At 33.3% G+C, this 115,543-nt stretch overlaps 3 protein-coding genes across 4 annotated transcripts; all 3 read right to left on the bottom strand.

Annotated features, from left to right (window-relative positions):
* Positions 1-51,736: 51,736 nt before the first annotated feature.
* LOC137923383 (cytochrome P450 6B1-like) lies at positions 51,737-74,587 on the bottom strand. Its single transcript, XM_068766625.1, has 9 exons — positions 74,296-74,587; positions 66,921-67,119; positions 63,914-64,222; positions 63,145-63,263; positions 62,681-62,788; positions 56,077-56,292; positions 54,909-55,048; positions 52,658-52,766; positions 51,737-51,906 (listed from the first exon to the last, which is right to left on the bottom strand). Exons 1-9 carry the CDS (start codon positions 74,585-74,587, stop codon positions 51,737-51,739), a joined length of 1,662 nt encoding a protein of 553 aa, XP_068622726.1.
* A 14,382-nt stretch (positions 74,588-88,969) lies between these two features.
* On the bottom strand, positions 88,970-99,837 carry LOC137923380 (mast cell protease 1-like). The gene is made up of 8 exons (XM_068766621.1): positions 99,750-99,837; positions 96,435-96,450; positions 94,857-95,010; positions 93,648-93,778; positions 92,016-92,105; positions 91,043-91,137; positions 89,910-89,991; positions 88,970-89,112 (listed from the first exon to the last, which is right to left on the bottom strand). Exons 1-8 carry the CDS (start codon positions 99,795-99,797, stop codon positions 89,057-89,059), a joined length of 672 nt encoding a protein of 223 aa, XP_068622722.1. The 5' UTR covers positions 99,798-99,837; the 3' UTR covers positions 88,970-89,056.
* Positions 99,838-104,221: 4,384 nt separating this feature from the next.
* Positions 104,222-114,502, bottom strand: Xe7 (A-kinase anchor protein 17A). Of its 2 annotated transcripts, XM_068766388.1 has the most exons (9): positions 114,385-114,502; positions 113,301-114,115; positions 113,022-113,229; positions 111,149-111,299; positions 109,198-109,353; positions 108,528-108,602; positions 106,711-106,840; positions 104,660-104,827; positions 104,222-104,532 (listed from the first exon to the last, which is right to left on the bottom strand). In XM_068766388.1, the coding sequence occupies exons 2-9, from the start codon at positions 114,056-114,058 to the stop codon at positions 104,289-104,291; spliced, it is 1,890 nt and encodes a 629-aa protein (XP_068622489.1). In that variant the 5' UTR covers positions 114,059-114,115; positions 114,385-114,502; the 3' UTR covers positions 104,222-104,288. The 2 variants fall into 2 exon arrangements, with proteins under 2 accessions (XP_068622489.1, XP_068622488.1); XM_068766387.1 differs by lacking the exon at positions 114,385-114,502 and having other exon boundaries at positions 113,301-114,359.
* Positions 114,503-115,543: the final 1,041 nt, after the last annotated feature.

Below are 115,543 nucleotides of genomic sequence, written 5' to 3'. Positions count from 1 at the left end.
TTATAATCAGCTATTTATTCACCTTCATTATCAACAGCCTTTTGCCATCTAGTATACAATGTCTTCCAATTCGTAATGAGCTACCAAATTACAATCAAACATCTACATACGAAGAAACGACATTATTTTTCTATTACCCTAATAAAATAAAAATGTTTTTAAGAAGTTCTTTTATATACGAATCTGTTTTAATTAACGAAAAAATATTATAGATGTCAAAGTTTCCGACATGTTGTTTTTAAAACTCTTATACAGATTATTTCTCCGACACATATTTGTGATGAAACATTGTTACATCAATTGAAAGTGACATACGGTTTATTGACTCTGCGTTTGGCACTAATCAGTGTAACATAACTCCTAAAGATGCTCCGTGGAGGGGTGAAACACGTGTTCAGTAATTTGGCGGTGGCGATTGTGTGATTCGCATTTTTTGCCGCATACGCATTTATCGGCGGGCTGGCGGGCGGTGCACTTTGTTGCACGACTACCACTGCATGTGCGAAAGTGGCTAAATATTGGTCCTTTTCTTACTTAGGATGGACTTCCGCAAGGTAACGCCTGATTCCATTAAATACATACAATGTTGTCACCTTCATGCAAAAGTGACGATTTGAAAGCAACTTGCACGCAGGCTATTTACACTAACAACTAAAGTCTAATCAGGCTGCAGTTTCCAACTTCAATTAATTCCGAAGAGCGTCTTCGTAAGGAACTTTATGAATGGAGAACATTCAACTGCGATTGAGTTGTTCTCTACGACGTTTCCAACTGGTGACTGCGGATCTATAATAGAATCATATCTTGGCGCCTCTTTTGTCATTCAACTAAATGTGACACGAATTACAAGATATTATTTAATGTTACAAAATACATTTTCCTACTTCAATTTACAATTTACAATAAAAACTTTATCTTTAAAATTAAAATTAATTAATCTTATTTTCGTCTCTACTCATTTCTTATGCATTGAAAAACATAGCTTGGCAGTAAAATTTTTAATTCATTTTTTATTTTTGATATCAACAATACAATATATATGTTTAAGCAAATTGAAATACAGCGCAAAATCGCTGCGTCGCAGTTTTCGGTATAATATAACGCAGCGCCTTTGTGCCGCAGAGTAAAAAAACGGTTAAATATAGGTAACTGTTTATAAATATACTTCAAAAGCACTTTAAGTAGAACTTAATTTAACTAACATAACCTCTTTCTCATCTTTAATTATCGGAACAACGTGATCAAAGTATGTAAAGGAAATTCTTGTAAAAGCTAAAGAGCTTTAACCTGGGTCTCTGTTATCGACAACAATTTTATCAAAGAGCTTACTTACACTTTGTCTTTAATCTTTGCAACTTTAATTCTGAACTGGGCTCATACATAGACACATACGTATTGCAGTTACTCGATATATTTTACTGGAGGCCTTTGTAAATAAAGTTAATTAATATAAGAAAATTAAGGATTTAAATAAGGTGTGCATTAGAAACATAAATAGGCTAACGACTTTATGTAGGCTTCGTTATTACTAACTCTTGTGAGTAGCTGAGTATAGTTTTAAAAGAAACTCCCGTGTAACGTGTGAAGTTACATACATACGTATATATATATATATATATATATATATAGCTGACGGAATATATATATATATTCCGTCAGCTAGTCAAGCAACAGCTTTCCGACGTTTCTTATAACTTTTCAGTTGAATGCGTAAAAGTATATATATATACATATATATATATATGTATATATATATATATATAGAAATGAACATATGTATATATGTTGTTTTCTGGAACGATGGATGATTAGGAATCGTTACGCATTAGTTATTAGTCATTGGTTACTTTTTGTGTGTACTAGCTACGACCTAGAATTGAGATAATAAGAAGGTAGGTGAAGTGTGGAGAAAAGAGAAAAGTGTAGATAGTAATATCACAAAAACTGTGTTTCTGTCTTCCTGAACCTTGAAGAGCATCCTACCATCATCTGCAGACTACTTTTTAAGCTGCAAGTTCAGTAATATGTTTTTAATTTATGAAAATAAATAAAAGATTGATGTACGTGACGAGATTGACGAAGAGTTCCATTTTCGAATTTTTTATTGTTGTTTTCAATTGGCCTATTATCGAAATAAATATTGAATCACACCAAAGCCTGAAAGATTGAATGATTTTGAATACAATTGCAAATAAATTGCCTTTAATTTGTATATACACGAACTCACAACATGGTATACAATACCTTATTTACATTTGAAATCTAAAGTCGGTTTTAACCATAAATTAAATATATTAATGACACGATTTTTAAATGAACTTTTAATTTAAAATCATCCTGTAAGAATATTTTACATTTGTAAAAGTTGTTTTTTTTTATTTTGCACAATGCTTTTTGCCTGTTGGCATTTTTACTTTCACTGCGAATGACTTCAAAGCGCAAAAACCACCTATCCTTAACTTTGTTACTTATTACTTTGATTTATCTCACCGGTTCGACGGAAGTTTCTCTAAGTTACTGATCAGTTACTTCGAGGAACTAAGCCTTCGTCACGATAGTTGGATTTTATTATTAACTATATTTATATATGTATATATATATTTAAATATACACTATTATAAACTTATAATAATTATATTAAGTAGTAAATATTTGTATATTTAAAAGAGGTTTTATATTATTTTTTCCGCCTCGATACTTTTGTATTTTACTTTTCGTACTTTTATGATATTAAATTGTTTCACTTACCTTTATTAATTTACTTCTGCACCGCTTAACGATTAACTGGTAGAAATTGCTTTTAATTAAATTCTCATATATATAAAAAGAAATAAAGGTGTTTTGGAAAAAATAAAAAATAAATATTAGTACACGAATGAAAGTTGCCGACATGGCCCTGTGATTTGAAAAGTTGAAGTATCAGTGGGCAAAGCATGTAGCCCGTAAAACAAATTTCCGCTGGAGCCTTCAGGTTCGGTGATGACCAGAGACCGGCAAGCGCAGCGAAGAACGTCTGGATGTAGCTTCTAACCAACTCCACTTAAAATCTCTAGGGGAGTCTTATGTCTAGCAGTAGACTAAAAACAGAGCTTATCTCCCTCTAACTCTCTTGTCGTTCTTCGTATAGTCGCGGCGGAAGGTCTTCGGTTATATGCTTCCTTGAATTTGTTACCGAAAGTCATAAACAGTATCATCAACATGATATACGAAAAAAATATTTCTTTATGAAAATAAAGATATTTAATTTCACCCCCACTTACGCGATTGGATTTGCTAAAGCCCTCAAGAAAAACTATGAAAGGGACTAATATATAGCTACTTCTGCTATGCAGCAGTACCAAGGCGCGCTAGCCGGGAGTTCTGCCGGCCGACTGGGTCGCGCTGGGTTTGTGTCCTCGAGGGCTGGCAGGGTGAGCCCCGCTGCTACTATCTTGTGGCCACTACCTTTGTGACTTCCTCGTCTTCCCACCGAGTACTGATACGGGCACGGAAAGTCTAATCCTGTAATTTTATATAGTTCACGGACCCCTCCGTTCCGTGAACTCGTTTCCGATGAAGCTGTAAAAGCCACGAGGCTAACAGCAAAAATTTCACATGAGACAATAGACAATAGCAGTGCAGTTTGACACTAGTCAGTATAACATCTCCTAAGAATGCCCTGTGGAGGGGTGAAACACGTGTTGAGTGAATTAACGGTGGCAGTTGTGATTCGCATTGTTTGCCGCACGCGCATTTATCAGCGGACATGCGGGCAGTGCACTTCATTGCACGACTACTGCTGCATAGCGGAAGTAGCTATATATCAGTCCCTTTCTTACTTAAGATGGACTTCCGCAAGGTAACGCCTTAATCTATTAGATCCTCAAGAAAAGATACAACGCTAACTGGAAGTAAGTAAGTTGGTTTTCATTTTATTTTCAAAATAAAAGAAATGAATTACAAGCGTCTGCGTATCCATAAATCTGAAATGCACCGTGTCATATTGAAAAATATTGGAGACATATTTCATTTCGCTTCAGTGCTTTCAGCTAAAAAGTTATTGCTGGGAAAGAAATTCGAAGGAGTAAAAATCGCGAAAGCCTTTTCGAAATGTTATATGAGTTCGTTGAAACGTTGGTTATGATTTCAGTTTGGTCTTTTTCCTTTATTACTGGATTCTTTTATGTATTGTACTGGAGGGTTTTTAAGTGACTGCTGCGTAAGCGATTATTCAAACTTCAAAGTTCTTTATTCATCATACGACGCATACCGCATGTTCAGCTGATAAATTTTTTAGATCTAAGAATACTAGACAAAAGATACATTTAAAAAAAAATTGGAATAGCACGGCGGTTAATATGGCACACGGATCCGAGACATGGTGGTTTATTACGAGCCTCATAATAAGGGTCAAAGTTACACGGAGAACAATGGAGAGAGCTATGCAGAAATGAACAAATCCACATAAGAACCAAGATCATCGTAGCTCAGAGAATTTTTCGTCTGAAGTGGTGGGGCACATCGCTTGTGAACTTGATAGTCATCGGAGAAAAAAGGTCCTCGAGTGGCGACAACAAACCCGTAAACGTTGCCTAAGTAAACAGACGACATAGTAGAATTATATAATCATTTTTTTTCTATTTCTTTAGGCAGTGTAAAAATAAAATGAAGATATATACGGATCTGAGATGTTCTCGGTTATAGAACCTCATAAAAAGAAAGAAGATTTAAGCTAACCCAAAGAGTAAGAGAAGTCTGGAGGAATTTCGGTATCGAATTCGAAATGGGAAATTCGCTGAAAAACCAAAGTCACCGACAAATCGTTAGCTCGAAGAATCATCTGACTGAAATGGCAGCAGATGGTACATCGTTCGTGCGACCGGTGGCTTTTCAGGTCTAAGGTTTTTTTATGTTACAACTACCAGCCAGTAGACGCGGCGTAGGTAAGTCCTCCACTCGTTGGACTTGTCATTCGCAAGTTGTTCTATCTCCTATGAAGTCATTTAGTAAAAGTAGCTTTCTTACTAAAACTAGGGACTCTTTCGTTAAAGCACTATCCGTAGAAATATTTGCTAAATCAATAAAGTCTTATGCAGTATGAACGCAGTTTGGTGTTATTTGCTTTTTAGAGTTTTTATTACAAATACATTTGTTTCTTAAAGAAATTTTCTCTTATGAATTAGGAAGAAAAATTTTTTTTTTCCAATTTTATAATATACATATTATTGTTGATATTGATACGAAGGCAATTGAGAAATTAAAAACAGATATTCGATTCTTTCAAAATTATATTTTTCTACCAAAATATAAATAATTTAGAGAAAATTATGTATTACTTAGTTTTTTACAAAACATTAAAAATAAAACTTTTTTTTTTAATTTAACTCGCTTAAGGAAGTAACGAAAAGTATTTGATAATAGTTAACTTCGAGAAAAACACTTACTTATATACTAATGGTTCAATTAAGTAAATAAATAACGTAGAAACTTTTAAGCGGTTGTAACTTGGACATACATAATTTATCACTTGTGGCTAACCTCTCGACCAAGTCGGTCAAACTTAGAGTAAAAAGAGTTCGAGTGCATCTTTTCATTAAAGGTATGTAAATATTTAATGTAATCAGGCGTTACCACGCGGAAGTCCATCCTAAGTAAGAAAAGGACTAATATTTAGCCACTTTCGCACATGCAGTGGTAGTCGTGCAATAAAATGCACCGCCCGCCAGCCCGCTGATAAATGCGTATGCGGCAAACAGGCACTGTTGTTTGGCACTAATCGGTGTAACATAACTCCTAAAGATGCCCCGTGGAGGGGTGAAACACGTGTTGAGTAATTTGGCGGTGGCGGTTGTGTGATTCGCATTGTTTGCCGCATACGCATTTATCAGTGGGCTATTACGTATTTCACCCCTCCACAGGGCATCTTCAGGAGTTATGTTACACCGATTTGTGCCATTATCCATTATCACTCTGTGTTTGGGTCAATATTGGTCCTTTTCTTACAAAGGTATGTAAGACAATCATTACGATATTAGTAGTGAATATAAGTCGGTTGACGCGGCGTGGGAGGTCCCCTATTATGTGGACTGACAATATAGGCAGCTTATGCTGGCAGCGCAATCATAAAGGTAGATCTATGCCTTGCAGAAGTCTACCGACTTACATGATCCTTATAACGATATATAATAAACTATATGTAACATAAAGATTGTCCTAGGATCCAGTTTACATTTTTGGACCCAAACCTAAATTTTAAAGTCACGTGTCCATAGGTGAAAAAGCTATAAAGGAGTTGTTATAGAAATAATAAACAAAGTAATGTTAATTTAAGAAATATCGTTTTAAAATTCGTATTATTGCATGTTAAAATTGTGTAATATGAAGCCATTAGACACTTATAGAGTCAAACAAAAGAATCTTATATCAATCTATTCCACCGCTCTATCGAAGGGTAAAAGCTTTCGTAATAAAAAGTAAAGATAATCCAAAAGAGATACACTATATACAATATAAAGGCATTGTGGCGATAAGACATTGCAAATACTGTTCCCTTTCATGTTAAGCCTTTTCGATTGACGTGAAAAATAGATCGATTTATTCAGTAGGCTGAATGTATAGTATCCTTCGCGTCGTGAAATATGACACAACATTAGAGCTTCAGAAAATATTGATAAATTTGACGTATCACTGTTTCGGCTTCATATAAAATAGCTTTGTTATAAAGAATACTTTTAAAAGTGATAATAGAGCACAAACTATAAGTAGCAATGTCTACAAATTCAACTTACAAATGTAGAGTTCCCATAATATTTTTTTATATTTATATATTCATTGAATGTAAGACATTGTATGATTACACTATATAGTACTGTTTTATTACGTTGTATTAAAATTACATATAACTTGGTACTTTTTATTAGTATGTATTATTCTTACGTGTTTAATAATTTAGTAGTTGGCACAGGTAATCTGGGGGAGGACTACAACAGCAATATGCAATATGCAGCGTGTGTGTGTGTGTGTGTGTGTGCGTATGTGTGCGTGTGCGAGTGCGTGCGTGTGCGAGTGCGTGCGTGTGCGCGTGCGTGTGCGTGTGCGTGTCAGCGTACGTACGTGCGTGCGTGAGTGCGTATGTATGTGTGTGTGTGTGTGTGTGAGAGAGACACCCACGTCAAGTCCAATGATTGCCATAATGACTGGTCTTCCTTTGCGTGCATCCAGCGTCCTACCACCTTTGTGCTTTTGGTAGTATTTATTTATTGTTATTATTACAGTCGTATTTACTGTTCTAGTAGAATATATTACATTGGTAGTATTATTAACACCTCCACAAATATATATACAGACAAAAGATCTATACAGATATTTGTTCTGCAACTATGCCGTTCTCTGCAAAAACTATCTAATTTCATAACAAGACCAAACTCTGTTATACACTTGTATGGCAAAGGAACTATGAAAGTAATTAAAAGTTTTTTCAAAGTTTTCTTTTCCCCGCCGAGAGCTTCACTGGAGTATTTATGAGTTTGTAACTCGACGGCAGCGCTGTTGCAGACTTGTGAAGAAATACTTTCGTGCAATTGAAAATGATTGAATTGCTACTGCGATGTATGTCAATTAGTGTACGTCTTTAAAAACATTTATGAGTGTAAAGGACTTTTGAAGCGATCCTAGTGCTTGGGAATTAATTGTTCGTACTAATATATTAAGACTATTGTAACAGTTATCACCAAAAAAAAAACAAATAGGTTTATTGATGGTTCTGCCACATCACTGCAAGTTTCGATCCCACGTATTTGTATATGCCATTAGGCAGTTCAATGTGATTCTGTTACGTTGACATATACATATGTTGACATATATCATTTTAACGATTTCTGTGCCCCATCTTAGCCTTTCTTTAATTCTTTCACCCTCTTATCTAACATATATATACTTTTAAAGCGAAAGGATTAAAGTTGTGTCGAGTCGATATTCGAATTGCTCCCTTAAACAATAATTATCCCCCTTTGGGACATGGGCATTGGGAAACATATCTTTAAATGATCTTATTGGTCAATATGAACAAATAAATAAATACTATATCAATCACACTTAAATAAGCGCATAAAAAGGACAAATTATTTGCAGTGTTCGTCAATAGTTGTAGAGAAATGTAAAGATTCGTTTACACATGTTTTTATTAAATTTCATTTCAGTAATTATTTTGGTGTTATGGTCCATGGCATTATTTTTAGGTGGACCTCCTCCTCACCACTTGCACGTCATTGGACTTCACTTCGGAACCTTAAGGCTTTATTTATATTTGTACTACCCTGTGGCTGATGACTTTTGATAATACTGCGAAACAAATATATTTAAATTACACTTTTGTAACTATTTATACATATTTCACTTTTACCATTTTCGAATATACAAACTACATACATATACCCATCGTTTGTTAGATTTTACCGTAAATATTATTTATTTAAAGCATACGAATTAATGTTACCAAAACTAATTTTAAATCTCATTGATATAGTCACGTAAAAAATAGTTTATTGTAACTGTAAATCCATCGCAATATCGTATTCCGATTGAGTACAGTCGAGTTAAATTAATTAACATACTCGCTAATGGACAATTATGTATGACGAAGGGTTTATTAGAGATATGACATTCTGTACAGTATCCAATTACGGGTATCGAGGTACGTGACCATAGCGCCACTGTTCATCGCTTGATAATATAGTTGGTACGGCTATAATTGACATCAATTTATTAGCCCCTGATTTAATATAAGACTTTAAGTTTTAGTCTATAGTGGCAGTAGGCGTGGCATATCGCTCTTAAAACTGATGGCCATTATGCTCTAAGGTTCTCAAGTCGAGAATACGAGCCGGTAGACCTTCCACTAGGAAGTTCTTTCGTGGTGGCGATCTTTATGGGCGCCCCGGTGGCCGTTTATCAATCGACATTTTAATAACAGCGCCATCTAGTTGTGCCGCTTGCAACAGTGTGCTGTTTTATCGATACCCATTTTGTAAACAGCGCCATCTAGTGAATTTTCTGTAATATGTACGTCATTTGGAATTTGAAAGCCATTCCGGCGAATTGTATTAAAGGTTACTACACGAGATAATAACATGACATGTAAACGAAGAGAAAACGAACGAATTTATACAAACAGCAGATAAAACATTCATTCAAGACGCCAACAAACCTGACCCTTTGGACCCTGATTCTTTGCTACGATAGCAGACAATGAAGAATGTCCTATTGAAACAAGGGGAGAGACAGAGAGAAGTGACCTCTTCAAAATTCTTCACTGCCATATAAAATACCTTGAATCTTCTGGAATAACGAAGATGCTGATGACGTCACAGTTATGAAAAAGTCGCTAGAGAAACTCAACACGATAAAACATTAATCGGGTTTCCAAACAATTTTTTTTTGGCAACAACAGAGAGCTGCTTGTGCAATTTTTAAAATAAGAACTTAAAAAATTCCAATACAAAATTTTTGTCAATAAAAAATTATCACAATAAATGGTCGATATATACATACATGATAATTATTTCTATGTGACGAGCTTGTTCCTTGAACTTTCTATCGGTTTCAAAAAATGAGTAACACCTTTGTAAGTAAATATACGGTTTAACAATACGCTCTTATGTAACATCTCTGAAAGAAGATACTCAAAAACAAAGGATTGTCCTCGGAATTATTTTATGAGATTGAATAATGAATGAAGAAACCAATCCATAGACGTACGTAACTGACAAAGATGTTAGCAAGTTGAAGTGGTAAGGCGCAGGGGGTCCAGGGTCTAGGGTCCGACAAGCGCAGCAAAAAGCGTACACATACAAGATGGCCGCCTTCAACCGTTCCTTTTGTAAATCAATGGTGAACTACGACTAGAGTTTTGGTGTTGATTAAACAAATCTTATAAAAAACAAATAATAAAATGAGAGTAACAAAGTTATAAACACAGCAGACAGCTTAGATGACCCATTTGATGAATAAGTTGTTTTGCCAGACTATGTAAATATCCGATGTGCTTTCAAATAAAAACAGCTGAACAACGCGAGGAAAATCGGACGGTAATAGAGGGAGTTGTTCTGAGTTAGGCTCCGGGGGAATCGCTGCTCACCAGAGCACTAGCTTAGACCCACAGAGCCTTTAAATCGACTCGTTAATAAGTAAATAGAAATAGATTCTTTTATAACTTAAAATGTTACTAACTATAATCAAATTAGGTCCGAAGGTAACAAACATTAATGTTTTTAATGGTCAGCCTAAACTTAGTAAAAATACGCTTATACGAGATCTTACTAAGTTTTATCTACACTTAAGTCAATGATTAGACTTCAGGACATAAGTTAGAGATCAATGAGTTGCCAAATTGTTGGAAACTTTCAATCTGGAGTTAGTTCGGAAACTTTATCCGGTGACCTGTTTTTGGCGCTTTTATGGCGACTGATGTTTTGGAACGATGTTCTGACTTACATGTTTTTCTGACACATATATCATCCCCCTCCGAATTAAATGACAATTGCCGTTATTATTTTTATCGGGTTTTTAAATAATTGCAATCTACGAGTTCCAATACACCTTGTCTATTTTTTCAATAATTTTCTGGCTAAAAATGGCAAAGATAAGCAAAGTCTTCTTTATTCATAAACAAGGTATAGTACAGACAAGAATAAAAAGATTAGACGGTGTAAGTAAACATTTTACTGCTATTCGGCATGTTAAAAATAGGTACAATTAGCTTTTAAAGTTTACAAATATTGTCAGTTTAAGTGTACAAATTTTTGAGATATAATCAATATTTAGTTTTTCCTGAAAAGTTACATCTTTGGACTTATTTTATTCAGTGAGGGCGGTGATATATACATACATACATACATACATATATATATATATATATATATATAAATATATATAAGCGTTATATATATGTAAATATATATAAATATATATATTTACACTAGCTGTTCCCGCAAACGTTGTTTTGCAAAAAAAAATAGGGTTTTAATTAACAAAAAAAATAAGGGTTGATCGTAGAGGGGTGAAAATTTAAGGTTGTATGCATTTTTATTGTTTATGTATTTTAAAATAAAAACCAAAAAAAGTGTCTAAAAAATAAAAAAAATAATTTAGGGGTGGACCACCCTTATCACTTAAGGGGTATGAAAAATAGATAGTAGCCGATTCTCAGATCTACTGAATACGCATATGAAATTTGGTAAAAGTCGGTCAAGCCGTTTAGGAGGAGTTCAAGTTCGAACACCGTGACACGAGAATTTTATATATGAGATATATTTATAATTATATATATAACGCTCTACAAAGCCGAAATTAGCAGATTTTCCGGGTACTGTGTATAGCTGTTTTATACCTTAATGGCAATAGTTTTCTTTTCTCATGAGACTATAATTGGTTCTTTATTTAAAAAAGTCAAACATTTCGGGATAAGGTCAGACAAAGTGAAACCACCAAGGAATTGTCTTACAAGTATCAGAGCGTTCAGAAACTGGAATGCATTCAAACCGCTAGCTTTAATATTCTTTTTGCGAACTCTGTGATTTTAAATATCCATTGCGCAGCCGGATTTAAATAAATCGACTGGGGAACATTATATGTAAGACATTTTAAAATGTTTGTAACAAAGATAACGCCATCTAGCGGTCTAGATTTGTACGATTGATGTTAAATTAAATCAGGATTTTCTGATCGATCAAAGGACTGTAGTATTTATTTTATTTATTAAACTTTATAGCTATAATAATAAAATAAAATATGCATATGTATTTAAAACAGGTACAACAAGATAATGAAATATTTACTTACATATATTTAGCACTATCTCTGCCCACGACTTCATCTTTGTGATTTTTTAAAAAATTTTAATTTTTTCAGTTTTTTTTCGTTTAAAATTATTCTAAAATAAAAGTAGCTTTAATAGCCACTTATTATATCAGCTACCCGCCAGTATAACTTCCGTCCAAATTGGTCAAACCATTTCAGAGATATGCCAGAATAAACAGACAGACAACAATTTAAAAAAAAACGAGATGTAATTTTGTAATAAGTACCGCATATAGATATGCATGTAGTAGCGATTATTTTAATATTACAAATATACACATCAATTTTATTTATTTTTATATATGATTTGAATGAATTATAATGCTTTTTATTATAATCAAAAATTAAAATAATCAACATAATGTATATTTATTACAACTTAAATAAATATTGCACATATGTAAAATTTAAATGGCATTTTTCTTATGGAAATTGTCGTCGTACGTGCAGCGTGGTGATGTACCATTATCGCCACGCTTGGCAGATGGTTTGACCGTCACAGTACGGTATTATGGTACGTAGAAGACGCTGCTGCGCATCCTCTAGAAACTTCTTTGTTAACAGAGGCAATCCTTCATAATTAATGCGCAAAGTATGAATTATATATAAGACTGTATCCCGGGAATCGAATCCGCGACCCACGATTGAATCTCAGTACTCTACCGCTTCGCTTTCACTGCTCGACTTATATGTACCTTAAATGTATTAGATTGGACAATTTAATAAAATAAGACATAATTAAAAAATAAACAGGAATGTACTGACTTCATAATTTCATTATTATTTAAAAATCCTTCTAAAATAATTTGCTTCGTTCGGGAATTGAACTGAAACGTTCGAATGTTTAACAATAAACAATAATAACTCCTAAACAATAAAGTCTCTTAAAAAAAGCGTAAAAAAATAATAAACGATTACATCTTGTTATATTAGCAAGATAAAAAACATGATTTTTTTAAAATAAAGAAGGTACATATATATGAATCGGTATATTGAATTTTAAAGTATTATTTAAGATATACTCTGTGTTTGGCACTAATCGGTGTAACATAACTCCTGAAGATGCCCCGTGGAGAGGTGAAACACGTGTTGAGTGAATTAACGGTGGCAGTTGTGTAATTCGCATTGTTTGCCGCGTGCGCATTAATCAGCGGGCTGGCGGGCGGTGCATTTCATTGCACAACTGCATTGCATGTGCGGAAGTGGCTAAATATTGGTACTTTTCTTATTTAAGATATTTTTAAGAGTATATCATCCACATGTCTTCCTTTAGATTTCACACGATGTTCAAAACGAAGCCGTATGCCCTGCGCCATATGCTGCAGTAAAATTGGTTCATAAGAGCTGATTTGTCGACGATTTTTTTTTAAATACACAAGAATGCGAGTTTTGTTATAACAAACTTCATCTTTGAGATAGCCCTATAAAAATCCATTGGTAATAAATTTGACAGGGCCGTGGTCGTGGCGTGTTCATAGCCGAAACTAATGCATGGAACTTCTCCACCCAGGAACGAATTATCGATTTTTGGGTGAGTTCTACGCCTTCCAGTGGGCGTATATCAGCTGACATGTTGATTATGATTATAAATTTATACATACAAGCACGAACGTATTCCACGATCACCTGCGCTACCATTGGAGACATAATATTTAAGTGAATATTTTAAACAATTCTTTGTGATAAATAGTAGCATAGCTCATGGATATACTCCGTACACGAGAGAATACATGTTTTGCATTTCACGACGCAGTTTCATTATTTTCTAGAACCCTCGGGTGTTCACACATATCAGTGGTTCTCAAAGTTCCATACGGATCCTATAATGTCTCTAGAAATTTAGAGTCCGAAGAGGATTATAATTAATCAAGCCACTTACAACTTATGTTTAAACTTCAATATAGTATCAATAATGGTGAAACATATTTATGCTAAAATAAATTAAAAATGTATGCTTAATATTTACAAAATTTTAATAATTAATATTCTTTATTATTTACTAGCTTTCTCAACAAACTTCTGCTCGCATATTCCTGACGTATTATTAAAGAAAAACATCTACTGCATTCTAGACTGACCACTTAATTTATTAACAAAATGGGAAATGAATAAAATCATTTTGTAATTGTCTAGCTTTGCCCGCGACTTCGTCCGCGTGCAATTTAACAAAAAAAAAATGTTAATTTAATCTTCTAAAATAAATGTAACCTAAGTTACTCCTAATTACATTAGCTATTTACCGGTATAAGTCCTGTCAAAATCAGTCCAGCCATTTTAGAGATTAGCCGGCACAAACAGACAGACAGAAAATGAGTGAAAACAAGTATTTAGAGCATGATAGATTTGAAAATATTCATTTACTATTTTCTTTATACATATTGACAATATTGATCGCAAACGATAGTACGTCACTTATTATTTATTTTTTACGAAAGTATATTTGTAATGAGTTATTTTTATTTTGTGTTACTACTTTGTTATTATCATCATAATTATTAAAATTATTATCACCATTATAACATCATTATTATCAGCATTATCTCATCCATTATTATTAGCATCATCATATTGTCATTGTTATCACCATTATTATCGTCATTATTTCATCCATTCCACGATAAACATAGACTTCTCTTATAGGTTTTCAATATAACTGATTGAAAGCGGCCATTTTGTGGCTTGACGTCGCGTGTTGAGCTTGCTGGAGATAAAATCATTTGCTTTCAGACAGGATTTATCTGAATTCTTACCATAGCTTTGATCGCTTTTTCCGTAAAAATGCTACGTGGACAGCAAGATCATTTTATAGCCTTTTTTATAATCTGATACACAATCATTTGACTAATACCGTGCGTAAGGGTGATTTTAAAAACAGTATTTGACGTCATATCTACTTTATGTAATGCAATGACAGCGATTCGGTTCTCTTGAGACGGAACCGGACAGACCACTCCATTTTAATATCACAAAATATTTTCACATTATATTGATTCAAAAATAAGACAACACAATGAACGAGAAAATTCCAATTCAAAAGTATTATTATATTCTTAATTATAACAGTTTTTATGGGCAAGGTGAATATATCTCCTTTCTGTAATGAAAACAATTTCAAGCGATAAATCATAAGTGAAGTCATACATAATAAAGATAATAAAAATATTATATTATATACAAGTTTGAGAACCGCTGGCATGCACGATTGATGCATTACTAAGTCCAACACTTCGACGGCAATGTGATGTTTAATCTTATGCATCTCGACTGTGATATATGCACGCTTTGTTAAAATATATTCAGTCAACATACAGGATGATAAGTTATAGGTACAAAAGCTTTGACGGGGTGAATATATAACTTATTTACTTACGTAATGCACGTAAGGTTGAGAGTATACATACAGGATGATCGGGAATAGATGTAAAAACTTTTTTCTGACAAATGTTCTGCATTTTTTTATAGTTTTTACTACACGATAACCAACCTACCTAACCTAACCTAACCTGTATAATGATCGCTTGAGAATTGTTATTGGGCCGTGAATATTTATTCAAATAGCCGATCGGAGTTTCGGCTAAAACATCCCGCGTTTTATACAGAAGGAATAATTATTCATTTTATCGTAGATCATAATTTGATCTTCATATATACACCGTTCTTTACAACTTCTTCTTTTCAGCCGGGGGCGCTCACTGCGAGACATAGGCTGCCCTTAAATATCGACACGATGACAACAACTTCCCGTAACATTAAGTATGTCATTGGTTCCGCCAAGTGTCGCCTTCTCCCCCTATATTCCGTGAGGCACCGATTCAATTTGCTTTACAATCAACCACAGTCTTTTACCTTCCCGCGGTACCATCTGCGTCCAAACCGTCACTAGTTCTAATTTTAATTAAGAAATTCTTTTTTCAAATTTAAAATGGATCACATCTTTATTGACATTAAAATGATTCTAACACATGTTCAGATGTTAAATTCTTCAGCCCTGAGAATAACAGACAAAGTTATTTAAAAAAATACAATTACGTAATTAATTAATATTGAAATAGGTTCAAGAAAACACATTATTCCTTAGATGTACTATCTTTTATGAACTCATTTAAAGTGTAGCAATCGGGTTATTTCTGAACATTGTCTGGAATCTTATAATAAAATATACAAGTAAGATAACTATAAAAAGATCTACGAAATCAATTAATTCGAGTCAAAAGTATATATTAGGGGGACCGAAAAGTAATGTCGCTTTTTTAAGTTAAATTCACACTACTACATTTTTAAAAAGTATTTACTTCTCATCAACGATTTATTCACCTTCGTTATCAACAACCTTTTGCCATCTAGTATATAAATTTTCAATGCTGGATCGGTAACAAATCAAAATAAGTCGACAGAAATGACATTACTTTCCGGTCGCCCTAAAGTTTTTGCTTTTAGTATTATGGTGAAAACCACACTTTCTGAGAAAATTGTTAATATTTTTCTAGACAATATTTTACACTTATTTTTAAGCATATTTTACGAAAATCGCTGCGTGAGACATATACACATAAGGTGAACAGATGATGATATTAAGGATGACCTCTGATCGTAGGCTGCCGTTAACAGGTGCTTTTGAAAAATTTGTGGCGAAAGCCTTTGTCAAGTGGAAATTCTATGACTGAAATTATGGAACAGTATATATTTAAATATCTCTTCTATGATTCCAAATAAGAGTTGGGAGCAAAAATAGAAATAGATAACTCCACCTCAGTAATGGGCGACGACCAACAGCGCCCATCGCTCTTAAATTTTTGCAGAAACGTAATGCAGTTTGCTATAAATAAAACCAAGACTCGAGAGTAGTACAGGCTTCGGGCACGTCTCTAAGGCAAGTAAATTAAGTATAGTAGTAAATGTCGTAAGAGAGAAAAATAAAAATGATGCTAGCTAAACATTAAATTTAAAAAAATTAAATAAATGAAATAATAATAAGCCTATAGCTCTTATATCACAGATAAATTTTGTTATCACAGATAACAAAATTTATCTGTGATATAAGAGCAAAGATGAGGGAAGATAGGCGATGAAAGTCAAACGATATGTTGACGAATGACTGAAACAATGCAATTTGTAATTTATAGTGTCTCTGTGTTTGGCACTAATCGGTGTAACATAACTCCTGAAGATGCCCCGTGGAGGGGTGAAACACGTGTTGAGTGATTTAACGATGGTAGTTGTGTAATTCGCATTGTTTACCGCATGCGCATTTATAAGCGGGCTGTCGGGCGGTGCATTTTGTTGCACGACTACCACTGCATGTACGAAATATTGGTCCTTTTCTTACTTAATTTATGCATGTAACTTTTAACTCGGAACTCTAATTTATCGTCAATTCGTACATTTATAAAGAAGGACGAAAGGAAAACACCAAAGTATTTGTGAATAATATCATAGAAGCAGTAATAATAGAATGATAGATAAAAATTGTAACAAAAAAAAGGATATTTTCCCGAGAATGTAACGTTTCCGTCCTTAACGTGACTGGCGGAACGAAAAGTTCCCAAAAACAATGGCCGTTAAAAAAATTAGAAAATCACATTTTTTTCGTTTAAACTAAGAGAGTGTATACACTAAATATAAGTGAAGAAATATTTAAGAAAAAAGTCTGAGATTTAATATCTTTTCTTTCTTCTTTTGTTTTAAAGTTTTATCTATTGTAATTAAAAAATAGTGTGGCATATTGTAGAACGAGAGAGAGGATAGATATTTTTGAAAGCATTCACCAGGGTTCAACCGAACATACTTCGAGATGAGAATAGTCAAATCACGGCTTGCTTGTAAAATCAGTCACGTACTTCAAGTTATGAAGGGTCCACAAGACGATGCTTCACTTTCTCTTGGTTGAATAAAAACGTCGTTATTTTCGATCAGAGAAAAGCAAATAAGCGATTTATCTACAAGCTTCACTTACCCCGTTGTACAGTCAAACTACCTTGATATAAAAATCCTTTCACAAAAATTTTGAAGTTTTAGTACAACAGGTTTGAAAAAATTATTATTTTATTAATAAATACATTTTAAAAACTTTTAAGTTAAACGGTTTTTTGATACCCATATTGTGGTGGTTGTGGAAAAATATGTACCTAGTCCGCCATATTGGAACGGCGTCCATCTTGAATTTTAAATTTTGACATAATCATCGTGTTTTACTAGTGTAGCCCTTTCATTTGATACCCATATTGAGGGGGTTAAGGAAAAATATGTAATCCGCCATTTTGTATCGGCGACCATCTTAGATTTATAATGTTATTGATTTTATTATATTGTATTGTCATCTAAATTAAATGTGTGTACCAAATTTCTGATCAATCTGACAACGGGAAGGTGGTTAAATTTCAATTTCTAATTTTGACCCAAATAAACAAATTCCGCACGGGTCGAACTAAATAAAACCGTTAAAAAATCAAGTATTACCTGTCTTGTACTGTCATATGCAATACAACACTTAAATATTAAATATATATTTAATGAATAATGATGCTTTTTTAGATTAGATTTTTTACTGTTGTTATTAACCTAATTTATTTATACAATTGTTAATTATCCCTAGTAAAATAAAAAATAAATAGAAAAAAGATTGTAAGCAATGATTGTAAATTAAAATAAGTTACAATTTGTCATTCAAAATTGATATTTATTTTTTTAATAATATTTGCTAACTTAATCTATGATCTATAAGTTAGGTTAGCACTTTTTATTCTATAAGTAGATGCATATATAAATATACATCTATTATCAAGGTTTATATTAAATTTTGAGAAGTGGTAGTCCAGCGGTAGAGGACTAAGACCTGCGAAGATCGCGGATTCGATTCTCTGGATACAATCTTATATGATTCACACTTTGTGCATTAATTATGTGCAATTGCAACTGCCCACAAAAAAAGTTTCCTGAGGATTGATAGCAGCGTCCTCTGCGTCAACCTACCTGCCAACCGTGGCGATTATGATATATCCCCCATAGATATCTTTGGGCAAGACCTTTGCCCTGCATTGGGAGTCTATGGCCTGAAATTACGATATAGAGATTCTAGATATCATTAGCAATAAACAGAATTTATTGCGTATTTGTGACGGGAACTTTCGCTACCCTTAAAAGATGTCCACGGCTAGGCACATTGCACGCTGCCACTTAAAACCCGTTAAATCTGCAAATGCTTTTTGGGCGGCAGTGAAAGTCCGGTCCAGGAAACCAACAAGCACTACCTAATTTATATGTATGCCACATCTTTGGTAATATTAATCATAATAAACATTTTATTTTTACCATTATTAGGTGCTGTTTCTCGGTTCGTCTCAGCAGAGCTACCTTCGGAGCTGGTGGTAGCTTCCTGTACGGATAAAAATGCCGACTTTTTATGTTGGGTGACGATTTGAAAGTGCCTGTAATAGTGTATTTTTATAAAGAATATTTTCATTTTGATTTAAGGTTTTTAAATGATGCGAAAAATATTCCTCCTATTAACGCTTACAAACCATATCTCCTCAAAAGACAAAGGAGGCAGAACATCATTCCTCAGTTACTAAATGAAAGTGATCAAGAACATAATGTTGAGGAATAAAATATAAAATCGAAAATTAAAATACGGTAGGGTAAGCAAATTAAATAAGAATAAAAACATGAAGAAGCAATGAAAGTAACAATAATAAAAATATTGATTTATAGGATTACCAAAGAATTATAAACTGTGATATATATACGTCTGTAATACAAATAAATAACTTAAGGTCTAATAAAGTAAGAATCGACTAATACATTGTCGCGGAAAGACCTAGACTGTGATAATAGAGGAGAGGGTGAAAGGCGATGCAAAGAAGAAAATTTAGAATGAATGAGAATGTCAGATTATGTGATATACGTTAGAAGAGTGAATGAACGATTATATGAGGACTGGAAGAAGAAAGTCAAAATAAAAGACACCTGAAAGATTGATAAAAATGTAATATTCCCTTTCTCACAATAAGTTAGGGGTGTACGAGAGAGAACATCTCTCTCTCTCTCTGAGTATTATACCACGCCTTTCTCCAACCCTCTTAGTGTGACCTGGGCGACGGAGCTGGTGTAATCCGCCGCAAGTAAGGAGTCAAGACACTTGGCAACCGCCGTTGAAACCGTAGTTTCAGCAAAAGGCGTTCAAGAAGACCGTGAGGTTTTAGCTGATAGGAATCCGGCATAACCATTTAGTTGTCTCCTCAGCAGAGGAATATCCCATGCATGATTTCTCCACGAGTAAAAAAAGAGGTACACGATAGGTCCCGAAAAACAGGGGCCGTAAAAACCATATCTCCTTTATCAGCCATATCTATGTTATAGCAGTCTTTGTCTGCTTTTACAAAATAGTTTGCTCAGTAAAATTCGAAATATTGCTTGCATGTGTGACAAATAATTTAATTTACATATTTTTGTTGCCTTACTTGAATGTTTGTCGAGACAAATAGCATCGAGCGACAATAATATTTTTAACACTAAATGTATTTTTTTGGAACGAGTAAACATACTGTAATATTTTTAAGAAGTGTAGTGTTATGTACAGTAACAAAATGTGATCAAAATTTTATATATATCAATTCGTATAATAAATTATCTGATAAAAAATCAATGTTTAAAAAATAATAAATTACACAAGTTTTATTTTTGTTTGTTTATTGTAATTTAGTCGTTTATTTAGTAAGATATATCATTACACGGCTTTTACTAGTTTCTATTAGATGCTGTTTATCTTGTGGAGCTGTAACAGTTTCTAAAGTCACAGGACTAAAAGTAAAATTTAAATTTCTCCCACAACTATCTCTGTCTGTTTTAATCAACCTTTGGATGTTAAGTAGCAGATCTGTAAAACTCAGGTATAGTATTTCTTCGTCCCTTCAGATGGTGTTGGAGGGAGCAGTTCTCGTTCTATAGTTGTAGCTCTTGGTGTTGAAGATCCTTCTTTCTTGGGTTTATTCTGTCTATCTACCTTCTTGCATGGTTGTGTTTAATCCGTATGGTGGCTCATGTTAGTGGCCTCTTTGCTCTTAGAAGGTGGTGCTTGATACCTTTTGAAGTTGGTGCATCGATTTATACATGAAGACTTTGTTGAAGTCACTGAAAGATTCCTAACATAGGTTGCTTTCTTTCGACACTATTCAAAATCTATAGGAGAGGCCTAAATTTTGAAAAGGTTATTAAACAAAAAGTTAAAAAAATCAGATGGTTAACAAGCCTCCGTTTTTGGGGACCTCTTATTCCTTGAGGTTTTTCAGGTTTTTTATTTTTTATTTGCATACTCCTTCCTTCTTTCACAATATCTTTTATGCTTTCTTTTTATCACATGTTTTATCTTTCCTTATTTATAAATCTTCTTAAATAATTACTTACTTCTTTATTTATATTCCTTGAACACAATTTTACACTACATATCAAAGATTATTATGACAGTTTTTCGAATAATACATTTTATTTTATTATATTGTCTGTATTTCTGATAATAAAGCTTAGGATAAATTCTTCTATACGTGTATTGATGGTGTTGAGAAAGTAGTCACAATAAAAAAAAAATCTGAGTTTATTGTGGGCTATAATAAGATGTAATCATCTCTAGAACACAGTGTAAAGGGAGAAAATAGATTTTTGTTCTAGAATATTCGATGGCCTATATATACAAATACCTGCAATGCGTACTAGAACTTAGTGAAGCACCTATTTCCATATATATTTCATAAAGACGAGATATGGTTCTACACAGATACGCCATAAAACTGTTGAAGGAATGTCATTAATATTTATATAATTTCTGCGTTTTATGGTGTAATAAAACTACGTATATTAGACAATGCTGATATGATATTCGCCATAATTGTATGTTGGCCTTGTATAAATTCTTTTAAATATATGTTAAGTACTGTGGGTTCTGACTCGAAATGAAACACAAGTGGTTCACAAGGAGTCCTTTATTCATAAATCAGATGGTCACCCTACTTTAACACAAAGTATACTTCGCTTACAAATCGCTCAAGAAATCACTGTCCAAATAACTTACCAAATAGACACTTTGTATCACTGACCGTAGATCTTAATCTTATAACAAAAAAAACAACAATGAACTGTCGACATAGGGAGTACATCTATTTATACTACAGATAAGGTTCTATTAAGTTCGAGATAGTACTCGGTTAGAATTTCCGAGAACCGTATATTCACATTCATGTACAAGGTCACGCGTGTTCAACGGCACTTCTTGATTCTAGGATTCCGTGCTTATTGTTTAAAAGGTTCTGTAACTCATGCTTTATAACATACATATAAGATAAGATATCAAATAGCTCTGTATATATGTTCTGCCTCCTCCTGAACTATGATTAAATTGTTATTTAAAAATATAATTTATATATACAGAGTGACGGGTTATTGGTGTAAAAGTTTAAGAGAAGATTATATAGCTCAATTGTCGACAAAAACTTATATCTGATCACCCTATATAAAGTGAGGACTAAATGTTTTGGAAATTAATTTATGTAATACAGTCGTCACGAGTTTATTTTTATTTTTTGTATTTATCATGTTTCTGTTGCTATTTTTAAAACATGATCCAAATTATGACGCACAGATAATGTTATTAAAACCTATTTAGTAATTCAAATTATCATTGTTATTCATTATATTCGAAATTATTGATTTTTGATTAAAAATTTAGAATTTTTTATGAGGCTTAGAGAGATATATATGTATATATATACATATATGAGGGTTGTTTATATGTGTGTGTGTATATGTATTGGAACAATAATGACAAGTTTACATATAGCACCAAATATTACGTAATTCAAAAGCCTGTAATCTTTTAATTTCATTGTTTTTGTACCATTCAAAACAATGTAAACATTATTTATCATTATAATCATTACAGGGGTAAAACGTTCACCGCTGGACAAAGGTCTTTCCCAAAAATTTTTCATGGAACCATGCATCCAGCTGCTTCCGTCGAAATTTATTTGTATCGCACATTTATAAATTCACTTCTGTACGTACATCTAAAAAGATTCACATGAACGTAGATATTAAAAATGCGACTCCCGCGTCGTCTGAGTCTCGGCAGAAATTTGGTATTTAATATTTACATCGCAACCCGCTGTGATCCCTCCAACGGAATTCACTTCATATCGCATCTCAAACCATACAGAGACTGACAAACGTTTCATTCGTTTTGCGAATCTCCGTTTGTTAGATATATGTACTGACACACCGGAATATATAAGAGTTTCATTAGTTTTACGTTTAATACACAGCAAATTCAATGTTACTTTTTATAGATTTAAAACCAGAGTCGATTTTGCCAGTTTTGAGCGCTTTTATTTAAAAAAGTAATAAAAAATACATTTAAAAAACTTTTAAGTTAAAGGGTTTTTGATACCCATATTGTGGTGGTTGAGGAAAAATATGTACCTAGTCCGCCATATTGGAACGGCGTCCATCTTGAATTTTAAATTTTGACATAATCATCGTGTTTTACTAGCGTAGCCCTTTCATTTGATACCTATATTGAGGGGGTTAAGGAAAAATACGTAATCCGCCATTTTGTATCGGCGGCCATCTTAGTTTTATAATGTTATTGATCTTATTATATTGTATCGTCATCTAAATTAAATGTGTGTACCAAATTTAAGATCAATCTGACAACGGGAAGGTGCTTAAATTTCGATTTCTAATTTTGATCCAAATAAATTCCGTACGGGTCGAACAAAATAAAACCGTTTAAAAAAGTTATTTACTTATAAGTGATACATGATTTTATACATATGTCGTGACCACGTCAATCACATCACCCGTGAAACCGATGGCCGTTTGGGTTAAAAGGCTTTAGAGTGATGACCACAAGCCAGTAGACGCGGAATTGGTGGAGACTAGATTGACCAACGACAGTTTATGTCGTATTAATTCGCTGCATGCGGACAGCGCAGGATTCGTCATTGTATCGATCTATGAGCACATGCATGTGGACTTATGCAAGGTAACGCCTGATTCCATTAAATATTTATAATCAATGATATAATAATGATCAATATATAAGATTTCCCGATTCGCATCCAAAAGACGTAACCACGTGACCTAATGTGAAAACCTTAATATACCTCCGTTCAGCTTACCGGACCTTCTCAAGAAAAAAATCTACAGCAGAATCTTTTGATGAGTTGGCCCGGCATATTGTCTTAAATCTCAAGGCATTTAACGGCCTGTAGCGCTTAAGCCGCGACTTGAAATAAAATAATGTAACAACTAATATGTAATTGAGTATACCAAATTGCATTGTTAATAATATATAAATTTTAGTTGTATTTACCCATAAGAGAAAATTGTGTAAGAAAAAATATAAAACGCTGTCGTGCCTCGCAGCTTGGAGAAGAAAGATCCGTATCAAATAGCGGCAACCCTCTCCCAACTGTCTGCGTTTAGTTTAAGCGAAAAATAAATATTGTAAAAAAAACACTGGCCATACAAATCAGAATTAATAAAAAAAATATAAGATCATGCGTAGCTGAACAGGTGCGTTTGTACATAAAATTAACCAAATTACATCGGGTGGCAGCTCAATACGTTTGGTTTTTCAACAATGCAAGCGGTTAAATGTAGTTCCAGATTATATTAATATCTGTTCTAACATGGTCAGCCATGCGGCTGATAAGGCTATACGTAAGGCTCAGAAGGTCTGGTTAGAGGCGGAATCTCGCCGGTAGTTTAAGATTAGAGATAATCTAAAATTACATTTAAAAGTGTTACATACCGAGTAAGTTTTCAATTTACATAATGTAGAATTTGACCTTTTAGACCACAAAAAAATGCATGTGCGGAAGTGGCTAAATATTGGTATTTAGCCACATGCATTTTTTTTGTGGTCTAAAAGGTCATATTCTTCATTTTCTTACTTTTCTTACTTAGTAAGTTATGATGTTCCTGTTGTATATGTGTGACATACAGTTATTGGAATATATTCTGTTAAAAATAATACAAAAATATTTTATTTTATATCGACGTCACTGGCAGTCATTCCGCTTAAAACACAAAAACTTCACACATACAAACAAACACATTGTATTACTATGCATATGTGTTAACATAACTTAAGTTTTTTTATATTATGTGTGTGTATTACATTTGAATAAATTATTTAAATTCGCTATTTATAAAGTCGCTGACATCTACACAGTTTATGTATAGCATAGCTGCCAACGGCATACTACAATAATTCTATTTATTTATCTAAATCATCTCTTATACCAAAAAAATATGGCGCACTTTGCCGAAAGCATTTTCTACTAGATAACCATTTAGGTGGAGTAGATATAAATTACTAAAAGCCAGGTCATAAAAGTAAATCTCATAAAAGAAAAAAAAATGAAAAATGAGACGACTAAGATAAAACTCCTTATATAAATATATAAATGGTTACTACTTTCTATAACTATATATAAATATATCATAATACATACCTTTAAATATCTATGCATAGTATACATATCAACATAATGAATAATAAAGTCTGAATATCGTGATAATTTCGTCGGCTTGTCAAGTACCAGCTTTCAATTACAGGATATATATTAAAGATAGATTTCTTTCCTGATCAATTAGGGGTATATTGATGAAGATATCTTTCGTAGAACAATTTGATAAATGAATAATTTAAAATTTTTAATTGATATTTACAGCACTTATTATTTTGAATACGGAATGGAGATCACCATCATCATACAAAAAATACGGCTGATTAAAGGAAGTCCACTGTTGGACATAAGTTTCCCCATAGATTTCTAAACCGACCAGCTGGAAGCGACCTGGATTCGACGATCTTAAAATAGTCGCCTGTCCGCCTTGTGAATCCGTGGTCTGTGGCAGGTCTGTGGTTTCCACTCCAAAACCTTCATCCTTTGGCCATCTGTTCTGCACACCTTGTAACTTGTCCACCTCCACTTCGTCCTGATAATCATCTGGATTATAACAGCTACTTCTCTTTATAAATCTCCTCCTTTTCGGTTAGACCTTGTCGAGAAATCTGTTGTTCATTCAGCATGCTAATGCCGCCCAAGGTAACTTAATGACCACAATGACTTCCAAAAAAGGTTGAATACAACTGTTCTAGCGTCGATATTTTCTCACATTCACTAATCGCATTAGGCTTATGAAATGGATTTCAAACCTTTTTTGTCTAACCGCCTCCTTCTACTCAGCTAGATAATTGTTTTTTTCTAATTAAAATAGAGAAATTTGAGGACGAAATCTTACATAAACATATGCAATAAGCATAAAGTAGTCACTATAAAGTAAACTACACAATATTTTATTCGCTAATGTACTTTTAATGAATATGCGCGAACCATGAAGCAATACCGAGTGAAATAAATCGTTGTAAATATATGGTGCATAAAATACTAAGAACCATTTTAACTGTGCCAAAGATACTGTTGGTTATTTTAACAACTGTGCCTATAATATATAACTGGCAGATAATTTGATACTACATTAGAATAAACAATTTTAATATATAAATCAGAGTTCCCCAAACTTTTTTGTGTCGTAGACCCCTTGCCATGTTTTTCCGTGTTGGGTAGACCCCCTACTTACCTGATATTGATTTCCTGTAAATTTCTAACTGTAGTGAAGTTTAGTGTTAAAAACTTAAAGTAAAAACACAAGTTAATTTATACATTTATTAATTAAATTTAAATTAAAACTACTGAAAATAAAATTTTGTATCTATTATGTAAAATATACGTAACATTAAACAAATTTATTTTTACTTCATGGGTACTTTTATAAATAATGTAAATGTTTTGATATTATAAGATAGTATGATGTAAGTAAATAGGTACTATCAGTGTATGTGTTGAGATCCACTATCGTGGACCCCCATTTTCGTTTCATGGACCCCCAAATTTTTTTTCGCTGACGTTGAACAAGAAGACCCCTTGCGAGTTGTCATAGACCCCTAGGGGTCGATATAGACCTCTTTGAAAATCACTGATATAAATTCACGTAAATATTATTACAATAGTAGATCTCTTACATTGTGTTTATAACACTAAATCACATGTAATAAGGAATTTTTTCTATGGCTCCTAATTTTGGGGACCTGTCATTCTCCCCCTGTATTGGAAGAGACATCGTTTTTTTTACAATTCAATAATTTTTTTACTGCTATTTTTAATTTTTACTCTCTTTTTTTCCATCACAATTTCAGCCATACATTTATCTATTTTTCTTTACAATATCTAGTAATATTCTTCTAGCTTACTTGTTTTCTTCTGTACACCACCTTTCTTGCTTCTTTTTCGCTCCTAAAAAAATCACAGTAGTCGTGCAATAAAGTGCACCGCCCGCACTTTATTGCACGGCTACTGCTACATAGCGGAAGTAGCTATATATTATTCCTTTTCTTACTTAGGATGGACTTCCGCAAGGTAACGACTGAATCCATCAGGTATTTAACACACATTGGTCAAAGACCTTGAAACATAGCGGTATTTTAGACAGAAATAAGTTAGAAAGCTTCCAGAACGCTGCCCGTTGGTTTGATTCGGTGAATGATCTCTTTCTCTAATTTAGATTTACCGGGCTATTAATATAACTATAAATAAATAGATAAGAAGATCTTTTATATAAATAGTATCAACGATATGATCATACGACCGTCGTAAATTACCGCTCACGTTAGTAAGATCTGTGCGAGCCAATTTGTTATTTTAATGCTCCCATTTGTCACAAGGCCCGATAATATACAGAAACGGATGCCATTTGAGCACCGCGATAAGATATAAAAAGATATAATCAAAATTGAATAATCATTTTATGATACACTTATACAGGGGAATTGATTATAAGTGTAAAAGGGTGAATATTTTTTCTTTTCTTAATTGCTTGAAATCTTTTACGCTTATTTTCAATCATCCTGTATGTGATCACTTTAAAATACGTCCACATTTTTTTTCATTGAAATGCTATCATCTATACCATCATAACATATTATACCAAACTGCTATGCGTGTTAATTTTATATTGAAACCGGTACCGGTAATGTTGCTTTCTTCATTTAAATTCACATGACTACATTTTAACAAGTTTTTATTTCTAATCAACAATATATTCACCTACGTTATCAACAACCTTTTGGCGTCTAGTACACAAATTTTCTATGCCGAAGCGGTAAAAATCAATTGATTTATCTTAAAAAATATGTCGACAAAAACGATATTACTTTCCGGACCCTCTTGTTACTTATACAGGGGGATTGATTATTGGTGTAAAAATTTTAAAGTGATGAACGTTTAGCGTTTTTGTTGATAAAGTATTGTACATTCTATTAAAAAATCAATGTGTTTATAAATAATAAATAGCGTAATTATAATATGGTTAGAAAAAGCGTTTTCAAAATTCTATTTACTACATATTAAAATCAATTATTGTTAGCTTTTTTTCCACTCAAACTATGTGCTTAAAGAAGATATTGGGCTGTCGCATTGTAATTAGAAAAATAATATAACAAATTTTAGAGTGATCACTTTGTAAAGAGGGATTTAGAAATAAATGTAATAGATTCTAAAGGTGTATGTAATAAATCTTTTTATTCACCTCGTGTAAAAATTACATACACTTATAAATATTATACAAAACTATTCTACATTATATATATTTTTAAATACTATATTAGAAATAAAATGCATGTGCTAATAAAAAATTACATGATAAATACACATATATGCATATATCTCTGCTATGTCTTTTCTTGGGACAAGACATTTCATGCTGGCATTAGAAAAGTAGTCCCGTCCTTCTGGAACTAAGTCAAGGAGTTGTTCTGTCTGTCCGTCCATCCGTCTAACCAGCTAGGCAATGGTTTCCTCTTCTATTACACGTACACATTAAACTGCCCTCACCTTCAGGTCACTCACGCCATTCTCATCACCATTCAAGGGTTGTCTGGTAGAGATCGCCATATAAATTATTTATTTTTTATTATTATTATCTGTGGTATAAAAAAGTGTAATTAAATAAGTAAAATAATTAAATAGACAGGTTACAAATGCGATGAATGGATGACATCACGATGTCACTCATCTATTTGCAATCGACGGTGATTCTTTTTATCATTTCGTGTACCGTAGCTGCAATAGCCGCATAGACCAACAGCAGTTCCGAGAAAGCATATTAATACAGCATTCCGTGTGGAATAATTAGTGTAGTGATTTCTATTCCTATAATTTTATACTTCTAAAATCTCTATAAATTTTAGTTTGAAGAATTTATTTAGAAAACAACTAAATGAATTTATATAACTTATTTTATTCGCGTCTATAGGAATTGAGTGTGATTAACATGTAGCAGTTTAGGTAAATAATTAGGGAAGACGTGGGTAAGGAACGTTTAAGAGGAAATAGAGGTCTGACGTTGATTGATGGCCGGTGTTACGCCTTAACGAGCCATGAAGACATTTTACCTTGATTCTACGTCTCACGCCGGAATGACTCAGGTATACTAACGGTTGAAATTTAACCGGTTATTTAGACATTAAATATCGATTCAACTTAAACAGAATTAATAATATTAATTCAATTCAATTAATTAAAAATAGACCTACTGTCTTCGTTGGCGTACCAACGTACCAGTCTTGCGTTTTTCGCTTATAGCTACTTCCTGTGACCAGGTCGTGCTTGCCACTTGAGACCGTTAAGTTAAATTTATTTAATGTTAGCACATAAGTACCTCTAAATATAAAAAGTTGTTCATATTTTCTTCTTTTCAGTCGATGGACAACCACTGCCAGACTTTAACTATGTCGTCTTTCCATCTAGTGACCTATCCACGCTGCGTCTACCGGCTCGTGGTTGCCACTTGGGAACATTAACTTTATTTAATGTTAGCAAATCAGTACTTCCAAAAATATGAGGCTATTCTTCTTTTCAGCCGATGGACACCCACTTTAAGGTATAGGACTCCCCCCAAAATTGCTACAATGACCGACCAGCGACTTCTGTTACCTTAACTATGTCATCGGTCCACCCACCCCGCGTCTACAGGCATGATCGCCACTCGAACCTTTCCGTCACATTGCCCATCTGTTGCACGACCGATGTGCTTCGGCTCACTGCCACTACAGCCGAGCAATTGTTGGAGTTATATCAGTGATCTTTGTTCTTCTCATTTCTGAATCGATCTCACAGCAATTCTCCGAGCATAGCCCTCTCCATCTTTCTGGGTGACGTTAAACCTTATGAGGTCCGTCGTAAATGACCACGACTGGAATCCGTATGTCATCATCGTGTATTTTATTACTAAATATACTAAGAAAGACATACTTATATATAGTGATAAGATAATAAAAATACTTTAGTGATGGACCAAGTTTATATATCGTGAGATGTTAAATAAAATGAATAATGAATTGAAGGAACTGTCCATTATATTGGACTGAACGTTTTAGATGAAATATATCGTAATTGTACCAGGAACATAATAAATCTGGAATCGCAGTGAAGCACATAAATTAACCCTGCACTGCAGCATTGCTCTAGTTTCTTAGCAATAAATCAGATTATATCTTGCGTTTTGATCTTGCGAATCGTGTAGATTAGTGAATATCAAAATACTAATATACGTGTTGGTTAGATTACAGATATTTGCTGCTCTGTGATCTTTTTTAACTGTTTTCTTATGACCTCGATATTTAGGGCCCCTCGTTCAAAGACTGTCATGGTTGGACAGGATGTTTAATTATATCATAATTGTTCATTTTTTCGTCCTTCTCAATATCTTTCATTCCTTTCCATACTTCGCGTCACTTCCTTGGCGTTCCCTCCAAAGTTTATTATTTATTTCATTTGTTCACCGTTTAATTATTCTTTTTCTCCTTTTTTAACAGTTATAATTCTAAATTCAAATAAATATGAAATATCTTCCTTCTCCCTTCGTGCCTTAATAGGAAGATATATAAGCATTGTATGTTGCCAATATTGACTTACAGCAATTAAAACTGGTCTATCGCTTCAGGTCTTATTGGCAACCTCACAGTCACTCAATCATGATGGGGCCTATTCCCATATTTCCTTAAAAGACCAAATCAAAAATAGGTAGATACGTAAACGAACGAAAGTAATAGACATTGCCTAGCGCATTGGTTGAAGTGGCAGTCAATAGCGCCCAAAGGCTTTGCTGATGTCACAGCCTGGCAAGCACAAATTTGTACATTCACCCACATGGTGGTCAGACGACTTTATTAAGGTCCTATTAAAATCTATGTGGATGGCTTATGCCTAGCAGTAAACATATAGCTGGAATAACAGTGATGATGTTAATGTATAAACTCACAAACTTTTTTTATATAATGTCCTTTTCTGGGGGCTTCTCGTAGTTCCTCTATCTATAGTACACAGAGAGTATTTTTTTTTTAATACTTTTTTCCGTAACTTTATTTGCGTTCTCATCTTTTTCCCTTCTCCATGTCATTTATTTCTTGTATTCTCTTGGATTCAGGCCTTATTTTTCGGAAGTCCATCCTAAGTAAGAAAAAAAAGGACCAATATATAGCTACTTTGGCCTATGCAGCAGCAGTCGTGCAATAAAGTACACCGACAGCCCGCTGATAAATGCCTCAACACTCAAACACTTTGTGTTTGGCACTAATCGGTGTAACATTACTATTGAGGATGCCCCGTGGAGGGGTGAAACACGTGTTAAGTGATTTAACGGTGGTAGTTGTGTAATTCGCATTGTTTGCCGCATGCGCATTTATCAGAGGGCTGGCGGGCGATGTACTTTATTGCACGACTACTACTACATTGGCGGAAGTAGCTATATATTGGTCCTTTTCTTATTTTTTTCTTGAACTTTAATTCTTAATTATTTTTTTCGTACTATTAATTTTTATTCTATTCCTGTCATTCATCACCTCGCATTCGTCATCTTCCCATCAGACTACTACAGGCTTTGATTTTGTTTACATTTACATTCTTTAATAATTCAATTTTTACGTTTATTAACTACTATTAACACACATTACAGTTATAAATATTTCATATATTTATTTATAGACAGATTAAATATCACGTACGATTTAAACCTCAAAAAATGTTAACAAAGAAGAAAATATATCTCAAGTAGTCCAAATAGAGCATTGCTCTGGTAATATCGTATAGACGTCTGTGGAACATTTCGCAGAGACTCTTAGGCTCATAATAAAGAAAATGCATTTGAATATAGAAGAGCTTTATATTCTGACATAAACGTACTGTTTGTTCTATGAAATACGTAAAAGTACAAAACTACAATATCGACTAAAATTTAAAAATCACATCTATAGATTCATTACCAAGGATAGTATCTAGATACTTGTTAACATAATTAGAATGTAATTTCGTATACAAATTTGTGTTTTATATTTTTTTAAATTTTGTTAATTGATTTATGTTTATTTGTGAAGGTCATTGGAAAAGGCTGTATGCGGGTCGCATTTAACAGGTCCAATCGAATCAGAAATAATAAAAGCTGTAAAAGAACCAAGGTCAAAATTTGCTTGAAAAATTGCTAGTTTGGAGTTGCAATTCGCGGAGCATATCACTCATGTCAACGCCTGTTGGGGCCGAAACAATCTTGCCACTAGTCGGTAGACTTGATGTTAGTAGTACTTCCACTAAGTGGATCGTCTACATAGTCAAAGTCACAAGAAGTGTGTTTGAAGTGATGTGGGCAGCGCAAGGCTGGTCTTCATTAGCGTCTATCAGCTGATATGAATGATTGAATATCAGGAAGTCAGATCAAGATATAGTTCCTTTAATACCAAAACAATAACATACAGACAATTAGTTTTAGACATAAAAGCCCTATATGGGTGAAAGTATTTACCAAAAAAAATCTTTAAAGTTTTTACCCATGTTTACAATCGCTCTTTCATTTTTTAAACGATTTTATTTGGTTCGACCCGTACGGAATTTATTTGTTTTTGTCAAAATTAGAAATTTAAATTTAAGCACCTTCCCGTTGTTAGGTTCATCTGAAATTTGGTACACACATTTAATTTAGATGACAATACAATATAATAAAATCAATAACATTATAAATCTAAGATGGCCGTCGGTACAAAATGGCGGATTACATATTTTTCCTTAACCCCCTCAATATGGGTATCAAAAAAACAGTTTAAAAAACCGTTTAACTAAAAAGTTTTTTTACCGATTTTTATTTGTTATTAGAATGCGATAGACTAATAAATTCTGGCAGTACAAAGACGATAGTTACAGATATAAAATAGACAGACAGACATGTTATTTTTTCACTATAGTATCATTAACTTTATCGAAATATATCAAACTTAAGAGATTCGCAGAACTAAGGTCACCGAGGTTCGAAGTTCGAAAAATTGCTAGTCTGAATTGGCAATAGGTGGAGCACAGCGCACGTGCAAACCATGGCAGCTGGAACCGAAAGGTTCTGGAGTAACGACTAGGAACAGGCAGATTTCTTACTTGTCGTCGGACCACTTAGTGGCCCTACCACTAAGTGGACCAACGACAAGTAAATAAGTAAGTAAGGTCGAAGAGAGTCTCTGGATGCGAAAACAAGTTAAACCTTATTATCAGCAAACTACCTAATATTTATAATATAATCTACTTAATATTTATAATCGTTCTGGAAGCTTTCATAAAATTGTGAAATGAAATATAAGATAAATGAGTGTGATGAGGAAATCCACAGAAGAATAAAAGTCTCCGACGTACCTCGAAGAATGTCTGAAATGTCCGAAGTTGCAGTGAATGGGGCACTCGCGCAACCGATGGCCGTTGATGCCCAAAGGTCTAGAGTGAAGGTAAAAGCAGAGTAAAATGTAAAAATCTGAAAAATAAATGAATTAAATAAAGCTAAATAAACTAAATACTGCAATAGAAAATACAACTGAAGTGTTTGAGGATGGATGAAAGGAATGGAATGATTGAGAATGGAAGATGGAATTATGGAATGATAGAAGGATGAAAAAAAGATATTGTGAACTATGGAAGACGAAGACGAAAATTAAAAATTCATGTAAAGAAATGGTAAGAAATAAAAAAACCCTGTTCCGAACAAAATAGGGGTAGAAGGAGAGGTCCTAATAGCGGAGGCCTCATAAAAAAAAAGGTTCTAGAGTGGCGACCACAAACTGATAGACACGGCGTGGGTAAGCCTTCAACTAGGTGATTGCCTTGCAGCAGAAGCCTCCTGAACATGATCATCAAATATCCTTTAATGTACATAGTTTTTATAAAAATGCTAACTCGATCAAGTCAACTCTTAGGTTTATATAATTTATTTCTGCTTCATTAAAATCAATGACAAATATCATTAGATTATATTTCATACATGTAATCAATATTTCTCTCTGTCCATGTCTTTTCAATACAAATTGTATTGAGTAGAGTTAATTGTAAACTAAAATTGAGTACATGTTCGAATAGATACAGGGTGAATCGAATTAGATTTCAATTTGGATGAAATTGCCTGATTCGTGCTTGAACAGCAGACAAATTGCCAATCGCGTGTTAATACCCGAGTGGAGACGTGAAGAGAACGTTTATACGATGTATTAGTAAATCAATAACTTCATCCTTTTTAACTAAATATGGTAGAATGAATATATGCAAAATATTAGTATAAGTGTAGTATCTCTTTGTGTATTTGTGGTACAGTATGTCACGCGATCTGTGACGGTCTTTGGCACTGTGCATTATTTCGGTCTGTGATCTCGAGTGTGATCCAGATCTCATCAAACCAGATTATGGGGCTGCAGCAGTGATTCGTACCAACAATCGAAGGTTTGTCACCGCTTTTTCTGGATATGTAACAGAAAAACTTATCGAGCTTTTCCGCCTTATGCGTTACTAATGCAAAACAACATTATATACACTTGAGTACTTCTTAGTTAATTTATTATCAAAAAAACTCACAATCACAGCACAGTAAAAACTTTTATTCCACTTTTAATACTCTTATAGGCCAACTAGCAGTTTCCACTAGACAACTTATCACTTCGATGGTTATCGAACGAGTGAGTGAGCTCCCGACTCAATAATCAATACGCTGTTTCAACCCCACCACTCTTAATCCTTTTACTGGAAGTTGTCACAAAAGAATCACGTGGTCGAGTAGTGCTGCTATTAAAGAAAAATAAAACTATCTTGTACAAAAGTGTCTTGGCAGTGGCGGTTGTGTGATTCGCATTGTTTGCCGCATACGCATTTGTCGGCGGGCTGGCGGGCGGTGCATTTCATTGCACGACTACCACTGCATGTGCGGAAGTGGTTAAATATTGGTCCTTTTCTTACTTAAAATTATCACACTATTGACTAAATTGAATGCATGCACTCTTTGCTAATGCCACTCTGTACAGAGGTTTGTCGTCTTTATACTTATTGTCAGTGTAATTCATTATTATCATCAAAATTTCAGCTATAGGGTGCCCACTGCTGAACAAAGAATTATTTTATATTACTATCGTTCTTTATTATCCAACAATTAATGTTACTTTATTACTGTTTTTAATTTTCTTATTCATCACATCATCTTTGATGGCATTAGTGCCATTATATAAGAGATACGGCATATATATTTCACATATATTTATAATAATATTTTACATGTTTACGTTCAGATGTTTATAAGACATCGTGAAAAACTATCTGTACCTAAATTTTGACTCCAAGAAATCTCTAATTCGTTTCTAATAAACGCAATCAGATTTTTTTAATTATTTTGCGAATCATTATTCAACTTCTTTTCTTTTCTGCCCTCTTGTCAGAATGGTCGTGGTCATGTCCCGGTTGGTTCAGGTGCCCATACTACTCTACGCTTTGTAGCTTGGAGTTGAGCCGAGTAAAAGCCTTCATATCCTATCTTATGAGTGACAGTTAACAGCTTTTATACCCTGTCTTATTATTGACAGTTTTGATAATGTCTGTCCATTTCGTTAGAGAGCGTCCACGATATCACTTACCTTACATTTCTCCTTCAAAAATTAAATTGCCAAAAAAGGCATATTATTAAACGGATCCTTAAATGACAAGAATTCTTGCTGATGATCTAACTTAATTATTTTGTTTTCATTTGAGCAATATATGAATATATATGTGTGTATGTGTGTAAATCTATATTGTTCAACTTTTGTTTTAAACGTGTATTGTAGTGGGGTTTTTTACCGCTTCCTCTTCACAACTATAACACCTAGCAAAGCAGAGCGAAGTCAAGAATAAAATGGAGTTAAAAAAAGTTCCTGTTAAAAGTTTGAATTTTAAATAAATTATTTTCTATCTTTTTTTAACATACCACGTAAGGCATGGCTTATAGATTCTATTTTGTTCTAGTCTCTAATAAATTTGTATCTTCTATCACTGTAAAATATTCTTCGTTTATTACAAAAAATAGGTATAAAACCTTTTTGGTTATAATTTTTACACGTGGCTCATTTTGATGCTATTTAAAAGAAAAAAAATCTCAACTTATTCAGAAAATGTATTAAAGAAATACGATGAATTTTGAACAATAATTTAAAAATAAGTATGAAGAGTTAAAAATAATATTGACCTTTTAAATTATAAAACGATCAAAATTGAAATTATGTTTTAGTTTTGAAAAAAATTGTTGTTGTTCAAAATTAAAACATAAATTTTCAGCTGCGATACAAACTTATTTATTACATATATAAAATATAATACATAAATTGTCCAAAACTTATTGAATACGCCTCTAGCTCGTAGCGGGATATAAATATTTGAAAGTTTTTAACTTCTTCCCGTGATAAATGAACAATGTTTCTGTAGAGAAAAAAATCTCTTTTGTGGAGTTATAAATTCAGTTAATGCGATTAAGATGGGTCAAAGTTTTTTAATTTTTCAAATTCTTGCTTCCGGCCTCAAAAAGTAAAACTAAAATAAAAAATATCTAATCTGATATAAATACACTTTACTAACAAACCCAAGAGACATCAAAATATCTTTATATAAATAAGCTTTTGCATGTGCTTATGATAAAAAGTAGTAAGTTACCACCGACTCAGAACGCTGATCTGTTGAAAAGAGCCGGCTGGAAACTCAACAGTTGCTCTTTCAAATGAAATTTAACAATTTTCATGTGTACATTATAATATCAACCGTGCAAATGAGTGAGTGAAGTTTATTTAATAATATACACCAATACATCATTTTGCGTCGTGGTTACGTTCCAAAAAAACACGACGTAAGTCGAAACGCCGCAAAGTGAATTAAGATTTTTTATAGCAAACCATATAAATATCGAAGATAGGTTCCCGGGTTAGGTAAATACAACTTTTTAAAAAGAAAATTGAACAAAGTAAACATTTAAAAAACAAAAATAATATAACTCTGCCAATAAATAAATTGGAAAAATATATAGTTTTTTTGTAACCAGAAACAGCACGTTAAAATTTATTATTCTCTTTTTAAAAAACACAACACACTACGTATTGAAACTGAACTCCAAAATTAGCAAAACACAGTTAAAATAAAACTGTATTAAAATGGCGTTGATTTTGAGTCAGAAAAGGAATCCCCGAATTTTTATGGAATGGTGCAATTAGAAACAAAAGTGTTGCCATCTTTTAGAAAAAAAGATAATTTTAAAAAAATTAAAGAATCGAACCCAAAACAACACAACCCCGAAAATCTTACGACGCACAGTGAAAATTAGTACTAATTAAGCAGCGACGCAACTTCGAAAAAAACGCAAAGCGAGATATTATTGTACTTTAAATTTTATATCGAAAACTAAGGAATTATCTAAGATATATTGTGGAACATTATTATATATGCGTACATATACCCAGTATACTCAATTATTACTCTAATAAATAAAGAGATAGTATTTAAAAACATAGTGTTGATTATAATGGTTATGATATAACATCGTTGATGCATTTCCAACATAGGTCTAGAACAATTGGCTATGTAAAACACAGATTTTAAAGTTCGATGCTACAAACACTGAACCACAGTCCTGACAATTTATATGTCTATACGGTGAATATATATACTGAAAATGGTATTTATAAGACATATTGTATTGTCAACAATAATGCCGCTGAATGTGGACAATATATTGACTGTATATAAAACATTTCACGAAGAATTGTTTCATTGTTTCGTTTGCAATTTTCCGCAATAAAATTCAATTACTCTACATGTTTGTTTGTACAGCAATTGTTTATAGTAATGAACCTAATTGCATACCAATTAGTACGGAATTACAGTGTTTCCGAACGAAATTTATAAATGCTCTACAACACGAATGTGAATTTACATGTATCGTTGAATTTTAAACAGCTATAACGTTCATAAACGATTTTATTTATCGATAAATACTTATACTCCAGGAAAATATTGTTTATATAGTTACAGAACACGAGTTACAGAACCCTCTAAACAATAAGCAAGGAATCCTAGGATCGAGAAGTGCCGTAAACGCGTGACCTTGAACTTGTTTACAGATTTTTGTGTACGGTTCTCGGAAATTCAAACCGAGTACTATCGCAAACTTACTAGAATCTTTACCGCAGTATAAGTAGATGTACTCCTCATGTCGACAGTACAGTGTTGTTTTTCGAGTTATACGATTAAGATCTAAATGTCCATGTTAGGCAGTTTTTCGACTATAACAGGTTCAATTATGCACTGATTTTATTAGTTTATTCACAATGGCACTGCTAATATTTTTGCGCGTCTTTTGATGTTTAATGACGCCAACATTATCTAGCTATATGTAACACTGTAAATTGAATGAAATTTTTACTATATTATCATTACGTTAATTATTATTGAAATTTTTGATTTTTGAATAGAGTGTACCATATATGTATTGACCGCAAACGAGATGTATATTCGCCTCTAAAACCTTTTACACCTATAACCTATCAACTTGTATTGTGATCGGGTAAAAGAAATACCTTAGCATGTAATCCTATAAATCTAAAGTTCGTCGACAATAATGGAAAATTATATTTTGTTTCTATTTTCATTAAAATATCTCGTTGTAACAGATTGGCTAGTGGAATTTATAATCGATGGCTTTTAATAGCGCGTCATTTCCAGCGTATCGCAAACAGGTTCCGGTAGCGGCGGGCCATTCGAGTTCCGGCTTAATGAACCCCCACTTCCGGTTCGATGGTTAAACTTTGTACATTAATCTCAAAGTTAACGGATTAGCTGAACCGCTGTCTCTAATTGTATTTTCGACCTGCACTTAAGCAGTTTGAAATGGTTAGCTTATGTTGACTTAATAATTAATACTTGTCTCCTACAATTGCGGTATATATTCGCATTGTTTTCCCGTAGCTGAAGGTCGTGAACCTCTGGATACATATAACGAGTGGATTTAGTTCAACAAATCGTAGACAATACGATATTATGGCTTTTAAACTAAAACTCCTAAAAACAAGGACTAAAGAACCAATGATGTCTTAAAATTATCGCGTTTTACAAGGTTCCGTAAATGTTCGTACATCCGTGTCGGTAACAGCTGCGTACATAGTCTAGTCTAAGGAGACAAAAACCTCTCTTTCCACTTTAACATCATCATCATTTTAGCCGTAAGATGTTCGATAAACAAAACCGATTGGTAGCGGCCGATGTCCAATGTTTTATATTTATGTTTATATATAAACAAATAAAACAACAATAATTTAAAACCGAAGATTTAAGTTAAGAAATAGTTTAAGAGACTTAGTACACACTGTGGCACCCAAAAACTCGAAAGAAATATACATACATACATATATAAATATATATATACAATAAAATATACAGTCTTTTAAACTATATCTTAACTAAAATCTTCGGTTTTGAAATCATTGTTGTTTCGTTTGTTTTACGCGACACCCTAACATTGTCTAGTTTTTAAATTTACGGATCACTTCGTCATCTCTACTCCTTAGTGCTATCCTTAGATTATGCGCTAGTGTCTGTGCGGCGGCTGCCGTATTCGCTACATCGATGAATCTTGCGATCGCATCTCGAGTCTCGTCTGCAATACACGCGGGAGTTCGTGTGACGTGATATCGCTACCACCGCATGATGAACACTGTTATAGCCCGAGGGTGTTGATTGACGAACAACGATGACCGCCTCGCTTTTTAGCCCCTGAGCCTCGTGGATAATGATACCACTTGTAATCAAGTGTTCAGACCCTTTGTCTCGTAATTATAGAATATATTTAACGCCATGTACTATATAATACGTATATAAATTATATATATTCAATATTTTTAAGTACGTAGTTAATAATCCTTGATATTACTACGTACTCTGGGTTCTAACTCGAATTGAAACACCACTGGCATCTAGGCTTTTCTTCCCTCTCTCCCTTTTTTTTCATCGTCATATTAAAAATCAAAACAGTTTACACAGTTTACATTTGTCGATTTTAATAACTGTGAATGCTTTGTGAGACATCCAAACGTCGAAATGGCTTACCGAGACAAAAATTTTTCATTGATGTGTGTGTGAATATATAAATGAAAAGATAAAGTTCATTATTTAACCTCGGAGACTAAATTAGTATTGGATATTTGTGACTTAGTTATGGGCGCGTATCAGATTTGCACAGATTTGAAACAATTATGACGTTATTTTAAGCAAAACCCTTTTATTATAAGGGAACTTAAATGATTTCCTAGCTAACTAGTGTCTATAAAATTAGGCTCTTATTGTGTTTCTCTTGATGTTCAGGTTTCACTGCAGTCAATTAAAAACAGAAAATAGCATTGTCATCATTTAAATCATCAATGAGATGTCTAATGAGGGTCTTGACACGGGTAAGATCGTTACTTGCGGCAGCATCGCTTCTCTTTTATAAGAAGAGAGCTGCCACACTTTCTTTTGTTTTTGTTAAGTAGTAAGTAATGTAATTAAACCTAACAAACGGTGTAGGAAGACATCTAATATATAAAATTCTCGTGTCACGGTATTCGAACTTGAACTCCTCCGAAACGGCTTGACCGATTTTTACCAAATTTTACATGCGTATTCAGTATGTCTGAGAATCGGCTACTATTTATTTTCCATACCCCTAAGTTATAAGGGTGGTCCACCCCTAAATTTTATTTTTAATTTTTTAGACAATTTTTTTGGTTTTTATTTTATTATGATACAGCATACAAAAATACATACAAACCTAAATTTTCACCCCTCTACGATCAACCCTTATCTTACATTTGTAAATAAAAAACTTTAATTTTTTTTGCAAAACAACGTTTGCGGGATCAGCTAGTTTTAACATATTGAATTACTTAATATTCTAAGAAATTGTTATATAGAAAATAAAAAAAGTTATAATAGTGTTGTTCAAAATAACAAAAAATAGCATAATATAATAACAATAACATAAAAATTGAAGGAAATGAAAATAAAAATAGTCAGAAAGAATTTTTAATTATTAATTATAATTCATATCGCTGGCGTGTTTTGTTAAGTTATTTTATATAATTTTTCTTATGGGTAAATGTAGCTAAAATTTATATATAATAAATACATTTAAAAAACTTTTAAGTTAAACGGTTTTTTGATACCCAAATTGTGGTGGTTGTGGAAAAATATGTACCTAGTCTGCCGTATTGGAACGGCGTCCATCTTGAATTTTAAATTTTGACATAATCATCGTGTTTTATAGTGTGGCCCTTTCATTTGATACCCATGTTGAGGGGGTTTATTGATTTTATTATATTATATTGTCATCTAAATTAAATGTGTGTACCAAATTTCAAATCAATCTGACAACGGGAAGGTGCTTAAATTTCAATTTCTAATTTTGATCCAAATAAATTCCGTACGGGTCGAACTAAATAAAACCGTTTAAAAACAATACAATTTAGAAGTTTTACTCAATTATACATGAAATGTATCAAGCGCTACAAACCGTTAAATATCTTGAATTTTAAAACAAGGCGCGAAGCTAAACCATCAAAAGATTCTGCCGTAGATTTTTTCTGAAGAATTGCGGTAAGTTGAACGAAAGTATATTAAGTTCACGTGGTTCCGTCTTTTGGATTTGAATCGGGTGTAGTGTCTGAGTGAGAAAAAATGTACATACTTGAGAAGCCGTCACACGAGCAAGCATCGTTGTCGATTATTTTAAAATGGTGTACGTATTGCTTGCAATACCCTTGCTCGCTTAGTAGTTGTATGAGATGGAAATATGTCTTGACGAATTTTCTCAGTTTGTTTATGTAGGAGAATTTCGGAAGGATTCTTATGGTGTGTCGATTATGCCTTTCAATAATTAAAATATCAACAAATGTGTGGCGGCATGAGAGACAATGCGTGAATGTATATATACTTATATGAATTTTGTGAAAATGATAAAAAATATGAAGGATGGAAGAAGAAACTAAGGGAGAAATTTAATGGATGATAGAGAGAGGGTTGAAATAGGAAATTTTGTGGGAAAAAACATTATGAAATACATTCTCGTCCCAAAAATAAGATTGGGGAACGAAAAGTCTTCTATTACGGTAGCCATAAAATAAATAAATAGGATATTGACAAAATCCTCAATCCATCTTTATTGATGCACATCCAACGCCTCGATGTCGTTCTGTATTCTCCACTCTAGAACCTGAGAAATAAAGAAGAAAATATTGTAAAGAAATAATAATGAAATCATTTCGTAAATTTAATTTTAACATTTTAAAATTCCACGTAAATTTACATGATTTTAGATACGTGTTATGTTTGCGTTTTAGTACATGATACGTGTGGAATACACGGCATATCACGGTCTAGTCACGTCCGCTTTCGTTTGGAAAAAAAGATGTAATGAAATCTCTTGGATCGTAACTTCGGGGTCGACTCTACTGGGACGAGATCCAACCACAATGCAATCTGTCTCAATTCAACCACCTCTGATTTCGTGCGAGAATGTATCAATACATAAATCATCTGTTTTATTTAGTTACATATAAAGACGGTATTCTTTTCTCTATGATATTACTGGAAATATTTCCATCCTTCCTTTAGTTATATACACTATATATAGATGTAATACCTTTAAAAGGGTGAATATATAGCCTATTCGCTGTCAAATAAAACACGGAACACCGTATTTAAAGATTTATAAAGTTTAATATAGATACTAAAAACGTTTTCCAAATTCAAATTACTACATATTAAAAATTAATTATTGTTAAATTTAATGTCCCTGCAGGCTTTATACAAGCAGAAATTATCGGTCTGCCAGATTTTAATAGATATAATAAATTAGTGCAACGGATTTCAGAGAAATCGCTTTTTACATGTTGGAAGTAGGTGTTAATAGCTTTTTGAGAATGAATGAAAATTTTTGTGAATTTTTGAGAATGATAAGATGCGACCCGAATTTCATAGGATATGTAGAAAAATTGTGATAAATGTTATAAAAAGAAATAAGGGTCAATAATTTAAGAAAAATGTAAATAAAAAAAAACGAATGAAAGCAAAATAATAAGTATATAAATAAATTATGTAGAAAATTAATTTGTAAAAAACTGAGAAATGAGGTGATGGATAAAAGGTATCGGAAAAGAGGGAAAACGAAATGAAAGAGCAAGACAGATGAAATGTAGAATGTAGTAAGAACGAAAGATCTTATGACGCATGGAAGAAGAGCGCAAAAATAAAAATATAGGTAAAAAAGAGAGAAGAGTGGAGAAACATACATATACTGTACGTATATATACTGGAGAAACAGTCATTAACACAATTTCAATATCAGGCAACAAGCCATGAAAGAGGCTAAAGCTCTTGTTACCGGCTCCACTCGCGTTTTCATCTTTCGGAGGACATTTTGAAGGTTTCATTTTCGTCGTTAACTCTTTTTTCTTGAGTCTTTTTTTATTTAGCCTTCTTGTTTTGGCGTTTCGGGTCAGTTTTTTCATGACTAATTTATTTGACCTTCCTGGTTTGGGCATAAATCATCATCAGGTCAACCGGTAGACGCGGGCTACAACGCAAATGCTTTCCACAATCACCGGTTTCTCATTGAAAGGCTGCAAAAAAGTATTGAACTATGTTGTTTTATTCTTTAAAAACGACGAAATAAAATGCTTCGTTCGCCAGTGGAATTTACATGACAAAGCGGAAAATCCTTTTACTGAAATGCCTTTGCGCATTTTACCTTGTGATATTAGATATATCTATTTGCTCTACGATTTTTTAGCTGTTACGTATGACACGCCTATGCTCATTGTAAATAACAAATAGATAAGAATCAAATTAAAAACAAGGAGTGTGAATAATTTTAGCAAGCGAAGCCTTCGTCCACTCAAATGGTGTTCAGACAACCTTGTTAATGTTGTGGGCTCTATTGGAAATATATGAAGAAAGCCCTTGTCCAATAGTGGACATCCTACAGCTAAAATAACGATGATGAAATTTTATAAAGTTTCTTGAATATTTAAAAGCAAAAATTAAAACCTTTAATGGGATTTTAAGTGATATTAAAGTATGGTGATGAATTGCTCTAACTGATGAATAAAATACCGTTTTCAGTGATGAGAAGTATTCTTGAACGGTATTTCTTTTCGAGTAGGAACTGATGAGATCTGAAGACGTACGAAATACTCCAATAGAGACCAGCGGATTGGAATGTTGAAGCTGCAGTGAACAGGCTACATAGCGCGCAGAACAAATAGCCGCAAAGCCTATAGCAAGAAAGTCCATCCGTCAGATGGAGAACCAATCTCATTGAGTTCGTTAAAAGACAACGAATGTAGAATTCTACTTACTGGTTCCATTAGCACTTGGCACACGGGAATAATTCGCCGCCATACACGTGCATCGAGCACTTTTTTATGAATTGGAAGTGTGTTTATTCAGAAAAATCGCTGTAAACCAACTTCGGTTTTTCGAAGTTAACTTTGATTTTTTTACTTTTGAAGTTTAACTTTGCTTCCGCAACAGTCTACACAGCAAGGCCTATGTCCAACTGTGGGCGTCTTGTGGCTCAAATAATGATAACTAACATAAAATGAGTTTATTTTTTATTCACGTTCATTTCTCCTACTACTTTATAAACTTATTGGGCTACCAATAGTCTTTCTTATTTTTATAACATAAAGAGAAACCTATTGAAAGAACATAGATAAGTAGAGAGAAATAAAATAATATATCTCGTATGGATCGGAGAGATTCGATTAATGGCATGGCGCCAAAGTTTTTATATCCCTCGCGGGCTATTCCGATTCCTTCAAGCATCCAGTATAATGGACAGACAAATTGTTACATATATATATATATATGTATTTGATTGTTGAAGTCGCATTGCGGCTGATAAAAGTCACTTAAGTAATTTGGCTAAAGCCGATACGTATCGTCTTTTTATGGAAATTAACATTTTTATTTTAACTTTTTTTAATTCATAATGAATTCCGAGAAGAAATCATAAAATTCATGTCTGCCGATACTGCCATACATACGTCGGACCACCTCCTGGGGGCCGAGTCATATGTATATCAACTATTTATTTATTAATTTAATATCCTTTATTCTACACACTAAGATGCATTTAAATAGTTTCATAATAATATACAAAAAAGTAAATTTGCCTGTCTTATCACACGAGGAAATCTCTTACAGACAATCATAGTATGGAAACAGTAGACGTATAAATAATGGATAGTTAAGTATAAAATATACATATATACAAACATACATACATATATATAAACCATATATACTTATAATAAATACGGTATTAAACATATTATAAAAGTAAAACAATAATAAATAAAAACGTCAAACTGATTTGATTCGCATTTGTTTTAGAAAGAATAAAGAAACAGAGAAAGAAATAGAAATAAAATAACAGATAATCATAGGTCTAGTAAATAGTTCTTAAACATTTTCTTAAAAATAGGTAGTGAGTTAGCACGTCTTATATTCGGCGGTAAATCATTCCACAATTGCACTGCTTATTATATATCATATATTTACTACGAAATATATCGAAAATAAATATTAGCTAAAACTACAATCGACAAAAAGGGTGACACTGGAAACAAATATAAGCTATCATTTTATTAACACTAACTATCACTTACACTAGAAAATCCATCCAATCCAATTTTGAAGTACTTTGATCTCGAAGAGAAACATAGCCTTCTCCATGACTCATTGAATGACTATGATCTTGCCGATGAAGCTCAAAGTAAGAAACCACGTTTCAGTGCCGAAAGTCATCATCGGTAACTCACATTAGTCATATTACGTTAAATATTAGATTATAACTTAAAAGTAAGAAAGCTCATTTCAGTGCTGTAAGTTATCACCAATAACACACATTGGTCATATTACATTCAGAATTAGACTATTACATAAAAGTAAGAAAGCTCGTTTCAGTGCTGTAAGTCATCACCGGTAACACACATTGGTCTTATTACATTTATAATTAGATTATGACGTAAAAGTAACAAACCTCGTTTCAGTGCAATAAGTCATCACCTATAACACACATTGGTCATATTACATTTAGAATTAGACTATTATATAAAAGTAAAAAAACACATTTCGTTACCGTAAGTTATCACCGGTAACACATATTAGTCATATTACATCAAGAATTAGATTATGATATTGAATTAATGATTATGAAATAAGTAACCACGTTTAAGTGCCGTAAGCCATCACCGGTAACACACATTGGTCATATTACATTGAGAATTAGACTATTACATAAAAGTAAGAATCTACGTTTCATTGCTGTAAGTCATCACCGTGAAACATTAAGAATTATGTTATGATTTATACATATATAAGTGTAAATAGATTTGTACACTAGATAAAAAGAAAACGAAAAGAATTTTTTTTTATTAACAAAGAGGCCACTCTAAGCATCCAATGAATTTCAATCTATTTACTAGACGTATTCTCATGTTACCGTGTTTTACGTAAGCCTTTGTGAAACGACACCAATAATTATTATTGTTTCTTTTTCACTGATATTGTCTCGTGTACTTGAGACTACATTTAACCTTCTACGAGATACCACAGAGTAACTATTAACAGTAGAATTTGTTTTATTTTTAAAATAGATAACTACTGCTATTTCCTATTTATGTACAAAAACACAACAGGCGGGTTGGCGATCGCAGTGTGGTATTATGGTACGCGAGATCGATGCAACCTATCCTTTGGAAGCTTTTCTGCTAGCGATGGCAATCCTATATAATTAATGCACAAAGTGTAAATTATATAACATTGTATCCCGGGAATCGAATCGACCTGTAATCACAAATCTAAGTCCTCTACCGCTGGGATACTACCCACATTACCTATGTGACGTTTTGTCAGACGTGCGACAGAGATAACGCTCTACGAAGCCGAAATTAACCGATTGTTTCTTTTCTAAGGTCGATGTGCAATATTTACCGCCGGGTATTGTAAATCTAGTACAACTACCATGACTTGCTACAATTATATATCGTAATTAACTAAATTGATAAATGGTTCAACTGATATTTCTACTCTGTAACATAACGACAGCAACATAAAACTAACACTGTGCGTCTTAATCCTTCGGCAGATTTAATTTACCGTTTTTAATCATAGAGGGATAAAGAGGGCGTGAGTGCAGCCTTCGGTCCAGTGGCGTCACGTACTACTTGTGTCAATAAACAGACATACAAATCGCGTCGTTATCAAAATTTCCAGTAATTTCTTTTTAATCTTTAAAACTATACAACCTAATATAATACTATTGATAACATGTTTATTACCTATATCATTAATTATTTATGTATTATCTATATAAGAGTAACGTAACTGCACAATGAAATATGACACGTAATATTTTTTACTACCAAAAAGTATTTATATCTATTTACAATCAACCTATGATTAAGTAAAAATAAAATATGACACATTAATTTATTTTTTGTTATTTTTATGCGACAGGCGAAGTGTTTTTGACTATAAAAAGTCTGCAGGTACAGATAGTAAACAAAATTTAACTATTAAACGGTTTTATTTAATTCGACCCGTACGGAATTTGTATATTTATTTGGGTCAAAATTAGGAATTGAAATTTAAGCACCTTCCCGTTGTCAGATCGATCTGAAATTTGGTACACACATTTAATTTAGATGACAATACAATATAATAAAATCAATAACATCTAAGATGGCCGCCGATAAATAATGGCGGATTACATATTTTTCCTTAACCCCCTCAATATGGGTATCAAATGAAAGCACTACACTAGTAAAACACGATGATTATGTCAAAATTTAAAATTCAAGATGGACGCCGTTCCAATATGGCGGACTAGGTACATATTTTTCCACAACCACCACAATATGGGTATCAAAAACCGTATAACTTAAAAGTTTTTAAATGTATTTATATTTTATATTAATACGAATTTTGAAAATGCTTTTTAATTACTATGCAATGCGTTATTTGTGGCGGGAAATGACGTATCTCATAGTGACAGAAGCACATAGAGACAAGTCGATGAACTTGATTTGAAGACCTGTGGTGGTTAGTCGAATCCTCAACCAAGGCCTTCCATTTTTTCTGAATCCATTGATATTTGCACAGTGTGACCAACACCACTTTAGAGCGATATATTTAATTAAAGTATATTTAATTAAATGCGTTTTTTTCTGCCAGTGTACAATAAGAATGAACAAATAAATAAAGATCGTTATTAGATAGCTTAGGCCCGGCCAATAGACATTAGCGAATAACCGTATAGATTACACATCGCTTGAAGATAGTATTTCTTGTCGGAGCACAGGCGATCGGTTTAATATTGACCGCTTCCAATATTTGCTCAGCTCTCAGCATTCTGTTTAATTCTTTTCGTACAAACACACTTTGTTTGTTTTCGCGTGTGCCCTCAATATAAGTGGACTGTATGGGTTATTTATTGCAAAATATAGAATTATAAGGTCCATAACCAAGGTCGAGGTAACTCACTAGATGCGGCAACTGTGACAATCTTTGGGAAGGCCTATTTCTTGCAGTGAGAATCTATCCACTGCAAGGAATAGGCATCATCATCATCACCATACATGATGATAGGCTTATAATTAAACACTGTTTGACCTTAACGACTGTCGAGTGGCATGTGGTTAGATCAGCTACTAGGTAGACCAACGAGGTAGGGAGGATTCGCGGAATGCGGGAAGCGCAAAATGGTCATTACGACAATTTTGTGAGGATATGCTTTGCAGTGGGCGCCTATCGGCTGAAGTGATGATAGACTTATAATTAAATGTTGTTTAATTTTAATTGTATTTAAATGACGATAACGAGTCGGTAGTTGCGGCGAGGGTAGACCGCCAACTAAGTGGATCGACGATATTCAATTGGCCAGTCATTGTAGCAATTTTTAGCAGAGGTCTATGCTTTGCAGTGGACACCTATAAACTGAAGTGATGATAGACTTATAATTAAACATTGTTTAGTCTTAACAGTTCCAAAGAACTATAACAAGCTTGCAGACAGACGAAGGTAGAGCTCCAACTAGGTGGACCGACGATATTCAGTTGGCCAGTCATTGTAGCAATTTTTAACAGAGGTCTATGCTTTGCAGTGGGCGCCTATAGACTGAAGTGATGGTAGACTTATAATTAAACATTCTTTAGTCTTAACAGTTCCACGTTACTATAACGAGCTTGTACATATGGCGAAGGTAGAGCTCCAACTAGATGGACCGACGATATTCAAGTGGCCGGTCATTGTTGCAATTTTTAGCAGAGTTCTATGCTTTGCAGTGGGCGTCTATAGACTGAAGTGATGATAGAGTTATAATTAAACATTGTTTAGTCTTAACAGTTCCATATTACTGTAACAAGCTTGTAGATATGGCAAAGGTAGAGCTCCAACTAGGTGGACCGACAATATTCAAATGGCCGTCATTGTGGCAAATTTTGAGGGAAGGCTTATGGTTTGCAGGGGCGTCTATACGCTGAAGTGATGGTAGAGTTATAACTAAACATTTTTTAATCTTAACGGTTCTCAAATGGCTTTGACTAGCTGGTAGTCGTATCGTGGCTACACCGCTACCTAGATGGACCGACAATATTGAAGTGGCCGTCATTGTGACAATTTTGAGGGAAGGCTTATGATTTGCAGTGGGCATCTATCAGCTGAAGTGATTAAAGATTTATAAGTAAACGCTTTTTAATCTTAACGGTTCTCAAATGGCTATGACTAGCCGGTAGCCGTATCGTGGCTAGACCGCCACATAGATGGGCCGACAATATTCAGGTGGACGTTATTGTGGCAATTTTGAGGGAAGGCTTATGGTTTGCAGTGACTTAATAATTACGTTTTAATATAAATGTTTATGAAAGGGAAATAACAGCACAAATTAAGCTAACTTTCGCGTCAGAGTTTCAGGCTGAAATATATATCTGTAACATATAATTATAAACAAAGATTTCCATGTTTTACTTTGTCCATCTCTTTTATAATACTTTAATTTAATTTAATATTCTTTACTGTAAATGCCAAAAAATACATACATAATTGCATAATAGTAAAGAAAAACTTACAATTGGCGGTTTTATCAGACGAGGCAATTTCTTCCAGACAACCACAGTATGGAAACAATAGAAGTAAAAATAACGGATAGGTAACGTTTACATATGTACAAAACATACATATATACAAATGTACATTCTTATGTATATAACATATATACTCATAAGAAATACGATATAATACATAATAATATATATAATAATAAATGAAAACATCAAACTGACTTGGATCGCAATTGCCTAAGAAATAATAAAAAAAACTGAGAAAGAATAAAAAAATAATTAAAGGTTGTATAATCATTGGTCTAGTTAATATATTAAATAAAACTCTTTTTTCGTTAAATTTCTTTAATTTTAACTATTAAGTATTTGACATGATTAATTACTATCACAAATCCTGTTATCATCCGCTTGGAAATAAACTAAGGATTTTTAAAAAAAGAATAACACAAAATAACACCTTTTCCTGTTCATTGATAATCGATTTTTTATCTAACATCGATTTATTCTTCCTAATATATAAAGAACATTTTTGGAATGTATACCACACATATGTACATACATATGAGTATAATTATATCCTATATAGAAGACAGAGAGTCTTCAGTACACTTTTACATATATATTTTGGCGTTGTAAAATCACTTCATATTTGAAAATACATAGCCGTGAAGTAAAGATATATTTTATAAGCATCTGATTTTTAAAAAATAATTTTAGTGGGAAAAAAATGATTTCTTAATCTTGTTGGCGGGTATAAGTAACGACTCATATTCTGTACAGATAGAGAGAGAGAGAGTGAGGGAGTTGTCGATTGCACCACCAGGTTTCGCGGACCTCATTCTCCATCCATCTTCCACACTACACGGTTGACCTTTCATTTCCATTTATTTATTCAAAGCATTTTCGTAAAATTCATATATTATTATTACTACACATTTAAAAAAAATAGCTTCTCAACAAACCCATATTAGTTCAGATTTATAACTCTGTCAGTTGAATATAAGTTTTTCTGAAACAATATTTTATTGCAAGGTTTTCGTAATGATCAAAATCAAGTGGGTGATGTCGACGCTACATCCAGTACATACATGAATACATTTATACATAAACATGAGCTATTAATTTGAAAATATTTACATGTAAACGCTTTTTTATAGTTCTGTACTGAGTGTCTCTTTATCATTGACATACGAAAACATAGCTGAAAGATTCGCTGAATAGAATAGGCAACAAAAGTTTTGATTACTTTTACCTTTAATATAAAAACTATCAAAAAACATCGATGAAGTGATTAACAAAAAAGTCACTTAGTCATTATTAATATCACTTCAATGGTCATAACAAACTCAACGTGACCCGAGAGTCAGCGGGATGCAACGTCAGAGGAGAACGAGGGTCAGCTTCGAATGGTCCATTGCGATTGATCCCTGGCCCTGGACTGATCCTCACACACTGCAAGAACTTCACAAGACAACACTTCATCTGTATCATCGCAAAACGTTTACCTGAAAGAAGAATTGATAATATTTTATACGTGAATAACGTGCAATGGTAGCCCACTGGTAGAGGACTGAGACTTCTTCGCGGGTTCGACTCTGAGACAACTTAAATAATTGACACTGTGTGTATTAATTATATAAATCGCCAAAGTAAGAAAAGGACCAATATTTAGCTACTTCCGCACATGCAGTAGTAGTCGTGCAACAAAGTGCACAAAAGTAAGAATTTAATGTACAAAACAAATCATCTTTCGCGAATTAGTGGACAAATGCAACCAAAAATGTTACATTTGCTTCTTATTAAGCATTTTATGTCAATCATGAAGGATAAAAAAGCTAAACGCCCGCGCTGTTGTCGTTCCGAAAATCCGTAGTTTTCATTTTTAATACAAAACGCATCCATCTCTCTCTGTTACATGTAAATTGCTTTATAAGCCTATCTCTTTCTCTCTAACTTTGAATAAGTTATAACTCATTACGAAAATTGAATCTTAAGTGTAAAGATAAAGAGATACAATTGGAACAACTGCCAGCTAGAGAGTGATTATATCTTTTGCAAAGATATATATATCTTTATTGTCTGTTGCTCGCGAGCTATCCATCTCTAGAGTTCAATGTGATTTTAATTTCTATCAAATTGAGTTCTTCTGGTATATCTCTTATTACTCACATAAGTGTAAATGATTCAATGTAAACAAAAACATAATGAATAAAAAGGGAATTGCTTATCCACAATCTTGGTAGTATAGGTACTCACCAATGCAATATCTTGGGCCATCACCAAACGGCATGTAGACCCCGGGCAGAGGAACCGGAACTCCTTCAGCCCATCTCTCTGGAATAAATGATGCAGCATCCTCGAAAAACTGCAACGATTTAAATTATATTTAGCCAAAGACATTGTATTGAAAGCGAAGTATAGCTAAAAGACTAGTATCCTGGCTGAAAAACTTACACCAGTGTTGTCAAAAATTAAAATTGCTCTAATGATTGCCAACCTTCGTAAGATGAGAAAAAAAAATGACAGAACAAAAAAGACAGAGAATGAAAGAGATTGTGTAGTATGAAACAAGAAAGCAAAATTAAAAAAAATAAGCGTATACAGTGCCTATGCCATCTAGGGATGAATGAAAGGCTCCAAAAAAAGGAGCTATAAAAACTATATTTAGCCTTTATTAAATTAGAAACCTCTAAATTCAAAGTCATCGTAAGAAAGACGAAATTTATTTATTTCACACAATACTAATTATTAAATAATTAGCCCATCATAATGATGAGAATATTGATGAGATGATAATAGTAATGAACGCTAGGATTGTAATTAACATGCTACACTAAATATATATTAGAATAAGCAATTGTATTACAATACATTAAAGATAAGTACATTAAAAATATTACTAAGTAAAAGTAAAGGCATCTCTGGTAACAATGACCACGTAAACATATCAACACGGGTGAACACAACGTTGAGTACACGCAACGAAGAGTTGCAGTAAGTTGGTGCGACCACGAGGGTTTCGGGGGTAGCGTATCCACGCATACCCCGGGGCGGGCTATCGAAAAATAGCACGGCGCGGGGGAAGACCGCGTGGCGATCCCTGACCGGGAGATACCGCGGTCCCCCGTTTAGCGCAGAGGGTGACCACCAAGGGGGGTTTTAGTGGGTAGGAATCCCACATACCCCTGTCCTCCCCCCAGAGGCAGGGTATCTTGAATACCGGAAGATTTCCCCCCACCGAAACAAAAAAAAAAAGTAGGTGCGAGATTGAAGCACAAAACGCAATAGCTTCACTTACACCAGGTTCACACAACCCTGTTACATTTAATAGCTTGAGAAATGTGTGCTAAATGCCACCTATTTTTCATATACGCCGCGTGCACACAAGAAAAAGGAATAAATTTTTAAATATTACATAAAATTATGTAAACGAATTATAAAGATAGGAAATAATAAAAACATAAAAAAGAAAACTTGTAATGAATAGGCTGTATATAACTATAATTAAAAGGTAAATAATTAAGTAAAGCAAATCTGAAAAAAACTATGTAACCTATAATTATTTGAATAAGTAGGGTAGTGTAATGTAATAGATATAGAATTCTTCTTTTATTTCTGCTTCTGTTTCTTTTCAGCCGATGGACGCCCACTGCAAGGCCTGCCACAAAGATTGCCACAGCGACTTCCTGCTATCTTTACTATGTCGTCGATCCACCTAGTGGGGGAACTGTGCCATGCTGTATCTACAGGCTCGTGGTTGCAAATTACAGCATAAATTTTGTTATATTTCTTTATGAAAATAATTTCATTTGTCTTAAATTTGTTAAAAAAAACCTTTGTTTTTTTTAAATAGACTAAATACTACCTCGGTAAGAGGACACCACTTCGAGAATCTCCAAGGGAAAAGCAGGCTTCGCACGGCTCCGTTCTGTATGGCAATCACGGAAACTGACTAGGATAGTTAAGCTCAAAATATTCCCGCCCAATGTGAAAACCGTGTTGCTACATGAATGCGAGACGTGGAAGGTCACCAAGAATATCACGCGTCGGCTCCAAGTCTTCGTTAACAACTGTCTTCGACGTATTCTCGGTATATACTGGCCTGAGAAAATCTCTAACGTAGACCTCTGGAAACGCTGCGGTGAGATCCCGATCTACCAGCAGATCGAACGCCGCAAGTCGAACTATAGGCCACACGCTCCGAAAGTACCCTGATCACATACCGAGGCAAGCCCTAGAATGAAATCCTCGAGAAAAGCGAAGATGTGGCCGCCCAAAGCAAACCCGGCGGCGGACGATCACTGCAGAAGTGAAGGCAGTTGGAATGACATAGAGCGGAGTAAAGCGCGAGGCTCAAGACCGTTCGGGATGGAAACGTACTTTGGACGCCCTCTGCCCCATCTTGGCGACATAATACGACAGGAATAAATTATGAATGATAAAGGATTACATTTATATAGGTAAATAAAACTGGAATAGGTTACTAAACATTACAAAGGAAAGATACCTGCTCATCTCGCTGTATGCCCAGTGTTGGGAACAGGATTATGGTACCCTTCTCCACCAGGATTTCGGTGCCTGGTATGGTGTAGTCCTTTGTGCACATACGTTGGATGCTCGGAAACGGCGGGTACAGCCGCAGCGTCTCTGAAAACAGAAATATCAGTAACAATAAAATATTAAAAAATGGAACAAATTCACAAGAAGACTAGAATTATACGCGAATAATATTTACAAGCTGTGCCCGCGATTTCATCCGCATGGAATCTAACAAAAAAAAGAATATTATTTTATTTTTTTTCGTTAAATTATTTAGTCCTTATAACATCAGGTACCTGCCAGTATTAGTCCTGTCAAAATCGATCCAGCCATTTCAGAGGTTAGCCGGAACAAACAGACCAAAATAACAATGTTATTTTGATATACGTACCGTATATATTTTCATATGTATAGTTAAAAGCGGTTATTTTAATATTACAAACAGACACTCCAATTTTATTTATTAATATAGATATATGTGTGGCGTTCATTAGAACGCACCCAAATTTATTATCTATGAACGCATCTGTTTTGCATGCCCCTTCTTACACTCGGTACAACTCGCTCTCTCTCTGACGCGCCGCGCTACCGAGCAGACGTGTCGCTTCAACCGCTGTTCAACAAAGGAAACTTGTAACTCAGATTGAGATTTCTTGTTCTGTGATATTATATTATAAGCATCTGGCAAGTGTTTTCTTTACATCGAATTATCTATTATGGAACTGTACTGACGACCACCCTTCATTCGTATAGTAAAAAAAGCTTATTTTATTATTGCGAACAGATACTACGATTCTATTTATATGTAAAGATTTTTTACGCTCTACTCTGTGAACTACCATTGGTGAGATCATTTAATATATGTTTAGGTTGGGATATATCTTTGATCATCATTATTTCAGCCATAGGTAGTCCACTGGATTCGGTTTTAACAACCATAACAAGGTCCTCTATCTACCTTATAGACGGACGTCGTGCGCAGAACTTTCCTCTGAAGCTATGTAGCCTTCAACTTGCCAATCTGCTATTTCAGTTAATTCCTTTCAACTACTGATATCCTAGTTCCTAATTCGATCCATCTGACTTAGAAGTAATAATTGGTAATTTTATTCTATATATAAACCAAAATATAGTACCATGAATAACCATCTCCACGTAAGTAAGTTCTTGAAGCACCTCGTAACTCATATTCCAATTGTACTTATTCATGACATCAATAATCTCCATCCTCATCTTCTCCTGGACATCGGGATGCGCAGCCAGCTCCAGGAAGAGAAACGCCAACGTGGACGAGGTGGTTTCGAAGCCGCCGAGGAATATTATAAAAGCATTCGCCGATATCACCATGTCCGCTGGAAAATTTTTAATTTGGTCAATAAAACATTATTATTTTATTATTACCTATGATTATCTATCTGTTAATACATTTCTTTTTACCTCTATTTCTTTCTGTGGCAAGTGCCGCCGAAATCAGATGTTTTTATTTATTATATTTATAATATCTATTATATCTTAAGTGTTATAAATATATATGTTATATACATATGTATGTATGTCTGTATATATTTATGTTCGTTTGTCTGTAAATATGTATGTTTTGTACACGTCAACAACCCACTATTAGTACTTCTACGTTTTCCATTCTATTGTTGTCTGTAAGAGATTGCCTTGTGTGATAAGACCGCCCTTTGTACTTTTTTGTATATTATTATGAAACTATTTAAATGTATCCTAATATGTACAATAAAGAACATTAAATATATAAAAAAATTAATTTTGATTTCATATTCCTCTACTCTCTGGTGCGGGAAAATGTTCCTCACGTGGGACTCCACTGTAATGTATGGTAGTTGTCAGAATTTAGGGGATTCCCCGTAATCACCTACAGAAAGCACTACTGCGTACAGGCGGCAGAGGAAGCCATAATATGTAACCACTTCATGTTAAGTTCATTGTAGTGGACTTTGAGAATGTTTGTTTATGAAGGTTTTATAGTTACTGCATGATAATTTAAATATGTAAGAAAAGGATCAATATTTAGCCACTTCCGCACATGCAGTGGTAGTCGTGCAACAAAGTGCACCGCCCGCCAGCCCGCTGATAAATACGCATGCAGCAAACAATGCGAATTACACAACTACCACCGTTAAATCATTCAACACGTGTTTCACCCCTCCACGGAGCATCTTCAGGAGTTATGTTACACCGATTAGTGCCAAACACGGAGTCATTTTGTTGCACGACTACCACTGCATGTACGAAAGTGGCTAAATATTGGTTTTTTTCTTACTTAGGATGGACTTCCGCAAAATAACGCCTGATTCCATTAAAAAAATTTAAATATATGTTTCACCACAACCATCATCATTATTTTAGCCGTAGAAGGTCCCTCATGTACCTCCAGATTAAGACATCAGCGACCACTGGTTCTCCGCGCTTTATGGCCAACTAACTGTGGGATATTTCAGTTACTTTCGTTCTACAAATCTTCTTACCGATCGCATAGATAAATCATTTTATAAATCCTTTCTACAGGCTTCTATGAATAAATGACTACCAGACTCAAAGTAAAGATTATCCTGAAAAAAAAATGTTAAAAGGGGAAAGATATGAAAGGTAACATAGTATCATTTGTAACGCTAATCGGGGAATATCACACCGTGAACATCTGTCGGTTTTAAATATGCAAAAATTTCTACCGTACACTGTAAAAGAGGACTACTCTATATAATTGTAATAAAGGCGTAATTCCTTTGGCAAATTACAAATACACTCGGCCGAAGCGACCGCTCGATGCGATTACAGTAGGATTAAAGGGAACCCGAAAATTACATTCCGTCGTTTAGGGTTGCCAGTTTACAAAAAAATATTTTTTTATTTAATAATTTTAGATAATTTTGTATACACACAAAATGCAGCCTTTCTTGTGCGTTATGTTAAAATTTATAATAAATTCGATTATAATTGACATAGTTATATATATAAACATTAGTAGATATTATCTTGTATATTATGTTGCTGAAAGGTATACAAGCATCTAGTGAAAAGTAGTAACTGAAGAAAAATCAACTCTTAATGGGTGCAAGCTAGTATCTTCGAGTGATGTAAGTGACATGGAACTAGTTCACAAGAATGTTCGCATATTATCAGGCTACAAGGGCAATTGTTATAAGTAAAGCAATTCTTAGTAAACCTACGTAAAAAAACGTAATGTTTTAAGTTATTGTCTATGACACTTTTTTAGGTGCTGTTATATTTGTTTTCTTTCGTGCGATCCCTATCCACCGTGCAAAAACAGTTTGAGTGTATTATATTACATAAACTCTCATAAACGGTGGAAGAGAAAAATCGTGAGGAATCCAACACGCTTTCGCTTGACTTTTTGATATGCTCTTTATTTCATTTTGTTGATAATTTACTGACATATATAATAAGTAATGAAACATAATCTTAAATTTTCTTTTACATAAATGTTTATTATGTTATGAATATGAAAGTGATCCCAGAGAAAAACAAGTCTGAGTTTGTTGTGGATCATTTTCAGGACTTAACACTTTAGAAACCTTATCATCCTTCCAACCTATAAACTCTCACTGCAGTGCATAGACCTAAAGACATCTATGGGAGGATATACAACCATCGCCACGCTTGGCAGAAGGGTTGGCGATCACAGTGTGGTATTAAATTACACAGATATCTACCGCTACTCATGCTCTAAAAACATGTTGTCGTTTCAGCCTATAGATGCCCAATGCCAGGCACAAGCCTCCAACAATAATATCTATAGAAGGATATACCGTAATCGCCACACTTGGCAAGCGGGTTGGCGATCGCAGTGTGGTATTATGGTATGCAGAGGACGCCGCTGTCCATCCTTTAAAAACTTATAATGCACAGAGTGTAAATTACATTTTTGTCTAAGGCTATATCTCGGGAATCAAAACCGCGACTCAGAATCGTAGTCTCAATCCTCTACCGCATGACTCAAATGAATAAACTCCTAAAAAAAAAACATGTAAAAAATCGAGTGATGTGCAGGATTTTAATGAACGTTCGTTTAAAACCCTCGTAGGTCTAATTTTAAATTGTAGGCTGTTATTACATCATAGGTAGGCTCACACTGGTTCTAATTTCAATAATTAGGCTGTTCTGTTATTCTTCTCACGGTGTAAAGAAGTTGTAAAATAAATGATTCTTTGTTATAAATAACAAGAATAGTTGACTTAACCATTATAGGTTCCTTTCTCTGATAGAAGGCAGGTAATATTATTTTTGCCTGCCTTGTATCAAAGAAAGGATACAAACCATTTTGACTCATACAATGGAATAGTGTGATTTGTAATTATAAATATTGTCATTGAAATCATAAAAGATTTTTATATACTCTGTGACATTCTTTCTATAATTCAAAATATAAACCTAAACGCGTTTAGCGGGTGGTTGAAAACCATCACCCGCGCACGTATTTGCTCCTCGAAATGAAACCAAGTGTAAAGACAATGGTAACATTACCGGAGGAATTCAAATTCAAATCGTCGTTCGAATTCAAGTTAGAACGCGCATTAATTATTTAAAAAAAGTATTGTAGTCGTAATGGCCAGCTATACGAAGCGTTTTTAAATGAACGCTACAAACTGACTTTTTTATTTCAGTTTCAGTTTCACATAACTGTCAAAAACTTTTCTGTTAACAACAGATTTAAAATTATATCACTTTGGCCTAGTTTTCATAAAAAATAACACAAACCTTAATATAAGTGCTAAAAATTTACAAAATATGTGACATGTTTTAATTTTGCTGACTTCGCCTTATGACCCGATTTATAAACTCTGTTTTACGGAACGAACTTTATAAAGAATTGAAAATAAAAATTTTTCACAGCCCTATTAAAAATTCACATATGTAATACTCTTTATTAACACTAGACGGATATTCTCGAGTTAAATGAATTTTATTGGAGATATGTTCGTGCGTTGAAAATTTCGTATTTGAATTCGGAATCAAGTTATATTAAAATGTAGTATATAAAACAAATTCATTTTTAATTCATCGTTATTATATAATTGGCAGAGCATCCACCGTTGGACATTCATCAGAGACATCCAATAGAACCGGCCTTCTCCGGGCGACCTTATCTAGTTCATCTGTCTACGAAGTCTCATGCCGCGCTTGCCGGTCTGCGGTCTCCACTGCGGAACCTCAAGGCGCCAGCGAGATTTGATAGGCTCCCTCCTCATTCATTCGATCTCTTCTAACAATTCCAAACATATCCCTGTACCTAACTAGTTGAGTAACTGTGAGGTTTACAATGAAAGCTAAAGTGAGAGACCGCACCGTAAAGCACCGTAAGTCGAAACTGATAACAAACATTGGTCGAAAACTTTTGTATATATCAATGACGTATATCGAACGAGAAGATGTTTCATAATTTCCCGAACATTGCTTAGAGAGTTCAATACAACTTCGTCTAAATTCATTTACTACTTATTTTTATATATATTAATAAAAAGCACAATATGCTTATGATAGGTTTGGGTTGTTAACATTACAACGCAACTGTATTATAATTTTTTTTAATCTGTATATAGCCTAGTTATTGGCTACCTAGCAGTATATATTTAATTTATATACATTATTATATACCTTTTTTAAAATAAATACATTTTTGTGTTTAGACAAATTGTTGCTATTTATATTTCCCAGGCGCCTTAACAAAGTTCATTATGTAAGAAAACTAAAATATATCCAAAATCTAATTAAAACGATATCTTCTTGGCTTGGAAGCATAGTTATAACACGATTGGTTTTATATATTCTTTTTATTAAAAAAATTAGAAGTAAGATAAGAAAAGTCGTACACATTTATTCAGATGAACTAAAAAACTATATATAAAGTCATTTACCAGTTAAGAAAATAATATAACCTTAAACAATTATCGAGTAAAATTAGAATACAAGTCGAAGTATATTTGTTGTCATTAATGTTTGTTTTTGACAATAGATGGCGTTTACACAAATTCTTGGCGACTTTTGTTGACAATTCATTCAACTTTTCGATTCCATTAAGTTAAATGTTAAACTCGATCCCCTTACGCAGTTTGTTAACAAAATTAGTTTTGCCTCAATTTGGTAGACAAGCATTTTAATTCGTTTATCTCCGTGCAATAATTTACGCAGATAAAAGATGGCGGTTTAAGATAGAACGAAACGTGTTGGTCGTAAGTTTGAAAGTTTAATTTTTCCCTTATCACGGTCCGATATTTTAACTTTAGCCACGCAGCGACCGGGATACGTTTTCACTGGGGACCACTTTATAAAATTACTTCCATAATAATCCCGATTAGGAGTGGATCCTAAACGCCCTGTGCAGTTTCATGATGCGAACTGGAGTATAACATTGCAAATTGATGGGATGAACAAAATGCTTTTAGGCAACGTCGACATCTTTATTACTAAGGACAAATATAAGGGCCATACACGAACGCTTCGTGGAAAATTTGTGATTTCTTTTTATCAAAACGTATTGCCTCTAATGTCAATTATATACGAGCAGAGAGCTGGAGTATATTTAGCAATTTCTATTCAATGCCTGCTTTACTAGAGATATTCTTTTGTTTTTATTTTTTGGAATTATATCGCGATATATATATATATATTTATTTATTTATTTTTATTTAATATTCTTTATTGTACACGTTAAGATAGATTTAATAAGTTTTACAATAATATACAAAAAAGTACAATGGGCGGTCTTATCACACAAGGCAATCTCTTACAGACAACCATAGTATGGAAAAGTTAAAAATACTAATTAAGGGTAGATTACGTGCACAAAAAAGACATATTCACAAACAAATGAACATAAACATACATAAACATACAAAGACATACATAGACATACATACTTAAACATACATACATACGTGTATAACATATATATGATATATGATATTATTAAATACATATATAGGTCAATAGTATTAAGTCATTCTTGTGTTATTCCCACAACAGTGCTGGACGTCCAACCACAATGTAAACACACGACCTTATAAAAGTCCTCTGGAAACGTTGGATACAAAACGGTCTTATTTAAATATGATACTAAAATAATGCGACGAAGGAAAAGTAGGCGATGTGTATAAGAATTATGAATGCTGAGAGGAGATATAGTAAAATAACTTAAAAAGAAAATTTTTGACACGAAAATCCCTGTCATAGTTTAAAAAAAAAGGAACCAGAGGTCCAGGCGGTCATTAAAAAACAGTGCTATTTGAAATCTGTAAAAGGAGGGCGAATATTATATGCTACGCCGTCCGAAGCCTTCACTACAGAGCCTTAACACCCTGGTGTTAATCTGTTCTTCTCGCTAAATAGCCTGTCTACTTATACTTCAACTTGTCAAGTTACTGGCCTATGCCAGTTTGATCTAATGCATAACCACTTTACATCTCTCTTAATCACTATAAATTAAGAAAAGGACTGATATATAGCTACTTCAGCTATGCAGCAGTAGTCGTGCAATAAAGTTCACCACCCGCCAGCCCGCTGATAAATGCGCATGCGGCAAACAATTCGAATTACACAGCTACCGCTGTTTAATCACTCAACACGTGTTTACCCCTCCACGGGGCATCTTCAGGAGTAATGTTACACCGATTAGTGCGACACAGAGACACTATAAATTACAAATTGCATTGTTTAATTTCAGACTTGAAATCTATGTCAATATGAACTACTTACTAATTTCAACGTCGTTCTCCGGGTCCGTTTTTACCAGGTTATTGTTTTTCTCGTCGTTTCGTAGCGCCATCATCATGTCAATGAAGTCTCCTCGTTTCTCTTGTACACCTGCGAATATAATTTGCAAATTAGATCAAATCTATAAACCTTAAATCTACATACGCCATACATGATACCTTTTCCTCCTTTCCCACGTAAATATTTATATATATAGCTATATGTATATACGTAAGTATTCCCGTATTCGCAATTCGACTTTATAGGCTGTTCTCAGATTGATTTTGGATCTCTTGTAGATTTAAGTTGAAAAATATCTTACAGTTGAGTTGGATCTGATTGTAACTTGTATCAAATTGGACTCAGTTGCGATTATTCTTATAACGTACACAATCATCACTTGAAATGATTTAATGTGGTTAATTATATAATAAATAATAAGAAATAAGTATATGAAAAGACCAAACCATTCTCCCTAGATCGCAGCACGCTGGTAACAATGTTATAGAAGAAGTCGTGCGTCTTCTTTGGTATGATTCTCATACGGAAGAACAGCACGAATGCCGGCCAGAACTGACGCATGGTCCTGAAACATTCGAAGTATAGAAATATAAGAGGATTACTTCCTCTTATTTGTTAACTATATATTTATGAAATAATGTGACTCGGAACAAAGAGAAATTAATACGTGCTTTATTTTACAATGTATGTACAATCGTTGGCACCATAAATGTGTTCAGTCTTCGCAACAATCGGAATAGTTTCTATACCTTCAAGATCTTCTTCGATAAGTTTTTTTTTCTCCTTAGTTCTGAACGGCGTCCACGCATATACCTTTTAAGTTAGCTGAATATACAGAAGTCGCACGGAGCAAAATCAAACGAATACAGTGGTATCTTAAATTCTCGTTAGCTTAAATTCTATTTACAATAACTATTTAAGAATTAGAGTGCTTTAAAAATAAAGGGAGGAATAGGAAGCCTGCATACTGCATAAAACTTGCTTCTTCTGTTTTTTTGCAGTTGCTAAAGCAGCTGCTGCAAGAACGATCCAATGTCTCTTCTTAGTTCTCTCTTTGTGGAAGAACAACCGGAGGTAATGACAGAGGAAAACTACGCAGACACCGGCAGGTTCCGTATCGATGTAAACTCCTCTGACGATAATGGAGTTAGAGTAGTTCAGAAGGATATGCAACGTGGGGATAATGATGTATGTCGACCAAAAACTGATACTCACTTCTCAAATATGTTGAACAGGCTCATTTCATAAAAAGCTTGCAGCGCGACCGCAAATGGGTCGTTGGAGTTATCCATAACACTGCTCTTCACTCCAAACGCACACGGCACTATAGCGTCCGCTGTAAACCCACCTACAAGCTTCTCTGAGTCCACAACAGTTTTCACTTCATTTACAATCCCATTATCTATTTTATCATTACTGTTTTTGGTTGAATTTTTGGTATTTTCTAATAAATTTTTAACACGAAGAACGAACTCCTTAGCTGTGTCTTCTATGAGTGGAAACATTCCTCTTAATTTATTAGGACTGAAAACCAAAAAATGTTTGTAAAAAATGTCTTTCCCTCCTTCGTTTTGCTTGAGATCTATATCGTAATCTACGACTGCATAGTTAATTTCTCACATATTTACTATACGTGAAAAACACATGAAAAAGTAAAGAAAAATAAGATACGCAGTCATCGTATGTTTTTATATTATAAAAATTAACACTAAAAATAAGAAAAAAACTTTGTTATAACTTTCTTTAAACTTAAATTAATATCTATTTGTAGGCAACTGTTTATTGAACCTGAAAACCACCTGAATACAACCGCATGTAATATCTCTATCATTATAGCCCATATACATCCACTGCGAGATATAATTCTCCTCCAAAGATATATATATATATTCTCTCCAAAGATATATAGAAAGATATATATATTTATATATATAGAGAGAGAGAGAGAGAGGGAGATACCAAATTCGCCACGCTAAACGATAGCAATATATTATGGTACGCAGACGACGCCGCCCATCCTCTAGAAACTTATTTGTGAACAGTGATAATCTTATATGATTAATGCACAAAATGTGAATTGAACCCGCGACCTACGATTTCAAGTTCCAGTTCTCTACCGCTGGACAACCTGTGCTATACTATTTATTTATCGTCACGTAAAAAAATTTTAAAAGTTTACTAAACAAAAATTTGTAAATAAATTCTTTTGTTATCTAAAGCACTTTATAAGACATTATAAAGCATGGGACTAAATTTCAATACAACTCTATTAATGGTGTTGTGAAAGTAACCACAAAAAACCTTTATGGATTTGTTAATGTTGCCTTTAAGATCAGAGTGTGTTTCCAACCCTCCTCGCTTTTAGTTAAAGGGTCCCATACAAGGATGCACATTTTGATTATAATTACCATTCATATTTAATGGAATCAGGCGTTACTTTGCAGAAGTTCATCCTAAGTAAGAAAAGAACCAATATTTAGCCACTTCCGCACATGCAGTGGTAGTCGTGCAACAAAGTGCACCGCCCGCCACCCCGCTGATAAATGCGTATGCGGCAAACAATGCGAATTTAACAACTGCCACGGTGGCAGTTGTGGCTAAATATTGGCCCTTTTCTTACTTACCATTCATATATTTAAACCGAAATCTTCTGAAATATATCTCGAACGAACGAACTTTACAAGTGATCATCACAGGTGATCATAAATGGATAATAAAGTAAATTAGACAGTAAATAAATTATATCAAGAGGTGATGGTCTCGGTGAACGTTAAAATTCATTTATACCATCAAGAATAATGCAATAATAAAACTCTATACCAAGTTAAATGTATATGTTAATACAGAGTGATTATAGGTGTAGTTTTAAAGGTTTACAATAATTCATTTACTATCGAAGATCTATAATGCTTTTTCGTCTATTTTTAAACATTCTGTATAAAGTTATTACTCTAAAATATGTATCAATAATTGATTGTTTCTATTGGAATACGACAAGCCAATAGCGTCTTGCAGTACAAATGATGCAAAGATGAGAGAGTCAGCTGATATGAGGTCACTGCATGGGATAGGCTTCCTACAAATATCACTAATTTGACCGATATAGGGCTACCAGCGTTCAGCTAGTTCCCGTGACCTTGACTCTATCATTAGTACACCCAGTGGGGGGTCTTCCTAAGCTGGGTCTACTAGTCCGCTGTCCCAAATCAAGAACCTTTCTTACCCCAACAACCTTCGGTAAAAGGACTCTAGATCTCAACTAAAATTGTTAGTGATTACATTACTATACAACCTTTGTCGTCAATTAGTTTTAAGTTATATCCTTATGTAATATAAGCTGTATTAACCAAAAAGCTAGCTAGCTATGTTACAGCGACTATCCGAACATAGATATTAAAAAAAAAACATTTTAAAATAATAATTCTAATTTCGAAATTGCGTTTTACGCGTTACGTCATTTATTATTTCTGATATCGTTTTTCGTTTAGCATCATTTGAATTACATCACCTTTTGATATTTTAAATTTCATTTTTACATTTTTTTTCTTTTCTCCGTCCACTTACATAATTACTCCGGCCCACGTCGAACTAACAAAGATAAGTCAAACTTCACAAATCCATGAATTTCTCAAAGCGAATTATGTAAGATTAACTTGATTAAAATACCGCCTTTACTTCTCATAATTCGTTAACTTTCATATTAAAATTTGTTCAATTATTAATATTTAATCTGTGAGCTTCAGTTTATGGTTTTAAATTTAGGACGCCATCTTGTTTTAAATAATACAAGGCTATTGGTGTAAACGTTTTAAAAGGGTAAATGTCTAGTTCATTTGTGGTGAATTTTTTCAGAAATAATAAATTTACTAAATTCGTATTAATAAATATTAAAATTAATTATTGTTTTAAAGAAGAAGAAATGGTGAGAACTTCTAAAATATTTAAACTTTTTTATTCCTTTTCAGATCGTCGACGTGACGTTGATTTATGGGAAACTCATGTATTCGCAATTGGGACGCCAGAGACCACTCAATATGAAAATACTCTTACCAAAATATATAAAAAAATATTTAGCAATATCTTTAAGCATTTCACTATGAGCTACGTATGGTTTTTGATGTGATAATAGCTAATAATCTTTAATTAAATTGAACGGTCTACGGCATGCGTTTGTGAAGCACCTGACGCGACTTTTAACTAGAAAATATATTGAATTACTTACGAAAATATAGGAGATATTTTTGCTCGGAGCCGTTTCCACTCGTTCCCTCTTAAAAAGAGGACCGACCCAGCGAGAGGATCCACCTCCTTGTTGAAAAAAAACCCGCGATCCGTAAAATAATGGAAGTCGTTCACGCAAATCCTCTTGATCAGCTCTGGATCGCACACTACCAGGGTGCGCTGGAAGAACTGATGGCATCCTGGAATTAATCATTTAATTGACTTAATTATTAATAATTATATTAAATTCAGGCATGTGCAGCGTTAGATGTCTACCCACAAGGTGAAATAGTTACCTTGTTAAGGATATCAAAAAAGCGCAGAAGTCATATTTTCCAACCGGTCTTATTAGAGAAATGAAAGTCCTATATCCTACAGTGGACATTCTAGGGCTAAAATGAAGATGATGATGTTTTAATTACTCGCATATTCGACGATTCTGCTCCACTTTCACTTTTTTCATCTCCGATGTCTTCTTCCGAATCGGCCAAATCGTCCGGAACGTCACACAAGACGTCCGCGCATTCGTCATTAATAATCGTGTCGTCTATTTCGTCTGCCACGACGAAGGGGAACAAGCACTTATAAAAACAAAAAACTTAGTCGTGTGTAACCTATTGTTACCTAAACAAAACACCAACAGAATTTAACAGCAACAGAACTCAGCGATAGTATTTTTCGCGTGACACTACTGTGGTGTCGCCGGCCGTTGACCAATTTATGCGTACGACACCACTGTGGTGTCGCCGGACGGTACAGTGACAATACCGCAATATTAGAAGACTAAGGTCTTTGACCAATGTGTTGCCAATGATGACATGCGGATCCGAGACATGGTCGCTTAGACAGGCCTAATATGAAAGCTCGAGGTCACCCAAAGAGCAGTTGCTGAATTAGAAATTATGAACTTCACAGAGGAAGAAAAACCACCGACGTTGCTCAAAGAATTGCCCATCCGAGGTGGTAGTGGGTGAGGCATATAGCTCGTGCAAATGATGGCAGATGGGCCAAAAGGTTTCGAGTGGTGATCACGATATCCCGTCGACATAATTAAGATCACGGGAAGTTGCTAGATGTGGGCAGCGTGAGACCGGCGCAAACGCTGACATAAAGATGATGATTGCAACTAACTATTCTAATATATAATTCTTGTAATTTAAGACGAAAATACAAAAATCAAAAATCCATAATTTTCGTCTTGATAAGAAATGTCTGACAAAACGTAGACATATTTTAAATACTCCGATTAGTTTAAATTAGGAATATGTAATTATTTATCATAGTTACCTAAATCATGCCAAATAAAACTATAAAAAAATAGTAAATTCTAAAATTTCCAACCATTTAAATATTCGTAAAAAGTGTGCGATGATCGAGACGGTATATTCCCATTCTCAGCTTATTAAATTTTTGTCGAGCTATTTGAAAATGTATGTCATTTTTTTATAATTGTGCGAAACGGGTGTATTTCTCGTGTATTCTCTTTGTTTGCGTTCCTTACTGGCAGCGTATTCGATACTCCGAAAGCATCAGTACAACTGTAAAATGTAGTAAACAAGCGAAGATCTACTCTTTGATCAAAAATTGAGATGAAATAAGGGTGATATAAAACTACCTAGCGTTAAGATGATGGAAAATTGTTTTTCCAATTTGGTAGAACAGTCTATAGCATTTGCCAAGCGTATCTTAGTCCAAATATTTAATTATCTTCGATTTGCACGTGTTTTTGATTTATTTTTCTAGTTTTTTATCTTAATAATTTTAAAAATGACGCCTAAGATAGGTTTGCAACCATTAGGTAATTTATGATTTAGGTCACTTTAAAAGCTGCCTGTGATTTTGTTTTTTATGTAGCACTGTGATAAAAAAGTGAGATAAAATTGTAATATAAAACTCCCGGGCTTTAGGAAGGCAGGTAATTTTTTTTTCTTAACTTGGTAGAACTCTCTGTAACATTTTTCAAGCGTCTGTTTATTAAAATTTGCAATATCATTTGGCTCAAAGCAAACTTTTTTGAAAGGTGTTTTGTGTCACAAATGCCTTCAAACAAAATCGCTAATTTTTTTGGTAAAGCTACAAAAACTCGACACATGTCGATCCGCAACCACCGACTTCGCTTGATATTCAGCAAACTCAAAAAGCCATTGCGAGGACGCCAATTTGACACTCTGAGGAGATAAAAGAGAATCAAACAAAGTTTTTAAGGCTACACCAGAAAAAGACTATTTCCAACTGTTTAGAGGATTGGGGAAAGCGTGGCCAAAATCTCGTTTGATCAGACGGGGATTACTTTGAAGGAGATAAAATTGATTTGGAAGAGTAAATAGAGAATTTACGTTTTATTAATAAATTCACATTATTATAATCTATAGCAGGAGCGTAAACATGCGCTTTCCGAGCCGCATGCAACTCTTTGAAGGATTGTTTTTCGATTATTTGTCGAATTATTTCGATACACGTAACGACGTTATTATGTGAATCAATTTATTCCACTTTAAATTTCATGAAATCCAAATACTGATCTCGGACAATATACAGAAGTTTATAGTTAACGGCAATGTAAATTAACCATAGGATGTTTACTTACTCAATTAAATGCCGCAATTTCAAAAGCTTGAAACACCATCATATACGGTTCCTAAAAACTTTCTCAAAATAGAACAGTCTAGAAAAAGATGGTAGCAAATACTGACGTGCTTGGCCACGACCTTGACTCATGAGGAAGCGACGAAGAAAAAGAAGAAGTAACACCGATCAGTATTAAATTACAAACATATGTAAGAGTTTCTGAAAAGTGTTGTCATCATTATTTAAACCAAAAAAATAGTTAAAATTAAACACTCATGTTTTGAGTTAATGGGTGTTGGTAGCCTAGCGGTACAAGGCTTGCGATAATAGGTCGCGGGTTCCAATCCCGGGAGAGAATCTTACATAATTCACAAATTGTGCAATAATTATATAGGATTGTCACTGCTTATAATTTTCCAGATACATGCCAGCAGCGCCTTTAGTGTGCCATAATACAACACTGCGGTTGCCAACCGGCTGCCAAGCATGGCGTTTATAGTATATCGGCCATAGATATCTCTAGGGAGACCTTGCTGTAAGCGCCTATATGTTGAACCGTCAACAACGTCACATGTGTTGTAGTTTTGTTTATATGTTTCGATAAATATAATTACTAGACACATATAAATAAAAGTACAAATCTTATTATTTACACCCAAACCGCCATTTTGTCCATGTCTCTCATTTCCAATCCAAAGGTTGTCTGGTAGAGATCGCCTTGTGCGATAAGACCGTCGGTTGTATCATCTCTATATAAGTTACCAACTTTTGTTTAATATCTACGATTTATTTTTAGTTACATATCCTTCTAGATGTATTATTCTACATTCTCATCTTAAAGTGTATATAAATAAATGAAATAATTTCTGTATTTTTAAACACTTTTATTTATACGTTTTTATACATATAGAGCAGCGCGAAAATTTAAACTTTTGAAAAATAAACTATCAACGGCTCGGTATGGCTTTTTGCTCTACAGAGCTTTTGAACCTTACGAACTACTTTGAAGCTTGTAAGCTTTTCGTAAGGTTCAAAAGCAAACCGAAAACCTTAAACACAGTAAAGATAAATAATTAGGCAACTCATAGAATGTATACACCAATACCTCGCTTTACGTCGTTTTGTCGCTGCTTAATTAGTACTAATTTTCACTGTGCGTCATTAGATTTTCGAGGTTGCCTTGTTTTAGGTTCGTGGTTGGTTTTTTTGAAATTTTTTTTTTTTTTATAAAAGATGGCAACACTTTTGTTTCTAATTGTGCCATGCCATCAAAACTCGGAGATTCTCTTTTCTAACTAAAAATCAACGCAATTTGAATACAGTTTTATTTTAACTTTGTTTTGCTAATTTTAATAGTCCAGTTACGTAGTGTGTTGTAATGTAGTGTATTGTAATGTAGTGGTGTGTTTTTTTTTAAAAGAGGATAACCAATTTATATTAATTTTTAAGTGATATTTCTGGTTACAAAAATATAGTAAATATAATATTGTATTATTTTCGTTCGTTTTTGAATGTTTACTTTGTTCAATTTTCTTTTTAAAAAGTAGTATTTTCGTAACCCTGGAACCTATCTTCGATCTTTACATGGTTTGCTATAGAAAATCTTTATTCACTTTTTTTTGAACGTTACCACGACGCAAAGTGAGGTATTGGTGAATATACTTCGAATTTTAATTCCATAAAAATCATCAAAAAATATATTGTCTCATACAACCATTGCGCAGTTGAGACCGAAGCTGTAATGTTACGTACAACCTAGTTTAGGTTACCGCATCCAGTCAAAAAAAACGATATCTGTGTTAGTTCATTGAATACATTCACACTAAATGAAACACAGCATGTTTGAAGAACTCTTTAGTTTTACAAGTCTTAGAATTAGGAACTAAAACTTTCGAAGTCATAAAAGTTTTCGCTATCGTAACTGAAATAAAACACTTTTGAGTTATTTGAACCGAAATCACTGTTGGATACGGAACTCTGTTTTTTATTTCTCATTCTTTCTGCTTTGTTTGCTGCAGGGACGCTACAATGCGGGTGTAAGTTTTTTTATAACTCTTTCTCTTTTCTTTCCTCTTAAATTCTTTCTCTCTTTTCCTCACATTCTAGACAAAATCTTTCATCCTTCACATTCTTAATTTCTTTCACGCGTTTCTTTCCTCGTCTACATGCCTAATTACATTGATTCTTATTTCGCAGCATATATTTCCTTTATTTATTTACAATTTTTGTATACACTTTTTATTTTGTTTATTCAATGATACAGATAATTGACTTTACTCTTTTTATTTTTAATATCATTTATGGTTTATTTTTTCTTTAAGAGAATGCTTGTATTTACAGAATTACATGACTAATTATGTAAGAGTTTTTTGTTTAATGTAATCAGGCGTGACCTTGCGGAAGTCCATCCTAAGTAAGAAAAGGACCAATATTTAGCCACTTCTGCACATACAGCGGTAGTAGTGCAGTAGGTAGAGAGTTGACAAACACTAGACTCTGTGTTTGGCACTAATCGGTGTAACATAACTCCTGAAGATGCCCCGTGGAGGAGTGAAACACGTGTTGAGTGATTTAACGGTGGTAGTTGTGTAATTCGCATTGTTTGCTGCATGCGCATTTATCAGCGGGCTGGCGGGCGGTGCACTTTGTTGCAAGACTACCGCTGCATGTGAGGAAGTGGCTAAATATTGGACCTTTTCTTACTTATGTAAGAGTTCCCACAGTCGGACATCTCATAAGTGGTTCGTTGTGGCAACGTTTATCAAGGCAGTGTTCTGTTTTACTTTAAGGTTTACTCGAAGTAAGTCGTCTCTCAACGAGACGATACTTCCATCTTCGCTTTAAGCGTATTGTCAGTAGGGACTTTCGCGTTAGCAATTGGGAGATTGTTTATAGCTAGTATTGTATGTGGTTTTATAGAGTAGTGGTAGCCCAACGATAGAAGACGTAAAATTGCGATCATAGGTCTGCGTTCTGTAATACCACAATATGTAATACTACGTTTGCCAACCCCCTTGCCAAGCGTGACGATTATGGTTTATCCATTTTTAGATATCCTCAGGAGCCTTCCAGGGGGGAGAGGCTCTATGGGTTGTAAGGATGATAAGGATTCCAAAGTCTCTCACAGATAGGATTTCCCCTGGAAGCATATATTTCATGGTCGTTCAATGGTTTCCAAAACATTAAATAATGATTTTTCTGCCAGGATATATTAAGCTGTCGCATTCCAATAAAAAAAATTATTTAACCCATTTCATTGTGATCACTTTATATAGTGTGATTAAAAATAGATATAAAAACTTTAAAATTTTCACACTTATACAATTCAATATATGTTATCTAATATTTTAATTTATTCCTTTTAATATTTAAATTAAAAAGTGTATGTAAATAAATAAATATCAGGTGGACTGGAAAGTAATGTCGCTTTCCTAAGTTAAATTCACACGACTACATTTTTAACAAGTTTTTATTTTTAATCAACAATATTACTTTCGTTATCAACAACCTTTTGCCATCTAGTATACAAATCATGCCGGAGCGGTAATAAATCAATCGGTTTTTCTGTAAAATATGTCGACAGAAACATTACTTTCCGGTTCTTCAAATATATAAAATACAATGTTGCATAAAGCATAAATAGCATATTAAATTATAATATTATTGCTTAACAGTGAAAGTATTAAAAAATGTTCCACCTTACAAACCAATACTCATAACGAAAATGTATTTCATTTTAAAAACTAAAATATACGCAAACTCAAATACACAATCATGCATGAATCATCATGCAATAAATTGAAGAAATTTATTTAAAAAAAAAACTTTTGTAAAAAATTGTTACAGTATAATAAATTTATTAGTGATGATCTATTTCTATATAAAGGGTGTTGTGAATTTGACAACAAAGTGAACCCGTCTGATGTTGTTGCGGGTTATCCTTGTATCAGATACCGTTTATTACCCGCGTAACTTTATGTTAAAGGTTGTCATTACAGTCAAGTTCAATCTGACTCTAGTTTCAAGTGACATTGATACAAAATTAATTATTTTAATTGATTTTTGACCATACATTTGACTCGTCTGATATTCGTCTTCAAATATTAAATAAATCGTTTCTGGCACAAATTATACGTATGTACAATAAAATTCCACTGTCAATTTCAGATCTGTCACTGGAGAGATTTAAAACCAATATTCAAAAAAGTATATTATTCTATCAAAGAATACTATAGTGATGTTAATGTGTGAACTAAATGTAGTTGATGCGCATTCAAAAAACTGATTATTGTCGTGCGCTCTTTATAAAATTGTTTTTGTAATGAGCAACTGTTGATTTTGTCACCAGCTCAGTAGTACATATAAACAGAAATCACAGGCAGTTTTAAAAGTGATCTAAATCATATTTTACCTATTAATGACCATCGTCATCACCATAAACATCATTTTTAAAATTATTAGGAGAAAATAAAACGGGAAATTAAAACAAGCTTTTTACTGAGTATTATAAATTACTGTATATATACATTGCTAATTATTTGCTCTTATATTTTTGTTATTTATATTTTTTATTTCTATTCCTTATATCAAAACTTATTTTATGTTACATTATAAATATATTCATTTATATTCGAAAATATATGATACAGTTGTTATATTCGAAAATATATGAGCTGATATAAGCGATGATAGAACCTTAGGTGTAACGATGATGTCAAAGTTGCAGGAAGTCACTGAATTCGAGCAGCGCAAAATAAGTCGAGGTAGCGATCTTTGGGGGGGACATAATAATAATTGAATGTACTTACCCAAAAACCTCCTATTCTTGTACGTATCATAGATCCTCTTAAAGCACATCCCTCCTTGTTCCTTAAAAGCCACCACAGTTGGTATATGGCCGACCAGCGGCCAAGCCGGAGGGGAGAATACTCCTCTTTGATGCCAATAGTCATGGTCATACGTGAGTACAGTCAAAACCAATGAGAATAGCAACGATCCAACGAAAATATACCATAAAATCACATAACCAAAGGTGCAAAATTGAGTGGCGAATATAAGAAAGAGGACGATCTTGACCATAGAGCGTTTAAATCCGAACATTTTTGAAACAATCACCAATTTATCATTTTGAAATTAAAAATTATTTATCCATCGATTTGTTCAGAATTAAATAATTGATTAAACTAAATTAAATACAACACTATAGCTTCTATAGTATAGCATAATTATATTTATATAATTTCACATATCACAATACAGGGTCGCACTTGGTAGAATTTTTAAATTGGAATGAGGATGGTCCAGTCCACCAGTGTTATGAGCGCGCGTTTACCGGCTTGAGTGCCGAATGCCGAACGAGCGCCTGCGCAACTCGATGCTGTAACAGAGAAAGTCAGAGTCCGCGAATGTGAGACATCACGATATCACTCAGATGATGATTTTGTAATTATTTCACCTACATTAGCGTACGAACAAAATTCTTATAGTATTTACCAAACTAAACATCTATTTTCTTTTTTCCTTTCATTTATTGAAAAAAAAGTACACAATTAGACGTTATAACAATTAATAATTCCTATGCACCTCCTTATTTAACCCTTAGCGAATGAATGCCGCCACTGTCAATGTTCTAAAAAATTCGAATGCCGCCATACATGCGGTCATACATAAATTACACAATATTAAAATAAAAAATAATCCAATATTTAACATAAGTATAGAAATAAAACATAATAACGTCTGGCGTTAAAATCAGGGAGGAGTCAATAGCCTCCCTGATAGGCGGAAAGGATACTAGGAAAGAATTCCTCTCATACTGCAAGGAAATAATTAAAAAAGTGATACAAAAAAATAAAAAATTAAAGAAAATAAGAAAAATTTTAAATAGACAATAAGAAAAAATGTGATAAAATGTAACTCAAAACGTGATATAAAATGTGATAAAAATGTAAACGAAAAGAAATAAAGATAAAATGTAACATGTAATGAGGGAGGAAAAAAAAAAGAGTAAAAGAGAAAGATAGCAGAAATGTGGCATGAAAGAATAGATTGAAAGAATATGTGAAGAACGAAAGGAGAGAATGGAAATAATAAATAACTATGTGAAAAAATAAATTGCCCGTAAAGTCCCTGTCCCACCAAAGATAGGGGTACGAGAGGCCCCCAATAGCGGGGGCCATAAAAAAAAACATAATAACGTCAAATATTAAAGCTTCATCAGCATAGTGACAAAAGATATAGCTATTTTTACCGATGCAGATAACTAATTTGACAAGTCACTCAACCATCCGTCGAGATATCCAGAATAGACTTGAACTACCATTTCGATTCCAGAGTGACCCAGAATACAGAAGAGGCTTCGCTATACAGGTGATTCTATATGTACAAAACCTTATATTAATTTTGTAGACCATTTGCTGTTGATTGATAAAGATAAAAAATTCATTTATTCGACATTGGAACTTTTAACAGAAATGTTTTTGATCGTCAACTAATTATCTATTTATCTTTATAATATATTTTATTTATTAGAGAAGAATCAGGAAGTAACTCCACAACAACACATCTATTAACCCGAGATACATGAGAATTAAAAAAAAATAGTGGCATCAATTTTGAACGCAAAATAATCATTTGTTTGCGAATGTTTAGGTAATTTCTTAATTTTCGAACGCTTGTTCAGTTTTTTCTGTTGGCATCCTTGGGTCTTAAAAGTCAAGTGGTATGAATATAAATGTAATATTAAAAAAATCTGCCAAGTAAAGGGTTAATAAAGTTTAATAATACAGATTTATGGTATATGGTACAACTTATAAAGAAACAAATCACCGAAGAATAGTTCGTGTAAAGTGGCAATAAGCGGAGCACATCGCTCTTGCAACTGACGTGTGTTGAAGCTGAAATGGTCTAGGGCAGTGATTCCCAAAGTGGTCTATATCGACCCCTAGGGGTCTATGACAACCTGCAAGGGGTGTAATAATAATATAGTAAGAATTTCATTCAAGTTACTTATAGTGTTACATATAGCCAGATTATGTCATCTTGTATTGAAAATTTGTGATAGTCGAACTCATGTAACGCTGAAAATGATGATGACACTATTGTAAAAGTGTGAAACACTCTTTTACAATAGTATCATCTAGGCCAGTGATTCCCAAAGTGGTCTATATCGACCCCTAGGGGTCTATGATAACCTGTAAGGGGTCTACGTCAGCGAAAAAAAATTTGTGGGTCCATGAAATGAAAATGGGGGTCCAAGGTAGTGGATCTCAACACATACACTGATAGTACCTATTTACTTACATCATACTATCTTATAATATCAAAACATTTACATTATTTATAAAAGTACCTATGAAATAAAAAAAAATATTGTATATGTTTATAAAATTGTGTAAGTTGTAGGATTATTAAATTGACATGTGTTTTTACTTTAAGTTTTTAACACTAAACTTCAATACAGTAAGAAATTTACAGGAAATCAATATCAGGTAAGTAGGGGGTCTACCCAACACGGAAAAACATGGTAAGGGGTCTACGACACAAAAAAATTTGGGGAACTCTGGTCTAGGGCGACGACCATGACCCAGTAGACTATACCGGTCATTATGACGACTCTTGGCTTGTGCCTTGGAGTCACGTCTTTTGGCTAAAACCAACGAGTGAATAAAATCCAAAAATCAATGGTTTCTGAGATGATAAATAACTTTTCAATAGTTTAGTAAGCAAAAGCGTTTGTAAAATTTTTGGAGAATAACAGAGGTTTTATTTCATATATTGATAGAAAAAGAAATATATTTCAAAGTGATCACTTTATATAATTTTAATAGATATACCACCAATACCTCGGTTTGCTTTGGTACGTTTTGCGTTTTTTTCGAAGTTGCGTCGCTGCTTAATTAGTACTAATTTTCACTGTGCGTCGTTAGATTTTCGAAGTTGCGTTGTTTTGGGTTCGAATCTTTATTTTTTTTTTGCAATTTTCTTTTCAAAGATGGCAACACTTGTTTCTAATTGCGCCATGCCATCAAAACTCGGGGATTTTGGATTTTTGGATTGGAATTTCTAACTAAAAACAACGCAATTATAATACTGTTTTATTTTCACTTTGTTTAGCTTATTTTAGAGTTCAGTTTCAATAACGTAGTGTGTTGTAACGTAGTGTGTTGTGTTTTTTTTAAAAAAAAAGGGAATAATAAATCTATATAAATTTTTACGTGTTGTTTCTGGTAACAAAACACGTAAATATTTTTCCAGTTTGTTTATTGGCAGAGTTTTATTATTTTTGTTTTTTAAATGTTTACTTTGTTGGATTTTCTTTTTGAAAAGTATCATTTTCGTAACCCTGAAACCTATCTTAGATCTTTACATGGTTTGCTATAGAAAATCTTAATTCACTTTGCGGCGTTTCAATTTGCGTCGTGTTCTTTGGAACGTAACCACGACGCAAAGTGATGTATTAGTATAGTAAACATTTCAAAGCTTTTTTTTGATAAATAAGCTATAACTTCACCCGTTTAAAACTTTTACAGCTATAACCTTCCATTCTGTATAGTGTATACAAAGCGGAGGCTTATCGGGAAATAAATCCAACCACTACTACAACTTGCTTATACTTATTTAATAATTAATTCCTTAAAATCCTTCTCTTAGTTTTCTAATTCAATAAACATTTATGAAAGCCCAAACTTCATCCTTTTACGTTTGCGATGTCTTGGCTTGCGCCATGTTTGTACCCTTTCCGTCTCGTTAGCCGTTTTGTTATTTAAACACTTCCTAATGACTTTAAATTCTTAAACAGGATACATTTGTTGTCTTTTAGAACTTCAGTTGCTTCGCTTCTTTACTTTTAGAGGACTTTGTTTAATTAAGTACTACTGAATCGTCTTTATTTTCGCCATTTTATTTTATTTGGTCGAAATGATTCTGCCTATTCGTCTTTCATCACCATTATCATTTTAACCGTAGAAGCTTCCGCCATAGATTTCATGTATCCAGCATCTTTTGAAGATCTTAAAAAGGCGTAGACAAATTTACGGTGTATAATATAGATATTCCGGTCTTACATCGATTAAAATTGTTGTTCCGTCATCATGTATTTAAATATTTACACCTTCTTCTGCCAAGAAAAGATGCACGGGAACCCAATACACCTTACTTCGCGTTGTCTTCACCTGATACTGACATCTAACTCCCACAAATCTCTCTTCTAACAAATCTTCTAGCAATCCATGATTTGGTGGAAGAAGATATATCTCACACATCCTCTCTGCTGCCGCATGAATATCCAGCTTAATGGCGGAGAGCTTCATGTCTTCTTTTAATGTACGAATGATTTTTAAAATTGTGAACTGAACGATTCATCGTTTTTAAATTTTTATCACTTTTAATTTGTGATGAACCTTTAGTTTTCGTCGCCGTTTACTAACAAACATCATATTAACTGAACCTATTAAAAATCGATAAGGGATTCAAGTTTAGCAATGGATAGCTAGCCCTAACTATGTAAGCATTAGATCGTAGGTCGCGAATTCGATTCCCGGGATAAAATTGTATATAATTCACATTTTGTATATTAATTATATAGGATTGTTACTGCTCACAAACAAGTTTCCAGAAGATGGGCAGCAGCTTCCTCTGCGATCGTCAACTTGCCAAGCGTAGTGATTATTGTATATCCCCCAAAGATATCTTCTGGGAAGGCCTATACCTTGCAGTATGCGTCTATTACCTGAAACGATGATTAAACTTGCTAAAAAAAAACCTTTTTTAATTCGTCTACTTATTTCATTACTCCTTTGCTTGTGGCTAACTTAAACCACAAGTATTTATTGCTCACGCAGTTAAGGATACGTAAGTTCTCTTGACCACAAATTGAGATGAAACAACTCCTTTGAAAAATAAAAAGTAACTTTCATTAACATACTAAATCGTCATAAACCTTGAAGTTTCAGAAAAACCGTTTTTGGGGACCTTTCGTTCCTCTATCAGTTTTTGGGACAGAGAATTTTATATTTAATGGAATCAGTCACAATATCTGGCATTCATCGCTTTCTTTCTTCTGTCACATTTTCTTTCATTCTTATTGCTTTTATTTACATACCTTCTATGTTCTTTTTATACATTTTACTTTGAATCCTTTGCATTTTTTATAATTCTAAATTGATTTTTTTTTTAAATCATTTATAAAATTCTGTTTTTCGAACATGTTTTCTTTCTAAATCATAGTTATTTTTCTTTACCTGTTTTTTTCTTTGCCCTACCTTATTTTTTATTTATTTTTTAATACCTTATGTATTATAATCGTTGTCAACATTTTAAAATGTGGTAAAAGAGCACACACCTCCTTAGAATCTAAAATAGGATATTGTGTACCATTTGTTATTTATTCGATATATATATACGTTATATATATACACACTTTTATATGTGTTTATATAATTATTTTTTGTATATATGTATGTGTGTATACTAATGTATTTGGATGTACATATGTACACCCAAACAGCCCTCTGTTTCCATAGGTTGGTCTGGTAGAGATCGCCTAGAGCGATAAGACCGCCTCTTGTACCTTTATATAAATAGTGTCGTTATTTAAATTATTATCTATGGTCTACAATTAAGTGTGAAAATGAAATGAAAAAAAATAACATTTTTTCTTATTGCCAGAAAGTGTCGTGGTATTCTGCATCCACGGGCTCACTCGGTGTTTAGCACTAATCTGTGTAACAGCTCCTGAAGATGCCCCGTGGAGGGGTGAAGCACGTGTCGAGTGAATTTACGGTGGCGGTTGTGTAGTTTGCATTGTCTGTCGCATGCGCATTTACGAGCGGGCTGGCGGGCGGTGCACTTTCATGCACGACAACCACTGCATGTGCGGAGGTGGCTGGATATTGGTCCTTTCTTATTTATCTTTATTCTACACTCATTTTCATTCTTCTCAATTTCTTTTATTCTTTCCTTTTATCCTTCACAATATCATATAGAAAAAAATACTGAAGTTGACGAGATAGTTGGAGAAGAAAGTCTTGCTATACACCTGCCATCCTTGGTTCGCTAGAGTCAGAAAGAGTTGCAGTAAAGGCTAGATGTAGGAAGAAAATAAGTAAGAAGTTTTAGGCTTCATTGTTCCAATCTATATTTTAATTTGAAAAAAAAATCCAAGCAGCGAACCAATTGAGAAATCGACGGCTGGATGTTTCGTCAATGTTTTCTGAGAAACGAGAAGTCGTAGTGAGCAATATCGTCACCAAACAGCATTGCACACGGCAAACATTAACGGTCATTTAACTTATTTACAACATATGTTTTGTAAGTTTGTGTGTTGCAAACTATATTAACAAAAATAAATTGTGTGCAATCATACTATACATACAAAAGGCTTTCTTTTTAATTTTTCAAGTTATTGTTTTTTTTTTGTTGAACTTTGAAACATACGTTTATTTATTAAAACACAATGTTCGTATATTTCTCAACATTATGTTAAAGAAGATCTCAATATATATCATTAGCTTAATAACAACAATACACTTTTTTATATTAGGGGAGACTGGAAAGTAATGTAGTTTCTGACGACAATTTTTACCGCTCCGGCTTTAAAAATTTGTATTCGTTGATAACGAAGATATTATTGTTGATTAGAAATAAAAACTTGTTAAAAATGTAGTAGTGTGAATTTAACTTAAGAAAGCGACATTACTTTCCGGGCACCCTGATACATCTAAGCAAAATATAGAATAGTCTTCTATCGGTCTACATAATGGTCATGAACATACAAAAGATTATAAGTAAGAAAGGGACTAATATATAGCTACTTCCGCTATGCAGCAGTAGTCGTGCAATGAAGTGCACCGTACGTAGACGGTCTAACATCTCCTGAGGATGCCCCGTGGAGGGGTGAAACACGTGTAGAGTAGATTAACGGTGGTAGTATTTCGCATTGTTTACCGCACGCGCATTTATCAGCGGGCTGGCGGGCGGTGCACTTCATTGCACGACTACTGCTGCATAGCGCAAGTAACTGTATATTAGTCCCTTTCTTACTTAAGACTTCTGCGCCCGATTCTAAGAAATTATTCAATGTCCAGGGATGTCACTAAAAAAAACTTATTCCTCCAATTTTTTCGGGAAGAAATAACGAAGGATTGCCAAAGTTTCTGTGTCCGTGTGAGATTTGGCACCATCATGTTGAAACCACTCATGCGAACAGGCAGGATGTTCTCTGTTCACTTTTTTAATATGACTATTAACACGGTATTTAATTACTATTGTAAATGTTAATGTATTTGCAGAGCTATCTATAATATAAAAATTCGTATATCTCATTCTTCTCCTTCTTTCCAACAGATGGACGCCCGCTGCAAGGCATAGACTTCCTCCAAGTGGCTGCCCTACCCACATCACGAGAAAGTTTCGCCCGTAAAGGTCATCAGTTAAACGAGCAATTCTTCGAACTACCGATCTCTTCATATCTTACAATATATCGTTGCTCCCACCGAATAAAACCGTAATCTTTTATAGCTTTCATTATATTCAACCTACAAGGGTTATTTATGTACCAAATCAAAGCTATTTTTTACAAAAATCATCTTCATTACAATCACTCCACTAAACAGTGTCACATACCATGAAGTGCTTAAACAATTATCATGATATTCACTTGAAAACATCTGCTACCTACAATACAACGATGGTAGGTATTAATATACTAATTTAAGTAAAGAATTTTCATGAACTAGTGTCACATGTACATGTCAAAATATATGTATTGTGTGCTATATTAAGAATTCAAATTATATGTATATTTTTTTTTATTTAAATGTACTGTATAAAAACATACTTGAATAAGAATGAATGTTGTTAATTTATGTTTATATATTCTGGAAATTATCAGAGTTATAATCGAAAATAGATTTTACTGGAATTAAATTTAAAGGTTTTTGAGGGTAATGTCCTTTTCGATGTCACTCGAGTGAAATTTCATATCGACCATCAACAATAAGGTTGCAATACAATATCATTCATGTGTACATTTCTGCCAACTCATTCAGCGCAATAGTTTTTTACAGTTTTTTTTTTCAGTCACATTGGCTTAGTTTATGATCGATATTTCAAAATAGATTATGGTAATAAGATGTTACCCTGTTCACATAAATAAGTCCCTATGTGCCACACTATGTGACGTTTTGTCAGACGTGCGACAGAGATAACGCTCTACGAAGCCGAAATTAGCCGATTGTCTCTTTCCAAAAGTCGATGTGCAATATCTATCGCCGGATATTGTATATAGTTGTTATTGATTTGGAAATAGTTCATTATTAAAAAAAAAACTATTATAAATTTGTAGCTGTTTATTGTCCAACGCTATTTACTACAGAATCATCCAGTTACTTGTCTCATTTACGACAGTCTTTTTTTTATGGCCCCCGCTATTGGGGGCCTCTCGTACTCCTAACTTTTTGGGATCAGGGACTTTATTGTTCAATTATTTTTTTTAGTCTTTTCTTTATTTATCACTCTCTTTCACGCGTCACAATATCTTTAATTCTTTACTCTTGTCCTTCACAATATCTTTCGTTTTGCTCTTTTATACCTTCTTTCTTTCCTCGCCTTTCTTCCACCATCTCTTTACTCTAAGATGGCTAGGTACATTTTATTTATTTTTATTCTTTAATTTTATTTTACATTTATTTTATCTTTATTTACTCATTTATTTTACTTTCTTAATTCTTTATTACACATTTCTTTTCCTATTTCTTATTATTAGTTAACAATTTATTTTGTGCAGAGTTTATTAAGTACCTTATTCTATATAGTTTTATTTCTTTCAACCGTACCTCGCCACCCCACAAACCATTTACGACAGTCTGTATTCAGGCACACGCAATGTTTTTTTTTTATTTAATTTGTATTAAAAATTTTATCTTAAATTCAATATGTTTTATAACGTCTGTACTTTACTAAACATTTTTAAATAAAATAACATGTTTGAGTGTACAATATCTATCTATAAGAGAGATTTCATTCACGGTTCAGTACGTTCTCAGCTGTTATGTACGGTGATGTAACGGAACACGTGTCTGTGGCAGTACTATGGTAGGGAAAACCAGTAACATCGGCACACTGACCTCGTTGCCCATAACTCGTTCTGTTACCTAGTCAAATTACCAGTTACACCAAATCTATTTCTATACACGTTCAAGAAAGCATTTTTCTTTATTAGAACATAAATAAGAATTGAACCTTAATTAATTAGAAGAGATATAACATCGTATTAACTGATCGATCTCTAAATACAATTGTAAATAGAATTCCAAATTTAAATAAACACTTCCGGCCGATTTAAATAGAGACAGAAGATAAATAAATAGATTATTAATCTGTTACAAAAGGTCAGTCATGGTAAACTTACATTATTACAAAAAAAATTAGTCTATTGGTATAGAGTATTGTTGAAACAGATGGATAAAGTTCTTTAGTAATTTTTTTTTCTATTAACCATATAATAACGCTTTGCTACTTCTATGATCTAAAAATTCCAACATCATCACAATGCTATACGTTTGCACCTGGACATAGACATCACCAATAGATTTCTAAATAGACTGGTAAGAAGAGCTTTTATCCTTCCTTCCGACGATCTAAATAAGGTCACCTGTTCATCTTGTGAACAGGTAAAAAAGGGATGCATGTAATCACATCTTTACCTCTACCAATCAAATATATAAAATTCTCGTGTCACGGTGTGCGTGATTGAACTCCTCCGTAACGGCTCGACCGATTTTCGTGAATCTTAGCGTGCATATCGGCAAGGGTGGAGAATCGGAATCGGACAACATCTAATTTTCATCCCTCTAAATGTTAAGGGTGGCCCCTAATTTTTTTTAATTTTTAGGTAATAAATTTTTTTATTATTTTATGATACAGTATACAAAAATATATACAACTCTCATATATAGACTCTACATTTTCACCCCTCTACGATCAACCCTTATTTTTAATTTGTTAATTAAAAACTTATTTTTTTTACGCAAAACAACGTTTGCGGGATTAGCTGGTATATATATATATATATATATATATATATATATATATATGTGTGTGTGTGTGTGTGTATGTTGGAGCGATTTGTCAAAGTTTTGTGTTTGTTGTTTTTTTTGAGATATCGGCAATAGACGATATTTAAAAGTAAACACTTTTTGGCGAATAAAATTGAGGGACCCTCACTCTTTATCGAGTGTTACAAAGCGGCTTGCACGCTTCCCATTACATTAATGGCTCGTTCCACTGAACAAGGCTTTCGTAAATTTGCCGAGCACTTCATCGCGGAACGGTACCGCTATTACATAATATATTGTATCAATCTCTCACTTTTATAGAAACAAAATTTCGACAACTTTAAACATAATGAATTTAATTAATTATCATGCATATTCGTTTGTTAGTATAATACTACATGAGATTATTTAACTGCAGTTAGTTCTCGAGTTAGCATTTCTTACAGTTCATGTCATATACAGGATGATTCGATATATATAACCTTTAAAGAAAGAATGTGTAGTTCATATCCTGGCAATTAATATATATTACATCTTATCAACAAATCAATGGTTTCATTTGTTTATAGGTATGAAAACTTTGAACATCCCGTACATACGCATATTTTTCAATTAATGTATGGTACATTTTATACAAAAACCAGAAATAATAAACAACGTTTTGACAATATAGAAAGAAAATGCCTTTTGTAATTACTACATATTAAAATTAACTATTGTTTAAGATCTGTCAATACAGACTTGTCTGTCGCATTTAAATAGAAAAAATAAATTAATGTAACATATTTCAGAGTTATCACTCTATAAGGAGTGATTTAAAAATTTAAACATTCTAAAAATATTCCTTTAAAACTTTTTGCTGCCAAATAAGCAGTTCATTCACACCTTTAAAGCTATATACCTATTACGAATATATCTTTTTTCTTTTTTTGTAAATTCTTTACTTACAAATGTAGCAATTTCATATAATGGCGTTGCCCATTTCTAGTTTCTGCGAAAAGTTTTTCTCGGACACCATCTTATTTAGATACAAGACCCTCGGGCGCTCTTTGAATGCGCAGACAGGCAGTAACTTGGTGAAATTGTAACTTGCAGAAGGTTCTGTACTAAGTTAAAAGGATTTACTGTGTAACTAAGCAAGTTACTATTGTCGTATTTGTTTTAACTTATGTTATATCTACGTGTTGATAATTCTATTGTAGTTTAAAACTATTTTTAAAATACTATCTGTATTTCAAAAAATAGCACACGTGATTCTTTTTATTTGTGCGTTATTTAAAAATATAAATAAAATTGCAATATATATAACAAGGTTATAAATATAAAAATACTATTATTTATTTATTAAGGTACACCAGCAGTACACATAAGTTAAAATTACATTAGAAGTGACCTCATAAATAATGGTTCCTTTATGTGTTCTTTTATAGGTGACTCAATACTAAAAATGTATTATATACAACACTAGGAAGGAAGATCAGACTATATAGAATAAAAAAAATTGAAGAGAAAAATGCACGTAAGAGAAAACATCTGACACCAAAAAAGTTCTTAATTTGAAATTTCTTCCTCTAGCGTGCAATGTTCTTCAAGGTCTATTTAAAAATAATCAACTAAAATTAAAAATCTGGCACGGTTACCGTGGATCATTAAGATGGTTGCTAAAGACTATAAAAGCTGCGAAGTTATTTAGGCCTGTGTATGTGTGTTACGTAATGGCCACTACGAAACACCTAACTCACTATAGTCATTCTGACATTTCTCATATATATGTCATTCAGAGACATTGTCAATAAACAAAAATTTCCTCTGTAAGGACGATGTACGCTTGTGACTGTATATATAAACCTTGGAGGCAGAACAAACGGGAGGTTTCAATGCGTATTTCCTCCCAAAGGACCTTCATTTCGGACAATGGTGGACAAAGACAATTTTTCAAAATTCGAATTCAAAATATCTTTCGAGTAGACACACGCACTTTTAAATCATTATTAATTTTAAGATTATAAGTAGTAAACTACCACCAACTCTGAACGCTGATCTGAGAAGCCAGCAGGAAACTCAACATTTGATCTTATCAAATTAAATTTATCAATTTTCAATATATACTTCATTATAACAGCCAGGTAAATGAGTCAACAAACCAATTTCAAAATATCGATCTATTTAAAACTCTCGAACGATTCCGTTTCGCAACATACAAACATACATAATAAATTTATTATTATGTTGTTTGTATGTTGCGGAATTTTATTATATATGCATAAAATCAGACCTGTATCGTATTTTTTAACTTCTTGAAGATGAGATTAGAGCTCTATGTGTATATTTTTATTTTTTGCATTTATGTGTTTCTGTCTTTTATTAATAATTATTTAAATTTGGAATTAATAAATAAATTTTATTTTATTTAATATTTAAAATCAACCGTCGCAATGTTTATTGTGTTATATTTCTAGCAACCGTGCTCGCGAATTCATCTGCGAGGAAATTAACAAAAAAAATTCCAAATAGCTTAAAGTAGCTCAAGTTACTCCTTATTACATCAGCTACATGCCAGTTTAAGTCTCATTAAAATCTGTCCAACCGTTTCAGAGATTAGCTGGAACAAACAGAGAGATTCAGAAATTCAAAAAAATATTATTTTGGTATATACCGTATGTATATTACCATGCATGTAGTAAAAAGAGGTTGTTTTAATATTACAAACAGATACTCCAAATGTATGTATTTCTATATATAGATAACAAATGATCTTAATGTTTGTGATTATTCTATAATAATGATTAAAGTTTTGTCTAATACTTTCTGTATAAAATGTTCAATTTTCATGTTTAATTTTCCTAAGGAGTCGCGGTAGTGCCCTTTCTCGCTTTACATATTTTATAACTTTAATGCAAACCGTCTTTACGTCGGGCAGGTTCCTTACTTTGTTTCTACATACGTTCAACTCAAAACCATATATTTTAAACGTTGCAACTATAGTTTGCAAATCAAAAATAATAAGTATAGAAATGAAAAATCCAGATGTATTTGTAAAATATATTTTATTATTTCATAGGCATTATTCTTCGTTTTTTTATGATATTAATTACAAAAAAAATATGTACATATTAGAACGCTGTCACTTCGAACAGCGACGATAGATGTCGCTAGGAGTACATTGCCTCTCTATTCTCTCGTCTAATAATTTAATATACGGGCATCGCGAGGTTTTATCGGAGTTATAGATGTAAAAAAGCCGATTTAAAACGTTTAAAACCAAAAGTGGCGGTTTAAAACTCCAAATAAATCTTTTTAAACGGTTTAAAACTCGCCTACTAAAATATAAGAACAGTGTTTTTACACATCATTATCGACAATACTTGGTCTTGTGTTAGTTACCTATGTAGTTTATACCTATGTAGGTAAGTATATTACATATAAAGTACTATAATTATAAAGAAACAATATTACATACAATAGATTAAAATATGTACCTAAATCATAAAGAAAAAAGAGAAATGTGTATTGAAAAGTACATAATTCAATGGAGAATCACGTGTAGAATTCGAAAATACTGTCATCTCAAAATCGACAATAAAGTCCCTTTACTCTGATAACGTCACAAGGTAGGTAGGCAGGCCAGTTACAGTCTGTCAAGAAAGTCATGAAAAGAAATAAAGTGTTGCCATATTTAATTTTAGGACAGAAATGTCAGTCAGTTTTACAAAGATAGTGGCGCCTCATAAATTTTCATGACTTTCTTGACTGTATGATCATCATGTTGTCGAGTGGACTGTGTAAGATAGCCAGTTTTTTTTTATTACTTTCAAGAAAACGGGTACCTAATAATCTAATTTTATAAGAGCTCATTACATTTTAGTTATTTAGTAATGTTTGGCATATTTGGTACGAGTACCTTTATATTGAATCCAAATTTGTACTTTTTTTACAATACTGGCAACACTGACATGTCCGCACGCAACACGCTATGTATGTGTGTGTGTGGTGTGGAGTAGGCGAGCTGGCAACGTTGCGTCTTGACGTCTCTCCGCGTGAGAAGTGCAAGTGTGTGAGTTTGGTTTTAAACCGAATGAAACTGATTGATAAAACTTTTCAAAATAACTAATATAGTTAACTAGGTAATAGTTTTTCAACTTAGCTAGGTAACGTCTACGCTTGGAACAGATAATGTGTTTATATTTAAGAAAAACATAGTCGTCAACACTAAACGTTTAAAATCGAAAAAAATGGGTTTTTTCGGTTTTAAACGGTTTTTTTCGTTTTAAACCGATTGGTTTAATTCGTTTTAAACCGACCTTACATCTATAATCGGAATACGTATATTTTATTACGATTTTTAATATTTATTTGTCACAGATAAAATAAATTTCAATATAAATTTTAAATAAAACACCCAGTTTAATGAAATATTATATTAAATTTGAAAATTATGAAGTTTACTGATTATCTTTTTTTATTTATTATATTATAATTGGACACTATCAAGCGTCTTCGTGTTGCGGCCATATTAATTTTTGATCCGATCGTTGATCCAAGATTCGTACCGCGCTGGGTTCACGAATACTGTTGGAGAAAATTAAATAGATTAAAATATGTTAATCAAAAACACAAGAAACTGGACATTTAAATTATTTTAATTAGAGAGATCACAGCATAAAGCGTTTTTAATTCATAAATCTGCTTGGAATATCCTTCTAATTACAGTATGAAGCGTGTTTATAATCATAAAAAAGCATTGAGTGAAAACGCTTGTGTCTTTTTTCAAATCAGTAAGCGTTTAGATATACTCATGGCTTCAAGTTGAAGGATTTACATCAATTTTATACTGCCAAAAGTTATTACGTTGCCGCATTCCATAGTAAGATAACATATTTTAAAGTGATCATTTTATCCAGTGAGATCGGAAATAAGTGTACATGGCGACAAACAGTATCAGGAACGTTTTTTTTTTAAATGAATGAAATATCACTGTTTATAGTCCTGTGGTCTGTAGACATCTAGAGCAAGCGATTTTAAACTGTATTTTTAAGGTAATTCTATACAATGAAGCTTATTTCGTTTTGGTCATTCTTTTTTTTGGTAAATCTTTTTACTGACAAATACGCTATACTCCTTTAAAACTTTTACACTTATAATCAATCACCCTCTACAGATAAGAACAAAAATTAAAAATTAAACATATGAACATTTGAATAAGAATAATATTTACGCATAGTAGAATGGCCCCTTAATACAAAATGGCGGCTCCCGCGTACAAAACTTCAGTCTTACTGTGTAAGTTTAATGTTGAAGTTTACCGTGTAATTTGACATTTGACTTTCTACTTTTCGATCACAGACTATATATTATATTATATTTACCGGCGCCGACGCCGGGGCGGGGAAGGGCGACGAGGACACCGTATTGAACTCCGTTGCTCACCAATGGAGTACCCAAGTCGAACTGAAAAAATTAAGTAACATATTTTTTTTAACTCTTTTAAAATTAACAATCAATTCCAGGATGCAGGTATTTTGCGCACTTCTCCGAGGTATCTGCTCACAAATTGTATATTGCCTACACTTTTCTTTTTCTTTTATTTTGTACAGTTAGTCAGATCTCTTCCCCAACTGTGGGAATAAGATGATGATAGATTCTATTTTTCGTAACAAACCAGGGTATACTTGCTATGGGTTCGCAGAATATAAATATTATGTATAAAATAACTACATCCAATTTTTTTACATAGTAGAAAAGCTCCTTAAAAATTCGTTCAAAAATACATTTGACATTTGGTAAATTTGAGTACACGTTCAAAAGTTTTAAACTAAATTATTTTATTATTTTTAAAAAAACGTGCTAAAGGAGAATTTCAAAAGTATTTATAAATAGAAAGCAATTAATTTTGTAACAAATAACTTAAAAATGTTAATTTAAATTACGAATGAAAATCATTTTTAAAACTATTCATCGTTACTAGATGATAATGAGTTAGCATGTTTTAGGATTTGAAGAACCTTCTGAAAAGCCTCTGTTCAATTTTTGTTGTTGTTATAAAATCAGTCTTAGCGGGTGCATGTTTTATTCCTCAAATGGTTTATTTAATTCTTGATATCCAATTCCAAAAGGTTTAAAGATAACTTCGTAATTTTAATGCACGCTTCATATTTAATTATGGAATACTTTTAGAAGTTCATAACAAAAAAGTATATTTATCATTATAAATTAACCGCATTATTTCAAAATGGAATATAGTTACAATATTAGTATTAAAATAAAAACATAGATGTCGCCAACTGCAGTAAGAATCACTGCTTTTTAAATAATGGCGACCTCCAGAGAAGAACAAAGTCGTAATGTAATATCAATAAAAACAGCAAAACACACGCCCATATGCAAGTCATACACCGTGAGATATGATCTATTTCTTTTCTAATTTAAAAAAAATCTGGTATATGGATAGTTTTTTTTCACTAAAATTAAAACAAAACAAAAAACTTTATCGTAAACTCACCTGAGTTGCCTTAACTTCGCTATTAGAGCCTTCAAAGCTGCCATCATCAATAGCCTCCAACGTCCATTCGGAACAGCTCAGTTCCTCACCAGGAACTGAAACAAAAAGTTTTTAACACTAAAATATTTTCTGGTATACTAGATTTACATCACAATCTAAAGAAATACCGACATTTAATTATTTCAAACAGTAACTAACAAATTCAAATTCCTAGCATGAAATAAATGTTAAGATTTTATTTCAACAGATGGCGTTAGTGTACACTGGATATGGTTATGTCACACCATTGGAAAGAGACAATCGGCTAATTTCGGCTTCGTAAAACGCACGAAATACAACGACCGACAAAACGTCACATAAGTAGTGTGGGACAGAGATAGTGCTAGAAGCCGAAATTATGTTTCTTTCCAAAGGTCGATGTGCAATATTTATCGCCGGGTACTGTATGGGGGAGACCTATATCAAGCAATGGACAGCGTGCGTCTGAAATCATGATGATATTGTTAAAATAGTCGATGATATTGTACACATACATATTTAATATAACATGCATACACATACACTATTCCATTCGGAACAATTTAGAAATATTCTCATGTGTCTATTTATAATTACATTTTTGTTCAATAGAAAACATAAAATAACTAAATAATTTTAAGTTTTAATTGTAATTTATTCAGTAAAATATTATATTAATGTGGCAACATAGTGATTAATAGCAACACTGACAACTGTCACTTTGTCTTCTCTAATTTTGATTTGTAACAAAATACGCAGTATATTTGAATAAATCTATATTTATTATAAGTATACAGCAGTTTTATTAAACTTGCATGAAATATATATTATTATTAGGTTGACCAGGAAAATATTGTCGCCTTATTGAGTAAGGTTACGTATTTTTATCAATACATTCGTACTCTATTTCGTTTCACATGCAAGATAGTATATATAAGTTACATAAAAAACTTACTGTTCTCGTCCATTTCACCGTATGCGCAGAACTTTCCAGTCTCCGGCAGCGTGTGTTCCCCGGTAATAAACTTAATTGGACTGATGGTTGCTGAAATTGATAATACATTATAAATATTGTTAGGATGCTAGAAATGCGTAGACAAGTTTGAAAAAGACTTCGAAGTACGTTATATTCTAAGTAAGAAAAGGACCAATATTTAGCCACTTCCGCACATGCAGTGGTAGTCGTGCAACAAAGTGCACCGCCCGCCAGTCCGCTGATAAATGCGTATGCGGCAAACAATGCGAATTACACAACTGCCACCGTCAAACCACTCAACACGTGTTTCACCCCTCCACGGGGCATCTAGGGAACTCACGGAGTTATGTTACACCGATTAGAGCCAAACACAGAGTTTTGCACACAGTTTGTTGCACTACAACCACTGCATGTGCGGAAGTGGCTAAATATTGGTCCTTTTCTTACTTAGGATGGACTTCCGCAAGGTAACGCCTGATTCCATTAAATACGTTATATTCATTCGTATAATTATCCACTTAGGGTTATCTTCTTACGTAATAACAATAATGATACTACAGCCTAATTTATTAGAAACTAGGTTCAAATACCTCTTATAATAATAATTTAAAACAACAATGGTTTTAAACGCGCTCTAACCTGACAAAACGAATTGAGGAAAGCATTGTTTCACTGATAAACATTGACGAAGACAGGCCTGCGTTTCTCAAATGTTGCAGAGCGGTAAGAAATTAAAGTAATAGGAAAAAAAATCACACAAATGTGAAATAAATAAAGCTAAAATAAACAAAACAGTAACCTATGAAAATACGCAAAAATTGTTTAGTTGTGAAATTAAACATGTATATTAAATAAGGATGTTATATATTATAAATAAGTTTGTAATGCCCTGTACTATAAATATCATAGGGGAGGACGAGAGACCCCCGATAGGGGGGGCCATTTTAAAAGAAAAAAAACCTGAGTAGAGGGCGTTACTTGAGCAAAGGAGACTTGAATTGTGGTCAACGCTAAACGCCATTTATACCAATAACTAAAAAGCGTTTAATATGTTTAAAAAATAAAAATATTTAATGAAAAAATCATAACTTATGGAATTTGCATTAAAATCTTTACATTTTGTCCCAATTGCTACAGTAAGATCATTTATAAAATTTATCGATTTATAATCGATGCTATTGTATATTTATGCTACAGTAGAATTGAATTGGCTGTGTTTCATTGTTAATAGGTGCTGTTAGCCTTTATGGGTTATATAGCTTCTTTGAATTCAGGACTCGGGAGGGCAAATAAATTTTAAAAAATCTACATCATTTGCTACGCCGAACGTGTGGGATTGACTAAATTGATATCTACTTGGTTGTCGGAGGTTTTAAATTTTTCTGCGAAGACTTTTCAGCTGAATCGATTTCAGAGTTGGAAGAGTATCAGTTTTAGTAGCCTTTGATTGTGCTAAAACTAATTCAGCTGCAGTTAGTTAGTAAGACCTGAGATCAACTCCTAACTATCCCTCCGTACTGCCTTAAATATCATTGGTCGCCATCTTGTCATTTCTGTTACCATATATTTCACCAAAGCGCCTATATGTTTAAAGGCAGCAGATGTACTCACGTGTGAACTCGACATCGCGGAGGATGGAAACAAGACCCAGGTCGAATTGTTGGAAGAAAGTTGATGTCTCGGTGACCAGTTCAGGGTTGATCACATTGGAGGCTCCGTAGCGGATCCACATGAACCGAGCACTGGAGATATTATACAAAAGTTAGATGGTATTTATTGATGTTTTATTTTAAAATTAATTTTATATGATACGCAATAAAAACTCAAATATAAATGAAAAATATATGAGGTACACACACAAACATAACAATTTAAATCAGTGATTCCCAAAGTGGTTCAGGGATCGCCACGCGGTTTTCCCACGCGCTGTGCTATTTTAGAGGGCCTGTCTCTAGGTATGCGTGTATGGTTCACGCTACCCCTAAAATCCTCGTGGTGCTATCACGATGGTTCGAAACCACATCGAACCATCGTCCGCGTCAGAGTCGCCGAACCTGGTGAGAGTTTAAGGCCCCCACCCTAAGCTCCCGCGACTCCGAAGGTCCTATTTATGGTAGGGGAACACCAGATATATCGGAGCTAATCGAGCTGCACACATCCAATTTGAATTCGGCGATTGAGTCATCTTTCTTAAAATTGAACTTACCTATTAGGACTCTCTAATCTTAGTCGACGTACTAATGAATAAAACTTGATTAATTATAATATGAGTATGGTCTCGTAAATTAAAATTCAGGTTTGTCAGTCTTGTCTGTATTGGACATGACGCCAACTTAGATGAGCTTGACCAGACTGGATTTAACCCGAGAACTAGGACCCAGAAATTGTAAATTAAAATTCAGAGGACTCCTGGTCGATTCCGAATGCTGGTTGGGCGTAAAAATAAATGAGGGAAACATCGTCTCTATGTTAGATGCCAAGTAGGGAATCGTTCCTCAATTTTTGTAAAGTAATTGTTAAACATGTTACAAAAATAAACAAGTAAGCATAAAACTGTTAATAAAAATGTGAAATAATGTAAACCAAATTGTAGAATAAAGAAAAGTGAAGGCGATTTATAAATGAGAATTAGAACTAAAGAGAAAGATAGAAAGAGTGAATGGAACGATAGATGATGTGAAGAATGACAGTAGCGAATGAAAATGAAAAGGACAGTGAAAAAAAAAATATTAAGACTAAAAATGATCCTGTCATTCCCAAAGTTATGGGGACGAGAGGCCCAATAGTGGGAATCAATAAAAAAATAAAATTCAAGCTGACCGCTCCACGCATCGCACCGCAGTCAGCACCCAGCGTCCGTTGAGCAGGGATCCTCCGCAAGTGCCGAGGCGGCCGGCGCCATCAAGCAGCGCGACGCGCAAGTGCACCAACCACGGATTCTCAGATATCGCGGTATTCGCACCAGCAACTGACACTAAAAATACATAGAAAATAACCTATTTAATCCAGAAAATTTGCGAATCGAAGTGGCAATGAGCAGGCCACTTGGCGTACAGAACAAACGATCACTGGGAACTTTGTACATCCTTTCCACCCCAAATTTGTTAATTACCTTAATTTTGGGGGTCCTTTCGTTCTTCCCTACCATGGTAAAATAGGGACTATTTTTGAACATTACTTTTGTCATCCTCCTCTCTCACCCTTTTTAATATCTTCCATTTATTTCTCTTTTTTATCTTCACAATATCTTGTATTTTTATTCTTACCTTTCCTTTCGAACATGACCTTACTTTCACAGCCTTCGCTGCAGAATACCACAATTTCTTTTATTTTTGCTTTTTACATTTGTTTGCATTAGTTTAATGTTTATATTATTTTGTTTTGTTATTATTTATATCACAGTTTATTATCACTTTTTTCTTTTTTATTATATTTAAATAATTTCAATTATACTTCTTATTTATTGACTCTTATCGGAAGTCTAGAAAGGTCTAGGACTTTCCACATTGCTTATTATTGAGGCAATGGTTCCCTTGCAATCAATTCCACTCCATATTGGAGCTCAGGGAGCCGTAAGTGCAACGTGACGTCACACAAGTGGGCCACACAACCTTTTTTTTAAAGGCATCTTGACATACAAACAAAGTTTAGATCAAATCTCGCAAAAATTATAAAGGCAGCTGATTGACAACTTATTCCGTAGATATAAATACTGATTGCGAGCGACCTTAACTAGATCGTCTGTTCAACTTGTAGGCTTTCGTGGTGGCAGTACAAAACCTTCTACCTTCTATCTAACCAGGTTCTAGCGTATATCAGTTCCGCGCTATGTAATCTGCCAACTGCCACTACAACTTGTCAATCCACTGACTTATATAGGTGAAATTCATCTACGAATCTCCTCATTACTTATTCGAATGTCCTCAATACATTAAAAAGCATTGATAAATACATTTAAAAAAAAACTTTTAAGTTAAACGGTTTTTTGATACCCATATTGTGGTGGTTGTGGAAAAATATGTTCCTAGTCCGCCATATTGGAACGGCGTCCATCTTGAATTTTAAATTTTGACATAATCATCGTGTTTTACTAGTGTAGCCCTTTCATTTCATACCCATATTGAGGGGGTTAAGGAAAAATACGTAATCCGCCATTTTGTATCGGCGGCCATCTTGGATTTATAATGTTATTGATTTTATTATATTGTATTGTCATCTAAATTAAATGTGTACCAAATATCAGAGCAATCTGACAACGGGAAGGTGCTTAAATTTCAATTTCTAATTTTGATCCAAATAAATTCCGTACGGGTCGAACTAAATAAAACCGTTTAACAAAGACTATTAATTTAGAGTTATAACTTAGAAAGCAAAGTGAGTAAACGGTGTGATACTTACGCCCAGTGCTGCGAGCCTGAAACAAATATTAGACTAGTTAAAATCTTAAACATAATTTCATTCGCATTAAATAAATTATAAACGCAAAATAAGGTAAACATTTTTATTTAGATACAACATCTACGAGTACTTAATTGACAAATTTTTATATCTGACTACGTTTCATCACCATCATCATACTAGATCCTATCCTCACCCCCCAAGTTCTTCTTGATGATCAGTCATCAGTCCACCTAGTGGGAACCCCACACCACGTTTACTGGCTCGCTGGCTATAATTGCTTATAAATAAAAAATATTTCTGCTGGTGAAGTATTTATAACTATCTTATATTTTAAGCTTTGAATAATGCAGGCTGTTAAACCGGTGTTATATAAGTCTCTAGTGGAGGCCTATTCAATAAACGAATATTTAAATGACAAGAATCCTTGACTCATCGCTTGATTATTTCGTTATCATTTATATTATATCTGACATAAAAAAAAGTAAATGTATAAATCAATATTATATTGTTGTGAAGTTTCTTCCTGCTTCTTCTTCACAACTATAACACCTTCCGAAGCTAAGTAGAGACAATTAAAAAAAAACGATCACGATCAATAAGAGACCTTTTAAAAGTTCAAATGTTGAATAAATGTATAAAATCTCATACGTCATGCAGCTGAACAATGTTATCAAATGCAATTATCAAACTTGATTTTTATTAGAATTAATATTTGATTAGAATACATCTAATTAGAACAATCACGTACTTACACGTAAAAAAATTTAAAAAATTTGGCGGAAAAATTTGTTAAGACATATATATTAAGTATACATGGTGATTTAAAATATGTGTAAAGTTCTAAAACGGTTAATATATAGCTCATTTGCTGTCAACCAATATTTTTTTATGTTTTATCCAAATATTAATGATTCCAATAATAATAAATAACTTAATGATAATGTAGTAAGAAAAAGCGTTTCAATAATTCAAATTATTGTATATAAAAATTATTTATTTTTAAATTGACATATTTCAGAATGATTAGAAATAGGTGTAAAACCTTTTCGCCGACAAATGAATTACAGTACCCGACGATAAATACACATCGGCCTTTGGAAAGAGACAATCGGCTAATTTCGGCTTCGTAGAGTACTATTTCTGTCTCACACTACATATTGTCAGTTGTATTTCGTGCGAAGTAAGTTAGTAGTAAAAAAAGTTATTATCAAAATGATTTTTCAATTCATATTTCAATTCAAAAAACATATTTTATCCTTCATTTGCGTTAAATAAAAAAAAATCTGTGAAAAAAAATTAAACTCAGTTTTACCTAAATTTTAAACACGTATTTAATTGTCAGTAGGAATTTTTTTTTAAATTTAATAAACGGCTCCTACAACCATGAATCCATGATACATATTATATATTTTCTTTATAATAATGTTGTTTAATTGGTTTTAGTACTCTAGTGTTGTTTTTATTTTAACAGGAATTTTAATAATTAAGCTTTTCAGATAAGATATATGTTTTAAATTGAAATATCAAATCAGTCGTTGATAACACATTGAATATCTTGTAAACCTATCAATCAAAGATGGCGACGGGAAGTACATAGATTTGTTATCTTTGGCATGTAATTAAGTTGCTAATTTAAATTGTTATCTAAATATAGATAATAAATAAATTATATCTTTAAGTAAAGGAAGTGGAGGTGTTTTTTTTTTTGATAAATCTAATATTTTTTTTATTATTTTGTGAATCATTTGAACCTTCATATTTTATCTGCCATTTACTAACCTTAGTTTCAACCGGCGCCTAAATAATTGTCTTGTTGACAAACGAGATAAGGAGGAAGTGCTATAGGATTAAAAGTTATCCGCTTATTTCCACAGGAGTGTAAGTAGCCAGGTAACTTCAATAAATACAATCGTAATAGCGTTCCGTATGGAACAGTGATATGGTTTGCTTCGGATAATCTTTCATCTTTTATTTAAGATAGAGAACTGTTTGACACTTATTTTGTATTTTCTACCTGGTTGTACAAAAGAATATAACGGCCTAATTACGGCTAATACTAAGAAGTGCTGTCAATAATAATTCACAGAGTGTTTAATTTTTATTATTTAATTGTAATGCGCATATTTTGTACTTTTTTGTACATTTATTACAACTTTTAAATGCGTATTTGATTACATTTAAAATTACTCGTTAAAAAATTTTAATTTTTTAAAACGACTCCATCTGTCAGAGTTTCTCGTGGCTCATTTGCATTTGCCAATTAATTGTACACTCTATACAAAAATCAATGATTTCAGAAATAATAGTTAACGTAATGATACGAAAAAGCACTTGAAATTATAAGATTGTGCTTCGGAATTTTATTCAATTCCCCCTATCTTTCTTCTATTGGATAATAAGACGCACGAATTCACGACATTCGTACACAGTTTAATCCTTTTAACACACTAATCGTTTTGATAATAATTGACGCAAGAAGATGATTCAATTTAAAATATTTCGTACGAAACACGGTCTAATGCTGGTTGATATATCACATTACTGTACAGCTCTGAATTCGTGCCAAAAGTAAGTGAAATATAACTGCGTAGTTTTTGGTAAAGCGGCAAGATCTGACGTCCCAGTTTAGAGCAATCGCGCGGAGCGAGTTGAGAGAATTATTTGACCGATGAAGCAAGCTGTCACAGTTGAGTAGTTCTAGCCATGTGCTTTCAGCGATGGATTTTTGAAATTATTTTCATATATAACGTAAGCCTTAAAGTTGAATGGCGACATAGTTAAGGTTGTGGAAAGTCGTTGATTGCAGGCGGCGCGGGACTTGTCATCGTGGCGATCTTAAGTGGAGACCAATGCAGTGGACGTCCATCAGCAGAAAGAAGAAGAAGTAGCATGTAGCGGCCCGCGTCGAGGTACCCCCGGGAGCCTTCGAGCTTCGAGGTCTAAGTCTAGGCGCCCTCTGCGCATTGCTTTACCTATGCAACTTTTATAGTACGAACAGCCAAGGTCGTTGTTTTCAGCTAACTATAACTAGGAGGTCTTCAAGTCAAGAATGACTAGATTTCTTCTAGACAAGCATGTAGCATCATAGACCTCGTCAGACTAGTCAGAGGTAAGTCTGGTCAGACGTTAGTGACGAAGTTGCCCGTCGCATTCCAATAAAATAAATAAATGTAACATATTTAAGAGTTTTCAATTTATACAGGTGATAGTAAATGAGATATATATAAACCTTTAAAGTTTTTTGCACAGATAAGCAATAACTTTGTATATTTCATCTGTCAAATTAAGAAGTAAATTTTATTCTTTTCTCACCTCAGCGGCGGCGACGATGGCCAGTACACAAAACGCGAGGAACTTCATGTCGCTGCGAGCTATGAGCGTGTAATGACGATTCAATAAACACTTTAATAAATGATTATTTATCCATTACTGACGATTATAAGATAATATTATTTTTTAATCTGTTGATAAAATTATTAGCAAATTAATTATAACCACGTTTCGACCGATTTTTTTAATCTAATCATGGGTTTTAGGATATTTTGTAGGCTTAATTCAAATGTAGGTATGATTTATAGGTTAGGTTGTAATTATCGCTAGCTTAATATCTTTTCTTTACCGTTTTATTGTTTTTTTTACATTTTTATTCAGTCATCACCAAGATATAAGTGTCAGAGGAGCTAAATTTGAAATTAGAATTAAATTTAGCTTTCCCTAATATAAATAACGATAAAAACGAAGTCACATTCTACACGGTTCGCATAAAAACCTTTTGATATATATATATATATATATATATATATATATATATATATATATATATATCAAACGACGATGTCCCAGCTCCGATATTAATTCAGATAAAATGTTTTCGGAGGAAGGGATCACACCTTTCTCCAAAAACTGACTAGGTAACAATAGTTAATATAATACGTCAGGTAAAGCATCTCACATAGATATTTTTTTAGTTTATTTAGCCCTGAGTCCGATGAAGCTGTAAAAGCCAAAACGGCTAACAGCGCGCATCAACATTCGAATATAGCCAGATTTCCCATGGTCACTTCGTCAGACCCAGCTGCCCCGACAACACAACCTGCCATTCCAACATTACCGGCTGTGATGCCTGCTGTCAGTTTTAAACTTCAAAACGTAAGACGCACTTGTAGACGAATTTGATTTGTTTCCGGTGGTCTTGATATAGCCACACAGTTTACTCAGTTCGCATTAAAACCTTTTTAATAAATTTAAATACTAGGGGACCGGAAAGTAACGTCGCTTTCTTAAGTTAAATTCACACGGGTACATTTTTAACAAGTTTTTATTTCTTATCAACAATATATTTACTTTCGTTATCAAAAACCTTTTGCCAGTTTGTACACAAAATTTCAATTCCAATGAAAAACCGGTCGGTTTTTCTGTAAAACTTGTCGACAGAAACGACATTACTTTCCGGTTCCCCTAATAGTACAGATTATAAAAGAACACGTCAAAAATTTCGATGTTTTGACAAAATGTGGATAAATAAAATCGACACCTGATTTTCGGCTCCCGCTCGACACAAAGAGCTATATATATTTATATATACATTTGACCAAATCACGTACGATTCGCTAGACAAATGAAACCCACTACAAAACTCAGCCGAGTGTTTTTGGTGATCACTCTCACAATACAGTACTTAGACAAGTACACGTTGCAGTATTATGTAATAATGTACACTGTGTAATATTTTTACTAGTTTCTGTTTGAAATTGTATTGTTTCGAAGATGTTAATGCTGTTAGCATTAAGGCTTTTACACCGTTGTTTGACATGAGTTCACGGAGCGAAAAGTTTCGTGAACTATAACTGTTTGACATGTTTTAGGGAGTCGTTCATAAGTCAAGTCGGCTTTAAAAGGGGGGAGTCCCCTCCACAAGAGGTGACACGGGAAAGTCTAGGAAAATATGATCACCATTAAAATACTTCAATGCCAATTATATTTGAAAGAGAATCTACGAAATCCTTGGACATCTAAAACAATAAAGATTTTTTTTTTATTTCTTGATTTCGAGATAGGAATATACACCTTCTTCTACTTTTACCTTCTCTTTCACATCTTTCACAATTTCTCTCTTCATTCCCTATTTCATGTTTTCTATCATTCAGCATACATTCAACATATAGTATTCATAGACATGTAGGTTGGTGAAGAAACAATGTTGAAAAAAAAACAAATACTAATAAGATATCAAGATACGTGACCTACATTCCTATAAGTGTGTTGGAAAATTGTAAAAGATATAATAATAAAACTAAATACGGCTTGAGAAAAATTGTAAAATCAAATAAAAAAAATAACTGTAAAAAAATAATAACCGTAGGACCAAGTTTTGTAAAAATAAAAGAAAAATAAAAATTGTAAAACTAAGGAATTAGGTGACGGAAGAAAGGAATCGTAAAAGAGGGAAATGGAAGACAGACGAAATATGGAAAGTAAGAAAAAGAATGTAAGAACTCAAGATAAATTAATGAAGAGTGCGGAAATAAAATAAGATGTGAAAAAATTGTTCAATGAAAAAATTATTCATCAATGACCCTGTCATTCTACAAGAGTTCCCCTAGAACGAGGATCCCCAAATAGCGGGGACCTTAAAAAAACATACCTCATTCATCCTCACCTCATCGCCTCCTATTCCTCGCCACACTTCCTGTTTACACGGTTTTGTTTTGTCTAATTACATCACCCACCACTCTACAACAAAACCACAGGAAAGTGCGGCGACTCTCTTCTTCCAAAGGGACGTTGCCGCAAGCAATACTCTACCCATTTCCACTTTTCAATCTACTCTGTCTTCCATATACGTGACAGCAAATAATTGCGTGAAATTTATGAAAATATATCCAAATTTTACTATAATCATCAACTATTTTAAAAGAGAGAGACGGGAATTACCTTTTGTGTAGCAGATAGTTTATCGTGGTGTGACGTGAAGTGGTTTAAAAAGCAAAATTTCACACACACAGACCCCTTTTTTTATAGCGAGAATTCCAAAGAAATTTATAAAAATAATTTAAAGCAGCTAATGTAGTTACTAAATTTATAAATTATAAACATGTTAACCCTTTCGTTACCAGCGCCAGAGTTAGCCGGCATCCATCTTGTAATGTGGGCTTATGTATAGATCCCTGTTTTAAGATTTATGACAGCCAAGAAAATTACTAAGAATTATCCTAACTTATATTTTTATTTAATATACCTGTAAAATCTTTGTATATGTAACACTTAAATAAGAAAATTCGAACATCAGCATACCGTCATGTAATATGCACATTTCGGAAAGAACATTCCCGGTTTAGTAACGTCACTTCGGCGGAACGGACTGCGGTAAGGAAAGGGTTAATAATGTTACGTACTGTGGGTTCTGACTCGAAATGAAACACCACTAGTTCACAAGGAGTCCTTTATTCACAAATCAGATGGTCACCCTACTTTAACACAAAGTATACTTTCGCTTAGTCCAAACTACGCTTCCAAACCGCTCAAGAAATCACTGTCCAAATAACTTACCAAATAGTCACTCTGTATCACTAATCGTAGATCTTAATCTTATTACTCAAAAAACAACACTGAACTGTCGTTGTGAAGAGTACACTTATTTATACTACGGATAAGGTTCTAGTAAGTTCGAGATAGTACTCGGTTAGAGTTTCCGAGAACCGTATAGAAAAATTCAAGGTCACGCGTGTTCACGGCACTTCTTGATCCTAGGTTTCCTTGTTTATTTTTAGGAGGTTCTGTAACCCGTGTTTTGTAACAATAGCTAGATAAAAATATTTTTTTAATAATCTATTATTGAAAATACCAAATGTTTGCCTAAGCATTGCTTTAACAATCGTAAGTATAGCAACAGTTTCTAATCTAATGGTTATAAGAATGTTCACTCCGGCTGAGTACAACCAATCGTCAATCCGGCTTGGCCCGCGTAGTGTAGAACGTCACGTATAGAACAACCACGTATCAGTCTTCCCATCTTGTTCATATATTGTTCAAGATCAGAAATCAGATCCACAGAACTAGGTCACCGATGTAGCTCGAAGAACTGCTCATCCAAAGTGGCAGTGGACAGTCCAGGTCGTTCGTGCAACCGATGGCTATCAGGACCAAAATGTTTTATATTTATTTATTTACTTTATTGAAGATAGACAGTAACAAAAGGCAGTAAGAAAGTACAAACTTAGAAGCTTAGAAATATAAAATTAGTTACAGTTGTTACCTTATAACTATCTCACTGAGAACATATAATGATTTATAGTCAAACAATGAAAAAACAAATAAGAATAAAAACATTACTAAACAGGGATCAAAGACTATGGATTATATATTTATATTATAGTTTAAATTGCATTGTATGTACTCAATAATTTCGAACGAAATTGCTTTTTAAAAGATACGAGAGAGCACGAGAATTTATCAATATCACTAACATATGAATTGTGGAGGTCACACATTCTGTATAAGTGGCAGTTATATTGGCAACCTCGAGCCAGAGGAGCTTTGGATAGAACCCCACCAGGCAAGCCTTTGGGGGCAACCTATGCCTTCCAGTGAGGATCTATCGACTGATATGATGATAGTTTTGTTTTTTTATTCGACTGTGGGAATCAGTCAATTTTTTAAATAAAACACAGTCAATTATAAATAATATACGTTTATTACACGAGTATATGTTTTTTTTTTAATTATTATATTATGAACATTTATGTCTAAGTCATAGTACTATCTAAAGACCATGTTACCCAGTCTATTTTAACTATACGCAGTCCGCTTGACCAAGGATCAGATTTAGTGACTATCCATGATCGTAACTCTTCAGACATTCTTCGGACTTTTCGACCAGGATTTCCGGACCTCCCCGTCTTTGGGTAGAGACCAGCTCTTGGAACGGTCCCTTGCAGCAGGAGTCGCCAGCTGTCTGGTGTCTTGGACTTCGCTATGCTCGTCCGTCTGCTTTGGACTGACCGAGCGACGCCTGCTCCTGGACCGCGATTTACTCCTGCTCCGATGTCCACGTGACCTCGACCTTCTCCTAGACCTGGAGCGACTGTAGGAAGACCTGGAATTGACAGCTTACTTTATACCTTTTTGGACATATATAAATCAATAGACTATAATAGGCCAGTGACTACAAGTCGCATACTCGAAAAATATTATCAAGTACTGGTCACACAACGGTCACTTACTTAGATCTCCTGCTTCTGCTACTGGACCGTCGACTTCTACTTCTGGAGCGTCTACTCCTGGACCTTCTGCTTCTGGAACGCGAGTGTGAGCGCCGCCGTGATCGTGAGCGGCTATACGAGCGCCGCCGTGAGCGTGATCGAGACCTCTCCGTCAGCTTTTTGAAATACCTGCAGATTAAATAAAAGTCACTTAACGTGACTTCTGGAACTCGCCAACTTACTCGTATGGTTACCCATTCAAAATCTCACTTTACTCTTTTGACTCTTGTGGGACCACTTTCAACACGCCACCATGAAGAAGTCAAGTCTTAGGTAGACTTGATTAAATTGAATGTGCAAATTTTTTTATGAGCAATATGTAAGCTTTTTATTGAATTTTATTATATGTTTTATCTACTTTGTATTGATCGATAAAAACTTGTCAAAGAATATTTCTACTCTACACTGTAAATGGCTTCACAGACAATATAACACCTTTGGAATTATGTACATCATACTGTTTTGTAATTTTATATTCTTTTAAAAATATTTATATAGTCCCGTAGAGTTATTTTCACCTGTTCTGAGGTCTGAGGAAGGAATAGGTGGTAAACTTCTGCCTAGCGATTCTTTCTGCCTACATGGAGTAGAAAAAATCAATTATCAGTTTAGACGATTGTCTATTATAAAAAAACGAGTCTATTAAATCATTTTTTTCCTCTTTAAATAAACCGAAATATTGAAGATACATTTGTAATATCAAGAAAATTAATAATTAAAAGTCATAAAGAAAAAGTACTAGATAAACAAATAACTAGATCAATAATTTTACCCCTACGTCGTGTTTATTTTTTTTTTAATAAAAATAAGCGTGTTTAACTAAACAAAATAATTTATCATCTATTTGTAATATTTAGAAAATTGTACAATAAAAATCGATTACATAAAATAAATACTCGATTAATATCAAAATCGATTTTTCTTTCACATTCCTGCTTCTGCTTCGACTTATAGGAACTGGAGCTGCCCATCCTTAATAATAAAATGCGTACTACTTCACACACAACATGCTATATTACAAGTGTTATATAAATCAACTATTGGACAACATATATTGTACTATGATAAATAAAAATTAATAAGTAAAACGGGCAAGAAAAAATGTGAACTAGATCTAATTATATTGGGGAAAGTGAAAATGTAAGAAATAAAATACCGTAATCGCGATAAATATATAAAAGGAAAATAAAAATAAAATCTTTTTTATTATAAATAGTAATTAGACCTAACTGCAGTGATTGATGAATGAAAGATTAAGAGAACAGAATAGAAAAATAGAATGAATTATGAAATGAAAGAGGCAGAAAGATATTATGAGGAATGTAAGAGAATAAAAATAATAAAAGTGAAAAATTTAACTGTTACATAAATAGGAGTGGAACGAGAGATCCCCAAACACGGGGGCCATATAAAAAAAATATAGATTGTACTCGGATTCAAGTAAAAAACGCTCAACCTTTTTTTTCTCTAAAATGGCCCCCGCTATTGGAGGCCTCTCGTACCCCTAATTAGTTGGGATCAGGGTCTTTGTTTACAATTTAGTGTTTCAGATTTTTCATCTTTATTCTTCACTCACTGTCATACTTCTCAATTTCTTTTATTTTTACCTTATTTCCATAACAATATCTTTCATTCCTTCTTGTTTTCATCGCCTTCCTTCCATCATCTTATTATTCTTAGGTGGCTAGGTACATTTTTTTTATTATTATTCTTTATTTTACTATTAACATATTCAAATATTTTTTATCACAGTTTTCTTTGAGTTGTGCTTTCTTAATACGTTACTACACTTTTCTTATTATTAATTGATTAGTTATTTTATGTGCAGTTTATTAGGTACCTACTTATCTATACTGTTTTGTTTCTATTAATAGTGTCATTCACCACCCTACGAACAAACCATAGGAATAATGGGCGAAGGTTGTCGCCGCCCATCATTACGGCGATGCTAACACTTGGGCAGGCTATAAATAAGGATTTGGTACAGTAGATCATAGTGCATAAAGCCTTACTGGTAGTAGAGGTGACTGGCATCGGGTCCGTCGAAGTAAGGCATGCGCGGGCGCAGTCCCCGCCCCCTGCCTCGTGCACGCGCCGGTCTTCTCTCCCCGAAATACCCGCGCATCGGATAGTACAGTGACGCTGCAACATGACGCCACGTGTGGGCACTACTTATATATGCCCAACTGTGGAACTTATTCATTTACTTAAGATTATTCATCAATATCACAAAGATATAGTACGACAAAATAATCATATCCGTAGAAGTATACTACGTTCATAAAAATAATTAGCATGCAGTTAAAGTTAAATAAGATATGCTATGAAAGACGCTATTACAACGTAAATTATACAGAGCAATATAATTTAATTAACATGTAAATAAAACAAAAGTAAAATAAGAACAAAAGTACCCAGAGATTTCATCACTTATTGTCTAAATTTTTTAAGTATCAACAGCATTACTGCAATTAACATTATACTTATGAATATCAATGCACATACTGCCGGAAATAAGGGTAAAACAAAATGAAAATACAGGTGTCTTCTCTATTTTATACATTAAGTCCGCTACCTAACCTAGCCGATTACAAAAGATGCAGATATAAATTTAAGTGTACGACTTTCCGAAAATGAACACTACACGTAAGAGTGAATACTACATGCAAAGTATAAATTAAACATACACTACATGTAAAGCATGCATTAAATATATACTACATGCAAAGTATGCATTAAATATATACTACATGCAAAGTATGCATTAAATATATACTACATGCAAAGTATGCATTAAATATACACTACATGCAAAGTATGCATTAAATATATACTACATGCAAAGCATGCATTAAATATATACTACATGCAAAGTATGCATTAAATATACACTACATGTAAGGTATGCATTAAATATACACATAAAAGCAAAGCAAAATGTACATACTTTACATGCAAATTGTACACTATATTCAAAGCGAAACTACATGTAATGTGAACATTACATATGCTGTGAACAGTACATGCAATGTGAACACTGCATGCAAAGTGAACACTACATGCAAAGAACCCTATGTGAAAATGCTTGAAAACAGCGAAAGGAAACATCGTAAAAACCAATATATACCCGTATACCCAAAAACCCGAAAGATAAGTGACTATAAATATGCACTGAACCCACGTTGTATACTTGCACTCTCTGTGAGTCGGTATATTTCTCAGCAATAGGGACATTTATATTGGTTAAAAACAAACAATGTTCTCGACATACTGCATTTTTTAATTATTTTAAGCCTTTAGCATAACAAGTCTATTCATTTTTAATGCACTTCTAGAATATCACAAAGAAGATTCTCCATTGCCTCTAGCGAGGTCAGTATTTGAGACTCAAAATTCTATTATCATCATCATGCCAGCTGACACGACCCCTGCAAGACATAAGTGTACCCCAAAGATATCCATAGGGGGATATGCCATAATCGCCACGATTAGCGGCCAGGTTGGCGATCGCAGTGTGGTATTATGGTACAAAAAGTATTTCGTTGGTCATCCTCTGGAAACTTGTTTATGAGCATAATTAATGCACAATGTGTGAAATATACAACACTGTATCCCAGAAATCGAACCTGTTACCTACAATCGTAAATTTCTAACTATGCACGCCAATATATTGTCTCAAAAGTATTATTTTAAATGTAATTCTCTCTCCAGACAGACAGTCTAGTCTGTTTTTTATTATGCATAGTTTTATTGTAATTTCGAAGGTAAATGTAATTAAACTTATTATTTTATATATAGCGTTAAATTAATAAGTAATGAGCAATTATACTTTGCGGGAACGGGTACCCGGGGGCCGGAGCGCACGCAAAAGGGTACGGGAAGCCATACGGATACATCCCCGGAACTGAAACACAAATATCACAAGTCATTAAACTACTGCTGAATTTCTTGCCGGCTCTTCTCATCAAATCAACATTCCGAGTTGGTGATTACTACTTATAATGCTAAAATAATTGACAATTAAAAAAATCTTAATTTAATATAAAAATAAAAATCGGTATAAAACTTTTAAGTTAAACGGTTTTATTTTATGTGCACTGAAAACTACAAAACGGCGTCATTCTTGAATTTGAAATTTTGACATAATCATCGTGTTTTACTAGTGTAGCCTTTTTATTTGATACCTATATTGAGGGGGTTAAGGAAAAATATGTAATACGCCATTTTGTATCGGCGGCCATCTTGGATTTATAATGTTATTTATTTTATTATATTGTATTGTCATCTAAATTAAATGTGTGTACCAAATTTCAGATCAATCTGACAATGGCAAGGTGCTTAAATTAACTTTTGTATATATATATATATATATATTATATATATATATATATTTATTATTATATAGTATATATATATATATTATTATATAGTATATGTATTATATATTATATAGTATATATATATATATATATTATTAAATTAAAAATCACAAAACTAACCCGGAGTTTTACTGTATTCATATTCCCTCTCCGGAGAGTTCAGTTTCTCTGTCTTAATCCTCTTCTTAGTACTCTCATCCTCGGAGGACAGGGAGCTGATGGGCGACACTTGTCGAGGTTTCTTCGTCTCCAGGGCTGACCTGATCACAATACGCCCTGTAAAAGACATACCACATTTATCATTATATTCATTATATATGTGTTATATTCACAATAAAATAATTCTCTCATCTATTATTAAAAAGTAGATTAAAAATTTAAAAAAGTGGTGAAAACATATCTGAAATTATAATACATCAGGTGGTTGTAGCCAAACTGCAGCTATTTGAACGATTATTTTTGATTTCGATTGATTGTCGAATTATTACAATATTTAAATTTATATAACCTATATCAGCGCTTGGGAATTACAAAGAAATCACTAGTGTGAATAATAATAATTATTAGTCTACCATAAAATTAGCGAAATCCAAACATCGATCATAATTAACTAACCGCCATCGTACGTATTATTAGGAGTGCTGCTGTGCTGCGTATTTTGTATTTTATTCATATAATTTCAATAGATACGATTTTTGTAAAAAAAAAAAGTTTCGCTTGCGTGTTTCAAATGCGTAGTCAATTGCGGCTCGCGAGAAATTTCAAATTTAGAACAATTGCTCGAACTATAAAGGAGCTTGGCCAACCCTGGTATATACAATTTTCAATTTTCAATTCAATTAAAAAAAAAAACATGAGTTATATACACATATATATATATGTGTATGTATATATATATACATATAGTTGGTAACAGCCTGTATTAAGTGTCTTGCGACTTTGATAAAGTACTCTGTTCACCTTGTAGGGGACAAAATAAACAATGTACTCCGACATTATAACATTTCTTTCAGCAGTAAGATTTTTTAATATAAATAAAAAGATAAATTTCGCATGATTTCACCTTATAATCAGGTGCTACTCAGTTAAGACTGATTATTGATTGTAGTGTTAATAATTATATAGCATTTAAATAAATGACTTTGAACAATTAAAGTTTGTTTTAATACACCTAAATGTCGAAAATATTACAATACTGATATATTAGGAGGACCGGAAAGTAATTTCGCTTAAGTTAAACTAACACAACAACATTTTTAACAAGTTTCTATTTATATAATCAATAATATGTTTACCCTAGTTATCAATAACCTTTGCCATCTACAAATAAATGCCAGAGAGGTTTTTCTGTGTATATATGTCGATACAAACAACATTACTTTCCGGTCCCCCCAATACAATTAAAATATTTCTGCAATACAATATAAGCTCTTTATTCGCGTTTCCTTCATACGCAACTAAAAATTTATTTATTCACGAATCTAATAAACACATACATAATAATAAAAGGATTCCAACGCAATATCTTTTGTAAATGCAGTCAAATAATCTAATTAAAAAAAGTTATGGAGCAATGTTAAATTCACAGTCCATTGACGAAGAGGCTTCAACAAGCACTGGAAATGTGACATTTAATATTTAAAATCTTAATGAAGGTTTAAGAAAGGCAAATGAGTGTTGCGATTTATTAATGAACATTCATTCATCTTTGGAACAAAGTCTTATTTTTATGAGGCAGATTACTAATGCAACTGCTGCATGTCAGTATGAATTGAAGCTTTCAAAAACTGCCAGGCGAGAGAAAATTACAAAATTCAAAGTATTTATTTTAAATCTTCAAAAACTTAAATTATATTGTTTTTTTTTAATATTTGCTTCTTTTTATTATGTCACCTAGGAATGTATAGCTATAATCCCATATAAATTCCCATTTGATATTCACGGTTTATGTTTTAGCAGCATATTTATGGAACATATACCTTGCAAATATAGAGCTTTTACTGTAACTGATTTGTGTCGCAGTAGTATTAAATAGGTGATTAGTAGTTAAATGATTTAGTAGTTTTTTTACCATCAAGTGCTTGCTTCACCAACTCCCTCTGCTCTTCGAGTTGTTTCTCTTGATGACGTTTGTACCTCTCCACTATCCGTGACCGTGCAAAAACATCATTTGTATTGTAGTATCTTTCATGGCTTCCATTACGTTGCAATTCTGGACGTATCTGGAATAAATTTTTGATATGTATTAACAAATAATCATACTAATTGTTTTTTAATATACACTATAGCTTTTCCTCAAAACATAGAATACTTAAAGTGGTATTCCCACTAGTACAGATAATGATCTCTATGGGGGTGTTAAGAAGTCCATTCTATTTGAACATCATCACCATCATTATTTCATCCAATTACGCCCTCTGCTAGGCATACTAAGTTGTTGGTCCACCAAATGAGTTCACCGCTCGAAAATTTGCTGTTCATTGCACAACTCTTGTGTCAAGCTCGCTGCGACTTTTAAGAAGCAAGTTGTACTTATTCTTGAGCATTTTCTGCGGATTTTCTCATTTCTGATTGGAGCAGTGGAGCTCTGAGCATATCTCTCACCTTTTAACTCTCATTTTACTTAACTAAATATAATTTAACAAATTATTACAATTTACTGTATTGTTAGAGAGAATGTTAGAAATTTTTTCTTGTTATTGAGAATGCTAGTAGATTAATAAATATGTAAATGTTGTCTATTGTTAGTTTAATTTTAGAATTTAGTATTAAATTAACAACTCGTAATTGTTTTTACATGAAAAACGAGACAGGTAATATATAAAACATATTTTTTTTTTATATATACTTAATTTAAAATTCCCAAATTTGTAATTAGTCTGAAGCTTTTCATTAATACTAATTGAGAAAATATGACGAGTTTTTAATTAGTGTGTAACATATGATATACAAAAACAATTTGGTCCTTTAAATAAAAATGGACAAAAGATTAATGAGTGCCTACACATTTACTTAATAGTCAAGTTAAAACAGGCTCTGCAGGTTACTATGCACACAAATATGTGTTGGTTTATGTCCAAGGAATGAATGCAATTTAACTAATAATAATTCTTTTACACATAATCATTATCTTTGTAACATTCTCCAAAGAGCAAATTTCTACTAGCCCTTCAGACTACCTTTAATACCCATCATTGACCAGATCTTTTGTGTTAAAGCATACTAGGAGTCAACACAGTGAGCAATGTAGGAGGCATGAGTAGTGCTGATGAGCAAAAGAGCTGCCAGCTTTCCAACGCTCTGCTCCAGCTATTGAAACCCCTACAGCCCTGGTGGCAGACATCTTAGCCGGTCATTAGGTGTTACGGACAGTCCTTTGTGCAAGATATTCCTGTAAGAGAACAAGACTGCTACTCATGTACTACTTCAGTAAATGGGGTAACAACATACAGGGCTACATATCTCGGATAGCCCACGTGCCTTCCGTGATCACCAGCAATATCAAGGATCTGCTTGGATTTGCCGAGGAGTTGGTTTGGCTTGAGTAAAGCTAACCCCGTCGCAAAATGAGCGCAGTGCCGCTTGGTTATGGAAACCACAAAGACAAGACTATTCATTTGGTTCAAATTGCTATCTTGATGATATACCTATATATTATTTTATTATATGTATCTACATATTATCTTATATGACTGTGCAAAAAGTGTGAACAGTTAATATTTGACTGGCAATGATTCTTTGAGATTTTATAAATGAGATATATTATTAGGGAGTTATTAAACTATCGAATTCATTAATAGATTGACCGACATATAAAATTGTTCAACTAGTTTATGTGTTTTATGGTATGTTATTGTTATCACGGTCTACCTTTTCCCATAACTAACTTAAATTTATAGGACCTGCAGTGGACAGTAAATCACAAATAGCAAAAAAAAACTAACTTCGATTCTCTTAAACAACTCTTCTAACAGCCTTATAGCCTGCAACTTCTTCTGTGAAAGCAACAGCTTCTCCTGTTCCTCTGCTACCTTCTTATTTACATCCACTTTGTCCCTCTCTATAAGTTTTGCAAGTCGTTTCTTTTTTCTTCTCTCTTCCCTCTCCCTCATTTTTACCAATTTTTCCCTTTCTGTCCTTTCAAGTTTTTGTCTAAAAAATTATTTTTTGTTAACTATTAGCATTAAATTCTAATGTATAGTAATTTTTAATTTATTAATTACCTTTCTTTTTCTTCTCTTTTAGCAATTTTATCTTTCTCCTCTCTCTCTTCCTCTTCCTTAGCTCTCTGACGAGCAATCAGTCTTTCCCTGACTATGGCTCTTCGTTTCACAGCAGCATCTGTCATATGCTTTGTTTTATCAAAGTCAACGCTTATGTTACACCATTCAGATATATCATCTTTTTTCCTTAACAGTTTACGTCCTCTTAAAGCATCCATGCAGCGTACAAAACCAACATACTCACTAAACTGTATGTACCCTTCAAAGAAAGTAGATGATTCTATTGCCGGAACAGTGATACCTCTCATAGCTTCCTTCATTTGCATTCTAAATGGATCAGAAACAGGAACATCCACTTGTCTTACAGCACCAAATTTTTCAAACACTTTTTTGAACATATTCTCCGAAGGAAGAGAGTCTTTGTTGGAATCACGAGGATATATAAACCAACTAATTGGTAAGTTAGCTATGTGGATTGTGTCAGGTCTTTCGCCTGGTTTCATCTCATCCATGTCAGTAGCGTCTCTAAAGAAAGAGTCCCACATGTGTTTGCTGGGGAAATCTACTTTTGCTTCTGATACTTTAACTTTTAATGGTTCAGGGTAATCATTTAACTGAATAACGCGATTGTCTAGCTGAGACAGCACCCTGTCAAGTTTCTCACGATTCTCCAACTCAGCATCGTACCTTATCACTTCAGAACTATGCTTTGACACTTTCAACACCGAAAATGTATCAGGTTGGATCATTTTGCGCATTTTTTCCGTCAACTCCCAGTTGGATATCGATTTGCCGTAGACCTTGTGTGGGGGAAGCTGAATAGAAATGTTAAGCTTTGCGAATGATTTTAAATACAAACGCTGTGGTAGATATAACACCACAGCGTCTGACGCGTCCCTACAAACTTGAATACTCATTTTAAAACTTAATCTATGATTAATTTATAAATAATCTTTACAAGTGACAGAATTAAAACAGAAATAAATAATACAAGAATTAAAATGATATCAAAATTAATCGAAATAATAACAAATGCTAGACTATTATTAATAACATGGAGGAACAATGAATAAATTGAAATGACCGAAACGTATTGATGAAATAGTTCCCATTATAGATGCTCTCGTTTTTGTGTGAAAATTTTTGCACTAAAGAAATAACTCAAATTCACTAAACTATAAAAAATACTACAAAGTACAAGTTAAAATTATTTTCGTTTTTCCCTAACGTCAGAATGTCATTGACTTTTTGACACAGATCAATTGAACCTTCATTTTTTTGCACAGATAAACACAACCATTATTGATTTTCTTTATATATTATATTATTTTCTCATTGGTTTATTTTAACTAATTAAGAGCTAAAAATGTGTATTTATACAGCTTTGAATTCCTTCCTGTTGACCATTTCTATTGCTCAATTGATGGTTCTTTCTGTTTTCCCTAGAACTTGATGAAAATTGTTTTAAAAAAAATTAAAAATATGTTTCAGTTTGAATTAAAAATTAATTGTTGTAGCAATTTAAATCAAGAGCTTAAGTCGTACTGAAAGACTGAACTGCTTTAATTTAATTTTTCTCCAAGTACTTCGTAAATTGCCTGAACGAGTCTTTTAGCAAAATATTTTAAACAAAAGTATCAATTGTCTGAAGCATTTACTATACCAATGTTTTGTACCGTACATATAATGTTAACCGGCTCATTATTATGGTCAATGCTTTTACCAAGTACCACTTTTCGTGTAAACTAAATCTAGTAAATCTATTAAATAATTTGCACACAGTGCTGTTTTTGAAATTAGTTTATGTTTTAACCCAGACAAAAAATAAGTGAATGGAAACGTTTTAAATATACTAATAGGTTGTAGTTTATGGTCTTTTTAAAACGGAATTTTTATGTGCTATTTTTTATGCATCAAATTAGAACATAATTGTCGTAATTAAAAAAAAAATGTCGGTAAAATCTGATTATCGAGACATTTACAAGCGTCTAATGAAACAAATCTTAACAAAAACTGACTACCAAGTATACGGCAACTGAAAAAAAAACTAAACGGGTGCGAGGTTTTCTCTTCAAGCGTATAAAGTGATTTTAAACTCGTTTACTATAAAAGTCGCGTCAAAAAAATACTGCGATAATTAGTTACAAATCTTGCTATAGTTTGGTATGTGTAAAATAAGCATATATTTAAAATGTGCGTATGAGTACTTAAAATATCTAAACCAAATGCAAGTGCCATAATTT

This window comes from Battus philenor, unplaced genomic scaffold (genome assembly GCF_028537555.1).
Source record: "Battus philenor isolate CCGP_79_NKW_IND1 unplaced genomic scaffold, ilBatPhil1.0.hap1 SCAF_21, whole genome shotgun sequence".
NCBI lineage: Eukaryota > Metazoa > Arthropoda > Insecta > Lepidoptera > Papilionidae > Battus > Battus philenor.
This window is presented reverse-complemented; position numbering and strand designations above follow the sequence as displayed.

What these genes read in the sequence shown, in the direction of transcription:
- LOC137923383 (XM_068766625.1), bottom strand. Translation starts at nt 74,587, where the DNA reads ATGTTCGGATTTAAACGCTCTATGGTCAAGATCGTCCTCTTTCTTATA. An exon ending in AAAATATCTCCTATATTTTC is followed by an intron (nt 64,223 to 66,920) that starts GTAAGTAATTCA and finishes TTTGGTTTTCAG; the next exon opens with TCCTAATAAATTAAGAGGAA. An exon ending in GCTGCGATCTAGGGAGAATG is followed by an intron (nt 62,789 to 63,144) that starts GTTTGGTCTTTT and finishes TTATATTCGCAG; the next exon opens with GTGTACAAGAGAAACGAGGA.
- LOC137923380 (XM_068766621.1), bottom strand. Translation starts at nt 99,797, where the DNA reads ATGAAGTTCCTCGCGTTTTGTGTACTGGCCATCGTCGCCGCCGCTGAG. An exon ending in GCGAAGTTAAGGCAACTCAG is followed by an intron (nt 89,992 to 91,042) that starts GTGAGTTTACGA and finishes TAATTTTTTCAG; the next exon opens with TTCGACTTGGGTACTCCATT. An exon ending in CCGCCCCGGCGTCGGCGCCG is followed by an intron (nt 89,113 to 89,909) that starts GTAAATATAATA and finishes TTTCTCCAACAG; the next exon opens with TATTCGTGAACCCAGCGCGG.
- Xe7 (XM_068766387.1), bottom strand. Translation starts at nt 114,217, where the DNA reads ATGAGTATTCAAGTTTGTAGGGACGCGTCAGACGCTGTGGTGTTATAT. An exon ending in GGTGAAGCAAGCACTTGATG is followed by an intron (nt 109,354 to 111,148) that starts GTAAAAAAACTA and finishes TGTCTTTTACAG; the next exon opens with GGCGTATTGTGATCAGGTCA. An exon ending in GCCAGTCACCTCTACTACCA is followed by an intron (nt 104,828 to 106,710) that starts GTAAGGCTTTAT and finishes TTTAATCTGCAG; the next exon opens with GTATTTCAAAAAGCTGACGG.